At 37.3% G+C, this 109651-nt stretch overlaps 1 protein-coding gene and 2 pseudogenes across 1 annotated transcript; 1 reads left to right on the top strand and 2 right to left on the bottom strand.

Moving 5' to 3' along the window:
- Nucleotides 1-3249: 3249 nt before the first annotated feature.
- On the top strand, nt 3250-7836 carry LOC115519886 (annotated as a pseudogene).
- A 2992-nt stretch (nt 7837-10828) lies between these two features.
- ITGAV (integrin subunit alpha V) lies at nt 10829-104292 on the bottom strand. Its single transcript, XM_030325262.1, has 30 exons — nt 104108-104292; nt 93871-93998; nt 67412-67503; nt 64893-65007; nt 59712-59773; nt 57238-57283; nt 53379-53504; nt 51564-51608; nt 50731-50774; nt 50586-50642; nt 48139-48191; nt 47582-47784; nt 42557-42748; nt 40270-40315; nt 38805-38912; nt 36977-37035; nt 35316-35470; nt 33469-33606; nt 29517-29584; nt 27551-27698; nt 26935-27027; nt 24274-24353; nt 23818-23898; nt 22762-22867; nt 21987-22145; nt 21180-21290; nt 16216-16329; nt 16007-16114; nt 15293-15415; nt 10829-14578 (listed from the first exon to the last, which is right to left on the bottom strand). The coding sequence occupies exons 1-30, from the start codon at nt 104290-104292 to the stop codon at nt 14483-14485; spliced, it is 3141 nt and encodes a 1046-aa protein (XP_030181122.1). The 3' UTR covers nt 10829-14482.
- LOC115522475 lies at nt 67397-67607 on the bottom strand (annotated as a pseudogene).
- Nucleotides 104293-109651: the final 5359 nt, after the last annotated feature.

Genomic DNA, 109651 nt, shown 5'->3' with positions numbered 1-109651 from the left:
GAGCCTGTTTCCGATTCTGTGTCTCCCTCTCTCTCTGCCCCTCCCCCGTTCATGCTCTGTCTCTCTCTGTCCCAAAAATAAAATAAACGTTGAAAAAAAAAAATTAAAAAAAAAATGGTATTGGGGAAATTAGTTATCCACATATAAAAGAATGAAATCAGACCCTTATCTCATTCAATAAATAAAAATCAACTCAAAATAGGCTAAAGACTTAACTGTAATACCTGAAACTATACAACTACTTGAAGAAAACAAAGGGGAACACTTCTTGATATTAATCTTGTCAATGATTTTGCACATGACTCCAGAAGCACCATCATTAGGAGCAGAAGAGTGAGACTACATCATTCGTAAAAGCTTCTGCCCAACAAAGGAAACAACCAACAGAGACAACCTATGGAATGGGAGAAAATATTTACAAACCATACATCTTATAAGGAATTTAAGCAACTCAGTCGCAAGAAAACAAACCAATTTTAAAATCGGCAAGTAGAATAGAGAGCCCAGGAATAAACCCATGCAAAAACTATTTATGACAAAGAGGCAAAAATATACAATGGGGAAATGACAGTCTCTTCAATAAACGGTGCTGGGAGAACTGAACAGCCACATGCAAAAGGAATGAAACAACTACTATTTTACACCAAATACAAAAAATAACTCAAAATGGATTAAAGGCTTGAGGAGCAGCTGGCTGGCTCAGTAGGCGAAGCATACAACTCCTGACCTTGGGGTTGTGAGTTCAAGCCCCACATTGGGTGTAGAGATTCCTTAAAAATAAAATCTAAAAAAAAAAAAAAAATGGATTAAAAACATGAGTGGAAGATTTAAGCTATAAACTTTTAGAAGAAAACATAAGCAATAATCCTTGACATCCACCTTGACAGTGAGTTCTTATTTTTATTTATTTTTCTCTAGAATTTTTTACTTTTGTACATTTGCCTAATTATTAATTTCCCATAATAGACTCTTAAAGACAGTGAGTTCTTAGATCAGACTCTAAAAGCAAAGGCGACAAAAGCAAAAACAAAGAAGTGCAACTACATCAAATTAAAGAACATCAGCATAACAAAGGAAACCATCAGCAAAATGAAAAAGCAAGCCAGGGCATCTGGGTGGCTCAGTCAGTTAAGTGTCCGACTTCAGCTCAGGTCACGATGTCACTGTTTGGTTTGTGGGTTCCAGCCCCGCGTGGGGCTCTGGGTTGACAGCTCAGAGCCTGGAGCTTGGAGCCTGCTTCAGATTCTCTGTCTCCCTCTCTGTCTCTCTCTCTGCCCCTCCCCTGCTTGTGCTCTGTCTCCTTCTCTCAAAAATAAATAAACATTAAAAAAATTTTTTTTCAAAAAAAATGAAAAGGCAATCCATGGAATGGGAGAAAATATTTGTAAATAATATATCTGACAAGAGGTTAATATCCAAAATATATAAAGGACTCACACAACTGGGCAATCCGATTAAAAACTGGGCAAAGGACTTTTGTGGGCATCTGATTGGTTCAGTCAGTTAACCATTCGACTTTTGGTTTTGACTAAGGTCATGACCTCATAGTTCATGAGACTGAGCCCCAAGTCCAGCTCCGTGCTGAGAGCATGGAACCTATTTGGGATTCTCTCTCCCCCTCTCTCTCTGCCCCTCTCTCTCTCTCTGCCCCTCTCTGTTCATGCTCCCTTTCTCTCTCTCTAAATAGCTAAGCTTATTTTTTAAAATTTTTTTTTTCAACGTTTATTTATTTTTGGGACAGAGAGAGACAGAGCATGAACGGGGGAGGGGCAGAGAGAGAGGGAGACACAGAATCGGAAACAGGCTCCAGGCTCTGAGCCATCAGCCCAGAGCCTGACGCGGGGCTCGAACTCACGGACCGCGAGATCGTGACCTGGCTGAAGTCGGACGCTTAACCGACTGCGCCACCCAGGCGCCCCAACTAAGCTTATTTTTTAAATAAACTTTTTTTAAAAATTGGGCAGAGGACCTGAAATAGACATTTTTCCAAAGAAGACATGCCAATGGTCAACAGACACATGAAAAGATGCTCAACATCACTCATCATCAGGGAAATGCATATCAAAACCACAATGAGATACCATCTCACTCACACCTGTTACAATGACCAGAATCCAAAAACAAGAAATAACAAATGTCGATGAAGATGTGGAGAAAAGGGAACCCTTGAGTCCTGTGGTGGGAATGTAACTCTCAGCAAGGAAAACAGTATGCAGGTTCTTCAAATAATAAAAAATATAAATTCCATACAATTTAACAATTCTTCTTCTGGATATTTATCCAAAGAAAATGAATAAACTAATTTAAAAAGATATCTGTACTCCCATGTTCTTTGAAGCGATTTTTTAAATAGCTAAGATATAAAAACAACATAAGTGTCCTTCAGTGGATGAATGGACAAAGAAAATGTGTTACACAGACACACAGACACACAGACACACACACACACACACACACTGGAATATTATTTAGCCGCAAAAAAGAATGAAATCTTGCCATTAGTGACAACATGGATGGAATTGAGGGCATTATGCTAAATGAAATAAGTCACACAGAGGAAAAAAAATACCTATGATCTCGTTTATATGTGAAATTAAACAACAACAATAACAACAAACCAAGCTCAGATACAGAGAATGGATCGGTGGTTTGCCAGAGGCAGGGAGTGAAGGGTGGGAGAAGTAGGCAAAGGGTGTCAAAAGTTATAAACCTCCAGTTATAAAATAAATAAGATACAATGTGCAGCATGGTAACCAATATGAAATGCTGTATTGTATAATTAAAAGTTGCTGAAGAGACCTTAAAAGTCCTTAAAATATATATATTATGTAAGTAAAATATATATATTTATGTAAGTAAAATATATAATATTTATGTAAATTACATATATATACATATATATATATAGTAACTGTGTATGGTGACAGAAGTTAACTAGACTTAGCGTGATGATCATTTTGCAATATATACAAATATCCAATCATTATATTTTACACCTGAAACTAATATAATGTTAAATGTTAATTACACCATAATTAAAAATATGTATTTTTGAATGTTTATTTATTTTTGAGAGAGAGAGAGAGAAGGGCAGAGAGGGAGACACAGAATCTGAAGCAGGCTCTAGGCTCTGAAGTGTCAGCACAGATGACTTCTTTGTAGAAATTGACACACTAATTCTAAAATTCATATGAAATTGCATGGGACCGCATATAGCCAAAACAATCTTGAAAAATAAGAACAAAGTAGATGGCCCTCACTGGTATCCCAGCTGGCTACTTCTCTGTAGAAAGCACAGATTTGGCCACAGCTAAGAAGGGTTTGCATAAACTTAATGGGATACTTCTCCAGGAGCCACACTTGGAAAACGTTTTAAACTAAACTATGCCACTTATGGGAAATAACCAGATAATAGCCCTGAGTACTCCCTTTTTTGAGGGCGGAGGGCTGACTCCAGATGTTGATTTTGGCAAGTTGTATGTATATGGTTGACTGTCAAAATCTGCCCCTCCTGTTGAGGAGGCAAGGTGGTTTTGGACCAGGCAGGCAGGTGTGACTAAGGGTTTTGGTTTTATGGAATTCACAGATGAACAGGAACAGAAGCAAACCCTGATAGAATGCCAGGAAGCAGTGAGACTGGGGTCTAAACCAGTGCTTTTGAGCATGGCAATGGCTAAAGTGAGCCATATGAAGCCAGAAGAATATAATCAGATGTGTCTTCATAGCTACAGCCAGTGTTACTAGCAGTACCAGAATTACCATGCCTAGTGGAGCTATGACCAGAGAACACAGGCAACAACAGCTATAGTTACTCCCAATATGGCTACACCCAGAGCACCACACAGACCTATGAAGAAGTTGGAGATAGTGCACTGAATGATCCCTCGCCATAGCTGGATGTGACTAAGGCCAACAAGGAGTTCATGGAGCAGAGGAAGGAGCTGTATGATGCACTAATGAACTGTCACTGGCAACCTCTGTACATAGTGTCTTCAGAGACCCCCCTCCCCATGACACAGCCAAGACAAAGGAATAGCCAGAATGAACTATGTGAGGGAGAAGACAGAATATTTTGCTTATTTTTTTTTCTTCCAAGATTTTATTTAAATTCAAGTTAGTCAACATATAGTGTAGTACTGGTTTCAGGAGCAGAATTTAGTGATTCATCACTTATATATAACACCCAGTGCTCATCCCAACAAGTGCCCTTCTTAATGCCCATCACCCATTTTAGCCCATCCCCCCATCCACCTCCTCTCCAGCCAACCCTCAGTTTGTTCTCTGTAGTTATGAGTCTCTCATGGCTTGCCTTCCTCTCTGTTTTTATCTTATTTTAATTTTCCTTCCCTTCCCCTATGTTCATCTCTTGTGTTTCTTAAATTCCACATAGGAGTGAAATCATATGGTATTTGTCTTTCTCTGACTTATTTCATTTAGCATAATGCACTCTAGTTCCATCCACATCACTGTAAAAGGCAAGATTCCATTGTTTTGATGGCTGAGTTATATATATATATATATATATATATATATATATATAATCACTTCTTTATCCATTCATCAGTCGATGAACATTTGGGCTCTTTCCATAATTTGGCTGTTGTTGTTAATAGTGTGGCTATATATGTTAGGGTGTATATGCCCCTTCAAATCAGTATTTTTGTATCCTTTAGATAAATGCCTACTAGTACAATTGCTGGATCATAGGGTAGTTCTAGTTTCAACTTTCTGAGGAACCTCCATATTGTTTTTCCAGAGTGGCTGTACCAGTTTGCATTTCTATCAACATTGTTACGAGTGTTCCCCTTCCTTCTCATCCTCACCAACATCTGTTATTTCCTGAGTTGTTAATTTTAGTCATTCTGTTGGGTGTGAAATGGTATCTCATTGTGGTTTTGATTTGTATTTCCCTGATATTGAGTGAAGTTGAGCATTTTTTCATATGTCTGTTGGCCTTTTGTATGTTTTCTTTGGAGAAATGTCTGTTTATGTCTTCTGTCCATTTCTTCTTAACTGGATTATTTTTTTGGTGTTGAGTTTGAGAAGTTCTTTATAAATTCTGGATACTAACCCCTTATCTGATATGTCATTTACAAATATCTTCTCCTGTTCCCTAAGGTGTTTTTTTAGTTTTGTTGATTGTTTCCTTTGCTGTGCAGAAGCTTTTTATTTTGATGAAGTCCCAATAGTTCATGTTTGCTTGTGTTTACTAGACGTGTCTAGTAAGAAGTTGCTACAGCCAAGGTCGAATAAGTTGTTTCTGTGTTCTCCTCTAAGAATTTTGATGGTTTCCTGTCTCACATTTCAGTCATTCCTCCATTTTAAGTTTATTTTTGTGTATGTTGTAAAAAAGTGGTTCAGTTTCATTTCTCTGCATGTTGCCATCCAGTTTTCCCAACACCATTTATTGAAGAGACTTTTTTCCATTGGATATTCTTTCCTGCTTTGTCAAAGATTAGTTGTAGATGTGGATTCATTTCTGGGTTTTCCATTCTGTTCCATTATTCTATGTGACAGTTTTTGTGTCAGTACCAAACTGTCTCAATGACTATAGACTTTTAAAATAGTTTGAAGTCCGGATGACTACAGGTTTGCTGTTCTTTTTCAAGATTGCTTTGGCTATTCAGGGTCTTTTCTGGTTCCATACAAATTTTAGAATTGTTTGTCCTAGCTCTGTGAAGAATGCTGGTGATATTTTGATAGGGATTGCATTAAATGTGTAGGTTGCTTTGGGTGGTATAGACATTTTAACAATATTTGTTCTTCCAATCCATGAGCATAGAATGTCTTTCCTTTTCTTTGTGTCATCTTCAATCTCCTTCATAAGTGTTCTACCATTTTCAGAGTACAGATCTTTTACTTCTTTGGTTAGGTTTATTCCTAGGTATCTTATGGTTTTGGGTGCAATTATAAATGGGATCAATTCTTTGATTCAGAAAGAATCCTTGGGTACCTGGGTGGCTCAGTCAGTTAAGTGTCCGACTCTTGGTTTCAGCTCAGGTCATGATCTCACGGTTCATGAGTTTGAGACCTACATCTGGCTCTATGCTAACAGCACGGAGCCTGCTTGAGATTCTCTCTGTTTCTCTCTCTGCTCCTCTCTTGCTCACTTATGCATGTGATCTCTCTCTCTCTCTCAAAATAAATAAATAAACTTTAAAAAATTTTTAGTTAAAAAAGACAGAATCCCTTTTAAACAAATTATTGCAAGAACTTTTACTTTTGGAAATATGATTTGTAAGATTTAGTAATCGACTATTTCCTTACATTATGAATATTCCTGCAATACTGCTGTCTTCATTTGACGGTGAACCATTTCATTTGAGTTTTAAAACCAAGGGACCAACTGTTGAAGAGGGCTGAACAAGGTTAACATTTGTATTTCTTTGAACAAAAATCATTTACTCAGGTAGGTCTATCCACACTCCTGGAGATAAGGACAGTTTGGGATTATTAACCAAAGCAGATCATATGATTCAAACAGTTATTAAATCCCAGTTTTAGAGGTCTTCTTAGGTAACAGGCATGTAAGTCACTGAGATTATAGTCAGAATATGTAGATTACCTGCTGTAGGTCAAAGAGTGGGCAATTTCATCTATGGCATTTCAGGTAACCCTCTCCACCCAACAAAGTCTTCCCAAGTCTGGTGGCTAGGTAGAAGAGAATTCATTAGCCATTCTAGCTGGGATGGCCCAATGTGTGGTAGGAAGTGATGGAGCCAGATAAATATAGACCAAAGTCTTAAGACATGGAGTTTGTTAAAAGACCGGGTCCAGATTTTCAAAAGCTTGCATTGTTTTAGGGGCAAACCTGTTGAAGAGCATTACCGGCCATCTATGTGAAAGCGCTCCAACCTTGACCTTAATTATATAAATTCCATTAAATAGGTATACATTTTTTAAAAAGAGAACCCAGGAAACTAGGACTTTATGGTTTGGAAAATTGTCAACATATCTAGATTGCAAAAGATGCAAAAATTAAGAGATTCACCGTCAAAAGAGTTTGCAGTAAGGAGAACAAAGAGATTGTGCAAACTTCTGCTAGTATCTCAGAAAGTTTTCTTTGAAGAGATTAAGCATGTGACTCATTGATCCCCTCAAACATCTCAAAAGTAGGCAAAAATAGAGATAGGATCATTCAGCGAAGATATGTAGAGTAGCATCTGGTATGATGGAGTGAGTCTTCCTGATGTACACAGGAGATCCACAAGGTTCTTGAAAATTTTACATCAGCAGAAGCACTGCCAGATTTGTCTAAATGGGCTGAAGTACAGAGTGAAAAAACATATGGGGCCCACAAAGTGTTCCCAGCAGAAATAGGCTGATAACAATACAGTACTCAGCTGCAAATATGTGCTACATTTCATGGTGGTGGTTGGAGGGTGGGGCAGGGGACGGTAAGGACCACTCAGGGTGTTGGGGCCATGAGTCACAGAGAATTATTCACAGACTTTGAAACCAAATGGAGTTTCCCAGCTGGATTTTTAAGTTGCTTGGGACCAGTGACTTCTTGTTTTTCCTTCTACTTTTTTTCTTTTTTGAACCAAAATATCTCTGTTAGATGCTTGTTCCACCATGATATGTTGGGAACAGATAACTTTATTTCCTTAGTTTCACAGGCCCACACATGGGAGAAATTGTATCCCAGGATGGACCATAACTCAAGCCTCATTCATACCTAATTTAGATGATTTAGATGACAAGATTCCGGACATTCAGGCTAATGAGATTAAGGAGGGATTGGGGACTTTGAGTTGCTGCTGTGCCAATTTGGCTTTGGGTGACTTTGAGATGGGTTTAATGTATTTTGCATGTGAGACTGAAGTAAATCTTTGAGGGCCAGAGGTGGACTGTTGTAGACGTAATGCAGCACTCCTCCCCACCACCCACAAAAGATGTCCGTGGCCTAATCCCTGGATGCTGTGGATATATTACCCTTCATGGCGGAAGGGCTTCACAGTAATTTAAAGCTAATTTATTGTCTAGGGCATGATAAAGGATTGATGCTCATCCAATGACCAAGATTGCATAGACCTATGAGAGGATACGGAGTGGGTAGGGTGAAGAACTAGATTTGGAAAATTAGAGGTGAGAAGAAGAGACCATCTCTCCCATGGTGTGCAAACCAGATTCACAGGTCTGTTATTGAACCACTGCTATACTGCATGCAGCTGCTTTACGGTTCTCTCGAGAGACTAGGACTGTCCAATGGGAGTAAGGTGAAATTAGTTACTGCTATGTCATGTCTGTTACTAGGAGTCACTGAGTACCTGTGAGATGATTGAGAAAAGAGGTTCATTTTTTGCTAGTAATTTAACACCACTTGGTGGTGAAATGCTTGGCTTTGGTTCAGGGGTAAAGTCAAAATCAAAAAGTCAAAGCCAAAATTGGTATTACTACAAAGTAGGAAATTTGCATATTCTTTAATAAACTCTTCCCTTTCGTTCCCTCACTAAAGTACACTGAGAAGTTCAAACTCATTTACTTGTCTTCTAATTAGGTGATAATATCTCTGAATTTTGAAGGTGTTTGTGTCACTTTTAATCTCAAAAACAACTTTAACTGCACTGTTCAAAGATGAGAAAATTTATAAACCATCAACTTTTTATCTCTCATGGGAAATTTAACACGTATCCTACACAAGATCAAGAATAATTTCTATTACCCAGGTGGAGACCATAATTCTCCAAATTAAGTACTAATAATTACATACAGCATTTAGTACTTTTTATGAATAACTTTGTAGTAACTAATTAATATTCTAACTACAAAATTGGCTAAAAAGTAATCCCTAAAGATCCCATTTTGATACCCTAATTTCTGAGAACTGGAACAGAAGAACTTTGAAAGAAATTAGGGTTTTGTTGTTTTGTTTTGTTTTTTTAGTAACATGAAGGTAAATCACTGAGTAAAGCTCAATTCCAAAATCTAAATGCTCCTTTTATTAAAACAACACCAATATATGTTTGTTACTTTTCAGGAAATAGGGCTGATAAGGGAAGTGAAGCAGGGTGCAAAAGGAAATCTAACCATATAACTCTCTAGGCAATTCAGAACAGTTGAGAAAGTGAATAAAAATATTACTTGGAAAAGTATTGGTGTTGCACCAACTAGCATGCAGGCATCTCAGCCTATTCACTAGATAGTAACAAATCTGTTTATAAATGGTGACTAGTATCTAGGCATTGTGGCACAGCAGAAAGCATAGGGAACTAGGAGTCTGAATATATTAACTGTAGCCCCAATCCTGCCAGTAAAAATTTGGACATGAAATCAACTCTGGGCATCGTTAACAGTACGAAAGGGTGATGTAAACCCACTCCAACTTGTGATTTTTAGCTGTTTGACCATGATGCACATAGTGTTTTTTTGTGATTGTACTGTTTGGGGTTCATTGAGCTTCCAGACTGTAGGTTGCTACATTTCATCAAATTTGGCAACTTTTTGGTTTCAAGTTAGTCTACCCCATTTGCTCTCCTGACTCCTTTTCTTTTATGCCTAGATTGACTCACGGGTCAGGAAGGCTATTTATTTTGTAATCCCTCCTCCCACCCACTGTCCACCTGCAGTGCTTCAGTTTAGATGAATTCTATTCATCTCCAAATTCAAGGAGTCTTTCTTCTCTTTTGTCCACTTTTAATCCCCGATTAAAAAATCCCCCTGAAATTCTGATTTCAGATATTGCATTTTTTAGTCCTAAGATTTCCACTTGAATCTCTTAATTTCCAAATCTATTTTGAAATGCCCATAAACTTTTACGTTTTTCTAGAGTCTTTAACATATTTTTTATAGTTATTTAGTCATGTCTGCTAAACTGTTTGTGGGTCTCTTTCTACCGACCCATTTTTTTTTCCTTCAAACCATGGGTACATTTTCCTTTCTTCTCATTTACACACACATGTGACATTGCAGATAAGACATGGCAGTCTTTATAGGTTATCTTCCTCTCAAAGAAACTGCCTAAATGAGCAAATAACTCACAAGTGAGTCACCTCAAATTTGTGGAAGCTTGATTTTTATGCTTTGTTAGGGTCGGCCATTGGCTTTGCTCTTCCTCCTAGGGCCAATTAATCAATCTTGGGATGTAGTATTTATTCCTAAGGCATAGGAGTTTTCAATGGAAAGAATGGGTGTTTCAAAGCTCCTGTCACTGGGTAAGACATGAACTCCAATCTTGTTTCTCCTACAGCAGACAGAGCTAAAATAACTGTGCAGCTCTTTCAACCTTTTGTTTGCTGTTTCCTTTTGGGCTCCTTGGAGTTTCACTAGAGGAGGGTCAGAGTCAGGGTCGGAAAAGGATTTGAAGCATGGCTCCTTCTTTTCCTGGATTTCCCCCTGCACCTTTTAGCCATGATGGCAATACCATAATTGCAGGAAATGAGAGGGCCCTTTTCTGCTTGCATTCTACCCACACAACAGAAAGTAACTTCCAGGAAAAAGGTGGTTCCCCACTTTAAGAGTCAAATCCCCTTCACTTTCTGCCAGCATTTGGTAACTTCAGTGTTTTCAAAAAGTTTTTTTTTTCCTTTTTCCTTTGTTCATCGTTTACCATTGTTATCTGATAAAAGCCACCCTGCCATTATTGGAATTTGAAACCCATTTTAAATGTTCAATGTCTATGATTCTGTGATCTGTAATAGGTGTCTTTTAACATTCAGTTCCTTTTGCTCTTCTGTGTTACTTTTCTTCAAATAAATAGCACTCTTATAGAATTCAGACTTTTAGAGATGTACCTCTTTGACGTCATCTTTTTAGTGCATTATTACTGGCTTATGTGATTAAAAAACAAAACATCACAGAAGGAAAATATAAAGTCCATACACAAAAGTGGCACCATATGCTCAAGTTTATTGAACAGACACAAGTTACACATTGGAAACTAAGCAGAACACTGTACCAGTTTTCACTAACTCAAATCAAGTCAGCAAATGACAAATTTTAGAAGACGCTCATTTTATGTCTCACCCAATGTGGGTGATCATAAGAGAAGCTTAACAAAGAAAATTACATTCTATGTTATTAGATAGCAAGTTAATTTGATATACATAGCTTCCAAGTTACTTTGAGATATTTCAAAGAATTTCAAAACCAGTAGGGAATAGCTCATGCCCAGCTTGAAATAAAATGTAGAATGTACCTTTTAGGGGTAAATAACTTCATTTGTATATCCATAGCAGAATCACTCCTTCCTACTAATCAAAAAATTACTGAGTCTCTATTTAGATTAGGTTTACTAAATTAACAATGACTCTGAAATTATCTAGGTTTGGTTACATTGTTATATTGCACTTGAGATCAATAATTCAAAAATCCAGGACTTGGTACCTCTCCCAAGAAGTTCATTATCTATCAGAAATTACAATGAAATATACGCATATACGCATGCTACATGTCCATAGGTTCGCTGTTCAACCTAGCCTACCAACAAGTTAAAAGGGATACTCTCCAAAAACCAGAGCGTTATTTCATTGGCCATTTTTGATCCTTTATTCAATTTCTGAATTTTGCATTTTTTAATTTACCAAACTACCCCATATACACACTACCTAAGAGCACTTACAAAGTGGCATTAAGATCGGCAATGGTCCTACACATGTATTCCAAGAATGACTTATTCTTTTCCAAGCTTGGTGTCACACTCTGCAACACAGAAATCTCTATCAACTTACAGATCGTTTGCTTTATAAAAAGCAGCTGAGGAATTACATACTGTACTTTTGCCACTTACATCTCTCTTAGGGTCATCATTAACCATCAAAAATCGTCCACAGTCCTCTTAAGGAAGCCATTATACTAAGTATAGTCTCTTTTCCTAACACTTTAATTTTCTCTTTATATGAAGTATTGATGAGAATTTACTATGAAGTAGTAGTTTCATAACACAGGTAAAATTGTGGCACTAATGTTTTAATTGTTTTACACTTCAGAATTATTAAGAAATGTATCAGAATTATTACCATAATAATTCAGCACAAGAGAAAGGGAAAGGGGAAAAAAGGAAAGGGGAAAAGAAAAAAGGAAAGAATGTCCCCCACGCAAATGTTTCTCAAAGTATCAGTTCTAAAATAAATGCCTAAATAAGAAATCAACAACAGTATCAATATTTCTCACCAATATGAAATGCTTTAAATATCCTCTACCTCACTCATGTTTTTAAAAACTGATCAGATTATAAAAAATTTACACTCAAGATGGAAATCACAAACATAGCAGTATTTAAAATGTTTGCAAATTAAAACGGCTTTCATAGAACTATTGTTTGACACTTTAACCAAATACATTCACATGCTGCTTTAGGGTAAAAAGAATCCCAACATTTTCCCAAACATTTTCCTCGAAGAGTAAGCTTCCCAATTATACTTCTACCATGTTTGTAAAGATATACATTTTCATTTTTTAAAATACTATTGCTTAAAACTACAATTCATAAAGGGAATTTAAAACATCATACTTCCAACAACATCCTTCAAGCTCCCATACAAGATTATACCTTGAGAAAGAGGCCATAAAAGGAACAGAATGTGCAAAAGTAAACAGTAACATTTTTTTTTTTAAGAGTGAATTTCTATCCAACATATACTTTCAGGGATGACTATTATAAGGTGGGAAAACAGGTAAAGTGAAAGTTGTCACAGACCAACTTAGTGACTGGTGGCAGACCCTAGGATAAAAATATTTTTTTTCTTAAAAAACTTTAGACTTACTGGCAATAAAAATACTTACTGAATATGACTATGACCTTTTAAGCTACTAATGAAATCTATACTACAAAACCTATTAATTTTGAAATTCATTAAAGCTAAATACAGGGTCTTGTCATGTTCTAACATATATAACTCACGTACCTCTGTTTTATGAATATATTCTGGCTTAGCCACTTGTGTAGGGAATTGAACACAAGATAGGGCAAAGTAAACCTCAATTATATTTAAAGCATAGAAAAATATTCAATTATTTAAGGGAAATATTTATTATTGCCTAATGAAGACAGCAGTTAAAAACTTATTAAACTCACAATTTCTAAAGCACAACATGATGTAATTGCACAAAATAGGTAAAATTAAGAGTCATTCCCAGACCTTGAGGAACTGTGAATAAATCACATATTCCTCTAGAAGAAATCATCACCCTAGAGGCATATAAAACTATAACATGCCACCTGTGCAGCTTTTATATAAAAATTCCTAGAAAAGTAATTTATGTTAATAAAACTACAAAAGTTTTAAAAGGCTCCCAATAACTTGAATTGCTTATAAAAGTAACTTTTAGAAGTCATTTCGATAGCGGAGACTGCTTTTACCCGTGATACCTTGCTTACATAAGGTAGTATCCACAGGAGTAGAATCATGCTGTTGCTAAAAGCGAACTAGTAAACTACTTTAAGAATTTCAACTCCAAGCATTTCTCACGGGGTTGGGAGTTTAGATGCAGGTTCCTGCAAACTGTAAAAATCCCTCATTAATCTCAACCTATTCTTAGCAACAGTTTGGGAAATATAAGGAAAAATACATATACAGGAAGAAAATAAATTAATCCCAACTAAAAATTCTTGCTCTAAAAGCGTACCATTAATAAGTAACTCTACCAGAGAACTACAAACAGAATCTTATAATTTAAATGCTTTCTTTTGTTGTTGCATTGTAAATATCCAGGCATATACATTGGAACACATGTACTTTGGAAAGGATTCCCAACTGCATATGGCTTTAAGCATCATTAGATCAGGGACAATTAAACTATTACACAAAAGAGGCATTTTTGATTATAAACTTTTTAGTATAGATTGGCTTAAAGGATCTGAAATAGAACCTAAACTTCAACAAATTCAAATGTACTGAAATGGACTGTGGAATAAAACAAAAATAAAAATGTAATAGCATCTACCCAACTGTCATATTAAAATACTATACTTTTGCTATTCCAGGAAAGAATTTTGATGGATCTGCTTTTTTTTTTTATTAAAGTTTATCATGTAGATTTAATATTTTAAAATCCAAGTTCATGCAGTTATAAAGTTAGAAGCTTAAAAACTCAACTGTAGTGTAATGTATATTAACATTAAGTTCCTGCACAAAAGATGTGGATCCGAAGGTCCAAATATGGATTGCTTTGAAACAACAAAAACAACAACAAACAAAACCCAACATACAAAATCAGAAACAGTAATTGTAGGAGGTACTATTTTGTATAAAGTGGTAACTCAGGCACTACCTGTCTTATGTACACAGAAGAAGAACTATCACTTGAAATTTTATTATTTAAATACCTAAAAAACACAAGTCAGTGGATGTGCATTAAATGTATGTCTGAACTTAATTATTAGAAAAAGGTTGACAAATATTGCTCTTGTTTTGTGGTTAATACCAACAGGCACCATCAGCAGTACAGTCTTGGAATTTTATTCCTTGTGAAGGAAACTGAAACCTATGATGAAGGTGGTAATTCTCATGGGTCAGGATGTAGCATAACTTAAAAATCACTGTTAAGTTTCTGAGTTTCCTTCACCATTTTCATGAGGTTGAAGCTGTTCCCTTTCTTGCTCTTCCTGAGGTGGCCGGACACGTTTAAAAAAGCCCATCTGTCAGTTGAGGAAAAACTAACATTACTGCCACATCAGTGAAGAATATTACAAGTATTCTGAGTGACTATATTATCACCAAGAAAACTTAAATGGCACGTCGTACAACTTCCTTAAGATATGCGGTGCTCCTCTCAACAATAGCCAAATTATGGAAAGAGCCTAAATATCCATCAACTGATGAATGGATAAAGAAATTGTGGTTTATATACACAATGGAGTACTACATGGCAATGAGAAAGAATGAAATATGGCCCTTTGTAGCAACGTGGATGGAACTGGAGAGTGTGATGCTACGTGAAATAAGCCATACAGAGAAAGACAGATACCATGTTTTCACTCTTATGCGGATCCTGAGAAACTTAACAGAAACCCATGGGGGAGGGGAAGGGAAAAAAAAAAAAAAAGAGGTTAGAGTGGGAGAGAGCCAAAGCATAAGAGACTCTTAAAAACTGAGAACAAACTGAGGGTTGATGGGGGGTGGGAGGGAGGGGAGGGTGGGGGATGGGTATTGAGGAGGGCATCTTTTGGGATGAGCACTGGGTGTTGTATGGAAACAAATTTGACAATAAATTTCATATATTGAAAAAAAAAGATATGCGGTGCTCCTTATGTATCATTAAAGTTCCTTCTCTATTCTTCCTTCTTTCCCTTCTCCCTTGCCCTTTTCTTCTGCTTCTCCCCGCTCCTGCTCTTCCTAAGTCCATTACTTACCCTGTACATTACAAACACCAAAACAGCCAGCAACAGCAATCCTGCTAACACTGCTAAAATGATCACCCACACAGGCACGGGCATGGGTGCGGGCTGAATGCCCCACGTGACGTTAGTGGTAACCTGGTGGGGGCAAAAAGGTTTTGAGTTTTAAAAATAATTCACCGAATCATTCAACAAATGTCTAAATGCCTGCTACATTTTGTTTTAATGATACTCACATTATTTTCTTTTGTTGTATATGATAATTTGTGATTGATTACACATTTGGTATCAATAGCATGCACATACACACATAAAATTCCCAACAACAGGTGAACTTCAGAAGTGATAAAGTGATTTTTAAATAGTTAAATCCATCTTTGATATATTAGTCCCATTTTTAATCCTTAGAGATCTTTATAATCTTTAGCCTTCACCTATTATAGTTAATTTCCGACTTTCTAACTTTGTGGGGAAAAATTCCCCAAATTTCCACCCATGAGATTTGTATAAGCTAAGAATCTCTTACACAGGACAAGATGCTAAAGTAAAAGGTCGACCTTTAATATTCTGGGGTGAGGGAGTAAAATAATATTTAACTAGGTTATAGACCTATCAACCAACTTTTAAGTCACCAAAACAGTGAAGGTGCCAATATTTAAAATAAAATAAAAAATATCTATGGCATTGGACTGGGTGCACTTATTGCATTTCCCCAAATCGATGACTTACTAATGTGGAGTTGAAGATATCCTCAATTGGAAGGTTCTTATAAGGAAACTCAATGACATTAAAAGAAGCAGATGACTTCAGAGAGTATGAATGATTCTGGTTTTCTTTCTGTATGGAAATAACAATGAAATGATTTCCTAGACGGGAGGCCTTTTTCATGTCTTTGAGAAAATGGATAAGCTGGCTGAATGCTGCATCTGTCCACTTACATTCATAAAGGTCTCAGTCCACAGCAGGGACTTTACATACAGGATTGCACTCTTTCCTCTGTCTAGTCGTCCAACCTGGCAGACAATCTTCAAGCACTCAGCAATTCCACAGCCCTGCCAAAACAAATTCTTTACTTATAAAAAAATTGTCTATCATTTCTTCAGCATATGAAAATTGGACATTTTAGTTGTTTTATGTGAAAGCCAAAGAGACGATCCAGATTCTTTTGCATTATAAGAAAAATGTTTAAAATGCATAGGCTAATAGTGGAGTCTATGAATGCTTTTGCCAAAAGGGGTTGGTTTACGGGATGCCTGGGTGGCTTAGTCAGTTAAGCGACCAACTCTTGATTTCAGCTCAGGTCATGATCTCATGGTTTGTGAGTCTGAGCCCTGCATCGGTTTCTGCGCTGACAGCATGGAGCCTGCTTGGGATTCTCCCTCTCCCTCTCTGTCTGTTCCTCCCCTGCTCCTTCTCGCTCTCTCTCTCCTTCTCAAAAATAAATAATAAACAAACAAACACAAACAAACAAACAAATACAGGGGTTGGTTTTAATGCGATGTGGTATAAAAGGATAAGACCTACAGTATTAAAATATATATTTTTTATGGCTAGTATTCAACATCCTTTAGGTAAACCCAGAGCATGATCATTTTAGTAAGACATGAAAATCAGATTAACAATACACCTGTAGAAAAGAAAAAGAAACGGAATGAATCTTGAGCAGCTCTTCCACGTTTCTGCTACATTCAGTGTTTTTATCAGTAACTTGAAGGCAGGCAGTCAAAGATAGCAAATATTCACCACCTTCCATGTGCTGGTCAAATTGCATTAGACATGTCACACTCATAGTCACAACGCTACCCAGCAAGTGAACTTGCAGTCTATGACAAGGAATAGCTTCTTTGACCTGAGGAAGGGCATCCGTGAAAAGCCTGTAACTCACATCACACTTAATGGGGAAAGAACAAATGCTTTCCCCTGAAGGTGACAAATAAGACAACAATGCCCACTCATTGACACTTTTATGAAAGTTGTTCAGAAGGTTCTAGCCAGTATAATTAAGCAAGAAAACAATCAAGTAAAAGGCATCCAAATTGGAAAAAAAGAAGTAAACCTCTCTTTTTTCAAGATGACAGGATCTTGTATACAGAAAACACTAAAGAATTGACAATAAAACGATTATAGCTAATAAACAAGTTACAGAAAAAGAACAGAATACAAGATTGACAAACAATTAAGTTGCATTTCTATATAACGGTAATGAAAAATCTTAAAATGAAATGAAGAAAACAATTTTATTCAAAAGACCACCCCAAAAGAATAAAATACACAAAAGTAATTTAACCAGGAAAGTGCAACACTTAAACACTTACAAGTACAAAGTATTTTTGAAAGAAATTAAACACTTAACTAAATGGAAAGATATCTCATGTCCAAGAACTGGAGACTTAATATTATTAACATGGCAATACTCCTATATTGATACAGATCCAATAAAATTGCTATCAGAATTCCAACTACCTTTTCTGTAGAAATGATCAAACTGATCTTAAAATTTATATGGAATTATAGAGGACCCTACATAGCTAAAACAATCTTGAAAAAGAAGAAAATGTTGGAGGGCTCACACTTTCCAATTTCAAAACTTACTGAAGAGCTATAATAAACAATTTGGTACCGGCATAATAATATGTATACAGACCAATATTAAGAGTCAAGAGTATAAAATTTAGAAAACCAAAAAACTTAGGTGTAAATTTTCAGGATGTCAGGTTTGGCAATGGTTTCTTGACTGTGACAGCAAAAGCACAGGTAATAAAAGAAGAAAGACTTGACAAATCTGACCTTCTTCAAATTTGAATACTTTCACATCACAGGGATACTATCAAGAAAGTGAAGGGGCGCCTGGGTGGCGCAGTCGGTTAAGCGTCCGACTTCAGCCAGGTCACGATCTCGCGGTCCGCGAGTTCGAGCCCCGCGTCGGGCTCTGGGCTGATGGCTCAGAGCCTGGAGCCTGTTTCCGATTCTGTGTCTCCCTCTCTCTCTGCCCCTCCCCCGTTCATGCTCTGTCTCTCTCTGTCCCAAAAATAAATAAACGTTGAAAAAAAAAATTAAAAAAAAAAAAAAAAAGAAAGTGAAAAGACAACTAACAGAACGGGAAAATATGTGCAATAACAGCTCTGAAAAGGGAAGTATCCTGAATGTATAATGAACTCTTCATGACCTAACAACAAAGGCAAACAACCCAATTTAAAAATGGGCAAAGGATTTGAATAGACATCTCTTGAAAGAAGATATACAACAGAAAAGATGCCTGACATCATTAGTGATTATTGGGAAGTACAAATAAAACCACGATGAGATACCACTTCACATTGACAAGGATGACCATAAATTAAAAAAAAAAAAAAAATTAAGGCAATAGTAAGTGATGGCAAACATGGAGAAGTTGAAAAATTCATATGTTGCTGGTTGGGAATGTAAAATGGCACAACCACTTTGGAAAAGTTTGGTAGTTTCTGAAAAGTTAAACAGAGTCCCCATATGACCCAGTAATGGCATCTCTAGATTTACTCCCACGAGAACTAAAAATATATGTTCACACAAAAATGTGTACAAGAATGTGCACAATGGCACTATTCAAAATAAACAAAAGGTAGAAATAATCTAAATGTTCATCAACTAATGAGGAAACAAACAAAATGCCATATACCCATAGAACGGAGTATTATTCAGGCATAAAAAATGACTGAAGTATTACTGCATGCTGTACCATGGCGAACCTTAAAAACATTATGCTGAGTCAAAGAAGCCAGACACCAAGGCCACATATTTTATGACTGTCCAGAACAGACAAATCTTTAGACACAGAAAGCAGATTAGTGGTTTCCAGAGATTGATAGCAGGGAAGAATACGTAGTGACTGTATAATGGGTACAGTATTTCTTTCTGAAAGTGATGAAAATGTTCTGGAATTAGATAATGGTGGTGGTTGCACAATGTTGTGAGTATACCAAAAATCACTCTGTTGCATACTTTAAAATGGTTAAAATGGTGACTTTTATGGAAGTTTTATCATAAAGTTTTTTAATGTCATTCTGTAGGAGGATAGAGCACACAGGATCAAAAGTAGGGTGGGGGTTAAAAGTAATTTCTATTTCACATGGGTTGGTCAGGGAAGTCCTGTCATAATCTGACATTTAAAGACATAGAAGAAGATGGGTAAATAAGCCACAGGGAAATCTGGACAAGGAGCATTCCAGGAAGATGGGAGAACAATTTTCAAAGCTTGGATGTAGAAACATACTTGGGGATGTCTATTCAATGAAAAGCAAGGTAGCAAAAACAGGAGGTAGAGAATAAGGAGAGGAAATACAAATAGCAAGGTAGAAGGGCCTACATTTTGTTGGGCCTAACGGCTTTGCATGCTCAGGCTTCCTCTCTGACTTAGCTGGGAAGGCACTGGAGTAACATGACCTGATCTCCATTTAAAAGGATCACTATGGCTCCTGTGTGGCTAACTGTAGTGGTGGAAAAGGCAGAAATATGGAGTCCAGCTAGAGGTTTGGCAACAGTCCACGTGAGACACAAAGGTGGCCTGGGTGAGGCTGTGGCAGAGGTAAAGTTGCTGAGAAGGGACCAAATTCAGGGTCTTTTGAAAATAGATATTGAAAGAATTTGCCGATACCCAGGATGTGAGGTTTGAGAGAAAAAGAGGAGTCAAGGTGTCCAGGTTTGGGACAAAGAAGGGAGTTGATACGTCTTTTGAAAATAGATACTGAAAGAATTTGCTGATACCCAGGATGTGAAGTTTGAGAGAAAAAGAGGAGTCAAGGTGTCCAGGTTTGGGACAAAGAAGGGAGTTGATATTTACTAAAATGTGGAACACTGTAGAAAGAGTAGAGTTGGGAAAACATTCTTAGAATTAAGTTTAAGATTCTTACTAAATATTTAAGAGAAATTCCAGTAGGCAGTTGGATAATGGAGCTTGGAGTTCAATGCATAGGATCAGCTTCGAAATGTAAATCAAAGTCATCCAGAGATAGTATTTATAGCCACGAGAGTGAATAACATCTCTCGTATAGTACTATCTGATTCGAACTTCCTACAATGATAGAAATGAGCAGTAATGGACATATCTCTACTTCCCAAAGTAGAGTAAAATGTGGCTGATGTCTACAATATTAGACAGCACAGATCTAATCAATGAATACATGCAGAGCAGGCAAGAAATTTGAGGTGTGAGCCCTGGAATACTCTACAGACGTAAAGGTCTGGAAACAGAGATTAGGAAGTAGCCAGTTGATGTAAGTGAAGTAGTAAGAGAGTAGAGTCCTAGAAGAGAATGAGGAGTGTTTCACAAAGGAGGAAGTGATAAATTATGCCAAAAGCCACTGAACAGTTGAGGCGAATGAGAACTAAGAAGAACTATGGAATTTGCTGATGTAAAAGTAACTGGTGTTCGCTAAATGAACATAAACACTATACCAGGTTCTCTGCTAGTGGATGGTTTGAAGATCTGTTAAACTTCAAAAATTTAAATGATTAGCCTTTATAACCTTATAGTCATTACACTGGCTGACTCAACAAAAGTTAATCATAGCGCTAATTATTCTTGTAATATATTTTTGTTGATGTCTCCTGGGTTCTTCTTCCAATATTGCATGAAAGCCTCCGAGATCAGGATGAGGTCAAGAAGGAGGTCAGTTAAAGGAGTAAGCCAGAAAAATAAGCTGGAACATGAAATATTTTTATTAGCAATTTATAAAGATAGATCATTTGAAGAAACTCTGGTGTTAATTTGAATAGGAACATGGAAAGTAAGAGGAGTGAATAGTATAAAAATATATGTAGTTCTTCCAAGCACAGCTGTTGTTATTTTTGAAATGTTCTTTGGCATCAGTTCTATAATCACATATTTTTAAATGTTTAAAGTGCTTGTTGTTGAAATGGCGCTTACCAAAGTGTGAACATCTCCTTCACTGAGGGTGAGATCCCGCTTAGTGATGAGATGGTTCCGGTCACCTTGCCCAGCAATTGTGTCATTCTTTTCAGTTTGTGAACTTGAGATCTAGGGTTACAGAGAAACTGGTGGTACATAATATTGGAAAACATTCTGCACTGACATTTTGGCATAAACTGCTACATGTGATTAAAACATGATGACTGAAAATGTGGCATGACAAATTCACCACTTAATATATGGTGGAAAGTAAGCACAAAGAATAAAAATCAGAGATTCCCTAATATGTGGAAAAACGTTATCTCCACCGAGCAGTGATTTTCTCCCTTGCACAGCTAGAGGGGAAACTGATAAGACACATGGAAACAGCCTGAAATGTCACGGTACATATCTGTGATAAGTGTCAATCATGAGTATATATTTTTTTGTTCTGTTTTCTAGTTAAGAAAAGAGCCACGTTAAGTAAAATGTTAGATCTTTCTCCAAAGACAAAAATTTCAACAACAAAACACCCCTGACACAATATTGTATGTGGATAAAACCACAGTGCAATGGAACCACAGTCAAATTAGGTCACTACATAAATAGATGACTCATTAGGACTTCACAGAGGAATGAATCAATCCTTTCTCATTATACAAATAAACAATTTAATCCTTAGTATACTGGTTATGAAGTAAATTATTTCTGTAGAGTAGGTGTGTGTATTAAAATGGTTGTTTTATTTCATGCATTTCTTTCACAGATTTAGAAAGGAAAGCTTTAAATATCATCATAATAAAGAGTTGCTATTAAGCACATTACCTTAATTCTCAAAGGGTTGATCTCCATATCTGAAGTACAGTTCATAGGTCCATCAATATCATATTGAAGGATGTATAACAGAGTGTTATTGTTATATTTGTAAGGCCACTGAAGATTTAGCATTGCCTTGCTGAATGAACTTGGACCATTGTTTCTCAGCTAATGGGGAAAAGAAAATGTAAATACTTTGAGCAAAAATCAATTCCATAATCCCCCTCCTACATCAACCTTAGGAATCATTAGTGATAGGATTTGAATAACGGCAGAGTTTCCAGTTATTCTGACGTTACAACATGATCATTACGAGGCAAAGGAAATCAAACTCAACATTTATCTCTAGTGTAGTGCAGTATGTGTCAGAATGAAAATATAAACAAAAGAGGAACGTATGGAAAAGTTTTTGATGAAAGATGGCATAGAAAATCTTGATGATCTGCTACAGGCACTTTCAATTTTTAGGTAGAGCTGCAAACCATCCATATGCAAATACTCAGCAATGACCTAACGGCTGTTATTCAAGTAGAACTAATTGGTTTTGGACAACAATTTGTATGAAGTGCATTCTTTAACCACTTGAAGCTACTTGTCTTAAAAAGAGGAACTTCTGAATAGGGAAAAAATTCAAATAAATCTCTGGTACATCCTTAAACTATGCAGAGTTTACATAAACACTAAACAAACTTGTTTTGTTTTGTTTTGTTTTAACAAGTAGCCTATCTGTTCTTCTCTTTAAAGGCTCTCCACCAGGTATCAGTTAAAGTCAACAACCGCAAACCTCATAGATGTGCTGAACAACTGGCCCAACATCTTCTTCAGTCTCCGGGTTCTCCTTATGCTCCCAGTTTGGAATTGGAAGAAAGATATGATCGGGACTTGAAACTCTAAACAATGACCAAAGAAAACCTACCATGAATACCAAAATGATATGGTCAGTTCATTTTCAAAAGTACCCTGTATCCACATGAATAAAATCAGAATTAACAAAATATATATATTTAAAAGGATGGGGCGCCTGGGTGGCGCAGTCGGTTAAGCGTCACGATCTCGCGGTCCGTGAGTTCGAGCCCCGCGTCAGGCTCTGGGCTGATGGCTCGGAGCCTGGAGCCTGTTTCCGATTCTGTGTCTCCCTCTCTCTCTGTCCCTCCCCCGTTCATGCTCTGTCTCTCTCTGTCCCAAAAATAAATAAAAAACGTTGAAAAAAAAAATAAAAAATAAATAAATAAAATAAAAGGAAGAAAAAGCTATATGTATGTGAACACGCACATCCACCTACACATAAACTTCTCTGTATTGAATCTAATTGTAACAGGTGTATTGATAAGTCAATCTGCATGAAAGTTCAATACACTTATTTTGTGCCTGCTGTTGCCATGTCTGATTTATTTCCAGAGGGTTACCAAGTAAATATTTGGAGCTTTGGAATAATACAGCTAGGTCCTTCTTTCTACAGAAGCTCCAGCTCTAGTAAAAGTATCATGAAATATGAGTGCTACTCCCCAAAAGAAGTTACTGGGCCTACTAGTTGCTTTTTAAAAGTAACTGCATTTTAAAGCAGTTTAGGGGCACCTGGGTGGCTAAGTCGCTTAAGTGTCTGACTTCAGCTCAGGTCATGATCCCACAGTTCGGGGGTTTGAGCTCCGCATAGGGCTCTGTGCTGAGAGCTCAGAACCGGGAGCCTTCTTCAGATTCTGTGTCTCTCACTCTCTCTGCCCCTCCCCGGCTGTGCTCTGTCTCTCTCTTTCTCTCTCAAAAAATAAATAAACATAAAAAGAAATTTAAGGCAGTTTAAATCTCATAAGAATGTGACACTCAACTTGGTAATCATACTGACCCTCTTATCTCAACAGCAGCTAAGACAGCGAGGTCAACCTTGTAAGATACAACTGGGCTTACTTTGTCAAAGAGATTGGAGCTGAAAAAGAAAAAAATATAGATATATTTAGGCCTGAACTGAGCATAATTTTTATCTAAGACGTACAGGGGCAAATGCAGTGAAACTAAAAATGAACAAATTAAAAGAAAGAAAAAAACGTACAAAAATAATTTTCATTAGCATTTAATTCCAAAAAGATGATCAAATTTTACTTCTTTTACTTTTGTTTCACAAGCTCAAAACTAACAAAATTATTCTTGTTATAGGAATATTTATTTAAAAAATGGTATAGTCAAGTACTGGAATTTTAGCCAGTTTTATTCCATAACATTTAGAATATCTTACATAATATATTTATGACAAAGAATATTTCCTCAATAGTTAATATGAACTGAAAACAAGTTGTTTTCATACCTTTGGATTTGTAAATCAAATTTCACAGAAGTATCCATCTCTGATTGCTGGTGTACATTGAAACGAAGACCAGCTAGGAGCTGGAGGGGGAGGAAGGGATAGTAATGTTAATCAAAACAATGTCTCATCAGTGAAATTTAAATTCCAACGTCCAAATCAACGAGTTTTTCTAAAATACGGTTTTTCTGAGCTTATAATAAAACTGAAAGTACTCTAACAAAGACAATTAAATCTGATCTTCTATTAAATCTTTTATTTCATATACATGGGCCAATCCACAAAGGAGCCTATTAAACAATTATTAACATAATTCTATCTCCTCATAATACCTGATATTAACTTCATAAAAATGCCAAAGTAAATATCTGTTGATTCAATGAAAATACACTGATTTGGTGACAGGAAGTTAGCAACTGAACTTGTAATGGATCAGGAAGCAAGAAGTGAATGGGTTTTATTTTATTTTATTTTTTTTTCCAACGTTTACTTATTTTTGGGACAGAGAGAGACAGAGCATGAACGGGGGAGGGGCAGAGTGAGAGGGAGACACAGAATCGGAAACAGGCTCCAGGCTCCGAGCCATCAGCCCAGAGCCCGACGCGGGGCTCGAACTCACGGACCGCGAGATCGTGACCTGGCTGAAGTCGGACGCTTAACCGACTGCGCCACCCAGGCGCCCCTAGAAGTGAATGGGTTTTAAAGAGCAAGAAAACCTGGCCACCAAAGGCATGAGGGGCAGGGCCGGACCCAGAATTTCCCCACCTCTCTCACAACTCCATTGCAACCATTATCCTAAGTTTCGCAGGGGGGAAGCTGTTACCTTAAAGAAAACAACGGAGCTAATAAGGTAAGAGAAAGCAGACTTCTTAGGGAATCATTTATCATACATAAAAACAAGACTGGGGACTTCCATCAAGCTGCCTTTCACTTTACAAAGCCTGACGCTGGCCACCTGAAATAACCTGAACGTATCCACACTGGATGAGCTGTGAGTGAGAAGGCCAGAGAGCGTGAGAACATAGAAAATAAACACAGAAAGCACAGAAATAAACATAGAAAAATAAGCAAAGAAAAATAAAAAGCATTTCACTTGTTAAAACATCATTATATACATGTGGAAAAATGCAACTCAGTGTACTTTGTTCAAGGCGTCTTCCCTAAGAGACCATATATTTAGAAATAATAATGACTTTTAATGTTAAATATTCTTAAAGAAATGTGGAACTTTTATTGAAATATATTTGACATATAACATTGTGTAAATGTAAGGTGTACAACATGTTGACTTGATACATTTATAAACTGTAATATGATTGCCACTGTAGCTATAGTTAGCATCTCTCCGTGTCCCATAATTCCCATTCCTATTTTATGGTTATAAGGATCTAGTCTCTTAGCAAGGTTGATGATTATAATACAATATTGGGCTTTTTGGTTTTTTTTTTTTTAATGTTTATTTATTTTTGAGAAAGAGAGTGAGTGCACGAGTTGGGGAGGGACAGAGAGAGGGAGACAGAGGACTGGAAGCAAGCTCTGCACTGACAGCAGAGAGCCCCATGCGGGGCTCGAACTCATGAACCTGCAAGATCAAGACCTGAGCCAAAGTTGGACACTTAACTGACTGAGCCACCCAGCATTGTTTATACAATATTGTTTATATTCGCTATGCTGTGCATTAGATCTCTAAGACTTATTTACCACTAGCTGCACGTCTGTACCCTTAAACAACATCTCTCCTGTTAGATGTTGTTTAAGGATAAATGTGGAATATGTAGCCCCATATTATCAGAGATCTCAAATTACCAAAGTCTTCGTGCTATTAAAGTAAATCCTATTGAAAAAGTAACATGAAATACATTCCCATTTTCCTTTGATACTAAGAATTCTACAAGACACATTTTTGTTTACTTTTTAGAGCATTTGGGAAGCGACCCATTGAGCACGTCTTTTCAAGCTCCTGGGCTCCCTTCTCTACCACTTCAAGGGGAGCCTGATCCAACACTAAGGGCCTCTTTGATTCTATTCAGTTCAAAGATATAGGCTTCCAAATTCATGAGATAATTCTATCTCACGTAATAATGACAGTCTTAGTATTTGTCAGAGTAGGTCTAAAGATTCATTAGGTTATGGGGGCGCCTGAGTGGCTCAGTCGGTTAAGCATCCGACTTCAGCTCAAGTCATGATCTGACAGTTCATGAGTTTGAGCCCCGCATCGGGCTCTGGGCTGACAGCTCAGAGCCTGGAGCCTGCTTCAGATTTTGTGTCTCCCTCTGTCTGCCCCTCCGTTGCTTGCACTCTGTCTCTCGCATTGTCTCAAAAATAAATAAACATTAAAAAAAAAAAAAAAATTAAAGATCCGTTAGGTTAAAATACCAGAGTTACAATTTGAGTCCTTAGTTATTAACCCATGTTCTCATCCATTTAGCAAACTGAAGGCACTGTAAACACGGTTTACTGACTACAGTGTAGCAGCACAATCCATTATTTTATTATCTTACTCAAAACCCGACAAAACTCTGCTAATCATTACATTCTAAATCAAAACCAATTTAAAGATATTATTCTGAAATATTTATTAAAAATTTACTATGAACAAACCCATAGAAAATTTTGCTATTTTCTTTAAAGGAAAATAAAATCCATTTAGCTAAATCATCTTACTTGAGTTCCAGCCTTCATTGGGTTTCCAAGGTCACATACCACCTGGCGGGTTTGGTTTTCTGTTTTAAATGCACAGGAAAGTCTAGCTAAGGCCTTTGATAGGTCAAAGGAAAAAAAAAAGAAAAAGATTGGAAAGATTATAAATTAATGACCAAAACAAACAACAAAAAAAGCAGAAGCCATAGACTATGAAGTTCCTAGATGACATCATACAATTGGATAGTTAAGTTTCTTGTTTCAAAAATATATCCATTTGAGCAAATGGGGGTGGGTATTGTGTACAATTGCCACAGATGAATGTAAAGATGTTTCTGAAGGATCCCTAGAGGATTTAGATACATAACCTTATTATCTCTAACAAATTATTTGATGAACAGTCTTAGACACTTTATCTATCTGACCTTGTTTCAGGCATTTCGCTAGCAATTCTAAAAATGTCCTATCAGTGCAAAGTATTGGGCTTGAAAGGAATTATGTAAGACAGGCACTCTATTGCCTAGCAATGTAGCCTTAAGTAGAATGGCTAAGCTTGTACTACACTAAATAGGGGAGTAACTTATTAATGTTAATGAGACCTATGAGTGCATTTCGATTTTTAAAGAGGCAGTTTGCTTACTTCACTATTACGGACAACCCCGATGAAATCAGCCTGGGGTGGGATGGAAACGATGAGCTCAGCTTCATAGGCACCTTCTCCTTGATTCTGAGCCTTAACAATCAATGTCAGAGGATTGTCATCTCCAATATAGATCTTCTTTTGATCACTACAAGTTAATACAAATATAGACAATGAAAAAAGACTGCACGGGAAGAATATGATTGTTCCAAGAAACAAGAGAAACACAAGACAGCACTGACATGTTCAACAGTGTCTCAAGATATTTTAAGACTCTTTCACAGCTCAATAGGAAACTGGAAATAGCACATTGGGTGCAAATCCAATGCTTCTCTCAGTAAAAGAAAGCATTAATGTCACTAGCATCTTGCTACCAGTCATATCTATTACTGAGGTAACTTTGTTTCTCTTTGTAGTACTTTTTAATTCCCTGATTTTTTTTTCCTTAAAAGCTGAATAAGGGCCACTTGGATGGCTCAGTCAGCTAAGCATCCAATTCTTGATCTCCACCCAGGTCATGATCTCACGGTTCATGAGGTTGAACCCTGTGTTGGGCCTGAGCTGACAGCACAAAGCCTGTCTGGGATTCTCTTCCTCTCTCTCTGCCCCTCCTCAGCTCACTCACACACACGCTCTCAAAATAAATAAACTTTATAAATAAATAAATAAATAAATAAATAAATAAAGCCGAATTAATCACTGTCATGATTCTCACAATATTCTTTAAAATTTTGGGGCGCCTGGGTGGCTCAGTCGGTTAAACGTCCGACTTCGGCTCAGGTCGTGATCTCGCGGTCCATGAGTTCGAGCCCCGTGTCGGGCTCTGTGCTGACAGCTCAGAGCCTGGAGCCTGTTTCAGATTCTGTGTCTCCCTCTCTCTGACCCTCCCCCGTTCATGCTGTCTCTCTCTGTCTCAAAAATAAATAAACATTAAAAATAAATAAAATAAAATAAAATTTATATATCATTGGGGTGCCTGGGTGGTTCATTCAGTTGGCCATCTGACTTCTGCTCAGGTCATGATCTCATAGCTTATGGGTGTGAGCCCCGCATCAGGCTCTGTGCTGACGGCTCAGGGCCTGGAGCTGCTTCAGATTACGTGTCTCCCTCTCTCTCTGCCCCTCTCCCACTTGCACTCTGTCTCTCTCAGAAATAAACATTAAAAAATTAAAATATAATAATAAAAAAATAAAATTTATATATCATTTAAAATACTAATCAGAGAGGCATCTGGGTGGCTCAGTCGGTTGAGCATCTGACTTCGGCTCAGGTAGATCTCATGGTTCGTGAGTTCGAACCCCGCATCAATTGGGCTCACTGCTGTCAGTGCAGAGCCTCCTCAGATCCTCTGTCCTCCTCTCTCTCTACCCCTCCCCTGCTCACACTCTCACTCTCTTTCTCTCTCTCTCTCAAAAATAAAAACTTTTTTTAATGTTTGTTTACTTTTGAGAGAGATACACAGAGTGCAAGTGGGGGAGGGGCAGAGAGAGGGAAGGAGATACAGAATCTGAAACAGGCTCCAGGCTCTGAGCTGTCAGTATGAACTGAGAGATCATGACCTGAGTTGAAGTCAGATGCTTAACCTACTGAGCCACCCAGGTGCCCCCAAAATAAAATAAAACATTTAGAAATGTAATAATATTTTTTTTTTACTAATAATCAGAATCCTTTAGTTAACAGGGTATTTACAATGAAATATATCTTTAAGAAGATATACTGCTACCTTGTAACACTTCTCATGCTGAATGGAAATACATCTGTCAACCAAGGCAAGTAGTGAAAACAGTGCATATCTTTTTAAAGTTCAATACTGATAGTTTTACTATTAAAGAAAATCATGAATTATCCTTCAACATAACTAGTTCATGTTAAAATATAGAATAGGATATTCTATATTTGGATGGAAGAGTGTGTTCTTCCATTTAAATTTCTTGTTAGGCTCTTTATTGTTTGGAGTAACACTTACCTATCTACAGAAACTTCCAACTTGGGTTTGCAGACATTGTCTTCCCCACAGTCAAGCAAAATATGGGCCTAGAAAAAAGCATTTTATTTTTTCTATGTGAAAAAACACCAATACAGGATACATCTGTAGTGTAGATCAATATACGTGGATGTATGTGAATATACACATACACACATATATTTATATACACTCATCAAGTTATTTGCATAAAAGGTGTCATGGCTGCTTATTTTTAAACAGGTCGGTGTAGGTAGTCAAAAATGAAAAAGAAGAAAAACATTCATAGGATATAATACAATTAGTTGGAACCTTTCAGTTCTATCTCAACTTAAGCTGTTATGGTGTGGGAATGAAGTGTCGTGTAGAGAGAAAGTAACAGTCAAGAAGTGAGGATTCAAAAAAATGAGAAAGAAATGAAGATTCAGCGTGAACCTGCTGCTACTAGCTAGCTTGTGTGATCGTGGGCAAAACAAATTTCCCTTTTAGAACTTCTTCTTGCAGACTATGCCTCTGCCAGCATCCTGGAAATATGGGGGCAGAGTGTCAAAGAATAAGGAGCTACGGGTGCATGGCAGCAATTCTGACAGGCAGATCAAAGGGAACAGAAACTGGACAAAATGAGGCCAGAATATGTGTGGCCACTTGGAAGGAGGTGAAGGAGAAGGGACTAGAAGCACTGAAGCCAATCCAGAGGGGTGACATAAGCAAAAACTGAATTTTCTCCTTTCAGATCTGGCTGTGAGAGTGTGGAGGCTAGAGCGGTACGGAACGGTACGGAACACCCAAAAGACAAAAACAGTGGGAAGTAGCAGAAGAGACTGGGTAGAGTGTGAATGAAGGAAATACAAAAACTGTAAAAAGAAGAAAGAGAAAAAGATGAAGCCATTCTTGGTTTGTCTAGTGTTAATATTCAAAGAGCTTCAAGCCCAGGGGCAGACAAAAAGAAGAGAGAAAATGACTTAAAGGGGGAAAATAATGAGAGGCTTCCTCTTCCAAGTCACAAGGGATAAACAGCCACACAGAATAAAATTACATGATACAGATCTCAACTGCCAATTTAATTGGAATGAAACAACAATATACGTGAATTAATTAAATGACATAGACGTAAGCAACTGCTATGCGCTTCAACAAAGGGGAAAAGGGGGAAGGGCTGGGACTATTACAAGAACTTTGTGGTGATTCCATAAGTCATACCAGATACAGTCATTGCCAAACTCGTTTAGGAATAAAAAGTAGATTTTGTAGATAATAACAGTAACTAGTGATATGGTGAGTATTAAGAGACCCAGTCAAAATGATGAGTATGTTAGGTTTGGAATAAGAAATATGTACGAAATATTAATAATACTGTGGCAAAGGGATATTTGCCCAACTGCTACCATACACTGAAGAGAAAGGATTTAGCTGGCATTGGTGTAACCACAGTATTAAAGCTATTAGAAAAATAAGTTTCAGAAATGGAAAAGCACACAGCAATGCCTTCCATTCATAGGGCACTAAATCTCTCTGTATTTAACATCTTGCACAGGGTAAGAACTTAATCTACATTTGCACAAATAAATGGAGGGCAGGAAAAAAAAAGCCACTCTTCCTACAGAAAGCACTCTGGTCTCTTAACTGCAAAGGATTAGGCTACAGAGAGGGAAACTCAACAGCTGCCCTGTCCATTACAATAGCCACCAGTGAGCCACATGTGGCCTCTGAGCACTTGAAAGGGGTCTCGGGGTAGCTGAGAATTGATTTTCAAATTTTATTCAATTTTAATTAATTTAAATTTAAATTTAAAAACTGATACTTAATTCCATTACTGTTAGTAATGTTAAACTGGAAAACTGTTAGTATGTTAAAACAACTTGGGTATGTGAATCTACTTCTTCAACTATAAACCATATGAATTCCAAATACAGAAAAAATATTTAGCATCCGAATTGAGATGTGCTATAATCATATAATACATTCTGGATGTTGAAGACAGCAAAAAATAGAATATAAAATATTTCACTAACAATTTTTAAATGGATTATGTGCTGGAATGACAATAACTTGGATACTGTTATGGGCTGATCTGTGTCCCCCCCCCAAAATTCACATGCTGAAGTCCTGAATGTGATTTTACCTGGAGATACGGTATTTAAAGAGGTAATTAACATAAAATGATACCATCAGGGTGGACCCTAATGCAACACAATGTATAAGGAGATTGGGACAAGACACACGCAGAGGGAAGACCGTGTAAAGACGAAAGGAGAAGGTAACCATTTATAAGCTGATGAGAGAGGCCTCAGAAGAAACCAACCCTGCCAGACACCTTGGTCTCAGACTTTAAGCCTCTAGAACTGTCAGAAAATAAATTTCTATTGTTTAAAACAAGCCACCCAATCTGTGGTTTTTCATGACAGCAGTGCTAGCAAACTTTATATTACTAAGTTTAATTGCACCTGTTTTCTACCTTAAGAAAATGTTGCCAACTAGCAAATTTAAAACCACAAATGTGGCTCATGTTAATATTTGTATGGAACAGCAGTACTCTATGGAGAAAGTGTGGTAAAACAAGTCTGTAATATGACCAGTGAAATGAAGGACCCATCTTAGAAAGAAGTAAATAATGGGAACAAAGGATGGATAATTAACATAGAAACAAGATTCTATAATAAAGCTAAGCATGCATAGAGAGCATGCCTCTCTTGTATATACAGGCACTGTTGAAACATACGGAGGACGCAAAGGACACAACAATGAAGGAGAGCAGGAAGAGAAGGAAAGGAAGCTAACTATTATTATTAAAGTTATTATTTCTCTCCAAGGGTTTTCAAAAGTTATCCTACTTACTTAGGTAACTTTAAAACTGGATTGGTATTAAAGAGACTGGTGATCTCAGTAAGCTACTCAAAAGTAATGTTAATGCTAACAATTCTATAATTATAAAGAGAAAATAATCATAACTCCTATATCAAAACACATAATGTAAAAGGTCAAGTCACAAATTTTTCAAAAAGTATAAAACTGAATGACAGATCCTAAAAGGCTCAGATGTTCATTATTAAATTGTTAATTAACAAAATACTGTATATCCATTAAAAATAAGAAATATACACAATATGAACTAATAAAGAACTACATTTTCAAGTTCTATATTGCTGGTGGCAGAAAGTATATATATACATTATATATGATACAATGTGTACAAAGTAAAAAATATAAATTGTTAAAATATAAAAATAATTGTTAAAATATAAAATATAATAAAAAATAAATATAAATATATAAAAATTGTTAAATAATAAAGACTTAAAATATATTTTAATTCGCTTTATGTTGCCTTACACAGTCTTCTCAAATTACAAATAAAAAAAAAGCATGAGACCTTAGTAACTTAGACAAAGAAGATATAACAATCTAAATTTAGGGTAAAGTATTCTGTGGGAGTAGAACTACTAATCTAACAGTATAAACATGCAATAAAAAAGCGGAAGGAATAGGAAATGCAATATCTGAATACATGGGTTTTACACAGGACTTTCTTAAAAATATTGTAATATAGTCTTTAAGAAATTTTGTTTGATTTGATGAAAAGAATGACTTCCATACTACATATACATATGTGTATACATATGCTATTTTTCACAATTAAAATGTAAATCAGAGAAAACATAGATATAAAACTTATTCAGCAAAATACTAAAATAGTATGTAAATACACTGGCACTTTGTTTTCCTTGAACTATTTTACTGTTTTATGAATATGACCCTGTCTTTCTCTACATATAACTAAGTTCTGAGTGGCTTCAAATATCTCTGACCTGAAAATTCAGATAACTTCCCCTCTGACTTTGACTAGAAACCAACATTTAAAAAGCAATCCCTTATGATATTTAAAAATATGAAGTGTAAGACTTTAAAAAAATTAAAGTATAAAATTAGTGATAAGTGGAGATAGTACATACAGTACCTGTCGACTAATGTTGGCAGGAGTGAACTGGTTAAGGATAGGTTGCAAGCCTGTCACATCAGCAGCTGTTCTGTAATCCAACCGATACTCCATAAAAACAGTAATCGGAGTGAGTTTGTCTCTAAATTCAGATTCATCCTAGAAACAGAAAAGCTTCCAATCAATGATAACATCAGTCTAAGACATCAAAGTATCTGGAAAAATCTGTAAGTGCACAGTACAAAGGCAGCCATGTTCGACCTTGATCCAGTTCTACCAAAACTCTGAAAAACTAAAATTATATAAAAGTAGAATAGAATGTCCAAAAAGACTGGTTATTCAGCAAGGATGCTTAATCAATTTTTGTTTATAATACTTGATTCATACAAAAATATACGAGGGCATGTTAATAAAACAGGCACTGCACAGCCAACAGAATTAGAACATTACTAATAATTTTTCTAAGTTTATTTATTTATTTTGAGACAGAGAGGATGAGAAAGGAGGGAGAGAATCCCAGGCAGGCTCCACATGGCCAGTGCAGAGCCCAACACAGGGATCGAATCCATAAACCAGGAGATCATGACCTGAGCCGAAACGAAGGGTCGCATGCTTAACTGCCTGAGCCACCCAAGGTGCCCGAAATATTACCAATAATTTTTAAGTTACCCATGTACTCCCTTCTCATTTCTTCCCTCGGCCTTTCTTCTCAGAGGTAACCACCATTCTAAATTTTAAGTACACCATTCTCGTTTATTTTCAGTAGTTTTACTACACTGTATATGTCCTTAAACAGTATGTTCTTCTGTTTGCTTTTCCTTTTTTGTTCATTTAAAAGTGAGGTCATGTGCATTTTTCTGTAACTTGCTTTCTTTTTAATAATTTTTTTTAATGTTTTTATTTATTTTTGACAGAGAGAGAGAGAGAGAGAGACAGAGCATGAGCGGGGGAGGAGCAGAGAGAGGAGGAGACACAGAATTCGAAGCAGGCTCCAGGCTCTAAGCTGTCAGCACAGAGCCTGACACGGGGCTTGAACTCACGAACCGTGAGATCATGACCTGGGCCGAAGTCGGACATTTAACCGACTGAGCCACCCAGGCACCCCTCTGTAATGTGCTTTCTATTCAACATTCTTGTTAAGGTTTATCCATCCTGTTGCAAGTAGCTGAGGTTAATTTTTACTGTTGAGTAATATTCATCATATGATAATAAAACCATAATGTATTTATCTATTCTCCTATCAAAGGTTATTTGGATTGTTTTTGTTTTTGCTTTTACCAAAAAAACAATGAATATATATAGATATATTCACATATACGTGTGTGTGTGTGTGTGTGTGTGTGTGTGTGTGTGTGTGTGTGTGTATTCTTCTATATAATGGCAAGTAGGAGGCTCAAGTCAGACCCCTGGCTTGCAAAAGTCCCAGGTGAGTCTGAATTCCTGTGCCAGTGGTATCCGCAATTACTGTTCATCCTTCCCCAGACACTCTGGCTCACGTATTTGCACACAAGTCACAAGTCAAATTTTGCCAATGTAGTTTTTTAACTGATTTTTTATTTTTATTTTTTTGGACCGTGGAAATTTATTTTATGTTTTGAGAGTCTAGCAACATTTAAGAAATAGGTTTGCTATAATTTATTCAGTAGCAATGTCGCAGAAAGACCAGTTGAAATATCCAGTTTGTCAGGAACAAAAATCCATTACTCAGGTTTGATACATTAAAAAGCTAAACTTCCTCAAGTGTATTCTTCTGTGTTTTCCTTTTGATTTAATACCCAAAAATTCACACAAAGTGAGAGTCATTTAGATGAAAAGGAAAAAAAATTAGTAAAAAGTAAAAGACGATGAAGGAGAAAAGTATCTCTTACCCGCAGATATGCTATTAGTTCCTCACACTGCATCTGTCCCCCCCTTGAAATAGTCATGTTCTTGGAGTGACCTGGGGACCGGTTATGGAGAAATAGTGCTCGTCGAATTGCTCCTTTTTGCTTGAGTTTATCCAAAAGAAGCTCCACCTGGAAATCTATACAAAGGATTTATAACAATATAATCGTTATGAACACCTATCTGTCCTAGATAGCTAGAGTTTTCATGTAAACAAAGATATTTATTCCTGAAGAAGCAATTTCCTTGTAATTCACTAAAAATGTGTATACATTGTAGTGAGACTACAACATATTAATCCTGAATATTTGCTAATTAATAATTAATCCAACTATCCCCAAAGTAAAGCCACATATTAATTCATACAATAGATAATGATGGTAGTAAAATAACTATCAGATGCAAGGGAAATTTTTTCTTTTAATTTAGGCCGAGAGGAAGAAGTTCAGAGCACGAAATATATGTGAATTACGACTCCCGCCATTAACACAAGTAGCAGCAATTTCCCACTGACTGCGATTAATATTTACTAATATGCACCCATATTATTCTATTAAACACTATGACAAATAAACAGTTTGAATCACCTGCAACTACTACTTTTAATGAAGCTACCATATCAGACTGTCAGATAAATATGTCCCTCGTGAAGCAGGTGACCTAATATAGTTGACTAGATCAAGAATTCTATTAAAGCAAACATGCAACCAATAGTCTGAAGCACGGTGTTAGGGTGACTTCCTTCTAAGATTCAGCTCTTCTTTAAGTAGTTTCTTCAACGTTAAAACCAAGTTTCTAAGTTTCTCTAAATGTTGAACCTCATGTTAACTTTGGGTTAAAACGCAGGGTGATTTTGCTTCCAATTCTGTTCTACCCACCCACACCACTCTCCTTGTGTCTCTCAAACACACTAAGCATGCTCTTGACTCAGGCCTCTTGAAATTGCCATTTCCTCTGTGCAAAATACCCCTCCAGACATTCCCTACAGGTCTTCAGTCATCTTCCAGGGACCCCACCTTGCCACTCTATGTGAACTTCCATGCACACACACACCCAGCAAACTCAGTCCTCTTCCTCTGCTTTGCGGTGGCTTCTCAGCACTTGTCACTAACAATGACCAATCTTGGCTACAATTACTTAGCTCTCCTGCCTTGCTCTCTGGACCATATAAACCATATGTTGGAAAGGAAGAGTCAAGTTAGGTATTTGCCGTGTGGGTAAATTGGATGGCCCAAACTTTTTCTCCGTCTTCCACTATATCTAAAGCATTTCTGCTGTTTAGATTGCTGGGGGTTTCTCTGAGACATAAAATATGAACTTTTCAGTAGATCATCTATTTATAAACAATGATACCTATTTCCCCTAGAATTCATTTATCTCTCATTGGTAAGTGTTTAACTTTCTGAAGGCCATCTTTACCATTCAATGGGCTATTCTGTTCACAATGTCAACAAATAAATATGTATTTATATCTGAATTAAGAGTCAACAAGGTAATCATGTTGCAATGCTAGGTGCCTTTAAGCATACATATCCAAATAAAGAACAACGATAACAACTATTTGAGTAACTATTCAAATATCCTGAAACATTTTTAAGTGCTGTATATGCAGAATCATTCTGTAATTTTTCCATAGAATACTTACTAATTTTCGTGGGAAGTGCTCCTTTGCCATCTGCCTTTAAGCAGAACTTGACATTAAAACTGTAGAGAAATAAAAATATATACAAATCCTGTAATCCAGTTTAAACATATTGCTGAGTATCACCCCCAAATCTCATATTTCTAATGCACAGTTTATATAGTGAAGCCTTTTATATCTTTCTTCATGTCATAATAACATTCTTGAAACATGAAACACAAAATACACAGAATGTCCTAACTCATCCTTCAGTAATTTAAGCACCTTTCCTTTCATGGTATCTTCATTTCAAAAAAAAAAAAAAAAAAAGAATCTCTGAACTTCCTCTCAAGTTTATAGAACCTGTTGATAAATCTAAGTGAGAGAAAGGATGGGCCAGACGTAAAATAATCTCATTTTTTTTTTTTTTAAAGCCCGCACCAAGCTTCCTTTAATTAGAAAGCTCCTCTAGAACAGTGTTCTTCATGATTTCTTAATGGGTCATGAAATCAGTTCAGTGGGTTGTGTCAACCAATATCTTAAAAAAATAAATCAAATAAATAAAACTGACTGAAGGGTTTCATGGAACTTTTGTTTTAATTACACACATGTATTTACTGGATTATGATGCAAAATGTATTTCATACAATGTGCCATAACCAAAAAGATACAAAAGCTACTGCTCTGGTTAGTATATTCAAAGCTTTACAGTTATTAGCATACTTTTAAATATATTACTAGCAATTTCACAGGGGCAGGCAGGGTGATTGAAGGGAAGGCCATAAAACTTAAAGCTAAAATCTTGAAAACTTCACTGCCAATCAATATAAGATAAAATGTTACTAAATTTTTAATGCAATCCAATGAAAGAAATAAAATTTTGAAAAATGTTTTCTAATAACTATAACAATTTGAAGACAAAATCAGAATTATTTTTTCATTAGCCTCTTAGAAGTAAAATTTTCCCAGCTTCTAATCATTCCTCACTGCATCTGTAAAAGTTGTTTGATTTTTGAGTAACCAAGGAACTTAAAGAACAGTGTTCCCCAAAGTGAGGTACTCTTGGTGATTTTACTAGTATATGGGCCAAGGTTTTTCTTAATTTTATATTTATTTTGACATGTATGAGAAAGGTACTGGGGTTTCTCCATATTATTTTAAAATATTTTTAAGTAAAACATGAATTGATTTAAAGAAAAAAATTATTTTAATTATAAATACAGGTAGAATGAAAGTATAGCAAAAATCATACACTAGCAAAAAATAGCATACAAATAATGAAGACTTGAGAAACACTGGACTAGAGAAGAATTCCGATATTAAACTTACAAAAAATTATATTTTTCTTCAGAAACTAGTTAGGGGACAAGTAGAAGAACAAGAAGAACAAGAAGAATATTATATTGGTAATATACTACTTATAGATTTAATATTATTTAACATTTAATAATATTTCACAATAATAATTAAATAATGTATTTTTCATACAACTATTCACAGATATTAAATCTGGAAAAGATCATCTCCTTTAAAAATAAAAATGTTCATGGGTCTGTTTAGAATCAAATAATAAATGAGTTCTGAGACCTTATTAGCTTTTTCGTCTTTTTGAATATATTCATTGAGCATGCATCATTTTTTTTAATGAAGTTTATAGTAGTTTGTAGCATATTTTTAGAGCCTTCTACATATCTACTCTGGAACAACATTTCTATAATCCAATCTATGAAAAGAGAGTAATACACATAGAAACTGTTCTGCAATATTTCAGCCCCCCCTTCATTTTCAATTGTTTTCATAATAACTGTACCAATAATCACAATAGTAAATATTATTAAACTAATGCCCTTACCAGGAAACTTTGAGATCTGTCCCAGGCAATGGGCAGGTTTTATTGTCTTGATTTAAAATGCTAGGGTACACTTCAAGGCCAGCATTTACAGTTATAACTGGTCTGGCCCTGGTTTAAAAAAAAAAGAAGAAAGAAAGAAAAAGAAAAGAAAGCAAAAAGTTATTTACAATATTAGATTGATCTAGGCATTTTAGGTTTACATTTTTTGTATATATAACAACGTTTTCTAAAGCATTGTTTATAACAGCAAAAGGAATAAAAACAATCTAAACACAGAATGACAAACTGTCCCTGTTTGCTGAAGACCATCCTGACTTTAGCACTGACAGTCCCACATCCTGGTAAATCCCGCAGTTCCAGGCAAAGCGGGACAAGTGGCCATCCTATCTGAACTCAGTCCACGAAAGCAGAATGGTTAACCACGTTGTGGGGTATCTACCTAACGCAATGCAATACAGTAGGGGAAATGAGTGACATAAATCCATCTGTGTGGATACGAGATGATCTCTAAGATATATCCAATATAATTTTTATATGACAGGAAAAAAACCCACCATGTACAAAGGATGCATACGCAAACACATACACATAATTTTTTAATGTACAGAATAATTCTGGTAGGGTATACTCATAAACTAGTAACGCGTGAAAGGAAGTATGTTATTTTTGTTTATGTCCTTTCTGATTGAGTTTTTACTACATGCATTTTACTATATGTATTACCTTTTAATAGCAATTTTAAAAACTGAAATAATAAATTAAAATAAATAGTTTTCCAAAGTTCAGATGTACAGGTTTAAGCCCTGTATAAAAATATAGTAGGCTCACGGCACTGTGCCTACTCAGTCATGATAAATGATTGGGCACACGTGGCCCCAAGAGCCACAATCAAGTTGACCCAACATAAATTCCATTACACAGAACTCAGGTTAGTTATTCTGGCATGTATAAACATAGCCCATAAAAGTGTAAGCATCTTCATCTACTTGGGATGCCAGATGATAGTCTAAAGCATGAGGAATTGATTAAATATAGAGAATAACTGAGAATATGGATGAAGCTGAGAAATACAGGTTATGTGGATTTATATATATTGCTTTAATAAAAATATTGATTTGGGAAGTCATTACATACTGCCCTGTGGTCACAGAATGCTGTGGCATAAACATCAAGTTAACTTCTTGCCTTTTAGAGGAAAATGTAAACTCATATAAATTTTAAAGAGAGAATTAAAACACAGAAGAACATCTTTGAACATAATTTAAAGAACAAAGAGAGAAAATTCTAAATGCGTTTCTAAATTAAAAAATCTACACCTTCTTCTGCTTTGGGATTTCCTTGTATAAATGCTGACTGAGCAAGGCTTGACTAGAAAGAACAAATTTTATCATTACTTCAAGAAAATTAAACTGAAATTCAAACAGTGGTAATATTCCTATATTACAGGATATGGAAACGTGCTCACCTGTATAATACAGCTCTATCTACACCAAAAGCTCCTACAATTAAGTCTTAAAAGAGAGTAGAAAAACATGTAAATAATAATAATAATAATTTTTTTAATTCATATACCATTCTATAAAACTTTCAGTGCATGTGATAAAGATTTAGACACAGTCTCAAAACTATTCTTCATTAAATGGTTGTAAGATAGTATCTCAAAGGCAAAAACATACGAAAACTCTAAATAAGGTATCAAATGGCATACACTCCACATAAAACTAATCTTTCATCCAGGGAGACAAGAATATTTTTAATGGATACTTTGTAAAGATGAGAATCTTTTTAAAGGGTACTTTATAAAAATTAGCAATAATAAGGAACTGTATATCACCCAAATGCATATACCCCTCAAAGGAAAAAGTTTTATAAGTGCCTGTGGATTTTATAATTTCATTGCAAAATTTCATTACAAGTCTAAATTTCATTATAAATTTTTCCCTTTGTTACAAAAACAAAACAAAACAAAGCACATTACATATACATAGAATACTTAGAAGGACAGCAGACAGCATTCAAATTAACAAGAACAGAATGCATTAATTTTTATATGCAGCTGGTACAATGGGTTCGTGATTAAGAAAATATGAAATAAGAGCTCTGTTTCACAATATACCCAAGGTAAATCTGAGGAAACCCTTTCTAAGCAGACAAGTACATAAGGAACCATAAAGATGGGTAGATTGGATTACCTAAAAATTAAGAACTTCTTTATGCCCAAAAAGCAAATACTACAAACTGAGATGTGTGTGTGTGTGTGTGTGTGTGTGTGTGTGTGTGTGTGTGTGCGCGCGCGCGTGTTAAGGGGTTACTATCCACAATATTTAAGACACTGTCCTAAGGAAAAAAAAAAGAAAGGAAAACAGCATCCCAATAGAAACAGAACAAAAAAAAAAAGTAAAAAGGGAATTCACAAAAGTAAATACATATAAACAAAAATGCTTACCCTCCCTGATAATTAAAAACTATAAAGTAGAACAAAGTAACATTTCTACCTATCATATAGTTTAATATTATTTTTACAAAAACAACAGATGACCCTCAGTGTAGGCACCCATGTGGGTAAATGATTGCTCATTCTGGTGAATGCTTAAATAGAGCTGCAAAACCTTCTTTTTGAGGGAATGGGATTATAATTTGATGACATGTATCAACAGATTTTTTTTTTTTAAAGTGCCGTGTCTTTGACAGAGCAATTCTGGAATTTTGTCCTAAGGAAATAATCAGAGGTATGCACCAGAATTATATGCAAGGATATAAATGCCCAAAAATAAACTTAAGTAAGATCTGATACGAATTTTGATAGAATGGGAAAAATATAATTCATATTTAGAAGAATAATCAGCAATATGGGGAAACATTTCTGATACTTTGAGTGAATAAAAAAATATGCTATTAACAGTGCCTAAAGTATAATTCTGTTTTGTTAAAGAACTATATATGAATGCATTGAAAAAATGATTGAAAGATATGCTTTGCTGTATTTTCTAAAAGTTCTATAACAAATATATTGCATTTATAACCAAAAATCTCCTGAAATAACAGTAACAGACAAGAATCACATTCCTGTCCTATTTCCAAAAGCACTTCAACACACTTGTATATTGGGCTCATACGAACTGTTTCAATAATAAAGGTAAATCAAATCTTCTGCATTATATCTCATTTAAAGAATGGACCCATTATGACCAGATCCGTTATAATACTCCAAAGTATATAATTGCTAGAAAAAGGCCTCTGTTCCTGTCCTGGTTCAAACCAAAAGGCAACCTCAGGCAAATTACCTTTCTCAATCTTTTCTCATCCATAAAAATGGCATAATAACAACCTAAGCTAGCCTATATGCTTCACCAGCCTTACTGGGAGAATTAAATGAGATAATGTATCTTTTAACAATCACAATGATTAGTCAAGTCCATAAAAATGTTAGATGATTAAAAAATACAGGAGACACTTAAAATGCTAGAATGAACCTTCAAAGTTTTGTCTGACATTTCATTACAGAGTTCAGGACAACAAAAGAAGAAACTCAGAGTATATGTTTTATATTGGAAGCTCCCAGGAAATACAGCTGTCTTTGTCTCATATCCCCTTCGGTGATGAGAACAGTGCCTTAAAGAACATAGCAGGGGTATGAACAATAACTGAAGTATTGAACTGAAATAACTTATGACGTAAATCAAGACAGCAATAACAAACTATTCGCTATTAGGACTGAACAACCTAAGAAATATGTATTTCTAGGAAAGCACCTGGATATCCATTTCTGTCTATATCCGTGGCTCCTTTCATTGAATAGCCAAAGCTTGGTGGCATGCTTCGAGCAGCCCACTTCCCTTCAAGGATTTGAGACGGTACTGCATTCAAGCCTGTTAATCTTCCATTGAAAATATAAACAATTCCTTTTTTATCTTCACCCCCATAGGGAGCAGCAATGGCAATATCTGTGGGAAGGAAGGAAGGGAGGGGGAAGATTGGAGAGAAACAAGAAGGAAGAGAAGGAGGAGGAGGAGGAAGGGAGAAGGAAAGGAGAGGAGGAGAGCAAGGGCAGAGAGAGGGAAGTCTTAGTATTACTATTTATATGGCAAAGATCTTAATGCAGTTATCTTCCTTTCCCAAGTTCCCCTTACAGCACTTTGCTTTTAGGGAAGACCTACATTAGTACCTGTTTTTGCCAACTGAAAAAAATCTGAAGAGGATTCACTTTTACAAAGAAAAGCAAAACTAGCATTCAGCGTTTGTTTTACAATGAACCGTTCTAAGAGTTGCCTGCTCCCCGAGCAGCAGGAGGGGCACCCTGAGCTCCTTCCCTGGGAACCACAGCCAACTTCTCAGCATCAAGCTGCCTGTAGCGCTCAACGGTGCCTGTGAGCATCTATGCTTTATCTCAACTTATTCTTTGCATCCATTAGCAAGATGTGTCCTAAGGTATCACAAAACCCTGAGAGTGGTTCCTTTTTGGGTCTGGGAAATTTGGGGGGTTTGGAAAAATTTTCCATATACATCACATTAATGATAATTGCTTCTTCACTTGAATACCACTTCTGCTAATGAAAGTTTTCATGGGAAGACTCCACTTTCGGACAGCAGGGCGAAACCTGTATTCATACAACCCACTTACCACAATAAATACTGATTCAAAGTTTAGCAGAATACTCTTTATTCCAAAGCAACGATCTAATTCAAGGAGATTCAAGCAAAACTATGTCGAAATGACATTAACTTGGAGCCAGATATTCTGGGTATGACCTTGAACAAATCACTTAACCTTTCTGGACCTCAAAATACTTCATCCTTAAAATGGAAGGGGGGGGGGACACGTCAAAAGATTCATCTAAGGTTCATTCCAGCTCTCAAAACTCTAATTTAGGTGGGCATGGTTTTTGTTTTTTGAAACTGCAGTCTGGCTCAGAAATTTGAAAGTTATGACTTCATCTCCATCTTGCTCAACTTATATTAAGATAACACAAGCAAATAAGAAGTTTGAAATTCTTCCAAAAAAGAAAAAAGAGAGAAAAATGGTCACTATAACCTTTTGAAACTCTGAAATACATTACAAATATGCTCACTTCCCTGTCTCTGCTGGTACTATCCTAGAGAAGCCATTCTCATCCTTTCCCTGGAGCCCTAAAGCAGCCTGAGTGGCTCCCACTTCTGTTCTTGCCCCTAAAATCCACTCTCCTCAAAACGGCCAAAGGTTAATATTGCCACCTTCGTTCTTAAAATCCTTCATTTCCCAAAGCATTTAAACACTACCTGATTTGTGTAGTCATTCCACCAGTGCTCCCCACCCTCCCCTACCACCCCAGTTCTAGCCCTCACTCACCCTTCCTATCAATCCTGACCTTTTCCTCTGTTCCTTAAACACACCAAGCTAGTACCCATGTTTGGATTTACACTTGCTGCTCCCTGTGCCTTAACAGCTCTTGCTCCAGGGCTTTTCAAGCTCTGCTCCTTCGGTTTATCCAAATCATAGATCAAATGTCATCGTATCAGAGAGGTTCTTTTTCCCTGACAACAAAGTCATGCACTCTCCCTTCTCACTTACACTGTCTAGGCACTATCACATTAACCTGCCTTTTTTTTTTTGTTTTAACCCACAGCGTTTATCACTACCTGAATTTCCCCCATTATGTATTTACTTTGTGGGTCTTCCATGAAACATAGGCTTCACAAGAGCAAGGATGTGTCCATCTTGCCTGTGACAGCCACTATGCGCCAGTCATTCCAAACTGCCTCACTTATACCTTCCCATACACAAACTGCTTCCGGCCTCCTTGATGCTGCATCTCCTGAGACACCAGACACCTTGATCACTTATCTTTAATGTAAGAGCATTATGCCCAGCATTATCCCAAACACGGTGCTGATTGCCTTCTAATGTTTACATAAAAGTTGCCCCTATTGATGCTAAATTCCTTAAGGACATGGATGGGCTCTAATTTATCCTGTCATTTTTAGCACTTGGAATAGGGCATGGTGTGCAGTAAGGACCAACTAAGAATTTGTTATTCTTCAAAAAAAAACAGTAGTATTTAAGTTAAATAAGAGTCCTTCTTTTTTCTTTTTTAAGTTTCAAAGGTAGGCATAACTTCTAAATTGACACAGGCATTAAGAACGCATTTATCAAAGCACCTGGGTGGCTCAGTTGGTTGAGCGTCCGACTTTAGCTCAGGTCATGATCTCACGGCTTGTAAGTTCGAGCCCCGTGTTGGGCTCTGTGCTGACAACTCGGAGCCTGAAGCCTGCTTCGGATTCTGTGTCTCCCTCTCTCTCTGCCCCTCCCCACACATGCTCTGTCTCTGTCTCTCAAAAATAAGTAAATGTCAAAAAAAATTTTTTAAATATATATTTATCAAAATATAATTTCCCAACAGAAGACAACTCTAGTGTTGAAAAACCATTTAACAAAAATTATCTTTAACTTTTCTAAACTTCTCATTATTTTATATATCCTAATTATCTTCTTGTTTTCTTGGCTGGCATCTGTCCAGTCTGGAAAGCCCTACTTTTTCACACAACTGATTTCTTCCTTTAATCATTTTAGTTGCTCTTTTCTGTGTTTTTTTCCACTCTTTCTGGAGGAGTATTGACAAAAACTGCACCTTATACATAACGTATACAAAACATAACTTCACTGTTTTGTTTTCAGTGTCCCTCTTAATGATACCTAAGGTTTTCATAGTGGGTGTAGGTAGAAATGGGGGAATATAGGATGAACAGCTTAACAAAGGGTTAATGTCATCAGGCTTACACAAAGAAAAGATCCAGGTTATAACTAACAGTTCATATTATATATATAAAATATAGATACATATAAACTGTAAGTATATATAAATAGTTGCATAAATACAGATCAGATCATTTTCCACTCAAGATACCATCATTCACAAGCCACTATTTGAGGCAATAAGACTCCAGGAGAAACTTGGGGAGAACAAAATCATCCTTTCTGGTATCCATTTCTAGAAGTAAAATCTGTTTGTCAAATCTCTGTAAAACTTCATTATTTTTTATCTGTTGTTTATAATTATTGTATTCACTGGTAACACAGTTTGATAAAAATGTAGAAAATGGAATGAGTTGTTGGCCAGATCATAATACTAAGGAAACTTCCTTTAAAGTGGCTGGAATACCCTTAAGACAAGGTGATGGCAAACATGCCAGGCTCTCCCCGAAACCCCAGAGGCAGCGGCCCTGCTATAGCAAGGCAGAACCTCAAATTTGGCCCTGTGTTTTCTAAGTCGTTTTGTTATCAATAAGTAATAGCTTGCTCTGTTCTACAGTATTCTTTTCAAGTTCTATCTTAAACTTTATACCAGAGTTCCTTTGATTTAAGTTCTCTTGGTAGTACAAATCTTTAGGACTCTATTTTAGGCAGCAAGATGTTTCTGTGAACAGTTCTTACTAACACTGAAAACATCTAGAGCTAAGGTTAGAAATGGCACTCCCAGTCATGACACAGAACTACCCATGAGGTAGGAGTAGAGTAGTCTTGAAGCCTAAAAGGTGTTTTCTTTTTCCACCACAACTTGGAAGATATAAAATTCAACTGTATTTTTGAAGTTTTCTCTTTAACTTATAACTTTAAATTTTAAGGGGCATACCCCTATATATGATCAATTATTCAAAAAACCAAAAGTTCAACTTTCTATTCTGAGAGTTTTGTACCAGTATTTCTTTTTTTAAGGGGCGCCTGAGTGGCTCAGTCAGTTAAGCGTCCAATTTCAGCTCAGGTCATGATCTCACGGTTTGTGAGTTTGAGCCCCATGTTGGGCTCTGGGCTGACAGCTCAGAGCCTGGAGCCCGCTTCAGATTCTGGGTCTCCCTCTGTCTGCCCCTCTGCTGCTTGCACTCTGTCTCTTGCATTGTCTCAAAAATAAATAAACATTAAAAAAAAATTTTTTTTAAATCTTGATAATTTATAATCTATATTTTACTCTAAGTTAAAAGTCACTTTGATTTTTAAAGATATCTACAGATATTGGAGTGCCTGGATGGCTCAGTTGGTTAAGCAACCAACTCTTGATTTCAGCTCAGGTCATGATCTCACAGTTTGTGAGATAGAGCCTTATTTTGGGCTCGGAGCTGACGGCGTGGAGCCTGCTTGGGATTCTTTCTCCCTCTCCCTCTTCCCCTGTCCCATTCTCACACACGCCCATGTGCACACATGTTCTCTCTCTATATATAAATAAACTTAAAAAAATAAAGAAATTATTAAATGGGGCTATTATAAAACAATGAGCTTATATTTTTTACTTGCCCTCACGAAGGGAGTTATAACATCCTTCAGAACTCTCAGGACTTCTCAGATAGCCACAACAAAGTTATGGCTTTAAACATATTAAAGGCAAATCGTACCTCTAAGGGATGCAATTAGAGTCAACATTGCCTTGACAATGTGCCTGCGTGCATTTTTTACATTTGTATCCAAATGGACAGTAGAGGGCACTGCTGCTAAGCAGGACAGAGACAACAAATCACCAGCTTACTCTGGGCTCCCTGGGAATGCAAATTTCCTTCAGAATTTAACCATTCCAAAATTCTAATTTGAGGCTGTATGAATAATAACTTATAAGAATAATTTTTTTTAAAGTTTGCTCAGATTTTTAAGGAAGAAGAGCAACTGTCGTTTAACTTGGAGTCACTATCAATCCAGTGCTTCCTTCCAGGAAGGAGGTTTGCTCGTATGAACAACCACAGAGGAAGGTACAAGACTTTTCCAGGTAGACACAGAAAATTATGGACCCACAATTACTGAACTTTGTTGATCTTACCATTGAAGCCATCCTGGTCCAGATCCCCCAAAGGTGCTATGGCACTGCCGAACCTCGCAAAGACCTCAAACCCATTCAGCTTGGTCGTCTGGAAGTCTCCTGAAGGTCTTTGCAGGGACACTGAAACCTGTCCTACCTCTTGGAGTTTGCCATCTGAGCCACGATCCATGAAGAGAGGGGCTCCAATAAACACATCTGCGTAACTAAAAGAGCAGAACCTCTTTCACCAACGCAAGATCAAATTCCACCTGTTAATAAAAAACTCAATTTCCCTCTTTCCACATCTCTCATAACCAAACTAAAGCAAAAAATCATTTCAAATTCAAATCTTCCTTCAACTCTTTTAAGAAACTATGAGTAATTCATAAAAATTACTTTATTCCTTCATATCATAAAAGCTACTGAAAGAAATTATGAACATCATAGAGGTTTTCTCATATTCACGAGAAACAGATTAGAAAGGGGACAGAGAAACAGAAGAAAAAATGTTTAATTTTGGCAAAGCATTCATAAACATGAGAGGAAAACTGTTTCTGGAAACATCTTTTTAAACTTACTCATCCCCATTAATGTCAGTGGCAGCGACAGAAAATCCAAAATATGCAGCCATCTGGATAACAAAAAGAAAATGAAATGTTTACGTTTCATCCAACTAGCTTTGACAGTTAATATTTATTGTATATTTAATCAAACGGAAAAGGTTTTTTTTTTTTCTCTGCACATAGTTTCAATCTAAATTTCTTCTCTTTTGGGGGCACCTGGGTGGCTCAGTTGGTTAAGCGTCTGACTTTGGCTCAGGTCATGACCTCACCGTTTGTGAGTTTGAGCCCAGTGTCAGGCTCTGTGCTGACAGCTCAGAGCCTGGAGCCTGCCTCACATTCTGTGTCTCCCTCTCTCTGCCCTTCCTCTGCTCATGCGTGCACATGCACGCACTCTCTCTCTCTCTCTCAAAAGTAAACATTAAAAAAAAAATTAAAAAATAAATAAGTAAATAAATTTCTTCTCTTTTGTTTATTCTACCAACACAATCAGGTAATGAGGCATTTTTATTTCCCTAGATTTATAGGCAAAACATATCCCGTGTATATCATTTCAGTGTCTTCAACACATGCCGCTTAAGTCTAAGCATAACTAATGCTCCTTCCCAGGCCTAACCTATTATCACCCTTCTTCTCCTCTGCCCCCAAAATGTCATACATACACCATCAGAAAGATACATAGTCACAGACAGAAGTTTTAACTGAGCCCAAGAAGTTATCAGTGGGAGTCTATGCAGTAAAGATAATAGATAATAATTATTAATAGATCATAACTGGCTCTCCCTATGTGACCACTGCTACTCTCAAGAAATTACTGTTTAGAAAGATATTGGAATGACTTTGTTCTTGTCTCACATCTCATCTGATTACTTGCCAATAGCTTTGCTTTTGAGTTATACACAGTACAACTAGTTTTGGGTTTATTACAGGATTATGGGAAGGGAGAAGGAATGTCCTTTCCTCCACTACAGAAGACTGCTAGACATCACAGACAGAGCAGACTGGCTGGAAATAAACCTGAAAAGAAAAGTTCTAAACACAGCCCAACATGCAAAGCAAAACTAGGAGAGATGACATTTTAAAGATGAACTAAGGTGAGGAATGAGTCAACAAACCACAGACAGGAAAGTTAGCAAAAGCTTCCAAATTTTGACTGGTGGAGATATCAGGAAGGAATGATATGGGAGATTCCTACATCATCTATTTTGGGTTGACAGAGTATAAGTGAAGAAAATGAAAGGTGAAGTCTGTATCCGATTGCAAGACCAGAGCATGTGTAATAAAATGTATTGTATTTACAGTGCAATTTAAGAGAATACTATTTTGGGGTCTTAACCTTGCAAGGTGTTCGGCCTGAAAGTGTAAAGAAAGGGCATTTACTTAGACAAGTTTTAAAATGTTTTCATTTGATTTGTTACTACAACCCATAAGAAAGTTACCAGTACCCCTATTTTTACAAATGACCCACCAGATTTACAGTGGCATATACCTTGTCCAATGCAGTTAAGACTGAGAATGAAGAGCTCAGGTCTGTCCTAAAGCAAAGCCCATGTTCCTCCCGCCCCACAGCAATAAAGAAAGCATCATGGACTGAGTACGTGATCCAGAGACATACATGGGCATCTGACAGGAGAAGGTGCTTGAGGTCAAGAAGTCAAAACCTCACAAAGGGATAACCACCCCCTGCCATGACTCTAACGGGCTGTCAACTGCGGGCCATTTGTTCTGTGCTGTGAACCAACACTGACCGCTACACGTGGGATGAGGTTTCTGGGGGCTGAAAGTCTACTTCCTCATCCTATCAATCCTCTTGCAAAGCCCAAAAATCTCTACTGAATAAGAAGTGGGCTTGAATCCCAGATCTGCCACCTGGGATATAATTATTTTTTCTGTAGCTACTGATTTTTCCTTTGCCATTACTAACTGGGCATTTAATTCTCTGAGATATACGAAACAAAATGTTATAAAATGCCTGTACCTGCAGAGAATGTCTAGTGCCTAATAGTACTACTTTTTAACTGAAGAATGTTTTATTTCTTGAACTACAAATGAAGTTTACTGATGACATCTATAATATACACATCTGTGCCATGCTTCGTTTTGCATCGAAAAAAAAAAATGAAAGGGCATAGATCATTCCTTAAAGGAGAATTTAATGTCATCAGCAAAGAAAAAAGGAAGTTTTTGTGGTTTTGTGTTTTTGACATGTATGTGTGCAGTTTGTGGATTTCCTTAAAAAACAAGCCATCATGTGCAATTACAAAAGGCTTTGTTTACACAAATTACTCTGGTTGAAACAAAGGTGAATTCTTTAAAGCCTATTTTACATTTACAACATTGAATATTAAACCAATATTCATTACATATTCAACGTAAACCATTATGATACTTACAAGAAAAGTTTTAAGACATTGTTACAAAATGCTGATGTGGGAAAAAAAAAAAAAAACATTTTAAAAGCATACCTGCTCACCAGTAAAATTGTGTAAGGAGGACATGTTTTTCCCATCATAAATATAAACCTGTGGAGGAAAAACAAAAGCATATGAAATATAATAAAATATAAGATAACCTAGAGATTTTTTTTTAGATTCCTTTTAATTTTCCTACCATTCCCAAAGTCCTTGCTGCTCTTGGAACGCCTGAAACAAAGTCTGAAACAAAACAAAACAAAATAAAACATAATAACTCATATTCAAGACCAATACTGAAAACTGTAGGAGGAAATGGATATCTCAGAAAGCTTTAAGTTCTGTTTTGTTATTTCAGTAGAAAACAACAACAACAAAAATTCTTTAATGGTACTCCATAATAAATGGCCATAGTATTTTTTAACAAGATCAAATCCTTACAAAATACAGGAAGATTCTTGAGAACTCTCAAAGAAATGCATGTGTGCCCTCAGGAATTTGTAATCTTATTAAAAAGAGAACAGCTAAGATCAAGTGACCTAAGAACAAAGGAAAGGCAGTGACACCGAAATGTGGTCAAAATCAGGTGAAGTCTGTGATTCATAAATTGAGTTCTGAAGGGAGATGGATGGACAGACAGAGGATGAGGTAACAATCTTACATACAGAGCCCAGAAAGTTACAAGTTATGTCTACAGGAAGAAGGAACTAAGACCCCCCAAGAGGACCAAATCTGCTGAAAAGCAAGAAGGAAGGAGCTGAAGAAAAACTGAAACGCCAAGGGCAGGAAAGGAGTGGATGGGGAAAAACAAAGGGGCACTCAGCAACTGGCTGGTTCAACTTTCAGCAGCTGCAGATAAAGTTTAATGTAGACCAACCTTACATCAATGTACTAACATCTCCCCATTTCTGTTACATTCTATAACAATGGTTTCAAAACCCTTTAACTGCTGAGGTTTTGCAATGTTACCTGTTTTGAATGTTTAGTCTATACTTTTTAAGAAGGGGTAAATATAATTCAAGTGTATCATACCATCGATGCCATCACCATTGAAATCTCCGACAGCCACGGAATAACCTGAATAGGAAGAACAAAATGTGAAACTCCATCAAGGCACAGTCACCTACGGCATACTTGCTGAGTAGGCTTCCCTTGAAAATATTATCAAGAAGGATTGACCCTTGAACCATGGGTTTGAGCTACACAGGTATACTAATACACAGGTTTTTTTTCAATAAATATAGTGCAGTACTGTAAATGTATATTTTCTTCCTTATGGTTTTCTTAACATTTTCTTTTCTCTAGCTTACTTTGTTGTAAGAATACAGTATATAATACACATGACATACAAAATATGTCTTAATTCACTATGTCATTACTAAGGCTTCCAGTCAACAGTAGGCTATTAGATTTTGGGGGAGTCAAAAGTTATATGTGGGGCTCCTGAATGGCTCAGTTGGTTAAGCATCTGACTCTTGGTTTCGGCTCAGGTCATGATCTCATGATTTGTGAGATCAAGCTCCACATCAAGCTCTGTGCTGACAACATGGAGCCTGCTTGGGATTCTCTCCTCCCCCGCCCCACGCTCCTCCCTTGCTTGGTCTCACTCTCAAAATAAATAAATACATAAACATTTTTTAAAAAGTTACATGCAGATTGTCAACTGTGCAAGGGATTGGTGCACCTAAGTCATACACTGCTCAAGGGTCAACACAATTCCTTTAGTTATGCAGTATTTTGTTCTCTAGAGGTAACAGATGCATATGTACATGCTAAATGAATCTAAAGGAAATAGTTAAACCCTAAAATAGTATTTTTCCATTAGAAAAATAAGACGTTAATCAACTTCACAAAGGAGTCAGTTAAAAATGGTAAATTTCTCATAGATACAGAGTAGAGATTAGAGGTTAGCAGAGGCAGGGGATAAAAGGTGGGCAAAATGCATGAAGGTGGTCAAAAGGTACAAATGTGCACTTATAAATAAGTCATGTGATATAACCTAGAGGATGGTGACTAACTAATACAACTATGTTGTATATTGAAAGAGTAGAATTTAAACGTTCCCATTACAAGAAAAACATCTGTAGCTGTGTATGATAATGAATATTAACTACACTTATTGTGAGCATCATTTCACAGTATATAAAAATATCAAATCATTATGTTGTATACCTAAAAGTAATATAATATTACAAGTCAACTGTATCTCAATTTTAGAAAAACAGGGTAAATCTGTAATTTATCTTAAAGGAGCAAAAAATAACATATTTTTTTCAATCAGCAAAGTACTACTGCTGTCCTAAGTCCTTGGTTTAAAGAGTAAGAGAAACCTAAAGGGAGAAAACAAAACTCAATAAACTTTAAAGACCAAAGTTTAACACAGTGAATAACAGAGAATAGAAGCTTAGGAGTCAGACTGCCTGGGTTTGAATATTAGAACAGCAAGTTACTAAGTGAGTGACTTCAGGCAAGTTATTTTGCCTTTTTGTGCCTGAATTTCTTTACCTACAAAATAGGGATAATAGCAGTACACTGTCACAGACCTGTTGTAAGGATTAAATAAATTAATACAGATAAAGCATACTTAGAACAATGCCTAGAATACATAAGCACACTTTAAAAGTTATCTATTACTATTAATTGTTGTATAAATAATCACTCCTAAATTTCAACTACTGAAATATAACATAACCTAAGTATTCATTAACAATTTGAAGTTATGTTCCTGTTCCTTATATTTAAAAAAAATTCAACATAAAAGATTGTCCTGCTTAAAGCAGCATATGCAAATACAGGGCAAATACACTGCAACTCCATATAATGAATCCATATTTTGGTTTTACTTACCCAAGTAACTGTCATCAAAAATAGCTTGAGCAGTCCGAGTTGCCAACTGGTTATTATACTGGATGCTGTAAACTTTGGGGTCATATTTAGATACAATTTCTGCCACTTGATCCGAAATGAGCTGACCTGAAAAATATATATATATAATAACTTTCTAATGGGAATTTATGATGCAGATGATGGATGGTACCAGCACAAGAGTAAATAGCATTCAAGGGGTGCCCAGCTGGCTCAGTCGGTGGAGCATGTGACCCTTGGTCTCAGGGTCGTGAGTTTGAGCCCCACACTGGGTGTAGAGATTACTTAAATATACAATCTTTAAAAAAAGAGAGATTGGTATTTCTAATTATTAGCCTTAAATAACTCTTCATAATGCTCAATCTGAAAGTTGATGTTCTGTTCAAGCTAGTTCTTAAAATTAGTCACTGCTAGGAGTGCCTGGGTGGCTCAGTGGGTTAAGCATCCAACTTCAGTTCAGGTCATAATCTCAAGGTCTGAGAGTTCAAGCTCAGCGTCAGGCTCTATGCTGACAGCTCAGAACTCGGAGCCTACTTCAGAGTCTGTCTCCCTCTCTCTGCCCCTCCCCCACTCACCCTCTGTCTCTCTCTCAAAAATAAATAAACATTAAAAAAATGTTTAAAAAAAAGAGTTTGAAAATCTACTGAAATAATTACGTTTACTGTTATAAGAATGAATCGATTGTTTTTTTCCACAAATTATTTGGATACCTTTATGAAGAGGCCTGAATGGGTGAGTTCACTTTTCTTCACAACCTTAAGGTAGCCAAGAAATCTAAAGCACTACACAAAAATCAGATTGTTCCCGACCCCAAGAAAAGTTGGCTGACTTATCAAAATGCCATCTCCATACATGAAGAACATAATCTCCTCATTTCTGCTGTTTCAGAAAAAAACCTCATAGCCAACATTTATCAGTCTGTTGCAATCTGTCCAGTCACAAAGGTTTAGTTTAAAGGTAGGAACACTTTCTGTTTGGATCAATAATTTATCCTCTGTGCCTAAACAGACCTAACACATAGCAGGAATTCAATAAATATTTCTTGAATCAAAGAACACAGGAAAATTCTATCATCTCTTTTGAGTAAAACATTACAATTTTCTCTATTCGTATAGAGATAATTCTGAGATCTGTGGAAAAATTCATTCTGACATACCTATTAATTCAGGGTAAAACTGGATGATTTTAATCTCATTAGAACAAAATATTCTCTGCCCAGCTACTGAGTCTTTCAGTTACATTTCCTAGACCATTTACTAATAAAACTCAAATCAACATGGTATTGATTGTATCTGTCCTAATTTTTAAATAGGAATGAATACAGACACTGTATAATACTCAAGGTATTAAAAAAACTCGTCATTTAAACATGTTCACAGCTGTGTCTCTTAAAAAGGCAGAGATAACTATCAGTCCTGACTGAGAATTACAAAATCAGTCTTTGGTTCCCAGGCATCCCAGCAGACACTTCCCTCCCCTCCACCGAATTACATAACTAGCAATGGAGAAGAAAAATAATTCCATGTTTTTTCTCTTACTAGAAAGTATTAATCTCATATGCGATTAGAATTATTTTTGTGTTCATTTTAAAACTCGAAAACTGTTTTAATCTCATATGCGATTAGAATTATTTTTGTGTTCATTTTATTTTATTTTTTTTTCCTGAGAAGTGATTGCATTTATTTTTTTTATATATATATGAAATTTATTGACAAATTGGTTTCCATACAACACCCAGTGCTCATCCCAAAAGGTGCCCTCCTCAATACCCATCACCCACCCTCCCCTCCCTCCCACCCCCCATCAACCCTCAGTTTGTTCTCAGTTTTTAACAGTCTCTTATGCTTTGGCTCTCTCCCACTCTAACCTCTTTTTTTTTTTTCCTTCCCCTCCCCCATGGGTTCCTGTTAAGTTTCTCAGGATCCACATAAGAGTGAAACCATATGGTATCTGTCTTTCTGTGTATGGCTTATTTCACTTAGCATCACACTCTCCAGTTCCATCCACGTTGCTACAAAGGGCCATATTTCATTTTTTCTCATTGCCACATAGTACTCCATTGTGTATATATACCACGATTTCTTTATCCATTCATCAGTTGATGGACATTTAGGCTCTTTCCATAATTTGGCTATTGTTGAGAGTGCTGCTATGAACATTGGGGTACAAGTGCCCCTATGCATCAGTACTCCTGTATCCCTTGGATAAATTCCTAGCAGTGCTATTGCTGGGTCATAGGGTAGGTCTATTTTTAATTTTCTGAGGAACCTCCACACTGCTTTCCAGAGCGGCTGCACCAATTTGCATTCTCACCAACAGTGCAAGAGGGTTCCCGTTTCTCCACATCCTCTCCATCTCTAAAACTCAATTAGAATCTTCCTAAATCATTTCGTTTTTCAATAAATGTATATAGTTCACAGGAATCCAAATTCTTTCATTTAGTGTGTCTCACATGCTGATCCATCTTTCCCTGATTTTTCTTTTCTTCATTCCCTCCTTTGTCATCCCTTTCAACTTTTCATTTATTGCTATTTCTCATTCCTTCTTATTGTCTTTCTATCCTATTTTCCCCTTCAGTAAATCTCTTTCTTGAGTTTCCCTTCCTGTGAAACAAAAGCAAGTGTGGGTCTTCCTATGGAAAAGCAAGTAAGGAAAGCACAGTGTAGAATACAGAAGTAAAATTCAGAATTAGAAAGTAACTTGCACATCCATGCAGTCACAGGTTTTTCCAGTTCTTCCAAATACTGATAATGCTTAAATGTCAGAATGCCAAGAAACAAAAGTTCTGACTCTGTGAATAGCATTTATTAGCAGAAAACAAACGTGAATAAATTAAATATATAATTGTGTGTATATAATCATAAATGAAACATAAAGCAAGTAAGCAAATTTAGGTACCTGTTTTCAAACTTTCAGCAAATAATGATGTTATCCATTTGTTCAAATAGTAATTTTATTGGGCCTCCCAGAATGACTGAAGAATGCAGTGTTTTATCTTTATATTGACACCAGTTTAATTACATTCTTTTGAAATTTCCTAACACCCACTATTTTAAAAGCTCCCCAAAACAAAGAAGTCATTCATGATGTCAATGGTTAATGAGAAAATAACCATTTAAATATTCTAATGAACAAATTGGAAATACTTTAAAACCATGAGCTTTCCGAATACCACAATTTGCCTGAATAGATCCGTTCCACACACTTCCTAATGTTTACACTATAGACTCTAGAGTACAGAGACAAGAAAGCATGTATCACAGACAATAAAAATAAATTGTTTTAAATTACTTTGTAGATTTACTTTATAATTTACTTTAAACATATTGTTTACTTTCTACTAAAAATATATATAATATATATTATGTATTATACTATGCCACAGATTTTCTATATATTATATTATATATAGGATGTTACAGTGCTTTTTTAAAAAAAAATACTGTGAAACAGATAGCAATTACACATTTAAATTGTATTTCTCAATTTCTTTCTTTAAAATAATTCGAAAAATCATATAGGCACATGGTAAGCCAAGCAAGCATTAAACACAATCATTACTGAGTAATTTAAAAAATATTATCCTAGGGGTGCTTGGGTGGCTCAGTCGACTAAGCATATGACTCTTCACTACTGATTTCTGCTCAGGTCATGATCTCATGGTTAGTGAGATCGAGTCCCATGTAGGGCTCTGCATTGACCATATGGAGCCTGCTTGGGATGTTCTCTCTCCTCTCTCTCTGCCCCTCTCCCTACTCATGCTCGCTCCCTCTCTCTCTCTCTCTCTCCCTCTCTCTCTCTCAAAATAAATAAATAACTTTAAAAAAATATATCAACCTACCTTGCCAATAAAAGCTACCAGGACCACCAAGAAGTACTCTGTCAGCCTAGATTAAATCAAACAACAAAAAAACACATATTTAAAAATAGGTAGATTTAAAAACTGAAAGCAATGTAATACCCACAAAAGCCATATATATATATATATGTGATATTTAATACACATAAAAGCTATATAAACATAAAACAAAATCACAAATCTCAAACTCTCCTAACTCATTTTCAGTAAATTTTCATTGTACTTTTCTAAAATACAATAAAAAATGTTTTAAAAGTTATGACTATTAATATATGAAAATATACAAATATATACACACATTGATTCTATAGATCTGGCTGGTTCGCAACTTGTTAGGAAGTACTACTATAAAATATTTTTGAGTTATAATAAAACAAAAAGTCATTAATTTTGTATCTTACATTTGTGACTATATAGGCAAATTTTCTTTCTAGTTATCATTAAAATTTTTTTGGCTAGAGATGCCTCGGGAAGCTCAGTCAAGTATGTGACGCTTGGTTTTGGCTCGGGTCATGATCCCAGGGTTGTGGGATCGAGCACCATGTTGGGCTCTGTGCTGGGTATGGAGCCTGCTTGGGATTCTCATTCTCTCTCTCTCTCTCTCTCTCTCTCTCTCTCTCTCTCTCTCTCCCCCCCCTCCCCCGCCCTCCCCTGCTCACACACTCTCTCTCTCTAAAATAAAATTAAAAAAAAATTTTTTTTAATGCTTTGAGAGCACCTGAGTGGCTCAGTCAGGCATCTGACTATTGATTTCGGCTCAGGTCATGATCTCACAGTTCATGAGTTCGAGCCTCGCATCCAGCTCCGTGCTGACAGTGTGGACCCTGCTTGGGATTCTCTCTCTCTCACTCTCTCTCTGCCCCTTCTCTCAAAATAAATAAACTCAAAAAAAAAAAAATACATAAAAGAAAGAACTTTTAAATTCTTTGGCTAATGAAAAATTATTTTTAGTGTCTTGCAGATCTAAACAGGAATGAAGTTAGAAGGTAAATTTTTCAGGGTATATAATATATACAATTTACACTTGACTAGCATTTCTTGTATCTGTAACCAACTATAAGTATCTAATTCAAGATAACTGTATTTAGTGTTTGAGCATAATGTTTTGGACATTTCCTCCCCCTTGGAGACAAAAAACGTAATTCTTCCCCACCAAACATACATATAGCCCTTTCAAGCTTTCAACAGACAATTTCCTGTCCTGGCTATGTAAAAGGTACTTCTAAGTTGTCTGCTGTAAAATGACACCTTTTTTCCAGAAATGAGTTAAAGAAAGTAAATAACTAATTTAGTAGTGAATGGTTGCTATATGAGAATATTTCTGGGGTTATAGTTGCATAAGCATAGGTACAGAAAACATAGGGATTTTTTAAAATATAACACCTCTTTGAAAATATATCATGGAAGTTTAACCTAATATTATTAATATACTTTACCTCTCTTTGTTTTGCTTCCTCAAATTTTGAATTATGAGTAATTATGAGTAAATTTTGAATTATGAGTTTCAAATTGAATGACTTAAATCAATTATGTAATAAGGAAAGTTAACTGTAATTATAGTCCCAGTCTAGAAAAAAATTTTTTTAAATAAAGATAAAATATAAATTAAAAAAAACAAGAAAATGCTTTATTAATTTTCTGAATTACATGATTGTAGTTTATATCATTTTAATAAATTTATGGCATTTGTTGCTCACACTTTCTAAGAAAGCCATATTAAGTTTTCCAAGGAAGCTCTATTTTTAATTAATATATTTGAGATTTCTATCTCAAATAGAGAAATTAATATTCTCAATTTTATATTCAAGATTTTCACATATCTCACCAAAAAAATCCCCACATACACAAAAGAAAATGACATAAGGAAAAGTATTTAAGAAAAATTTCCCTTGAAAACATAAACTGAATTGTTATTTCAGGAAAAAAGATAAAAACTGTCAACTCTGGAGAGCATGCTCGCTTAGTTAAAAATACAGAGTCACGCATCTGAGATGTTTCACAATAATTAAGCTGCTTCAGCTTTACTTGGTGCCTGTAGGCACATAATAGATGGCAAGCATGCATGTTTCTGAGCTTTTATGTAACTAAACTCTAATTCTGTAATCAAGCTCCCAGTGACAGCTTTTGTGAATTTCAATCAAAAAGACAAAACTTTAGTACTATATAAATTTATCTAATTAGAAATTTTAATATAAAGTCATAATAGTTATCTGTCATCTACTGAGATCTTTTAGTGTCCCCCACTCTCATTCTGATGTCTATTTCAAATAGGCAACGTCCACTAGGGAGAGAATATGAGGCAAAGAATATCAAAATGCATGGGACATTTTTATTAGGTGTTTTCATAGAACAGGTAATAATTATAAAGAAGCTGAAGTATTGAGCAAGTAATTTTTAACAATGGTTTAGATAATGAGGTAGATCTGAATCTCATTCAGTCTTAAATGAAAACTTACTTTGGTAAAATCAATGCTGAATCCTCCTTGACAAAATCCCTGTCCATCAGCATCAATATTTTCTAAAATAAAAAGATTGGAAATATACACAAACCCAAAAACAAACAAATGACATAAAACAAAACATGAGAAAAATCTGTATCACTGTAATCATAAGATAATGTATTGTTGAACTGGGAGTGTCCATTCAATGTGGCATTTAATGAATTATTATCACACTCTAAAAAAGTTACTGTGCATTTTTACCAGCACCATTCTCTCAGATAATGGCAATAGAGAGAGATCAATGTATCTGGAATGGTCACCAGGAAATAGAAACATCACCTAAGATGGTAGATTTCAAACTTATTTTTAACCATAACCCACAGCAAGACTATATTTTATATCACAGTCCATATAACCCAACATGTATGTTATTGTATGTGTGTATAACAGATACATGAATAAGACAAAATTTCACAAAACTATCACTATTACCATGGACAATATATTCTGATACTTTCTATTTTATTTCACTCCTTTTAAAAAAGAATTACTGGTTATGATCCACTATTCTGATTTCATGAAACAAAGATGAGTTGTGATCTACAAGTAAAATTCCAGTTTGAATTTGAAATTCCAGTTAGCACTCTACAAATTTATTATGAATACCAGTAAAGAGATACATGCACTCCTAATACATACTGACTACACACACATTTTACAGCCAACAACAACAACAACAACAACAACAAATCTATTAAAAACGTACTTCAGGATTTTGGGAGAGGGCCAGACCCTAACTTAATATTCAGCAAAGAGCGAAATACAAAACTATCTTCACAACATATTTAGAACTGCAGTCTAATGAAAGTGAACATCTTTAAACACAACACTGACTATTTTCCAAATGATAACAGACTCAACAGTTTGACTCTTTTGTAGTTACCCTTTATTTTGTAGCTCTCACAAGGGGACAATTTCTGGACAAGTAGCCAGTTCATTTAGATTAACCCTAATCATGAGTAAAACTGGACCTAGAACACAGGTAAGGATGAATCTGAAGGCTCTCCCTTGTTTTATTTCAAGGATAACAAGGAACAATAAAAATACTACTCTTTAGTTATCAAGCATTTCCTATAGAGAATTACAATATGTAAGTAATTATGCTTTCGTATTACTAAACTTGCCACCCAAACACAGGAACCAAAAATATCTATTTTCAGTATAACTGAAAGGACAATTTCCAAATATTCCCATCAAAATTTTTGAACCCATTTTAAAACCTGGGAACTGCCCCAAGATTACACACTTAATAACTAAATTTAGAAGTTCTTTTATTAAAGGCCTCAAGAGTGTAATGCTGCCCCAATGTGAATTTTTTTTAACAGGAGGGAATGGGAGAATGTGGGGCTGGGGTTTCCAGTGTCTAGTGAATCATACTGAGGAAGTCTGCTCTGACCTCAAGTTGGCTCTTTATTTCCTTTCTTCAAGTTGTATTTAGGGAACTATTTCAGGCTATTTTTAGAGACATCCCTTTTTGATTATCATACTGTACAGTTATCTCCTTTATTTGGTTTCTCAGAACATCCCAGCAAGAAAACATGACTGTCCTTTAAAATTTTATTAACAGGTACATATTAAACTGAATGTTTATGACAATGTGAAGAATTTTATGTTAACTACAACTATTTCCGTGAAGGCTTTTGTTTTTATTTCTACAGATGAATAATATTTCTCCCATTCATCAAGCCTGACAGCATTATAAATAATATTACTGATTATGATAGTAAGAGCAGTTAATGTTCACAAAGCCCCTTCTGTGAGCCAGGTACTGTATGAAAGCATTTTCCAAGGCATGATCGTTTAAATCTTACAGCAATCCTATGAGAGATACTAGTATTATTCACAATTTACAGAAAAGGAAACTAAGCCTTACAGAAACTTAAGTAACTTGACCACAGTCAACCAGCTAGTAAATAAGAAAGCAAGGATCTGAGCCCAGGTGTGTCCACACCACTAAACTGCACTATCTCAAATCAGCAATGTGCTTGTAATTTCCTGAGTTAACAATCAAGGGGAAAGAAAAGCCAGCTCATTATCATTACTGAGAAAAATCTATGTACAAATGTCATCAGAAAGCGGAAGGAACAAAGGACTCAGTCTGATCACGGAATTAAGAGCATGTAAGTTAAATGATTTGTGGGTCAGGCACTTTTAGAACAGAAAGTCATCTGGCCTATTGTGTAAAGCCATTAGGTCACAGATAGTTATGAAAAGCCAAAAGCAAACATAATCAGGAACAAGGAAAATTTTTCACAGACAATGAAGTTTCATGTCCAGCGTGCCCACACAGGTCATGTTGAAAACAAAAGCAAACAAACAACAACCCCCCACAAACTACCACTACCAAAACAAGCAAAGTTATCAAGAAGTTAGCAACTTAGCCCTTCAAAACTGGCACCCCCATGCAAAATCAATCATTGGTTGAACAATCTATGGAAGCATGAAGAAGATACAAAATACAAAAACTCTATCTCTGAAGTCTTTTAACCAAATCAGTGTTTTACTAATAGTGAAAACAAAGGCCCAGAGTGGTTAAGTGTACCACCAATAGCTATCGCCAGGTTGCTGACAAAATGCTAGAATAAATCCAGGTTCTCAGATTCCCACTCCTGAGCATTTCTTCACCTCTGGTCAAGTTGCTCTTCGTAATTTGGGTCTGTACATAGCTTCATATTTCAAAGTTTGAGCCAAAAAACATGTACAGTGATCAATGGATACTGAAAGCTAGATTTATTAGGATGAAAGGCACTCACTTTGATGTTTTGAGGTTATTCTTTTGCTTTTTCTAAGATTTTAGGTTTTATTATTTGATTAACGATCAGCAAACTTTCTGTGAAGGACCATATGGTAAATATTTCAGACTTAGGGGCCAGCAAGTCTCTGTGGCAACTATTTAACTCTCCCTTTGTAAACAACATGTAAACAAATGGGTGTGGCTGCTTTCCAATAAAATTTTATTTACAAAAAGAGGCTCACAAGCCAGTTTGCTGACCTGATTTGGATGTTAAATAATTTAGAAAATAAGGGTTAAAATGAGTTTATAATTTTTGTGCCTATATTTACAATTTCTGTGCCTAAACCGAATAAGCAAAAGCATTATGTAACAGATACATCATGCAAATACTGCCTTCATCCTTTAAATACATGTTGAGAAAAAAAAAAAAATGGTCATTACAGAAAAGGCAAAATGAAAAAACAACACTAGCCTAATCTAACAGTATATACACATGAATGGATCATTTCTAGAATGCTTGCTTTCAGAAGGGTACCAAGTATTTCACACACCCAGAATTATCCAAACCTGTATTCGTGAAAGCACAATGTATTCTTTAAGGAAAAGCTGTGGTTAACACTGAGGCAATTGAAATGGAAAACATATTCCATTGTTAGTATTTACAAGGGAAGGGCTCCTTTGGAATAAGACAGAACTGGGTTCAAGTCCTCATTAGATCACTCATTACTAAAAGATGTAGGAAAAAATTACTTCCAACAATCTGAATCTCAGTTCCCACATCTATCATGTGAGAATAGGGTGATTTTTACCTTTATGTCCATCACATAAATGGTAAGTTACAAACCTGGCGGGCAAGAGTTAGCTCATTCCACATAGCTATAAAATTACCTTCTCACAATAGCAACATTTTTGCAATACAGAAATTGCAAACACAAATTGAATCCTCACATTTTCCGCATACCAAAAAGACGACAGGACTCTAACCCAGACAGCAACATAAAGGTGGTGATACAGATGGCATCAAACACGGAGTAGAAACCTGCCAGCCTCCTCTGTCCTGTGATGCGGTGTGCTTTCTGACCAATCCAAATAAACAATGCACTTCTAGGGAGGTATCATTCTTTTGATGTTTACTTCTCATAACATGCAGGGTCAAGTCGGTGGGTGAAGAAATAAGCGTTAATAAAACCGTCTGCAGCTTCTTGGAAGTTCAACTGCTTAAAATTTTAAGGACTGAACAGTTCCTTTGGCCTGGTGTCCCAAGTCACCTAACACGGATGAAAAGAATCTAGCAGTTAACAGTCTTACATGTTCTACTTCTGTTCCTGATTCTCTCTACTAAACTATCTGGTGACCAATGGAACATAAAAAAAGAAACAGCCTAAAAAGTGCTCTGGGCTCTGGATATAAATACCATAAGGCACTTCAGTAAGCTATTTTTACATTTCTTGTATAAAGAGGATCTGGAGTGGTGGCCACTGAACAAAGACGGGAAGGCAAAAGAACTGGAATCTCCTTTGGAAAAGCACGATCAAAATTGTAAGGACTCAAAATCACCTTTAGTCACCACATGAATTTCATTTGAAATTTCAAATAGTGTTAGACAACAAAGTGAGATCTTTTGGATCATCAAAAGAAGAGTAAGGTTGATAACAGACTGACAAAGAAACTGACTTAAGAGGAGTGCCTGGCTGGCTCGGTTGGTGGAGTGTGTGACTCTTGATTTCAAGGCTGTGAGTTCAAGCCTCATGGTGGGTGTGGAGATTACTTAAAAATAAAATCTTAAAATAAAATTTGTTTAATTAAAAAAATAATAAAAGGAGGCAAATTCAGACTCAGAGTCCTGAGCTCAATGTTTTACCTTCCTATATAAACTCTGGCTCTTTAAGACATATATATGTCTTAAAGACATACATATGTTATACATACATTATAATATATTATATTATATTATACATACATTATATAATATATCATATTATATTATACATACATTATAATATATTATATTATACATACATTATAATATATCATATTATATTATACATACATTATAATATATTATACTATAATATATATATAATATATTATACATATATTATACATACATTATTAATATAAAGCTCTAGTTCTTAAACTCTGGTATCCATCAAATCGCCTTGAGGAGTTTTCCTAAAAATGCGGGTACACAGGCCTGAGATAGACCTACTGCATCAGCTTCTTTTGTTTTAGGAAGTCCCACATCTGTGTTAGAGAAGGTCAATGGAACATCTTTTGACTAACACAACATGTCTACAATTTCTAGACACACACGCGCACACGCGCGCACACACACACACACACTTTTAACAAATTAGGCTTCCCAACCCTCATTTAAAAGTTGGTACACTTCTTATACATACTTGATCTGCATGGAGCATACTCTACAGTCTTTGCTCCATCCTGAAGAAAGCATGTTCCAACTGGCTCTCTCTCCTGTTTCATTTCAGTCCTCCAGTGGTACAGTGGGGCACAGGCCTGAAATCAAAGGTGGTGGTCCACAACATAAAAATTCCCTGAAAAGATTAGTGTTTCAGACAATCTACACTACCCCAGAATTGAACAACACTTTCTAAGCATTAATAGAAAGTAACCACACCTATCCTATACTACGAATTCCAGATCACAACAGTGATAAGTACCTTTTTCACATATTTCATTTTCAAAATGGCAAAATTATTTCATGTAGCACTTTTTTTGATCAGCACTAAGCTGATCGAATCAACATTGTAACTAAATAACATTCTTACACACGTAGACTACACCCTAAATTATAAAGCAAATAATTTATTATTAAGAAAAAAGTAAAAGACTTTGCAGTGCTCATTTGATCTACTTTCCAAATAAATTGTGACCCTTCTGTTTTCAGAGTTATGGATTTTAACGCCATGCACGAGCAGTAGAATAATGCATGCTTTAATAACGTAGTAATCTACCAAAATATAACAGTTTAACTGGCTGGCAAAAAAGTTCAATGAACTTTCTGTAATATTTTTTGAAGCAAAACATTAACACAAATACTGCAGACTTCAACAGTGGGTTACTCTATATTTATCCTGAAAAAAGTGAAAGGAAATGATTGTTGCTACTTCTCTATATGTACTTGATGTTTCGTGTATAAGGACTATTTGCATCTGCTTACTTCTACTTCTTTGCTTTGTGCCTAGAATGACCCACTCTCAACCCCATCCTTGACCTCCAATTAGACACATCCTGTAGAGTTCCTTTGAAATTTCAGCTCCTAAACAAATTCTTCCCTAATGCCCCACCATCATATTTTAAAAAAAGCAATAAATACTATGCAGGTAATTACAACAGGGAAGGGCTTTCTGGGGAAAAGAAATGAAAGCTGAAGTCAGAATGACAAGGAGCTAGCCAAGTGAAAATCAACAAGGTGAGCATAAAACAGGGACAGGGAACAAACACACTAAGGTACTAACTGCAGTGACCTGGCACATGGAAGGGATGAAGATTAGTGTGGCTAAAGCCTGCAAGACGGAGTGAGATGATGCCAAAGAGACAAGAGCCAGTGACCTAGTTGTGGGGATGCTTATCAGCCAGGATAAGCGGGGATTTGAACTCTACGAGTGATGGAAAACCACCTGACGGTTTTAATTAAGAAGATGAAATGCTCTGGTTCACTTTGGGCCTCCTCTGGAAAAAGGATTGCAGAGGAGGAACCGCAGAGAATGGACTGCAGGACAGGAAGCAGAAAGAGGAGATGTGCCACTGCAGGAACCCAGGGAGGTTACAATAGTGGCTGGGTACAGGGTGGAAACAGTGCAGGTGATGATTTCTAGATGGATGTGGGAAACATTCTGGAGGCAGAATTGATAGGGCTTGCTGGTGGAGGGGATAGAGAGTCATGGCTGTAAACAGGCTGGGGAAGTTTTATACGGAGAGCATTATCTTTGTGTTTTTTCCTTTCTGATAAAGGGTAAGAAGAGTTCTATTTTGGCTATGTTCATTTTGAGTAACACAGGAGATATCCAAATGGAAATGCCATATAGTTAGTTCGGAAACACTCTGAAAATCCAGGGAGAATTAAGAAATAGAGATATAGCTTTAGGGATTATGACATATAGACTGTATTTACAGCCATGGGACAGGATAGGAACAGCCAGGTAAAAGGTGTAGTTAGAGAAGATGGTGGCTCAGAACCCAGCCTAGCACACTCAACACTTAGAAACTGAGCAGAAGAGGAGCTGCTCAAAAAGACAGTGAGGATCAGGCAGGGAGATGGGAGAAAACCAAGAAAGTACAGTGTTCCAGAAGCCAAGGGAAGAAAAGCAGTTCAAAAAGAATGGGCTAACTGACCTTGTTGAATGGTGCTGAGTGGCAAGAAACATTCAACAAGTACCAGTGATTTCAGTGACCTGAAAGCCAAGGGTGACTTTAGCCATGCCTACCTGAGTTTGACTGTGGTTGGGAAAAGAACAGGCAGTGAAGAAGTAGAGGGGATAACTGAAGAAAACACTGAAAAAGTTTCTGAAAAGAGGAGCAAGGAATGTGGCATAGCAGGGGAAAGAGGCAAAGGGAAGCCTGCTGTGTTTTTAAAAAGAGGTATTAGTGCGTGTGATTAATCACAGGCACACTCATCCTGAACCCGGCTGGACAGAAACACCCTGAGGGGAAGGATCAACAAGAGTGGAGAAGGTAACAAGGCAGGAATGAAGGTGGAAAGTATCAGAAAGCAAGTCTGTGAAGGGCAGGACACAGAAGATCTTTGATAGGATGGCCTTTGATCAGGGCTATCTTATCTCATCTTGTCCTGTACTCCTGAGCACACTGAGTTTTACTACTAGCTTTCAAGCAGAAACTTTTCTGTGTTTCCACATAAATTGACAAAACTCACCTACAAGTAAATATCCAAAAGACTTACCAAAATTTTGTCTTGTTTTGATCTCACAGATGCTCCAAACCACTGGTGGGACTTAAACTCCAATGGATCATCCTTGGCATAATCTCTGTTGCCTAAGAAAAAAATATATTCTTAGTATAACAGAGTTTATTTCAATTAGCAATAATCGCGCCTCGGATAAACCTCATTGGCTACGATACTGCCACTGCGCAAAGCTAACAGAGTTTATTTCAATCCAGACACACAAAGAGTATGCCTTTGATTAACCAAATTTGATTAATCAAATGCCACATTAGCTATTTATCTCGTGTACTTGATGAATATCAGGAACTTTCAACTAACCAAAGAAATAAAATACAGGATGACTAGAAGTGTCCCAGGGTTGTTATTAACCCCCATTAACTGTAATGCAGATGTGAAAAGGTAATACTAAGTAAAGTTTCCCAGTGGCTAAATTATAAGATAACTATTAAACACTTATAATTACCTACTGTGCTCCTGAAAGTTCTATGATATAAATATATTTATGAAAACAAAAGGCCTTTGTAAAACACGAGTAGTAAAAGACTAAAGTAAAAGACAAAGCGCAAGTGGCATTATAACACGGGAGTTAGAATCTAAGAGACATGATCTGGCTGGTGGGAAAAAGAATCAGATTTGGTACACTACATGCAAATATTTATTTTCAGTTTACATTTTCGAGAAAATTATTCCCAATGCACTAGCCACTCATGTAAAGTATTGCAAATTAAAAAGAAAGAAAGAAAGAAAGAAAGAAAGAAAGAAAAGAAAAAAGAAAAGAAAGGAAAAGAAAAGAAAAGAAAAGAAAAGAAAAGAAAAGAAAAGAAAAGAAAAATCCTTTCCATGAGGGGTACCTGGGTAGCTCAGTCAGTTAAACGTCTGACTCTTGATTTTGGCTCAGGTCATGATCTCACTGTCCACAACATTGAGTCCCACATCCAGCTCCATGCTGACAGCACAGAGCCTGCTTGGGATTCTCTCTCTACCTCTCTCTCTGCCTCTCCCTGCTCACACTCTCTTTCACATGCACATCTCTCTCTCTCTCTCTCTCTCTGTCTCTCTCTCAAAAATAAATAAATAAACATTAAAAAAAAATCCTTTCCATGGAAAAGCTCTTAAATTGATCAAGGAAAGAATTATGGAAACATATCCATAAAGCATTTGGGGAAGGAGAGACTACTTTTCTTGAGAGACTAAAGTCTAGTATGTTCCTCTTAAAATCTATTTATAATAACCATTCTTTACAAACATATATTTCAAGAACTATACTGGACAAAATATAGCAGACAAGGATCAATTTTAAGACTGTCAGCCAATATGTAAATAGTCATCACAAGGTTCATGTTAAATCTATTTCCTAAATCTCACTCATCTAAGGTAGTACTTATGGTTATTCAGTTCCATTCTGAAGACTTAAGACCAACTGAAGATTGAGATTAACCTTGAGATTAATTGAGAATTTCAATAATTCTAGATGTAATACAGACAAGGTAAAGGATATAATACTGTTCACTATACTATTCTTCTTTTTCATTATTTTAAAAAAGTTTTCTTTAATGTATGAATCTCCAAAGGCCTCTTTCTGTACTCTTAATACAGCTGATTTTTGTCAGTGGTCACAAAAACACATTTTTACAAGTAGGGGGAAGGAGAAATGGAACTTAGCCAGTATACGCCCTTCACCATGAAAACCAAAGTTTCCCAACAGTATGGTTGGCTTGCCTCTGAAGCCTGTGTTCACCAAGCCATCATCACTGGGAACACTACATGTCAGTGACACACAGGTCACTAATCAGTCCATGGACTCACTTACATTTCCCATCCTCCCACAGTTACGTTAATGCCACATAACTAGTTCTTGCCACGAAGCTAAGAGCAAAAGTGGCAGATGTTGCTTCCTGTTCAAGTAAAAGTGGATATGAGCTCACTAATCACTAAGCAAATGCAAATCAAAACCACAATAAGATATCATCTCACACCAGTTAGGATGGCAATTATCCAAACAAAACAAAACCCCTAAGATAACAAGTGTTGGTAAGGATGTGGAGAAAAGGGAATCCCTGTACACTGTGGGTAGAAATGTAATTGATACAGCCATTAAATAGTATGGAGGTTACTCAAGAAATTAAATGTGGAACCACTGCATGACCCAGGAATCCAACTTCTGGGTATATATCCAAAGGAATGAAATTATTATCCTCTAAGGGGTATCTGCACTCCCATGTTCACTGCAGCATTACTCATAATAGTCAAGACATGAAAGCAACCTAAATATCTACTGAAAGATGAATAAAAAAGAAAATGCGGCATATTCATACAATAGATTATTCAGCCATAAAGAAGAAGATTATTCAGCCATAAAAGATCCTGCCAGTTGAGACAACCTGGATGGATCTAGAGACTTAGGCTAAGTAAAATAAGTTAAGACACAGAAATACAAATACTTCATTATATAATTCACTTATTTGTGCAATCTAAAATAATCAACTCATTAAAAAACAAAACAAAAAAAATAGATATGAATACTCTGTGTTTTCTCTCTCTCATCCGTAAGTCTGTAATAGATGGTGGAATCACATGATACAAAAAGCTTCAGCCAAAGGTTTTAAAATGTAAGAACAGCCAAATTCCCCATACTCAATGATGACATGAGCAAGAAATAGTCTTCTTTTTAAGTGAGTGAGATGTGGGATTTTGTTTATAAAGCATGTTGTTACTGAAGTATATAGCCTAGCACAGCTTGAGTAATATACATTCTGCTATTTCCAAAAGGGCCTGACCAAAAACTACAAAGAAGCTTAGCCTCTAGGCAGACTGGGTTCACCTGATAATTTTTCAAGGATTTAAACCATAAAATGTATGGTTACAAGTTACTTAATATAAACTTTTTATTCCACTGCAAGCTACCTGTTCTCTTACTGTGCTGCAGACTCTATTCTATTCCTTTCTACAAAGGAAATGAAGTCATTTTCCTCCTTATATTAATGAAGCAGGAGAAATACACTACAACTGTGAAAGAAACAGCTGGTGCTCAGAAAGATTCACTTCCACTCACTGTCCCTTGAGACCACAGATAAACTCAGGTAATCTCAGCCTAAGGGAATTAAGTTTATGAGCTAATAATGCATGTGAACTGAAAAGTGCAACATTCTCAGAACTGCTACTTCCTGCTTCTGCTTTCAGGTAAGACAAAGCTTTTTCAGCAAGACCCTAAACTATGTCCAACTAGAACCAAAGCTTTTCTTTTTTTATATATTTTGTTAATGTTTATTTATTTTTGAGAGAGAGAGAGAGAGAGAGAGAGTGCGCGCACTTGAGCAGGGGAGAGGCAGAGAGAGAAGAAGACACAGAATCCAAAGCAGGCTCCAGGCTCTGAGCTGTCAGCACAGAGCCAGACACAGGGCTCAAACCCATGAAGTGGGAGATCGTGACCTGAGCTAAAGTTGGATGCTTAACCAACTGAGCTACGCAGGCACCCCGCAAAGCTTTCCTTTATTAGAGGAAATCTTAGGCTGTACCACATCAGAAAGATTCAAATTAAGGCTCCATATAATTTCTCATAATCTTTAAAACTGACATTTACAAAAACAAAATGATGCAGAACCAAAATCATGATATTCTTAATGCAATTTTTCCTGCCTACAAGACCTAATACAGATTCCTCAAAAATGTCAATGTCATAAAAGACAAAATAGTAGGGAAGATTCAATATTAAAAGAGAACAATGAGGGGCTAATTGCTAAATTAACATGATGAACCCTCCAGAAAATGGTGTGTAATATATATATTGATTATTTAGTTAGTTGGTAATCATGATCCTGAGATCAAGACCTATGCTGAGATCAAGAACCAGATGCTTAATCAACTGAACCACCCAGGGACCCCTAAGATATATTTATTTTTATATGTAAGAGTTCCCTTCCCCTTAGCCCCCAGTCTCTTGAACAAGTCACATTCATTCCCATTTGCAAGCCTTTGTTACCATGGCCCCCTAACCTTAAAACTTTTATTCCTTTCACTATTGATTCAAACCCTTCAGTTGTGGGGCTCCTGCGTGGCTCAGTGGTTGAGCGTCCAACTTCAGCTTAGGTCATGATCTCACGGTTCGTGAGTTCAAGCCCTGTATCGGGCTCTGTGCTGACAGCTCCGAGCCTGGAACCTGCTTTGGATTCTGTGTCTCCCTCTCTCTCTGCCCCCCCACCCTGCTAGCAGTGCTCTGTCTCTCTGCCAAACACAAATAAACATTAAAAATTTAATATTTAAAATTAAAAAAAAAAACCTTCAGTTGTAGCTGTCCATTCATGATGCTAAGGCATGATGAAACAGGGAGTCTGACCCTAAGGAAATACCTAACAAGGAGACAATCATAGGAACAAGCCCTTATGGTAGAACAATGGCAGAGGAATGTGTGAAATGTTATGGGAAGAGGGTGGCAGAGTACAAGGAAGAGAAAGCTTTCTGGGCCAAGGGAAAATCTTGTGGCCAGAGATTAAAGAGTGGATATACTTGGATTTTTTACGAAACTGTGCGTTGTTGGCTATGACCAGAAAGAAGGGTCAGGAGGGGAGTGGTTGTCCAGAGCTTTGCTGCCGTGCTAAGAACGGGCTGCATGGGGTTTTTGAACTGCCCTCTATGCCCAGCAGTTGTTCTTTAACTGTATTCCTGAAGGCTGAAGAGAAGTTTCCTCTTTATATAGTATTATCCAGTTTTCCACTGAAAAACTGTCACCATGATTCCTTTTTTTCTGAAGAAATAGACCCTTCTCCAAATCTGCATGTGGTAGCAACATGGTAGGATACTGCTCTGTGCTAACACCATGTGCTTCTCATTCGCTATGTTTTATTTCTTATTTTAAACAATCAAAAACATTCACTGCTATAATGATTAGGATACCTGCCTTTGCAGATAAACAGGTTTAGCTTAAGCTAGAAAAGGTCATGAAACAGAATTACAAATTTTACAATTTTCTGTTTTATTTTCATCATCACACATTGTGGAGCACAAAAATCCATAGCTCTCTCCATTTGGCAAGCTATGTCCCCCAATAGTTTTTAATGAGAGTGAAGGACCACCAATCAAATGTGAAAAAAACATCAGGCAATGAGGCTTTTTTTGATAACACAAAATGCATTTGAAACACCTGGAGCTTTACTAAAACTTTGGTACGGCCAAAAACCAAACAGCCATGTCTTAAGTAACATATGATTAAATGTGTTTTCAATTATATTACCAAACAAAAGGAGTAAAATATATTTGGTTATAATGCATTGGCATACATCGGCATCCAAAACTTAGGCAAGAGTCCTCAAGGAAACATGTATTACCCATTGCTTTAAGTGTCTTGAGTTTCAATAGGGTCACAACCTCAGATTACCCAATTTTTGAGAAGTTTCCTAAACAGGAAGTTTTCCTTTATCAATTTTAACTCTTTTCCCAGAGACCAAGTCTTAAAATGCTTGACTCAGGCAGAAGTTTTGCTCAGAGGAAGTGTGAACAAAGAAGGGGGTGAGGAGAAAAAAAAGAAAAGTGTGCTCTCTGAACTGACAAGGAGTTCATTCATAATGTGGCTAAAACTGGCAGCTATTCTGGGGCCTCAGTGAAGTAAACATTTTGAGTCACAGCCCTGAAGTCACCATTTCAAGTGATGCTGGAACATCACAGGCTGCTTGGCCCATGCCACCAACCTCGGAAGGGAAATTAGACCCAGACAACTATAGATACTGCAGTGATGAAAGAAATGTCTCCTCAGGCAACAGTCAAGAAAGCACAAAGATTTCTACCCATAGTTCTGTGAAATACCTTGGAAGACTAGCTTGCTCTCCCAAGTAAATCAAAGGGGAAAAGAGTGTCTCACACATAGTGAAAATGAGAAGAAACCACCCTGAATTAAATAAAGTGGCATGAAACTAACTCTCTATTAGTCACTTTCAAAAATACATAGGGGAAAATGTTGCAGAGAAACTCAACATTATTTAGCAAGTAAATCAGTAGAGGCTTGAAAATTTAATATCTTTTTTTGCCAGCTTTTAAATCTGTCAATGGCATTTTATCAGAGTCCCGTGATTGAAGACTTGAGGACAGAAGCATATTGAACAGAGCAAACTTTAGACTCTGTCCCCTGATTAATGGTCAGCTCTTCTCATTTTCTCTCATTCCCTCAGGGTGTTTCAGAAGACACTAACATTCAGCTTGCTCTAGAGGGGATGCTTTTTTTTTTTTTTTAATTTTTTTTTTCAACGTTTATTTATTTTTGGGACAGAGAGAGACAGAGCATGAATGGGGGAGGGGCAGAGAGAGAGGGAGACACAGAATCGGAAACAGGCTCCAGGCTCTGAGCCATCAGCCCAGAGCCCGACGCGGGGCTCGAACTCCCGGACCGCGAGATGGTGACCTGGCTGAAGTCGGACGCTTAACCGACTGCACCACGCAGGCGCCCCGAGGGGATGCTTTTTTAAGACAAAGTTACCTTATCACCCTGGAGTCAATTTTGTTTATTTTTTGTTTCTTCCTTTCACACCTAAAGAATACCCTTTGGAGCAACAAGATTATGTCATCTTTCGTGAAAAGGCCAAAGTGAAAAAGAAGAAAGCCAAAGCATAAGAAAAGCAAGGCAATAAACCTCTATTTGGAAGTTACTTCTGTTTTTAATCATTTGGTTCCTATTTATAATTATAGGACTCTCTGAATAATGAAATTATTTAGGTCCCTCAGAGAGCTTATTCTTTGCTCAAGAAAGTAACTATGAACAGACTGTAACACATAGCATCATGGTGCCTATAGTTAATAATACTGTAGTGTACAGAAGTGCTAATCCATAGGGGCACATGTACCCCAATATTTATAGCAGCACTATCAACAATAGCCAAATTATGGAAAGAGCCAAACTGTCCATCAACTGATGAATACATAAAGAAGATGTGGTTTATATATACAATGGAATACTATTTGGCAATGAGAAAGAATGAGATCTGGCCATTTGCGGCAACGTGGATGGAACTGGAGGGTATTATGCTAAGTGAAATAAGTCAGCAGAGAAACACAGATATCATATGTTTTCACTCATATGTGGATCTTGAGAAACTTAACAGAAGACCATGGAGGAAGGGAAGGGGAAAAAAATAGTTTTAAACAGAGACAGAGGGAGGCAAAACCGTTAACAGACTCCTAAATACAGAGAACAAACTGAGGGTTGATGAGGGGTGGGGAGAGGGGAAAATGGGTGATGGGCACTGAGGAGGGCACTTGTTGGGATGAGAACTGGGTGTTGTATGTAAGCGGCAAATCATGGGAATCTACTCCCAAAGCTAGGAGCACATTGTATACACTGCATGTTAGCTAACTTACATTAAAATAATAAATAAATAAATAAATAAATAAATAAATAAATATAAAAATAAAAATAAAAATAAAAATAAAAATAAAAATAAAAATAAAAATAAAATAATACTGTATTGTGGATGTTAAAGTTACTCAGAGAGTAGATCTTAAAAGCTCTCAGAATAAGAAAAAAAGGTTCTGTAACTATGTATGGTGACAGATGTTAATTAATCCTATTGCAGTGATCATTTTGCAATATATACATTATGTTGCATATATTATATTGTATACCTGAAACTAATATATCAATTATACTTCAATAAAAACAAAATGAAACAGTGCCACCCCACTGTCATCCTTTAATAAAATAGACAATTTACAGGCTTCTTTAAGCAGCTTTTTACCTCAACCATCACTTTTTGCTCAGTTGTACTTCATGCAACAAATTTGCCTCAAAGAAAACTCTGCCAATATTGTTTGCTTATTTATGTGAAAATCAACAGGCCAGAGGAATAAATCTCTTTGATCATTCATTTAAATAAATAGATCATGTACCTCTTATGTATACATGCAAGGAATATAGCAGTAAATGAGACAGATAAGGTCCCTGCTTTCAAGGAGAGAAATAATAAACAAATAATTATATAAGATACTTCCAGAAAGTCACAAATGCTATAAAAGAAATCTGAGAGAAAACAATGAAGAGGTGGTCAGACAGTGCTGGTATTTGTAACCTAATGCTATTGTAAAATAATGTCTTGTACTGATTTGGAACTGCAAGTATTAAGATACGATTAACATCTTTGAAATCTGAGTGTGTATTCTAGCCAATGGTGACTTAAAATGAGCAGCGTGTTTTAATAATACATATAGCACCGTTTAACATCAATGGCACTATTACATTTATAGTCAACTGATTTCTTTTAAGGTGCCAAGAAAATTCAATGGGAAAGAAATAGTATTTTTCAACAAATGGTGCTGGGACAATTGGATAGCCTTATATAGGCAAAAAGATTCATGAGGAACCCTATCTTAAACCTTACCAAAGCAAAACAAACACAAATAGATCACAGACTTAAAGAGCTAAACCTATAAAATGCTATAAGAAAACAGGAATAAACCTTCAAATTTACATAAGGCAAGATCTAGAAAACCAAAGTCCAAGAGATAAAAGGTTGATAAATTAGACTTAACAAAATTTTAAACTTTTGACCTTCAAAAAATATCACACAGAAAAGTGAAAAGACAACCCACAGAATGAGAAAATATCAACAAAGCCTATTTTCAAAAGGAGACTTGTATCCACAATGAACACTCATACACACACACACACACACACACACACACACACACACACACAAACCCCTTCTCCTTGCAACTAAAGGTTTTTTAAAAACCCAGTTAAAAATAGACAAGGAACCTGAATAGATATTTCTCCAAAGGAGATAAACAGATGCCCAACAAGTACCTGAAAAGATGTTCTACATCATTAGCTGTCAGGTCAACACAAATCAAAATCACAATGAAATGCCACTTTCATACTCACTAGGATGGCTGGAATTAAAAAAAGATAAAATAACACGTCCATAAGGATGTGGAGAAACTGGAATCCTCACACACTGCTAGCAGGAATGTAAAATTGGTGTGGTCAATTTTTGAAATAGTTTGGCAGTTTCTTGAAAAGTTAAACACAGAGTTACTATATGACCTAACAATTCCACTCATACGTATTCATCCAAAAGAAACAAAAACATATGCCCAAAGACTCATACGTGAATGTTCATAGCAGCATTGTTTACAGGAACCAAAAAGTAGAAACAACCCAAATGTACATTTACTGGTGACAGGATAAACAAGGAAGGGATCAGGGAATGCTTCCGGGCAATAAAACAGGAAAGGAGCATTTACACATGTGGATGAACCGCCAGACACAAAAGACCACATAGTGTATCATTCTATTTATACGAAATATCCAGAGAAGGGATATATACAGACACAGAAAGTAGATTTGTGACTACTTAGGGTTAGGGGTGCAAATGGGAGAGTGGCTGATAATGAACATGAGGTGTTTCTTTTCAAGGTGAGATACATGCTCTGGAATTACATTGTATCTGTAAAACTATATAGTAAAATTCATTGAATTGTACACTTAAAAATGGTACACAGGTGAATTTTATGGTAAATTATATCTCAATAAAGCTGTTTTAAAAAGCAATGACGGGGGCACCTGGGTGGCTCAGTTGGTTAAGCATCCGGCTTCGGCTCAGGTCATGATCTCACAGTTTGTGAGTTCGAGCCCTGCATCAGGCTCTGTGCTGACAGCTTAGAGCCTGGAGCCTGCTTCGAATTCTGTGTCTCCTTTTCTCTCTGCTCCTACCCCATTCATGCTCTGTCTCTCTCTCTCTCTCTCCTTCAAAAATAAATAAAAACACTTAAAAAAATTTTTTTAAAAAAGCAAATGACAAACTTGTCAAGTGCAAAGACAGCTGCAACACTAAGCAAAAATGTATATATAATAAAGACCTGTTTTCAAAATGGACAGAAATAAACAGATGCATTAGTCGGGTTATAGATCAAGAATAAGAACAGGGGGGGCGCCTGGGTGGCGCAGTCGGTTAAGCGTCCGACTTCAGCCAGGTCACGATCTCGCGGTCCGTGAGTTCGAGCCCCGCGTCGGGCTCTGGGCTGATGGCTCAGAGCCTGGAGCCTGTTTCCGATTCTGTGTCTCCCTCTCTCTCTGCCCCTCCCCCGTTCATGCTCTGTCTCTCTCTGTCCCAAAAATAAATAAACGTTAAAAAAAAAAAAAAATTTAAAAAAAAAGAAAAAAAAAAAAAAAGAATAAGAACAGGGGAGACTGGGTGGTTCAGTCAGTTGAGCTACAGACCTCGGCTTAGGTCATGATCTCATGGCTCGTGGATTTGAGCACCACATCGGGCTGTGCTGACAGCTCACAGCCTGGAGCCTGCTTTGGATTCTGTATCTCCTTCTCTTTGCTCTTCTCCGACTCATACTCTCTCTCTCACAAAAGTAAAAAAAAAATTAAAAAAACATTAAAAAAATTATTTAAAAAAAGAGTAAGAACAGATAATACAAAAAAAATACAAAGAGCTAATAAACATGAGGAAAGACTTAACCTCACTAGAAATCAGAAATATAAATTAAAACAAATGTTTCACCTGTGATACTAAGAAAGCCTAGGAACGTCTGGTTCAGGGATAGGTTGTATCATTTTTTTTCCTACTTAGCAAATATGTATCAGAAGTATGTTAAAAAACACATTTCATTGGCTTCTAAGTCTCATTTCTAAAAATCCTAAATAAATAAAAATACGAACAAGCCTTAATAAGCATGTTTGCTTTGTTAACAATAGTTTTCAAAAACAGCAAAATGTCCAATAGGAGACTGACAAATTATAATTTTATGTATTTGTGTACACACATACACACACACACACACACACACACACACACACAAAGTATATACATAGGCCACAAGATACATACACAAACGTGCTATACACACACATACGAATATATCTTATGGACACTAGTTTCCAGGGCGGTTGGGATTTTTTTACCTCTTGATGTTTTCTTAATTATTCAATCAATGAATATGAATTATTTGTATGTTTCAAAGGTGACAAAAAAAGTAGTGTGGATATATATCCACTAATCTTCACATATAAAGCTTTAGTTATGAGCTTCTACATCCCCTCTTAATCGACTTTATGGTCACACTTTCATCTCCCACACATTAAAGCAGTTTTAGCTCACAAAATTCAAGAAAATTTAGTAAACTGAATAAACATTACTATTCTTATTCCTCTATTCTGTTTTAGAGTCAAACTATACAGCAGAATATTGCAAAATATAATTCATCAAAAAAAATAAAAATCAAAATTCTAGAAATTACTGAAGACCAAAATGGAGGTTAATGATTTGACTTAGTAACAAAATACAGTTTCTTTTTTTTTTTTTAATGTTTATTTATTTTTGAGAGAGAGAGAGAAAGAGACAGAGTGCGAGTGGAGGAGGGCAGAGAGAGAGGGAGAAACAGAATCCAAAGCAGGCTCCAGGCGTCAATCGGTCAGCACAGAGCCTGACACGGGCTCGAACTCAAGAACTGCAAAATCATGACCTGAGTCAAAGTCAGGTGCTTAACCAACTGAGCTACCCAGGTGTCCCTACAGTTTCTTAATTTAAGAAATTCTGATAGATAATATGTAGCAGTTAGATATTAGTATTAATGGAAGGGTGATTTGCTTTATAAACTTCAAAATGTCTTTAAAAGTCTCTAGAAGCATAATTGTATTGACTCAAAACACGAGAGAAAAATCCCTAACCTCAAAGTGTTTGGAGTTACAGACAACTGAAAAACTAATTATTTGTGAACATAAAAATAAGTTCTGGGGGCGCCTGGGTGGCTCAGTTGGTTAAGCATCCGACTTCGGCTCAGGTCATGATCTCACAGTTCGTGAGTTCGAGCCCCGCATCGGGCTCTGTGCTGACAGCTCAGAGCCTGGAGCCTGCTTCACATTCTGTGTCTCCCTCTCTCTCTGCCCCTACCCTGCTCATGCTGTGTCTCTCTCTGTCTCAAAAATAAATAAACATTAAAAAAAATAAAAAAAAAAATAATAAAATAATTTAAAAAAAAAATAAGTTCTGAAATCACTATGAACATGAGAAACTGTTACTAATTCTAACACAGAGGTGTCGAGAAACATCTTTTGCATAAAATTAAATGTAATTGTTTTCCAAAAGCAAACAAGAAGAGAGTCAAAAGTAGAGCCAGAAGAAAACATGATGAAGCTTGTTTCTCTGGGGTTGGTATTTATTTATTTACTGAGTTATGACTACCACAAGGAACAGAGAATCAAAATCTCCTTCCCCTTCCATGAGTAATTCTGATGGCTCTGCTGGAGCCAGCACAAAGAATACAGGCCCTGTGAAAACATCCATTACTTTCTCAATGCTGGTTTGTTTTTTCCTAGAGATGAGAAGGAATGATCCTGAAAGCATTTAACAGTTTTAAACACCAAGTCTTTACTGAAGATTTAAAAAAAAAAAAAAAAAAAAGGCCGAGTCAAGTTAAGTCTTAAAATAATGAGTCAGGTCAAAACGAGCCAGGGAAAAGATGGATTTTAAGGGATCCTATGAATCTACTTTTGGTGAAACACTTAAAGTGTTACTAACTGCATGAGTATTAGTTGACTAGTAATAAAAGAATTAGATTAATTGATTTTTAGGTTGCCTCCCAGCTCTCCCGTTAATAGAATTCTGCACCAACGGATGACAGGTTATACCAAGAGAAACAGTTTCATTCACGAAACACAAATTCCTGAGGGTGTCTGGCTGGCTCAGTGGGCACAGCATGCAACCCTTAATATTGGGGTCATGAGTTCAAGCCCCACGTTGGGCCTAGAGCCTACTTCGAAAAAAAAAATTCCTTAGATTTATTTTGTATTAACAAGGGTAGGGGCTCTATTTTTCTTTGTGTTTTTAACTTCCTAATCTGTAGTCCTGTCACAACTGTAGAAAGACCTAGACACAACACTGAAAGAAAATGTACAAAGTCAAACTTAAGCTGTTTTTGAGACGGCCTGATTATTTTTATTGCAATGAATGCGAAATTGAATGGCACAGAGGCCAGAGAGCAGCTGAAAGTTTTCTATTTGCTATTAAATACAAAGTGTAGTAATAACATCTAGAAAATATTCCACAGCGTTTTCTTTACCAGAGAACCAGCAAGGCCAGTTTGTGGGTTTGCCCACAGCCTGCAGCCAGGCCCTCCTGGGAATAAGTGCTGAGTGTTCCAGCAAACTGTTTTGGGTAGACAGGGGAGTAACCTGACTTGTGACCTTCTCTAGGACAGATACTGTTAGTGAGAGGTGACACTCATTCACTGAATTTGGAACACAAATGTAGAAGCTTCTCCTGTTTTTAAGAGATATGTTTAACAATCATGCAGGGAAGCCGTATTTCTAAACGGAGACTTTGGCCAGGTTTTCCTCTGTCAGTGCTGATCATCAGTGCAATCTTTTCGGAAAAGACTCATCACTGAGGAAACGGGGCAGTAGTCAGTCTCTTCATAACATCCGCTTCACAGAAAAGGAAAGCAAGAAGAGGATTTTCCCAAATGTCACCATAACAGGTTAAAATGCAAACCCAGATACAACCCACTTAAGAATATCTACAATTATCTTTATTTCTTTCATTTTCCATAATTACTCACTTCCCCACAACTGTTGTCTGGACACGATATAAACAACCTTTTCTTTACTTGTATACCTCTTCTTTCTTTAAAATACCTTCAGGCACTCATTTGCTCTCCATGACAACCCTTAGGGGTAGGTATTACCCCTGGCAAACTTAAGTCACTTGCCCAAGGTCATATCTAATGAGTGTCAGAGCCAGACTCTGGGCTTACCTCTTCTAAGTCAAATTTGCATTCCTTATACCCACAGAGCCAACACAAAAAAGGATAAGAGTGAACGAGACCTACTTATGTAAGCATGCCCCTTGCCCCAAAGTAGCTTGCAGTGTAACCAGTATCAAACAACAAAATATATAAAAGGGCACTGTGGTAACAGAATAATGCTCCCATGCCCAAAGATGTCCGTGTCCTAATCCCCAGAACTTTACATGTGAACGTGTCCTTGCATGGCAAAAGGGACTTTGCAGATGTGATTAAATTAAGGAACTCGGAAGCGGAAGATTACCCTGGATTATTTTAGCAGGCCCAATGTAATCACAAGAGGATGCAGAAGAGTCAGTGTCAGACGATGTAGCCTGAGAAAGACCAGATTAGCCACTGCTGGCATTTACGACGGAGGAAGGAACCACAAACCAAGGATGCAGGAGGCCTCTAGCAGCTAGAAAGGTACCAAAACAGATTCTTCCCTAGAGCCTCTAGAAGGAACGCAGCACTGATAAAAACACTGATTTAACGCAAATCCCACTTGGACATCTGACCTCCAGAACTAAAGATAATAAAATTGTGCTATTTTAAGCCACCAAGTTTAATGTAAGTTGTTACGACAACAAGAAATTAATTCAGGGGGCGCCTGGGTGGCGCAGTCGGTTAAGCGTCCGACTTCAGCCAGGTCACGATCTCGCGGTCCGTGAGTTCGAGCCCCGCGTCAGGCTCTGGGCTGATGGCTCGGAGCCTGGAGCCTGTTTCCGATTCTGTCTCCCTCTCTCTCTGCCCCTCCCCCGTTCATGCTCTGTCTCTCTCTGTCCCAAAAAAAAAAAAAAAAAAAAAAAAAAAAAAAAAAAAAAAAAAAGAAATTAATTCAGGCATGAAGACAAAATGGAGAAAACAGACCACATCTATCCTGCTACATGAATATTCTTGATGTTGTTTTGCATCTCAATATAATACATTTTAGAATATTTTTACTTCTAAAATATATTAAAATATACCTTAATTTTTTCTTAAGTCTTAGTTTTCCACATCCCTATTCAGATAAATTAACTGTGTTTTCTACGTTATCAGTCATCTTCATACCCTAAATGACCTTTTGTTTCATTAATTCCACAATGGTTCAAAGTTCATACTATTCTGTCAAATAGGGAAAAATCAGTTTCAGCCATTATGCAGACCTTGGTTAAAACCTACTAATGATGTGCAGTCACTAGATCAAAGGGTTTAAAAAATTCAAGAGGGCAGGGCGCCGGGGCAGCTTAGTCGGTTGAGCATCTGACTCTTGATTTTAGCTCAGACCCAGGGTTGGGGGATGGAGCCCCACATTGATCTTAAACCCTGCTTAAGATTCGCTCTCTCTCTCCCTCTACCCCTCTCCCCCGCTTGTGTTCCGTCTCAAAAAAACAAACAAAAAAATTAGTTTAAAAAAATCCAATTGTACTATTTCAATCACTACACAAGTATGTAAAATATTTGAAAGACACTAGGCTTTTCCTTTTACATTCTAGCTTTGGCTCCGTTTACATATAAAGTCAAGAAAACCAGCAGGAAAAAGAAAAATGAAAAGTCACACAAAAAAATACAACTAGAAATGAAATAAAGGTTATGTTTAAAGTTAACAACAACAACAAAAAGATGAGAAGCACAAGTCAATAGCTTGAAAGAAAGTCCTCAACAACATATGTGAGAGCAAAACTTCACAAATCTAAGAAATAAGAAATTTTAGACTGAGGTTTCCTTTTGTTCCTGCAGGCTCTGTAATACATAAATATCATTCAAAAATCAATTAAGCTTGCCACCTTGCACTGAATTTTCTACTAAATTAAACTTTTAATCACAGAACCCTCCATTTTCCCTTATTGTTTGAAAGGCATATGTATAATATTTTGAAGATATTCAGGGCAATATTCATTATTTCATATAACATAAAATTCTACTGAAAATAATGACTAGTAAAATTAATAGAATAGATACTGAAAATGTTATTTTCTAGGTAACGTTCATGTCAAGTGGTCTTAGTTGGGCAAGGAACCAAGGTCTACCCACTGAGATCTAGACCTTTTCATTTTTAATACAGTGTTCTACGTGTGTTAGGCTTTACAGTCAATGGATTTGGGTTGACTGCTAGGGTACTTTTTTAAGTTTTTATATTTATTTTGAGAGACAGAGGGAGCGAGGGGGAGGGACAGAGAGCATGGGAGAGAGAGAATCCCAAGCACGCTCTGCACAGTCAGTGCAGAGCCCAATGCAGTACTTGAACTCAAGAACCATGAGATCATGACCTGAACCAAAATCAGATGTTTAACTGACTGAGACACCCAGGTGCCCCTAGAGTGCCTTCATTTAGATGTCTCCTCAGCTTACTTCCACTTTCATTTCTCATCATGCCCTCAATGCCCTCACACTACACATAGAAACTTTATACTCACATACAGATTCCACGTATGTGGGTCACACAGAATTACTTTTCATTCATAAACATCTTTTACTCATCTATGCACATACTGTTTCCTCTACTTGGAACCCTCTTCTATATGTAGTGAATTCCATTTCCTTTTTCATTAGCTAGATCATATGTCACCAAGTGACCTGGGAAGCCTTCCTCAAAGGCACCAGGCAGAGTTCGATACTTCCCAGTTACGCCTTCTTTATTCGGTATAAATGTATTTGTGTCTACCACTCAGAATTCAAATAAAATAAATGTAGATTGGTCTTCCAAAAATATTTTTGAAATCTTCCCTCCTCTCCACCTACCCAAAATCATGCCCTGGAGTAGGAAGGAAAGCACACTAAGCATATTTATCTTTTTGTTTAAGAGCTTCTTTAGTTTCTTTAAGTGCTATGCTGCCTTTAAGACAAAATCCAGACGTCCTTCCTTAGCTTTTACTATGTGTCTTAATGTATGTGACCAGCTACAGTGAAATCACCTTCCAACAAATTTATACACTAAGCATCCAGTTACATCTTTGGTAAACACTGAAAATAAAATTAGCCCATAAATTATTTATCACTCAGTAATAGATACACCATGTATTCTTTAATTTATTTATTTTTTAATTTACATCCAAGTTAGTTAGAATATAGTGCAACAGTGATTTCGGAAGTAGATTCCTTAATGCCCCTTACCCATTTAGCCCCTCCCCCTCCCACAACCCCTCCAACCACCCTCTGTTTGCTCTCCATATTTAAGAGTCTCTTAGATTTTTGTCCCCCTCCCTGTTTTTATATTATTTCTGCTTTCCTTCCCTTATATCCATCTGTTTTGTACCTTAAAGTCCTCATATGAGTGAAGTCATATGCTATTTGTCTTTCTCTGACTAATTTCACTTAGCATAATACCCTCTAGTTCCATCCATGTAGTTGCAAATGGCAAGATTTCATTCTTTTGATTGCCGAGTAATATGTACAAACACACACACACACACACACACACACACACACATATACACCACATCTTCTTTATCCATTCATCCATTGATGGACATTTGGGCTCTTTCCATACTTTGGCTATTGTTGATAGTGCTGCTACAAACATTGGGGTGCATGTGCTCCTTCAAAACAGCATACTGGTATCCCTTAGATAAATACCTAGTAGTGCAATTGCTGGTTTGTAGGGTAGTTCTATTTTTAATTTTTTGAGGAACCTCCATACTGTTTTCCAGAGTGGCTGCACCAGTTTGCTTTCCCACTAGCAGTGCAAAAGAGATCCTCTTTCTCCATATCCTTGCCAACATCTGTTGTTGCCTGAGTTGTTACTGTTAGCCATTCTGACAGGTGTGAGATGGTACTGATTTGCATTTCCCTGATGATGAGTGATGTTGAACATTTTTTCATGTGTCAGCTGGCCATTTGGATGTCTTCTTTGGAGAAGTGTCTATTCACATCTTTTGCCCATTTCTTCACTGGATGATTTGTGTTTTGGGTGTTGAGTTTTGTAAGTTCTTTATAGATTTTGGATACTAACCTTTTATCTGATATGTCATTTGCAAGTATCTTCTCCCATTCTGTCGGTTGCCTTTTAGTTTTGCTGATTGCTTCCTTCACTGTGTAGAAGCTTTTCATCTTGATGAGATCCCAATAGTTCATTTTTGCTTTTGTTTCCTTGCCTCCGAAGACGTGTTGAGTAAGAAGTTGCTGTGGCCAACGTCAAAGAGGTTTCTGCCTGCTTTCTCCTCAAGGATTTTCATGGCTTCCTGTCTCACGTTTAGGTCTTTCATCCATTTTGAGTTTATTTTTGTGAAGATACACTATTTATTCTTAAACGATGTTTTCTTTCTATTACCTTATTTTCCAACCAAAAAGAAAAAAAGGCACCCTCTTGCTTCTATACTTTTTCTTCTTTTGAAGGACGCTAAGTTTTGTTTCCTGACACAAGCTTATAATCTATCTTTTCTTAGTTGTGTGAGAGAAGCCAGGCTTTTCCTGACTTTCACAGGCAGGAGACAGAGACTCAGGCCTTCAGATACTACCACAAAAGCTTTGAATCTCTAGCAAGTGATGCATAGAGACAGGGATGTGTAAGAAATTATTCTCCTGCTGCTGTTCCATGCTCAGAAACAGTGGCTCCAGCAGCAGTAAAACACAGGACCAATGGTTCCTCTGCTAGCTTCTGTGGCTCATTTTTTAGAAAACTAGTGAGTTATCAATATCCTTCTAATAACTTCCTGTTCAGCTAAATTTAGCCAAAGTCAATTTTTATTGCTTTTCACAAAGAACCCAAACCTATATGCAAAATACACACACATGCATTCTACCATATATACCTGTATCTATATACCCTACCTCTCCATACACTACTGGCATACAATGGTGAGCAGAAATAAATTTGTTCCCTGCTTTGAAGAGCTTAGTCTAGCCAGGAAAACAACCACATCATAACATAACCAGGAAAAAAAAAAATCAATGTAAATTTTAGCTCAATGAAGAAAAAGAGCTTCAGTTAGGGCACTAAGACTGTCTGTATAGCAGAACCTGATGAAACAGAGGAGGAGGGAAATTGGTAAAGGCTGTTCACAATATACTATTTAACACCGAGCATTTCTAGATCGGCAAAAAGCACCCTATTGTGGAGCTGGCTGATGTCTGTTCTTTTTACAGGAAGGGCTAAAAGTCACTATTGTTTTCTTAAACAGTCCATGAAACAAAGGAGCCTAAAATACTTCATGCAGTTAGTTACCAATGTCAAATGTTGTGGCAAAAATCATCAGGGAGGCTTCTCAAGGCTCAGCTGAAGTTTCAGACTCACAAAACTGCCAAAGGCCACACATAGCACCAGTCTATTTAGAGGATAGGGCAGAAGCAGACGTCCCTCCCTGATCAGAGTGCTTACGTGACTTTCCCCGTGCAGTAGTGCATACATACGGATATTCAGAGCTCTTCTCTTAGCCTCACTAGGTAACAGCTCACGCAGGAAGAAACAAGATATGGTGGGCAGAGAGGACCTACCCCAGCTTCAAAGCTTCATGCCCCAAAGAAATGGTACCTCTTATACTAACTTCACAGCCATTGCTTTCAGAATTCCCACAAAGGACATGCCATTTATAAATCATTGTACTCAGGGAACCCTAGAGCTGCGTACAGCATCCCTATCATGTATTTTCAGTCTATTTACAATTTCTCCCAGTCTAAATGCAGTTACTGACCCAGGACCATTTTTAGCATAAGCAATGATATCTAGTCACTTAACCACTCAGGATCCAGTAAAATAGAACAAAAAGACAAGATCAAATTGGCATGCAGATAGGAAAGGGTTTCAGTAACCATTTTCCAACAGCCAACTACTGATAACATTCAATGTCACTGTCCCTATATGTATTAATTCAGTTAGGCTGCATTATGCTGTAATAACAAGCGTCCCTAAAATCCGTTAGTTGAAAATAACAAAGAATTATTTTGTACATGTACATCCTAGATGAGTAAAGCGTCTATGCTTCACGTCTTCCTCACTCAGCGACCCAGGCTGATGGAGGCTCTATCATTTAAACTATCACTACTTACTATGGCATCTGGTAAGAGGAGAGGAAGAATAACTCCTAATCCTTCTACCCACAATTGATACACTTCTACTCATGTTTAATTGGCTAGAAAAAAAGTCACATGGGCATATTTAAATTCAAGGTTTTCCCAGTTTTAGAAACAAGATACTGATAGACAGTCGTGATATCTACCACATCATATAAACCAGATATAATTTAAAAAAATGATTTTATGGATTTTATTTCCAAAATATTAGAATCAGCATGGAGCCCTTTTAAGCATTAAAGTCTCTTCTGCACCCAGAAACACAATAAAGTAGCAGATAAACTACCTAATTTAAATTCTTCATGATCACCCCAGCAATGTATTACAGAATGTAGAAAGGTAGGTAATTTTCCCAACTAACATTGGAAAAATGACAAAGCTGGACAAGCCTGTCTGACTCCAAGGCCTATTTCCTTTTCAAGACATCACAATGTACAGCAAATATAAAGTCAGTGAAGAGAGAAGAGTCACAGGGCAAACTGTACCACAGCATCAAGAAGGTTAGGAACAATAAGGGGACATGAGAGTTCCAGTCAAAGAGCAGAGACTTTAAAATAAGGAAGGAATGGTCAGTGGAGCAAACTGTAAAAAGTCCAATAAGATGAGGGGTCCAAAGTGTCCACTGAAGTAGGTGGCTACTAACAATTTCAGTTAGAGCCACTGCTGAGTTGCCAGACTGAAGTGACTAAACATGGAAAGTGATGAAGTGGATTCAATTATCCTGGATGTGAAGAGACAGAGAAAGGAAAATGGCTGAGAGGAGATAATGTTCGAGGGGAAGCTGTTTTGATCAGTTTTTCAGGTAGAAACAATTTAAACATGTTTGAAAGTCAGGGAAAGGAAAAGTCAGAGGAAGGGAAGGGAACAGAAGGGAGAAAAGAGAAGGAAAGAAAAGGAAATGAAAGAAAAGGAAAGGAAAAAAGAAAAAAATAGGGGCACCCGGGTGGCTAGGTCGGTTACACATCTGATTCTTAGGCTCAGGTCATGATCTCACAGTTCAGGTTTATGAGATTAAGCCCTGCGTTGGGCTCTGTGTTGACAGCAAGGACCCACCTTGGGATTCTTTCTCTCTCTCTCTCTCTCTCTCTCCCTCCCTCCCCAGCTTGTACTTTCTCCCTCATTCTCTCTCTCAAGTAAATATTAAAAAATAAAAAGAGAAAGAGAGAGAGAATGAAAGAAAAAGGGCAAACGCAGAGCAGGGACAGAGAGAAATGAAAGAACAGGCAGTGTCCATGAGAAAGCAGAGGGAGTAAGTGGTAACAATACAAAGCAGCTTGTATTTACTGAGCCACCACAATGTGCCAGTCCCTGTACTAAGCACATTACATGTCTGAACTCACACACATATTAACTCATTCAGCTGAACACATACCCAGGAGCAAATCTGATGAGGACAATGCATCGGGCAGCTGGCAGTAACAGTGCAAGTTAAATAGCTGTAAGTGCAGAACCAGGGTTTGAGCCCAGGTAGTTCGCCTCCACAAACCACACTAATATGCTCAGCTATTATCTCCCTTGACATGCGACTGAGATGAGGGAAAGACAGACAGAAAAGCCACTACCTCCCTTGAGATGCTGAAAAAGATAAAAAAGGTATTTGTGGTGCAGAGATGTTTATGTGTTTGGGCTTGGATGGAATGAGCTCCTCAGGAGAGGTGTAAGACAAGTTTGGGGGATGCTTAAACGTAAGCATTTCTTCCACAGTCAAGACACAGTCTGACAGTGTCTTTCTAGATACACGTTATTCTGACTAGCTTATTGCAATCTATATTATCGTCTTTTCTTAAAAAACAAAACAAAACAAAACAAAACCTATTTGGACAAAAATTCTAATTGTTAAAAAATGAAGTTTTAATTTATATATTCCTTTTATAAGGGAAGTCTCAGAAGTTATACAACATGATTACAAAAATATCTTCAGGAAAAAAGAGAACAGACCAAAAAATACTTATCTGTACACCTATAACTAAAACTTTATTTCTTCACTATAGGAAAGGCTCTTATGATCCATTCATTCACTCACCTATTCAATTTGCTGAGCACCAACTTGTACTAGGCACCAGACATTGCTGTAGGCCCTAGGGCTACAGCAGTGAACAAAACAGATTAAAACACACACACACACGCAACTGTTCTCATAGAACATACAAACTAACTGAAAGGAGACATTAACTACCTTACATAAATACCTTATGTAGCAATGTGAGTATTCCAGGGGAAAAAAAAAAGCAGAAAAGAGGACAGAGCACAAAGTGGGAAAGGGGCAAATGCAATTTTAAATAAGATGGTCAGGGAATGACTGAGAAGATGGTATTTGAGCTATTCTTGAAGGTAGGGGTGGAGGGGGCACCCAATGGACATTTGAGAAAACAATGTTCCAGGCAGAGAGAAGAGCCCAAGCAAGGGTGAGGTGGAAATGTGTCTTTTGTTTATGAGCCACTGCAAAGAGACCCAATGAGGCTGGAAAAGAATGGAGAGGAGAATAGCAGAAGATGAAGTTAAAGATACAAATAGTGGACTGAAACTCAGGGACCTCTCGGCTACTATAAGACAGATGGTAAGGTATTAGTGGAATATGAACAGGAGTGTTATAATCGGAATGTTTTAAAAGAATCACTCTAGGGGCGCCTGGGTGGCGCAGTCGGTTGAGCGTCCGACTTCAGCCAGGTCACGATCTCGCGGTCCGGGAGTTCGAGCCCCGCGTCAGACTCTGGGCTGATGGCTCAGAGCCTGGAGCCTGTTTCCGATTCTGTGTCTCCCTCTCTCTCTGCCCCTCCCCCGTTCATGCTCTGTCTCTCTCTGTCCCAAAAATAAATAAACGTTGAAAAAAAAAAATTTTTTAAAAGAATCACTCTGGCTGCTGTAGAGAACAGTCTGGGAGTATCCAGGGCAGAAGTGGGGAAAACAGTGACACATAGCAGCTCTCTTCCAACTGCTCCTCCAGGTTTCCTATCCACCCTGCTCTTGGCCCAGGATGTTGACCAGGATGAACTCACGGACTGCCGTGTCCCCTGGCTCCCATGTGGATTCCACCAGTGGGGAGCACACACAGGATCAAAGGGAGGGAAGAGAGTGAGTCAGAGTGGTTTTTTCCCCCTGCTCCTCCCTTCCAGTTACTCTGGACTGGCTACTGCCCTTGGACAAAAGCCACAGCTCCTGTCCTGTGGCTTTCTCCACCTAATCCTCTGAATTCTAGTAACCACTCCCTTCCCGATCTACCTTCAGGCCAAGGGGCCCAATTGTAATGAGACCTTGCACTCTTTTAAAATAGTTCTTTTACTAAAAGCTCCTCAAACTATCCCAATTTAAGCATACCATCCTGGCAGTACCCTTGCTAACTCAGGAGTCCACGGCAACAGTGCAGGTGGGAGACAATGGTGGCTTAGACCAGGATGTTAGCAGCAAAATGACAAGAAGCAGTTAGATTTTGATTTTCTGATAGATGTAATGTCACGCATAACTCCAGATTTTGACATAAGCAACTAAAAGGATAGCATGCCATCAACTGAAATTAATTTCTTTTTTTTAAATTTTTTTTCAACGTTTATTTATTTTTTTTGGGACAGAGAGAGACAGAGCATGAACGGGGGAGGGGCAGAGAGAGAGGGAGACACAGAATCAGAAACAGGCTCCAGGCTCTGAGCCATCAGCCCAGAGCCCGACGCGGGGCTCGAACTCACGGACCGGGAGATCGTGACCTGGCTGAAGTCGGACGCTTAACCGACTGCGCCACCCAGGCGCCCCTGAAATTAATTTCTTAAAATCACAAATCAATAGAAAATATAAGTAAATATAGTAAATAGTGGTGCACAAGAAAAGGAATGCTATGGCTTACAAACAAATGCAAAGATGATTAATCTTACCATTAAAGGAATATAAATTAACATAATCATATAAAATATACATAAATAGATACATAATATGGATAGGATAATTACAATATAAAGTTGACAAAGATAAATGTATGATGATAAACGGTGTTGTCATGGATGTCAGAAAAGGAGGAATGGTAAAATTCTTCCCATTGTAAAATTGGGGGAATATAAACCTCTGTGAAGAATAATTTGCCACACCTATCAAAACTTCAAATGTACATATTTAAAAATCCTCTGCTAGGACTTTATCCTACACACATACTCACACATTTGCATAAATACATACATATAAGATTTTTCCCTACTGCAGTGTTCATAATTACAAAAGATTAGAAACAATCTAAATGTCCAGCAACAGGAAATACAAGTTAAATAAATTAGGTTATATACACTAAAGAATAAATACCATCGGTATTTTGCAAAGAACAAGATAAACTCTTGCTTATATATACATATGGAAAGGAAAACTCTACAAAAGATTTATATTGTTGGGAGGGGTGGGGAGGAGTCAAGTGCTTAACAGAAATATTGAGTATATTCTTATTTGTGAGTCTTTTTTTTTTTTAATTTTTTTTTTTTTTTAACATTTATCTATTTTTGAGACAGAGAGAGACAGAGCATGAACAGGGGAGGGGCAGAAAGAGAGGGAGACACAGAATCTGAAACAGGCTCCAGGCTCTGAGCGGTCAGCACAGAGCCCGACGCGGGGCTAGAACTCACGGACCGCGAGATCATGACCTGAGCCGAAGTCGGACACTTAACTGACCGAGCCACCAAGGCGCCCCTTGTGAGTCTTTTTTTTTAAGGATATACACATATGTGGGAGTAAGAAAATTCTAAAAAGATCAAAGAAATTGTTTAGAACAACTGCCTCTAAGCAGGTTGATGTGAGAGACTCCTTTTTTTCATTGTATACCCTTTTTGGACTGTTTGAAATTTTTTTTTTTTTACCAAGTGCATATATTAATTTGTTAATAAACAGAACAGTACATAAAGCTAAATTTTAAAAAAGCAATAAATAATCTTGTGTTCCATAAAAACCTATGGTGTTGAGTACAGAAATATATCTGAAAAGTACAACCTATCAAAACTAAAGTATGGTTTCATTTTATTATTATCTTATTTTGTTAGAAGATATAAATGCCCTGACCTGTATTATTTTGAATCACTGGTGTTTCTCCATTTGTAGTCAAATAGAGCCTATTGACATACTCTTGGGGTTTTCCAAATGTCAGCCATATATGGAAAATACAACAGGGCTTAATGTAGATGATTTCAAATGGAAAAAAACAAATATGTGACCTGATTTCTATTAAGAGTTAACTTAATGACAGACACTCATTTTGGCACTGACCAGAATGCCAAATGGAACAGCCTACACCATGATTCCTGTTTCACTAATATTATAATTCCCAGAACTAATATATTTTAGAACTAGCAGGAAACAACAATATGGAAAAAAAATTAGTTGTCTTTAGGCTTATCTTAAAATATTCTCTCAAAGCCAGCAAATCAAAATTGTTAAAAAATTCTGTAAAACTATTTTACCAAAAGAATGCCACATTATTTCTTTGAAGATTCTCTAAGTTTGCACCAATGTAGACAAATATTCCAATACAAATGTGTACAGGATTCTATATATTTTATTTCATTGATGTAAATGTAAAACAACTTTTTTCTTCCCATCTTCCTCATGCTATTTTTCTCCTTTCCACCACAGTCTTGTCTGACACAGAAATTTGTCCCTATAGATAAGATTTTAATGTTATCCAAACCATAATGCATAATTTATCCAAGAAATTTTGGGTAAGAATTTTTTTTTTTAAGTCAACCAAATCTACTTGAATACAAAAATTCTTCAACTGGTTTTGGTAGCACCACTCAAGGTTTTAGATTATTTCATGATTAGGGACTTGATGTATAATTGTCAGTAAGTTGCACTTCAATTTTGCTGACAAAGAAAAAGACAAAAAGCCTTGTTCCTTCTTCTCAGAAGAGACAGAAAAACACTTTAATATATTTCCCCAGATTTCTGCAAATTCACACGGTTTGAAACTGAAGACATCCAAAGCAGTGAAAATACAATGTATTTTTAAGACTTTTATACATATATGACAAAATTGTAGGAAAAATGTTAAGTCTTTTGTCTTGATGTAACCTTCCTAGGGATCTGAAGTGCTTATATAAATTGTTTTATTAAGTTGTTACATTTAAGCTAAAGTAAGTTCTTTTAAAAATTAAATGATACTAAATAAATATCTAATGGGGGGAATGAAGGGGTTTCGGGACACCCCCCCCCCCCCCCCCCCCCAATGTGCCATTTTGGCATATGGATTATTTTGAGCTGAAGGCACTTGATATCCTGTGGACTCAAGAGACTTTTGTTGCTCCCTTAACCACACAGATGAAGCTAAATTGAGTATTTTTCTCAGAATATGGGTTATTAACAGAGACAAACTTTATCTGAGTGACCCATCTGTATGGCAGGGCAAACATCTAACTATCAAACATCTGCTTCTCTTATTACCACTCCATGAAATGCATTCCTTTCCTCTGAAATCCCAGACCCCTACCCCCTTTCTCCTTAGTTCAGGATGACATACTATACCTCATTCTGCCTGTCTTCAGAATTTCCATGTCTATATGGATTCCCCATACAGATATGCACCTATTAATTTTTATTTTCTCCTGTTATCTGTCTCCTGTCAACTTGATTCTTAGCCCAGGTAGAAGGGCCTTTAATGGAGACAGAAATTCTTGCTCCCCAACAGGAGGGAAGGGAAGAGAGGGTAAAGGAAAAGAGGCCACTGTTGAAATATTTACCTGTGGCATCGAATTCGATTGGCTGGCACCCGCGGTGAGAAGACCAGTCACACTTGAGGACTTGCCCTCCTTCCACAATCCCAGGCTGGGTAGTGTTTGCTTTGGGTGCTCCCACCAGAAGAAACATCCTGGTAAAATACAAAAGGGAAGATAAGATTTTAAGTGGCACAAAGCATAAACAGTAACCTATGATTTAGAAAGAACAATCATTCTCTTGCTATTATCCACAATTATTTTTAACCATTCACTGAGGGCATAATCTATCTTCTATATTCATTTGATGCTCTTACATACATACATTATTCAATACAGTTTATCCATGCTAATAACATCTTATAAGGCAACTTCAGAGTGACATGTCATTTAAAAATCTGTGCTGGTCAAACTGTACACTTTAAACATATACAGTTTATTATATATCAACTGCATCTCAAAAAAGCTGTTAAAAATGTGTGCTGGCTAGAATCTGGGACAGATGTTTTGATTTAGGGTTTTTTGGAATGGTTTTTTTGTGTGTGGTCTTCCATAGACTTTCTATATCCTGAATGCTAAGCAAAACTAAATAAATAAATAATTCTAAAGTATTGTAATTCTACCTACTATCATTTTTTTCTTTTTGAAAACATATCTTGTTTTGGAACTACTGTACTTCAGTAATTTTTTTTTAATGACTAATAAATTTATCTTTTCAGAGGATTAATCTAGTCAATCCTGGCCAAAGAATAGGATCGCTATTCAATTTCTTATCAGGATAAAATGAGCAGGAGACAAAATAATACAGAGTCCAGCTTCTAAGCAAAAGAGACCTTTTCATTAGTTTTTTCTATTCATTCAGAAAAAGAAACGGCTTGAGTGTCTCGTCTACATAGAGCACAGTCCTGGGCACTGGGAACATCACCATGAATAAAACAACCTCGTTTCCTGCTCTCGGTGGTGTTTACATTCCCTTTGGGAAGAAATGGAGAACCTGACCAAGAAAATCAGTCATGCTTACAAATGCTGTGAAGGAAAAACTTCTTTACATAAAGGAAAGTAATCTTGAAAGAATGGAGGGGAAAGACTTACTTTACATAAGGAGAAGTCAAAGGAAGTTTTCTGTAAAGAAGGAAGAGGAAAGACCTTGTTTAGATAAAGTAGCAAGGAAACTTACTGCTAAATATAACCGAGATGTACAGGATTAGATGGTCACCAAGGAGTGTTTGTGTGTTGGGGTGGGGGGGGAGGGGTTGGGGGGGGAGGTAAGGTGAGAAAGGTGGGATAAGGGTGTGGCATGAAGAAGTAGATGGGAGCACCCTGGGCAGAGGGACAAAGACCCTCAGCAAGAAAAAGATCAGTGTCGGACAGTTTCAAGAAAAAGGTGTGGCTGAGGCAAAAGAGCAAGCTAAGAGGGACACATGATAAAGGTGGGGAGCTTGGCAAGAACTAAATCAAGCAGGGCCATTCAACTAATGTAATACTCTTGGATTTTATCATAAGGTCTATGTGAAGCCTTTGCATTTTTTTTAAGCAAAAGAATGACACAATCTAATAGAGAAAACTATATTTGGTGCCTTCTGGGGAAAGGATTAAGGAGGGAGGGGAACAAAATGGAACAAGGAAAGTAAGAGACTTTCAGCAGGGAAGGGAGGAGATAATAGTGACCTAGATTGGGAAGGTGGGTGGAGAAGGAGATGGGTGGGCAGACTTTGGAAATATCTGGAATAGAATGAACAGGAATAGCTGGTGGCTGTAATATGGGGGAAAGGGAAGATTAAAAAATGTCACCCAGGTTTCATTCTGAAGTGCAATTTACTGCACAAAAAGAAAAAAGCCTAAAGAGTAAGGAAGCAGAAGGCAGATTAAATATTTACAGGAAAACCAAGAATTCAGTTCTCAATGTTACTCTGAAGTATCTGTTAGACACCAATTGGTAGTCCGGAGCTCTGAGGAGAGTTTTGCCTCAGAGATCATGTATTGAGAATGTCAACTTAGGGAAGCTTTAGAAAGAAGAGAGCCAAACAGTGAGCTCTGGGGAGCAAGAGCCTTTAGGAGTCAGGTAAAGAAAGAGGATATAGTAAAAGAGAATGAAAAGAAACTGATTGAAGTATAAAAGAAAACAGGATATAGTTATACATGGAAGGCCCTCAATAAATGCTACCACCATTATTATTTCACTTCCTCATTAAACATTTAGTCACTTAAATTGTAGCATAGAAAATACTTCACTGCCTTTCCTTTTTTTTAAAGTTATGAACAAAGCTACATTTTAATATGAGATGTGCTCATTTTAACTTTTACTTATCAATTTCAATTTCATTTCTTCCGGGTGGTATCTGCTAAATCATACTTAGACTCATCCAGAGCTGGCTGCATGACTGACTGGCTGGTTTAACAGGAATCCTGCTTTCTGATATTCATCTTAAAACTCCATACTCAATAAAAAAAATTAAAAAAAAATTAAAAAAAAAACCAAACACTCCATACTCAAAATAAAGGCAAAACTCCCAACCGAACCACACCCTGTTTAATAAAGCTTTATGCAGTCATATTTGGCATCAGTAAAACATCAATGCTGGCTCCTTCTCATCACAACCAACTTAGTTTGCACTCAGCAGGAAAAAAAAAAAGGCTATGAGTAGGAGAGGCCTTACGTACCCCCATGAATAAGAGGGCACTCAATGTCATCCAGCCTCCTTTACTGCAGGGGAGCTGGTTAATAGCTAAGATATTTATGTAAATAAATATAATTTTATATTATAAGTATAAATAAATATAAATAATTTTCCATTTCAAAAGGTCAAAAATTTGGCCATACACATCATAAAACTTCCCCTATTCATCTGGATTAAATGTTTTTTGGGGTTTTTTAAATTTTCTTTCAATGTTTATTTATTTTGAGAGAGACAGAGAGAGAGAGAGAGAGAGAGAGCGAGTGAGCGAGCATGAGCGGGGCAGAGGCAGGAGAGAGGGAATCCCAAGCAGGCTCCACACTGTCAGCACAGAGCCCCACGCGGGGCTCCATCACATGTGCTCAAACTGTGAGACCATGATCCGAGCTGAAATCAAGTGTCAGACACTTAACCGACTAAGCCACCCAGGTGCCCCTGGATGCAATGAGTTTTGAGCGCATGATAGGGAAAAGAACATTTCAGACAAGTATACTTTTCAGGGTCTACACCTGAAAAGGCTGGGGTCAAGTCCTGCAATAGTCCTAATAACCATAATACAATCACAGGTATACATATGATTTCAGTGCTGGGTAACAGCCAGGTTCCAGATGAGGACCAAGGAGGTGGTTCTCAGAATTTGCCTAGAAATTTCCAAGAAAAACTCATTTCCTGACCATCACCACATTGCACATTATAGAATCTTTTATAATTTTTTTTTTATCAAAGCTATTCTTCCTACCTTATAATAAACTGCTTCCTTGAGGGGTACTTGGGTGACTCAGTCGGTTAAGTGTCTGACTTCAGCTCAGGTCATGATCTCAGTTAGAGCCCCTCATCCGGCTCTGTGCTGACAGATTGTGTGTCTCCCTCTCTCTCTCTGCCCCTCCCCCAGCTCACACACTCCCTCTCTCTCTGTTTCTGTCTCTCTCTCTCTTTCTCTCTCAAAGGTAAATAAATATTAAAAATAATAATAAAAATAAATAAATAAATAAATTGCTTCCTTGAAAGTAGGAGACTCTAATTTATCTTTGGGCCTGGCACATAACAAGCACTCAAGAAAAGTTTTTTTAATTGACAGGTAAGTAGCAAGTAAATTCGATAGTTACAGGCTTCAATCTTAAGAAAGCCCTATGTAAATAGCCATTTCCACTACCACCAAAAATCATCCTCTATTAAACATCCAATTATTTAAATTACCCTTACAACAATTTCTTTACATACATATTTCTTCTTAATTTTGGATTTCAGACACTTTCTTTACTTGGGCACTATGAGAGAGGGCTGGAAAGTTACTCGCAGTAAGGGACTTCAGCAAAGACACAAAAAAGGACGTGGTAGGAGGGTTCTGAAAGAAAACTGCACTCCACTGGCAGCACAAAGTTCGCATTCCTTGGATAAGACCATGAACATGGCTGCTGCTTCTCATCCGGCCATTTGCACATTGTAGGCATGAAATGATGGGTAATTAGATGTACTAACATGGGTGTTCGTTAGGTTTTCCTAAGCATACTTTCATGTGCAGTCTTGCACATTGGTGAAATGCCACAGAAATGGTAGAATAATATAAAAGGAATGTGTGAGCACTGTTAATTTCTAAATGCTAGGTTAATGGGGGAGAAAAAAAAGCTGAGGAATAAAAGTACTTTGTCCAAAGTGTCAACATGATATTTACTTTTAAAGAATATTACAGAAAGTTTTTAAAAAAGAAAAATGGGGAGATGGAGAAAGTAAACTGCCTTAGACAAATGTTAAGTCCTAAGAAGGAGCTATATAAAGAGAAATTAAATATTTATAGAGAATAAAAAGTAAAGGATGATAAAAGATGATATTTGAGAAAATTAAGGAATATAAAAGCAACACAGACTACAGAAAACAAAAGCCCTGTTGATGTATTAGGAAAATGAATTTTACATCACGTATTTTTTTTACTAGAATAACAAAACAGCCTGCTAATGAAATGCTTTATAAGAATTAAGTAATTATTGAAGTTCATCTAAGAATGTCTAACTAATGTCTGTAACAGCTTAATTAGGGTAAGAGAAGTGACAGAGCTGAAAAAATTTGGCAATATAAACAGCACTGTCTAACAAGCAGTTGGATACTATAGGTTACAATTACCCGATATAAATCAACTGAGAAAGTCACTTGTTCAATATTTGAGCCTCAGCTTCCTGTATAACAATGCCCACTGTGATCACTTCTAAAAAGATTTCTGAATGTGGACAGTAGACAAAAACAAACTTAGAAAATCTGAAGGCATCATAAAAATATATGATGGCCCCAGAATTAAAAACAATTAATAAACTATTCTCTCTAATAAAGTAGAACACATAAAAGTTAAAAGCTATTTTCAAAAAGGCTTTCCTTTCCTCAGTTTCCTCAAAGGATCATTAATTAACTTAAATGCAAGACCTCAAGAGGAAAAAAAAGGAAGAAGGGTACAAAGTAGAGGACTTGCAACACTTCCTGACAAGAGTGGGGAGCTGGGGAAGACGCTTGGGGTTAGCTGGAGCTGACAGAGATTTCGCTGATTAGCAGCGAAAATCTGAAGCTGAGCAACTCCGTTTCACATGCCTGCCGCCTTCTGCTGGCAGACTCCATCTCCTCCCAAGTTTACCCAAGAACAGAATCAGGATCCTTATCCTCACTATTCTGGTCAAATGACTCAAGACATGTCCATCATTATGGTTTACATACACGGGCAGACTATTAATCAACATCATGCCACAAGAAATTCTGAAAGATAAAGAGCAGAGTGTGTCGGTGGGGGAGGAGAGGTAGAAGAAAAAGGGAGTGAGGAGAAAGTGTAGGAGAAGGGGGGTGGAGGAAGACAGGATGGAAAACAAAAAAGGGGGAGGAGAGGTACAGGAGGAGTGGGGAGGAGAAAAAAAGAATAGATGGGCAGGGAGAAGGAAGAGGAAGCGAGAGGGAGACAAGAGGATCAGAGAAACCAACCAGGAGGATGCCTTTCGGATGCACTTCCTATCCAAAGTGGACTTTAAGGGCAGTTGCTTCAGGGAATGTGACCTTCACTACCAAGGAGAGGCAACCAGCCAAACAATGACAAGTACATTTTTTAAACCCTCCAAATGAACTAAGTTATTTGGCTGTTTCAGCACTGACTTCTCCAAGATAAAGCATGTCTAATATATCTGGCTGACTCCGGGCTGACCAGTGAATGAGCCTTCATCAAAAGCGACTTTCGAAAAATTACCACACCCGTATATAGAAAAAAATGTGTATAAAATAGCATGAATGTTTTTTCAGAGAGGTAATTCCAGTCTCAGATTTACTTTTCATTTAAAAAAAAGTGCTGCAGGGTCAATATTTATATGACATGAAACAAGCACAGTAACTATAAATTCTAGACATTTTCTCTTTTCTTTTATAATGTCCTATAAACCCCGGGGGGCTTAATCAGGAGTAATCAACACAGAGCTTGCCTTTTAAATTATAAGGGTATAGTCTATATATGTATATTACTTATGACAAGAATAAACAACCAATATAGCCAGAGCCACACAAAGTTCACAAAAATGAGCTGGCATCACTATGAGAAGGGTTATGAACATGGTTACAACGCTGAGGTGAGAAACTGTGCGTCAACATTGAAAAGTACATGCAAGTTGTGTCAGGAAAAGGGGCTTCATCCAGGCTAAGCAGTCTGGACTTTCTCTCTGGCCATGGACGTACTGTTGAGGAAATTTTAGTAGAGTACCAGATCAAAAAGATGCTTCAGAAAGATAAAACTATTAGAAACATGTAAGATCTAAGAGCCAAAGGATGGGGACAGGGATGAGGATCTGAGTGTCACAGACCACCCTTCTAAGCTGAAATCAAGGAAGCTGAAGTCAGGTGCAGAGCAGAGATGAATGCAAGAAATATTAACAAGGAAGAATTTCTAGGACCTTCTGTCTGGTGACTAATCACTGACTAATATTAGGGGACTACAGTAGGAGAGACAAAGAAAAATAGAAAATGAGAGGGAGGAATACGAAATTATTTCCAGGGCAACAGAGAAAATGATGGCACCATTATTAGAAACAAAGGTGCAACTGACATCACCACTTGGTGAAAATGAGTGGAGGTAAGATGGGCTGGTCAAGGAGGAGAGATCCACAGGCTGTGGGATTATGAAGTTGAAGCTCTATTTTTAAATCCAAGATGCTGCCAGGGCAGCAGTTTTATTTTAAAAGTTTTCCAGGTGCTGCAAACAGGAAGTCAGAATTGAGAACTACTGAATGCGCTGTAGGACCTTCTGCGACCAGGGCAAACTCACCCACACCTCTTCCTTGGGGTCACAGGAACATGAAGCAACTGTAAACAAGGCTTCATTAGTATTTAAGGGGGGGGGGGCAAGAATTCCAATCCAGTGTTGCTCATTATAGCATTATGTAAAAATATATATGTAAAATGAGAACTGTAAACCTTATATTTGAAGAATAAATAAGAAAATTGTCCAGTTACTTTCTTCTTAAAAATTTAAAATTTGTGGGACACCTAGGTGGCTCAGTTGGTTATGCGTCTGACTTCAGCTCGGGTCATGATCTCAGGGTCCATGGGTTCGAGCTCCACATGAGGCTCTCTGCTGTCAGTGCACAGCCACCTTCAGATCCTCTGTCTCCCTCTCTCTGGTCCTCCCCCACTAGCACTTTCTCTCAAAAATAAGTAAACTTAAAACAAATTTTTTTTAATTTGAATCCTAAAATTAAATGGACTTTAATTTCATACCCTGTCTTTTGATCCCAACTTGCCCCCAACCTCACACCAATCCACTCTAACAAATAAAGACTGAAAACCTTTCTGGCCTCAGTGTCCTCATCTGTAGCAATGAGTTTATCTACTTCCCTACTTCCCCTGGTGCTTTGTGCTATAGAGTGAAGTGAGATACCATAAGTAAAAGTGCTTTGTGAGTTATAAAATAGGCTAATCAACACAAGATATCATTATCCTAATTAAACCTAAGGTGCAATTTTCAATTTCTCCAATTATTCCCCCAAGAAAAATGTGACTTTACTTCATGGCCTGTATATGATCTTTAAATTTTATGTAAGTTTGGCAATATAGTCACTGTAAATTAATGTATATAGGGGAAAAAATGCAGAATGCTGACTTATTATTTTTCACAATTTTAAATCACAATTTTTGTGACCTTTCACTTTAAACCTAGGACTCATGATTGAAGGGATTTCTTGAGGAGTCACCTTAATATTTGTCCTTAGTATTTTTCCTTTTCTTTAATAGTGACTCATTAGTTTTCACAACAATATGGAAATTAACTCAGTAACAATTTTTTATAACAACAAAAATGAAACATAAAATAATTCTACAGCTTGCTGGGAGTATTTAGGTACCAAAAGAAACTAGAAGCAATGGAAAGAGACTTCATTACTGTTGCTTCCTCATTGATCGAGGGATTCTTCTTTTAGGAGAAAGGAGTCTTTAATAAACACTTTGTTATTTGTGGATTTTTTTTTTATTTTAGAAGTTTATAATCACACCAAATAACGACAACAGTAAGTGCAGCTGTTAATATAAATCACATCCTCATGTACCTTGGATCCAATGCTTGTTAAATTTAAAAGTATCTTTTACAAAATTAAGCATAATTTTACACTAAGCTTTGTAAAATCTGAAAAGCTAAGAAGAAGCCTTTGTTTGTATGTGTTTTTTTTTTTTTAATCTCAAAATTGATGTCTGTTTACGGTAGACTACATCTAGAACTCACTAGTCTATCAGTAACAAAGTCACTGATGAAGATTTCAAAATATTATATGGAATCAAAGCAAGTTCAATTTTACCTTACCATTGAAGGCCCACATGAGAGGTCATGCAACCTGTGTATTCATAATATATTCAATAACTACAATGATTAGTCAAAGATTAGCCGTCCAGGCTGGCAATCAAAGATGGTAAACCTCTCATGACAACAGTTCGATATTACTGCATTTTCCATAGTAACAACACTTAAAGTTTATCATCTTGTCATTATCTTTACACTGCTAAACTCAGACGGTTTCAACTTACACCATTTACAAAACATTCCATCAGCTCTGAAGTATTTAAGCGCTAACTCTTGCTAATTTAAGTACCTACTCTTGTCAAAAGACAATATATTTTCTCAAAACTACTAGAATTTCTGTACCAATTAAAGCTAAAAGAGCACCTCTGATGACAACTAAAATCGGTACTATCAAGGCATACCCTTGAAGCTATCTGGAAACAAAAGAACTTTCAAATAACAGATAAGGCTGACAGAATGATTAAATCAAATGAGGAGGGAGTAAATGTTGCCCAAACTTAGTGATCATTTTTTTATCATTTTGGAAAATCTGTGCTTAGGTCTGGATAGATAGAAGGCGCTGAAACAGAAGACAACAAACAAAACTGAGTTCACCACATAAAACAATGCCTAGTTTCCACTAATTGCTTCCATACTATTTACTGCTGCAAGGTCGTCACCTTTGATGAATCAACACTCAGACAAATCATCAACACCTTTGATGATCAACACTCAGACAGTATGAATAAATCATTGAAAGATATTTAGATCACCCTCAAAGTAGGCACACATGAGTTGGAAAAATGGTCCTATCAAAGTACTGACCATCAAGATTATTCCCCTTCTACCGCCTCAAAAATAGTACCTTCAATACAGAAAAAAGAGAAGGGAAAAAATGTTAGAATTTCCAAGAGCCCTAAGAACAGTCTTCCTTCTTGAAAACAGGACTTAAACATCAGAAGGCATCCAGTGAACATCTATCAAATCAGCATTTCTAACGCTAATATGGGGGTGAGGTGGTGAGAACGATGATGTCAGGTTCGGTCAAATCAGAGACAACTTTGAATCCAATGGTGACATTAACTCTGTTACAAATCCTGACGGCCTTTGCAACGCGAAAACGTTAGCAGTTTGAAAACGTAACTGAATTCTTAAATACTGCAGTATTCAAATGACCCGCAGTGAATGAAAAGTCAGCAAACACCCTTGTTCTTTGTGAACAATGACCTAAATAATGAATCACTATAAAAAGAACACATGACACATTCAATTCGTCTGTTCGCCCTCAAATGTGCAAAGGTCTGACAGTATCAGAGATAAGACACGAGTTTACTACGACGGTATGGTCATTTTAGTCATCAGAATGTCTGGAAAAGGAGCGAACGAGAAACGGAATCAGCCCGCGAGGCGGAAAGTGTGGGGGAGGGCTTTTTAAGTCTGCGAAGCAGGCTACGGGGAAGGCGAACTGGTACCGGAGGAAAAAAGAAGTTCGGGAATGAGCCTGACCTAGCCCGAGACGCTAGCAGGGGCGGCGCGGAGTCCGGCGGGACCAGCCTTTGTTGCTTTCCCACTTGCCCCGAATTTGAAGCGCACGTCTGCTTCAAAGCTGTCCGTCCGGGGAGAGGCGAGGGGGGCACTGAGAGGAGGCGGTGGGTGCCGCGGGGGTTCGCCTCCCCAGATCGTCCATCCGCCCAGAACCTAAACCCCCGGTGGGAGTGGGGGGACGGACAGTCTCCCCCGGGGAACGCAGGGTGGGCGCGCGCGGTGGGGGAGGGGGCTGACTCCCCTTCCAAGTGCGGCCACTTACGAAGACGCGCTGGGCACGAAGAAATCCACCGCGAAGCCGAAGTAACTTCCTTCGGGGCCGGAGTACTCGGCAGGACTGTCCACGTCGAGGTTGAAGGCGCCGCAAAGAGGCAGCAGGAATCCGGGAAGAAGGAGCAGGAGGCGGCGCGGGCGAAGGCGCAGCCGCCGCCGCGGCGGAGAAGCCATCGCCGGAGCGCGCGCGGGGCGCCGAGGCCGGAGCCGCGGCCACCCCTCCCGGAGCGCACGGTGCCCGCGGCCCGCCGCCGCCTGCGCGCGCCGAAACTGGCCGGCCGCTCGCTTCGCGGCGAGTCCCCGACAGCGCCCGGGGAGGTGGGAGGGCTGAGCCACCGAGCGGCCGCCCGGGAAGTGGGGCGCAGGGCGTGCAGGGCGGGGACAGCGGCGCCGGCGGCCCCCGACCTCCCTCCCGCTCGGCCGCCCCGCGCCTGGGCTCCCGCTCGGGACTGCGCGGGTGAGCGCCGCACCCCCCGCCTGAGTGCTGCCGCGGGCGGTGGAAGGAGGTAGAGAAGGGGGAGGAGCCGGCCCGGGAGGCCTGGCAGCGGCGCTGGAGGAAGTGAAGGAGGAGGAGAGCCGTCCTCCGACTGGAGAGAGCCGGGTGCACTTCCGTGCGCGCGGTCGCCTCCCGTCCCGAGAGCGAGGTGCCAATGCCGAAGCCCCAGTCCCTCAGATCCCCGGGCCGCGGCAGCGCTGTTGGACGAGGGCCTCGGACCCAGCTCCAGGGGGACAGTGGTGCACGTAGGGATGGCCAAGGGTCCCAACCCGCCCGCGTCCAGGGGCACCCCACGCTCCCGGGTCCCGCCGGGAACTCCTGTGCTACTTTTGTTTAAAAATGAGGACAGCTTTATCCGCCTCTCGGTTTCTACTCCTAAAACCCTGGCAGGCTCTCACAAACGAAACTCTGTAATTAATGGTAGTTTTCCTCCCCCACTCTATCCCACACACACACTGAACTTAATTATAAACTTTCAGAATGCTAGCACAGCCCCTTCCAGGAGTCGTGTTAAAGCTGAACTTGAAGGATTGGCAGGGCAAAGAATTGGCAGTAATCGTTTCAAATCAAGTCAGACTAGTAGAAACCTTATTCCTAGTTTATTAGCTGAAGTTGGGTGATTGCGAATAACTAACGCATTGATTTAGGACGCGTGAGTAGAAATAGAATTTTAGAGTTGGAAGAAGGAATATACACCATTGAAGTAAGGCCTCTGTGAACCTGTTGCTGTTAGAGTTTCCACGGCCTCCAGGCTCCTGACAGTTCCCCGGACTTACTTGAGAACTGGAACCTTGACCTCTTTCTTTATATTCTGTAGTCTTACCACCTGGCCAGGCAGACAGTGAGAAATCGTTAAAATGTTGGATGGAGATGAAATGATGAGTAAACTTTGTCCAGAGAGGGGACTTTCCTATACTGTGTATCATGTGTGAAGGAATTTGGTGAACAAGACAGAGTATAAATGCACTGCATAGACCTTAAAAACCTACAAGTACTGGAACAGTAATTTTGGATTGTTTTCCCAAAGTAGGTATTAAAACTGAATCACAATGCACACTAATCTCCTAGCTTTTAATTAGTCTTGTGAAGGAGCATGTATTTAAGTGGAAATGAAATGTCTAATTTGAATTTTTAGTACTTAATTGCATTATATATTTTGATTCTTAAATTTGACTCCAAGATATGTCCCCAAACCTTGGCCATCTTTCACACACCATGGCCCAGCACTTGTCTGAAGGAAATTACCTCGTGAGGCAGGTGATCCTGGACAAATACGTAGAAGTACAAATGTTTTCTTTCCCCTCACTCTGTTCCAGATGCACTGAAGAGGCAAAAACTCAAAGGGTCTTTTATTCCTTAAAAGCCTGATAACCAATCCCTTTGGAAATCTGTCCAGCCAGGAATAGCAGAAGATTGTGGAGATTTAAACTCTAGCTGATGGGGCGCCTGGGTGGCGCAGTCGGTTGAGCGTCCAACTTCAGCCAGGTCGCGATCTCGCGGTCCGGGAGTTCGAGCCCCGCGTCAGGCTCTGGGCTGATGGCTCGGAGCCTGGAGCCTGTTTCCGATTCTGTGTCTCCCCTTCTCTCTGCCCCTCCCCGTTCATGCTCTGTCTCTCTCTGTCCCAAAATAAATAAAAAACGTTGAAAAAAAAAATTAAAAAAAAAAAACAAAACTCTAGCTGAAATCAGTAAGCCTTCCCACTCCCCAACTTCTGATCCAGGACAGAGATCCAGTAGGCCAGAGGAGGGAAGAACACCAGGAAAGGGAAGAATACAAAGCAATGGCAACACGTATGTGCCCACCGAAATTGAGTGAACTCAGGTCCCCATTTCTGTTAGGAGACCGTGAACCAGACTAACCCAGTATCTTAAGGCACTCTTGAATAATAAATGCAGGCATCTTTGTAACAGAGTTATCATGCTTGAGCAGTCACCTACCCAACACCTTGCAAATTCAGGGAGTTTATTATAGTACGTATCAATTCAGCCAGCACTTATTCGGAATCCACAGTGTACCAAGGCATTGTGTCCATGGGAGAGGGAGAAGCATATTTTATTCTATGGAAGAAAAGCTGTGCCTCTCACCCAGTCCAATGACGCTACTCTTCACATCGTAACAATTTCCCCACTTAAAAGAGCTGGATAATATATCTACATTAAGTACAATCACTTTCTTACAGAGGAAATAAAATATTAGATAGTAAAAGGAATTTTGACTTTGAATTTTACCCTCTGCCAAGGCTGTCCTTTAATTAGAATCTTGATTCCATTGTTTCTATAAATTCAAATGCCTGAGTTCAATCGCTCAGTTCACCCAGTACTAGTTAATGGTCAAATCACTTCAACCTGGTCAAATCACTTCAACCATTCTGTGCCTCGATTTTCTTATCTATAAAATGGGAAGGATGGCAACACCTACTTATAGAATTGAACAGTACCTGTTGCCATCAATACTTTTACTACTGTTAGTTTAGTACAGTGGTAATAGTAAATTTGTATGACACGAAATTTGTATTATTATACTCTCTTAGTTCTAGTACCTATCCAACAGTTCCTTCAATAACCACAATCAAACTAGAACTCCACTTGGCTTTTTCTCTGCACACACAAAAGCACAGTCCAGTTACTCCAAAATAATTTAAGAAAAATTTCAAATTTTTATCTCTCAATATCAAGGTGGATTCAGTTCATAACTCATGGAAGCCCTTCTGCAACCCCCTTCTTCTACTCTCCATTTCTCTAGAGACTTTAATCCACTAAACTCAACCCTACAATGTTGCTGTTGCTTTTTTTGTCTGACTCTCTCCTGCCTCTCCTCTCCCAAGTATTAATGAGGGAGATTTACTTGGCCTCTCAGGCTTCATCCCCACTCCCAACCCCAGTGCTGTCTTTTCCTATCTGAAAAGATAAGAAAAGATGCCAAGCCAGCACCCGGTGCTCCTTGGGTGGCTGGGAAGGCAACAAAAGTAGAAAACTTATCTCCTTTTTAGGTTTGCTTCCTAATCTACCCCTACAATGTTAGGATTATTCAAGTCTCTGCCTTGGTTCACTGCACTTCTTGTTCTACACATCCCCTGCATGATCTTATTCATCACCACATTCTTGCCACGCCCCACCTCCCAAAGTGGCTTTAGCCATATTAAATTAATTACTTACAGTTTCTACAGAATGACATCTTGGTTCACAGGGCTCTGTCTTCCTAGAAAACACTAGCCTTTCTCTTGGACCACTTCCCCCAGTCTTCTGCCTTCTGCCACATGCAAACATACACAAGGTCCTCTATCTAGCTATTTCCTACCCTTCTTTCAAAATGTGTATCAGGCATCATTTACATCCTCCATGAAGCCTTCTATAAAGAACCATGCCTTCTTGTTTTTGTATCCTTTGTGCTCACCACTGAGCTCAACAATGGAATTAATTCTACTCCCCAGAGACTTACTAATAACTAACAATTTTATTAAGCTTACTCATTATGTGCTAGACTCTGTGCAGAGCATTTTGATGTGTATTAAGTCATTTAGTAATCATAAAATCCTATCAGATAGATTCTATTAGTAGCCCAAATTTAAAGGTGAAGAAACTGATTCTCTAGGAGATTGAATAATTTTTCCAAGGTCACATATCCTTGTGGGCAAGGAAGGGAGCTAGTAATGATCTCCAAGGCCTTCCGCATTCCTGAGAACCTGAGGCTTCAGTGACCTCCCCAGGCTAACTAGGATGGTTGTTCATAACACCCATGAAATGAACCCATCTGGTCTTGCTCAAATACTTTCCCCCTACACTAGGCAGACTAAAGATGCCTACTGAGGATAAACTGGCTCGTATCCATGAACACTGAAAATGAAAAGGGGAAATGTTTCTTGTCCTCATCTATATGTCTAACCCTCATCATAAAATTTTCATAACAGCAGGAACTCAATCATTTGTTGCCTTTAGATCAGACACTCCATCCATATAATAGGAAAAGTTAGTTACAGACTTAAGGTTCAGATAAATGCTGGGGAAAATGTGGAAATATCTTAGTTCCCTTGTTAAAAGAACAAGACAAAGATAACTAGTCTTTCGAAGTTTCAAAAACAAATATGCAACTCTCCTGACTTGTTTTTGTTTTTGTCTTTAAACGGGTTTAACTTATATACATTACTGTTAAATTGAAATATTTGCTATGAAGGTAGTTCCTTTTGATTTTTCCCCTGAGGACTGAATATGTTGATAAGCCAAAGAAAATATATACTGTCTTTTCTCTCTAGCTTGATGAATAGATAATATTTCACCATCTGAATATCTCTTTTCTCTCCAACACGCTTTCAGTTTACTCATTTCACCTGGTTTTAAAATGTTCATCTTTTCTCTTTAATACCAATGGACTTAATGGTCCAAACGGAAATAACCATATTGATTACTTTTGTATAAAAATCCTAAGAACGTGACATGTACACATGTAAATATTGAAACTTAATAATGATATCACTACATAACTTCAAGTGTGAAGAGAAAGTGAGTGGATTAAGAAATTATATATAAAACATATTGCTTCCATTAAGTCAAACTTAGATTTTAAATATCGAGCCATATTTCCTCCTGGAGATGTACGATTATTGAGCACCTTCCTTGTGGTCCTATTGCCATGAGTCCTTTTTTAAACAGTCTTTCAGGGTTTGGATAACCCATGATAGAAGATATCCTAGAAAACTGAGATTCAAAGACCAAATTAGAAATCACAACACAGAGTAACTTTAATAGCCATGAATAGAAAAAACAAGCACTTGGAATTCTGTGCCTCAAGGGAGCAGAGCACGGTGGGCAGGAAGCCTTAGTAAAAGTGTCTGTGTGGTGTCCTCACGTCTGCAAATCTGCTGTGCTCACCACTTCCTCTGTTCCTGAGGTTCGTTCGTTTTCTTTTTCTTTCTTTCTCTCTTTCTTTTTCTTTCTTTCTTTCTTTCTTTCTTTCTTTCTTTCTTTCTTTCTTTCTTTCTTTCCTTTCTTTCCTTTCTTTCCTTTCTTCTTTCTTTCTTCATTTCTTTTTCAATATGTAATA

The sequence above is a fragment of the Lynx canadensis genome, chromosome C1, assembly GCF_007474595.2.
Source record: "Lynx canadensis isolate LIC74 chromosome C1, mLynCan4.pri.v2, whole genome shotgun sequence".
In the NCBI taxonomy this organism is placed as follows: Eukaryota; Metazoa; Chordata; class Mammalia; order Carnivora; family Felidae; genus Lynx; species Lynx canadensis.
Note: the sequence above shows the minus strand (reverse complement) of the source record. Positions and strands in the feature narration are given on the sequence as shown.

Bases quoted from the DNA above. Each gene is read 5' to 3' on its own strand.
- ITGAV (XM_030325262.1), bottom strand. From the start codon at position 104,292: ATGGCTTCTCCGCCGCGGCGGCGGCTGCGCCTTCGCCCGCGCCGCCTC. The intron at 67,504-93,870 runs GTAAATATTTCA...TTTTTTTCTTAG, and splicing joins AATCGAATTCGATGCCACAG to GCAACAGAGATTATGCCAAG. The intron at 21,291-21,986 runs GTAATGTGCTTA...CTGTAACCCTAG, and splicing joins TCAACCCTTTGAGAATTAAG to ATCTCAAGTTCACAAACTGA.